This window comes from Pelmatolapia mariae, linkage group LG7 (genome assembly GCF_036321145.2).
Source record: "Pelmatolapia mariae isolate MD_Pm_ZW linkage group LG7, Pm_UMD_F_2, whole genome shotgun sequence".
NCBI lineage: Eukaryota > Metazoa > Chordata > Actinopteri > Cichliformes > Cichlidae > Pelmatolapia > Pelmatolapia mariae.
In genome coordinates this window covers 39,983,401-40,127,579 of record NC_086233.1, presented here as the reverse complement: position 1 = coordinate 40,127,579, position 144,179 = coordinate 39,983,401, and the positions used below count along the sequence as shown (strand labels likewise).

The following is a 144,179-nucleotide window of genomic DNA, read 5'->3' as shown; positions in this document are numbered from 1 at the left end:
AAGTAATGCCAGCGCAGCTAAAGCTACGAGGAAAACAAAATACAAGAGGAAGTAACAATCATTCTTAATTGCATATTTGATCCTTTTTCAAAACCTGTTTTGGTATGAGCTTTACACAAGGGTTTCAAACTCAAACGGAGTTTGTCTGTCATATGCAACCTGATTTGATCTTGTTACAAAAAAGGCAAAAAAGTTCCCTTTTTCTTTAAAAGAAAAAAAGGTTAAGTATGATGTACTATGTGAAAGAAAATCATTAACATGGGCCCTTCAGCTCACCCTATAAGAAATCTTAAATGTAACCCCCCCCCCCCCAAAAAAAAATAAACAAACAAAACCAAAAACAAACAAAACAAAAACAAGCAAAACAAAACAAAACCAAAAAACAACTGGCAGCCCATATAGACTTTGTCCCATAAATGAAAATAAATAAAAATATATAATAAAATCAGAAAATGGATAAATAAGAACAACATATTATTCATTTATTTATTTGAGGTGCTTGGACCCACTGTTAAAAAAAAAAAGAAAAAATGCACAAAACATAAAATTAAAGAAAAGGGGAATAGGAATACTATTCATTAAAGGTGAAAGTGGTGTAAATGTAAGCATATAATTCATCCACTGTCCATCTGCTTCAATGCCATGTGCCAACACAGTACAGAGCAGCTACCTGAAAGCTACTCCCACAGAGGCCGATTGTCTTGTTAATAATTTCACATCTTCAATACGACTGTAGTGTAGCTCCTGAAAAAGCAAGACTCCGATCAGAGTCACTCGACTCCCTGGTATAATGTGAACCTTAAAACAGACAACTCATAAGCTGGAGAAGAAAGTGGCGTCTCACTCATTTAGAAGATTATCATTTAGCCTGGAAAAATAGTTTGCTTCTTTATTTAAAACAAAAGACACACACACACCCACACACACCCACACAACTGATTGAACCCTAGGTTTCTCTTCAGCACTGTAGCCAGTTTGACAAAAAGTCAGAGCACTGTTGAGACAACCATTCCTTTAGCATTAACCAGTAAAAACTTCATGAATTTTTCACAAATAAAAATTTAAACATTACAGAAAAAAATACTCCTAATCATCTCACAGATATAACATGTACAGCTGCTTCCAGTATCATTAATATTTATTTTACACTCATTTTATCCAATTGATCTTTCTGAGTGAACTTCAGTAATTATTTTCAAAATTATTTTTTGACCAGGATTTGTCCTGCAATGCACATATTACACAAGCATGTAGGACTGCTTATAATTATAAAAATAATTTCCCCTAGGGATCAATAAAGTATTCTGATTCCATTTGTGCAATATCTCTAAAATGAGAAATATCCTGTCTTAGAGTGATCCATGCATTTATTACTTCTAGGCTGGACTACTGCAATTTATGATTATTAGGATGTCCTATAATAGAAAAAATGTCCCTGAAAAGTCTTTAGCTGATCTACAATGCTGCACCAAGAGTACTGACGGGGACTACACAGTGAAAGCATGCTTTTCCAATGTTGGCTTCTCTTCATTGGGTCCCTGTTAAATCCGGAATCTAATTAAATATTCTTCTCCTCACAAGGTCTTGAATAATCAGGCCCCATCTCATCTTAATGATCTTCTAGTACCATATCACCCCATCAGAGCACTTCGCTTTCAGACTGCTGGTTTACTGGTTTAATTCTGAGGGTATTCAAAAGTAGAATGGGAGGCAGAGCCTTCAGCATCTAGGTCTGTCTTTGTGGAACCAGCTCCCAATTTGGATTTGGGAAACAGACACCCCATCTACAAACTAGGATTAAAACTATTTGACAAATATATATATACAAATATATAGTTAGGGCTGGATCAGTGACCCTGAATCATCCCTTAGTTACACTGTAAAAGGTCTATGCTGCTGGGGGCTTCCCATAATCACTGGGTGTTTCTTCTTCACTCACTTTTTTTTTTTTTTTTTTTTTATAAACTCACTGTGTTTATATGCCACTCTGCATTTAATCATTAGTTATTAATCTCCGGCCCTCTTCCACAGCATGTCTTTTGGCTCAGATGATTCATAATACAATTCATTTTTAAGGACAAAATACAGGAGAAAGTCCAACATTAATGTCCCCCTTTGGTCTATTGGACAGCTTTGCAAGATCTGAAAATGGAGGGGAGTGTAGCTTTCGGCATTTATTCATGTAAGGATTTACACATCACTGAGCCTAGTTAGGGAGGATATTTATCGATAAATTTAAGATGAGCAAATTTAGTAGCTCGACTGTAGCTTACCATTTATTGTAAATACTAACTAGCTTATTAGGTGAAGTTGCCACAAATTCAAGATATTCAAGATATTTGAGAATTCATCGGGCTGTATGAATTAAACATATTTTTTTAAAGTAAACTAAATTTTCTACAAAGTTCACCAATATTTTTTTAGATCAAGTTATTTGGTCAATTCAGTAAATCAGCTTTAAATTTCAAGACTTCTGAGCCTGACCTTTGTTTAAGGTCAGTCAGCAGCCATCCTCTCCTCCCCTGAGAAACTGAAAGCAGAGACTGATGACTCAGACAGGTAGCTCCTCTCTGGCCCATGATGGATGCTGATGTCCCCACAGCTCAAGCAGTGATGAGGAAAGGTGGCTTGAGGGTGAAGTTGATGGTGTAGGTCAGGAGAACAGCCCTCTGATACATGGCGACAAGGCTTTCCCAGCTGTGTCTACTCAGGTGATGTCATTCAAAATGGATAATGGTGGAGGAGCAGAGTAGCTGGCCCTATGCAGCACCAGTAACTGCTGAATGATTTGAAATACACCGCATTGCCAAAAATATTTGCTCATCCGTCTCACATGCACATGAACTAGAGTGACATTTGATTCTTAATCTAGTATTTACCATGATGTAGGCCCACTCTTTGCTGCTACAATAGCTTCAACTCTTCTACAGTAGGAAGTCTTCCCACAAGGTTTAGGACTCTGTACAGGCCAACTAATTCTTTCACACTAAAACTGCCAGATTTAATATTCATAATCAGATTAATCCTGAAACAGCATTTCCTCTTAGAACAAAACTAAGAATTCACACCTAAATTAAACAAACAAAAAGCTAAAACTCAAAATCGACATTTCAAAAAGAAAAACAAGTTTCCTACAAGTTTTCCATTTTTTTGATTTAACACCGACCTTAAAACCAACCAAGGACATAAACTTGGGCCTAATTAGTGTAAAAGACCTTTATTATTGAATAAAGTCCTTTTTTATCTTAGAGGTTTCTCCTTTACTGTGATTGGTCCAACAGCCATTTCCTGTTCCCACTTTGTACCTTCAACAGATAAACAGTGTGACATCAACCTTAATATTTGTATCAATTTTCATATTGGAACTGAGAAATATTTATTCGTGTAAATTTTATGTGAGTGAGTGAGTGTTGCTGCTTACCCTTTACAGTCAGGCTGCTCTTTGTGCCTGCCCTGCAGTCTGTGTCACAGCAGAAGCAGGCATGATGGATACCACTGGCCTCCCTCCACCTGTCATTCAAAAAGGTTCCTCTTACTTACTCCTCGTACTTGTTAGTTAGCTGAGTGCACCAAATACAATGAGCATACTATTATTATTTTTATCTTTCTAATCAAGAAATTGTAGTATTTTAGCACCAGTACCAGAGTTAAAATTAAAATCCTTTTAAGCAACTGAAGATGAAATTTGAGGATGGGAGTTTTGTAGCAATACTGCTAGTGTCTTACCCACTGGAGAATGAACAGGCTTTGTTGGTGGGACTGACATTTGCAGCAGCTTCCGTGGCCCTCAGGCTGCAGGTAATGTATATCTGACAAGACATATACAAAGAAGCAAAATCTACATCTCTGAGCCTTGATGTGAAACCAGCACCTGCCTGGCAGGAAAGCTGTTGCATATCTTACCACACCACTGTTTCCGTGCTGGAACCTGAAGGCCTCCAACTCAAATTGTAGTTTGTCTTTGTGAGACTGAGGCAGGAAGCGAGAGCTGGATCCTGTCAGCTGACTGTCAAACATACACCTGTACACAACACAGAACTCTCATATTAAACTCACATTTAGAAGAGCAAGGCTAAAACATACAAGTAACAATATAAACATATTTTTGGGTTACAGACTACAGTAAACTGACCCATTATTTCCCAAGAATGCGTATCGAGGGACAGTGTCCACATTTGGGATCACAGTTGCCACACAGCTGTCTACAGTTACTCTGAGAGGGACGTGGTGAAACTGTTCAACTGAAGCTTCAAACTTCATCATGTCCCCCAGAAAAAACTGAGTACTTGAACGAGGGAACTGCCAATCATCTGAAAGATACAGCACAAAAAGAAGAGAACGTATGCAATCAGAGGACCTGAAAAGTTACTGTAATATGTGAACAAGAAAGAGGCCCACCAGTCATTAATCTGAGGGAGAAGTAGAGACTTTCCTCTGATGCTTTGGTCTCATTGTAAGGAACCCAAGTTGGCTTCAGCACATCACTGCTCACATCATTCTTCCTAAAACACAAAACAAAAACCCAACTGCAAACACCTGAAAAAGAAAAACTTGAACAGAGTCTGACTTCAAGGCCCAGCTTTATCAAAAAGACATCCTTTTGGTTGAGTTAGAAAAATAAAAAAAAATCCTGACCTCCGGTAGTGACACTCGATGCTGATGGAGACATCTATAGTTCGGACGATGGGACTGCCCCCCAGAGGGCTGGGCGTGTAGAGCAGTGTGAACACATAAATGAATGACTCCTCAGACATCTGAAGTATAGTTTTAAGAACATTTCAAGTTCCATTAATGTAAACTTTCACACAAACACTAATATGAACACATATTCCTACTGATTGGTCTGCAGTTCTAGTCTTGACTAGTTCCTAAGTCAAACACAATTAAAACCCAAGTACCACTATTGATTTATACCAACATAATAATTTTATTGACTGAATACCAGAGATGGTGAAGAATCTAACAAAGAAACAGGAAAAGGAAATGTCAGACCTTGGTGAAAGTGCATATTAATTTGAACATTTAAGCCTCACCAGTAACTGGCTGCCACAGCCGTGAAGCTCTGACTCAAAGATTAGAATCTGAGCCTTAGGATCTTCCTCTGTTGCAGCACATCCTCCCAGTGTGACATCTGTAGTCTGAACCAGAACACCAGTCCCCAACAGGTCTCTCTTGGCTTCCACTCTGATAGAGTTGTCCCCACAGATGACTTTGATGCTTTCAGGTGCCATTGGAGTTCTCAACTCAAAGTTTGGAGGGAAACGAGGTTCATCTTTAGTTGGTTCCTCTGGAAATCTCCAAGACAATGGTTCAAGGAAAGGTGGTTCCTTCTGTTGGACAGCTTACAAAGAAATATGGCTTCTCTCAGTTTGTTTTGTTCTTTTAATGCTCAACAGTTGTGCAGTTCAACAACAGCCAGCCCAGTCTCAAAAAGGTTTTTGTCTGCAAAACAAAACTTGCAAATATTTTAGTAGAGACTGTCCAAGGATTGTTTCCTTACCAGTATAGCACCAATGAAAGTCATTTGGTATTAAGCCACAGTGAGCAGTAGTGAGAAACTTACAGCTTCTCACTACTAAACTGAGAAATTGTGTACGACACCATACACCATAACACCTATACTGTACAATACGTACAACACAATGAAATTCATAAGATTCATCAGAATTAGAAATGATGCAGTAAGCATAAATGTTATTGCTCTGATGATTGATTTGACCTTATTTTAGATCAAATTAAGAGATTAAGATTATATTTATTTGTAATATACAAAAATACATATTTAACTTCTAGAGAAATGAAAAATCATCACTTCGTGTGTTGTGTACCTGCTGGTCTCTGGACTTGCTGGTTTGCTCTGTGGTTTCCAAACCTGTTGGCTGCAGGATGGAGGATCTGGTTGGACTCCTGAGCTGCTGCTAAAGCACCACAAACGAGACAAAAAAAGATTCTGATCATTTTGTCAGGCATGTGTTTGCTGTGTTTCATCTGTTTGAAACAGGCTCACCTGTGCAAAAGGTGGCTTTGTAGAGCTGACTCTTGGCCCTGCCCACTATGTGATTGACCTGATGATTCTGCAGCTGAGTCATGTTTACCTGTTCTGAGACCAGATAAATAAGATCCCCAACTACACTGACTGAAATGCAGCCCCATAGAGTCCACACTGTTGATAGATGTACACACTTCCTCCTGACCTTCTTTATTTGTTTTGTCATCAATTTTCTTTTTAAACACAGCTTTTCATCGGCACTGCTCACAACTGTAACGAAATGCTCCCAGGCAGGAAGGAGGCAGATCAAAGCCATGGCACCGGCACCACCTCCAGACTTGGATTAGCTTGGCTCAGTGCAGATCAACACCCCCAAACCCAGAAAGTATTATTTCTGAGACCTGTACTTGTTGCCGGTCCAAATCCAAGTCCAAACCTGATGTTGCTCCCCCTTTCCTTTGGGTTCTGTGTGTATGTTTACTCTGTCATATATTATTGCTGCTGGTTGGTATTTGAGTGAATTTAAGGTTGTCTTTTACAACGTTTTGTTCACCTGTGGTTGAACCAGCTTTACAACAATGAAGTCAGTATCATATACTGCAAATTCTGTTTACCTCTCTCAAAGGTAACCCGGGTTGCCCGGGTTTCTCCGCCTTCCTGTCAAAGTCTCACCTACCATTTCTGGTCATCAAGATGGTTTCTTACGACTGAAGCAGCCATTGCTCTTTTGGAAATAACCTCTGTTTCTGTGCAGACCTCTAAGCATTTTGGATACCCTCAAGTATGTGTGATAGCGTGTGTCCACCCCCTCTGGGAACCAGCAGCATTACAGACAGTGGTTTTTTTTTCTTGCCTTTTTGCCACATCCTGTCAATAAACCTGTGCTAACCCCTTTCAGTGTCCTACAATTGAGTCCATCATTCTGAATGTTCATGCATATCTATCTACCAACACAAAAATAACACATTTAAAATATTTAGCAGTAATTTAAAATCATTTAATGCAATATTTTATAAACAATAAGGCTTTTTTGGAAGCCCACAGATATACAGAACATTATAAAAATCCTATATGAATCTATATGAATCAATGTTTATGAATGAATACTGCTTACAAAAATGTGTATGTCACAGATATTGACATACACATAATTAAATATAATTATTAAATATAATTATATTTAACGAATACTGATCATCCATACTAATGTTTAGGCTGGCTCATCTTAAAATAAAGTCTAACAAGACAGACAGTTTGGTCTTAATTTGAATAATTTGCTATAGGACTCCATTCTACTGCATCTACAGGACATGCTGGCCACCTGGTCTTGCTTGACAGGGCATTAAAAAAGAAAACAGAGGAACAGAACAGTCTGATTAAACACTAAGTTGTCCAACTATTTGAATTATTAAAGAGTTTCCAGTTTAAGGAGCAAAAAAAAATCTTTACAGGTAAAGAAACATTTTTGTATTGTCTTCATAGTGTATTATACAATCACTCAGCTTTTTTATATGCTAAATAAAACTGCTGCATTGTTATCACAGAGGTTCAGTTGTTACTTTGAGAAAAGAGAGAAATCACAGAGAGAAAGCACACTCTCTTGCTCTACTTTTAGTAAAGGGCAAAAAAGACACGTTTCAGCAATAAGCTGTCATCAGTTGCTTCTTGTTACAGTTGTTATTTCGTCATTGAGAAAGGAGTTCAGACCCAGCTCTGTGTGCACGTAATATAAATATATTTAACGTAAGAAACAACATATGTTCTATTTTTTGCCATATCAATATGAATAATACACATTTATATATATAAATATATAATTTATTTAATATATTAAAAATTAGACAGAAAATGTTCAATATGACTCTGTTTGTGTGTCAAAGACTAATTAAGGTCGTGCTAGAGTTCATCCTCGTAAAACTGTTTATGAGTCGCTGCTGTACCTCTGTGTTCTGCATAGAAATAATTAGTCCAGCCAAGGTCACAGTAACACCCAGGCCAAAACAAATGCTGAAACACATTCATGCACAAGGACACAAACACAAAGAGCTCTGTTCTTTTTGTAACTGAGAGCCTTGAGAGACAGAGGGGAGACTACAGTAAGAGGACCAGAAACAAGAACCAGATCTCAGTTGTCGAGTGTAAACCCGGGGCAGCTCATCAGGGGTATCACAGCTGATCACACTCACATTCAGATTCATCCAAAGTCAAACCCAGGACCTCCAGGCTATGACGTGAAAGTGCTGCACTTAGTGATGTAATGGAAATACCTCAGGAATGGAAAAAAGGAAATATTTGGAACTCTCTTCATACACGGTGGAGCAATGTCAATGCAGTGCCTATGTGCTAATAATGCATGCGTGTGTAAAAGAAGAGAAACTGACAGGCTTTGTGGTGCCAGCCTCGAATGACCATTCAAGGAGTGGCATTGTTGCTTTATTTTTTAGCTCTGGAGAACACCCTCACCACCCACCACCACCCCCACTCTCTCCCTCTCCCTCTCATGTATAAACAGTAGCAGTCTCCTGGGGCTGTTAGCAGCTCACCTTCACTGATATTAATGAGCTCTTTCTGCTCATTTCCCTTATTTATTAACTGCTGATAGCCAGAGGAAAGGTAGGTGTGTGTGTCTCTGTGTGTGTGTGTGTTTGTGTGTGTAATGTTGTTTGAGTTTAATGTTAAATGTTATTTTTTTGCACATGTGGCTGTTTTTTTAATGTTTCTCAAAAAGGAGCAGTTTGTTAATGATGATGTCAGTGAGTTTTAGGAATGACCTTAATGGAGGAGAATGTTTTTTTCTTTTTTTTTTCTTTTAGAAAATAAAAAAGCTTTAATGGGGCACAGTCACTCACAGCCAAAGGGACAAATAGGGACCACATCCTCATTTTAGTTTTGACACCACTTCTAGTAGATAATGGCATGAGCATGAATCAAGGCTGCAGTTTGGGAACGGCTTCAGGCAGATCCCCAAAGAAGTCATGCACTGGAACCAGTGATGACTGTATGTTACAAAGGTCAAAGATTGTTGGGAATATGTATATTCTATAGAGTCAAGGGGACGTGCCAGCAAAAAGGAATGCCAGGAGAAGAAATCAGAAGAAATTCTGGATAATGAGAGAGCTTGACAGAAGAGTGAGGGGAACCTGAATCAGGTAGCGACGTAGCTGGACTCTGAACAGAGGCTCTGATAGTGAAGCTTGCTGGGATTTTTGAGGCCGGAATGGCCCGGCAGCTCATAAAGGCTTAAGGGTGAATTGTTGTTTGGCTGGTTAGTTTACATTATTTGAGTAAAGTAGCGATGAATACTGTATAGATTTTGTAAACGAACAAAGGTGACGATAAGCAGTTTTGGACACACAATGTGATTTTGGCCCATGAAAGCCTGAAGGTTCCGTCCCTCCTACAAACTCTCAGCTTTAGTTCTTTCCATATATTTTCAATTGGATTCAGGTCAGGTGATTGGCTGAGCCATCTTTTTTTTTTCTTTTTCGAAAGCCAGTTGAGAGTTTCCTTGGTTGTATGTTTGCGATCATTGTCTTGGTGAAAACATCCACCTCCGTTTCATCTTCATCATCCTGGAAGATGGCAGGATGCCTCGGTACATGTTCACATTTATCCTTCCCTCAGTTATATGAAGCGTGTCAGTGCCATTGGTTGAAAAACAGCCCCACACCATGATGTTCCCACCTCCAAACTTCACTGTTGGTGTGGTGTTTTTGGGGTAATATGCATATGTTTAGCACCAATAAGGCTGCGACAATCTTGAAAGGGCCTACTGGTTTTACCAATCATGAGCTGGTTCTTGTGTGACACCTTGGGAATTACACACCTTTTTACAGGCCTTCAGTTTTGCTGAACCGGCTGATATTAATTTGCACTAAGTGGCAGGATTGCCCTCTAATTACTTATAGATTTCAGCTGTTGTCATGACTTTTTGCACCTCTCTATCCCTGTGTCATTTCTCATTATTACGCAATTTGTTGGTTTGATTTTGCTGGTTTGATTGCAAAGAAATGGTTTGATTTGATTGTGCTGAGCAGCACATTTCTTGTTTGACCTTTGACCTTGGGTGTCCATTCCAGTCACCTTGCTGCACTCTGTCTTCTGTCTCTGTTGTGTGACTCCTGCAGTTGCAAAGAATCAGAAATAAGCCAGTCGCCACTTGTTTTATGGGGAGAAAAACAAAATTAAAACAGACCAACAGATGTTTCCACTATTAATCTCTATCATTCAAAATAAACTGCAGCACATTTTTGTATATGAAATCTAGAAAGGTCACAATATGCAGAGAAGCTGATGAAAAGTAAACACTTGATTCTTTCTGAAATTTTAACTATCAATAAAATGATCTGCTTATTTCATGGTAATACTTGGCACAAAGAATTTGTCACATCCTCAGATCAGTACAATTAGAATTATATTGACTGAGGTTGATTTGGTGCCAACAACTAAACCTTTGCTCAGGAATCCATCTTTCCTACACCTTTTACTATACCCTGGTTTCAGTTTGCCTCTGAAGTGTGTGTTTTATTCCCCATCCTACCCTCATCCCACATGGCTTAGACAATGTCCCACACTTTGATTGGTTCTTGTTTGCAAAAGTAAGCACAGTCTCACAAGAAACTTGGCTAAAAATGTGCTGGTCTGTGCATCCATATTGAAACCTAAAGATGATGCAGACAGCATCTGAGATAACAGCTGGCTTTATTTATGGAATTAAAATTTTGCAGTGTATCAAAGTGTGCTTTGAGGTAATTTGGGAAAATCTGACCGCAAGTTGTTGAACCAAAATGACAAGATAATCACACTACCAACCAAGAACTGCTTAAGAGAAATGAGTTTAATGAAAGTCTAGAATTTAATGCCAGTGAAATGTTGTGCAGGGATTAGATCAAAGAAAACTTTTGAACATCATACAACTAAAGGAATTTTACATAGAAGAATGGCAAAACATTTAAGCAAATTGAGGTCAGATACTATTGAGCAGTAACAAACTGGACAGAACTTCTGAGTTCAGGGTTATACTGTAATAAAACATTACATCTATTGACACATTTAACAAATGATTGAAGAAGTGGTTTCAAGTATATTATCTTTAACTGCAGGCACTGTGGGAAGATGATAAAACTAAAGCAATCAATGTTTTTCTTACTTATTGAGATGACTGAATTTTAAAATTAAACTTCATTTGTTGTGTAAGAAAGAGTGCTTCCTTACTAGTATGATGGTAACTTGTACAGCACCTCAGGAACACCTTTAACCAGCTGCACACAAGTGGTTTATTATTTGAGTATTTTAATAATTAGCAGGTAGCTTTTTGTTCCAGGTCCTGCACATGGAATTGCTTTTGTTTTTGCTTTTGTGTTTCACTGTTCTTTAAAAACTTCAAGTAAACTTTGAACGCGATAGAGTTTGAGTGATATCAGTGGGTAGATAAAAATGTGTTCTAAAATCTGATCCTATGCTGGTCTGTAGGTGAATCTGTTAACTGCAATGAGATCATTTCCCCAGCAGTGATGCATGCACCTACTGTTTGTCTATCTCGACAACACACACAGTGAGCTTCAGATCAGCGTGATGTTCAAAAGAAAGCCTTGTTACATGTTACCTGGTGAGTTGTTCACTGAGCATCTACGGTACATAACTCCCTTCAAGGTGAAACCAGAAACCCCACGAGTTCCTTTGCCAAAAACTTTCTGCTGTCAGAGAGACAGATGTACATGTATCTAAAAGCTTTCTAACATCATAATCTCGCTGTCAGATCCTCTCTCCAGCAGCACTGCAGAGGGTGGAGCAGAGCACAGACAGGTCTGACATCAGTGGCATAAACTGGAGAGCAGCTCAGGGCAAGCAGATGGACATAGGAAGTCCAGGAGGTGCCCAAGAAGAATAAGAGTGTGATGTTTATCTTCTCATAGCCCTCAGCTCAGCATTATTATTTTCTAGAACAGATGATAACATTGAGTGGAGAAAGTAAAGCAATTTAGTGTTTAAAGGACAGAAAAGGTTTTACCATAAAATAAATAATTGAATAAAATATAATTTTAGAGGTAAGTTATGTTTTAATATAATTTAAATGTGTTAATTAACAAAATGATATTCCTCCTGTTTATTATTGCAGAAATAACAGTATGAAAAAATGTAATAAAGGTATCTGTACTTATCTGTGCTTGAGTATTTATTTTTTTGACAACTTTTTCCTTTTTTCTCCCTACATTTTAACACAAATATCTATACTTTCTACTCCTTTTATAATTTTTCAAAAGAGGTTCGTTGCTTTAGGTTCAGCTGTATCATTTATAGCATTTATCCTCAGGGGTTAAAGTGGGTCAGAATGAGTGCAGGTGTCCTTATGTTGTAGTCAGCATCTAGCTAGTGCTACAGAAGAGGAATGAGCATAAAGAAGAAGGTTTCAACATTTCTAGCTCAAAAAACATCAGCAAACACACAGACTGTCTGTGAGCAGTGTTATTGGCTAAAATAAGAGAGGTTAGATTTAATGGTAAGGACTGCTTAGTGACACTAGGATAAACTGCAGACTTAAAGATATATAATAATAAATAATGTCATTTTTCATCACATATTGGACTTGTATATTATATATTGTGAATCTATACTAACTATATACTAACTTTGTGTTATTTGAATGTTGCATGAAAATACTGGGTAGTTTTGTGCAGGATAAACAGGTTAGCTTGCATTAATGTGGTGAATTCACAGTAAAGCACTGTGCTGGACTGGAACACAGTGGCTGTGGTGGCCAGTGTTGGGTTACATTGTGCAGTAGTGTAGCAGAGATTAATTTACATTTAAGATGATGGCGCTTAGATTCATTCACTGAACTCAATTCACAATCCACAAAGTACAACAGGTCAGTTGATCACAGCCTGTACACTAAGAAAACTTGGTGTGCAGGATGTAGCTCATATTAGAAATGATTGTGAACTGTTAGTATTTTCCCCATGCTGAGCCACAGCAGATCTTACTTCTGTATCTCACTTTCTTTATTCTCTTTTACTGCTTGTGTCTGAAAAAACTGATTCTGGCTGACTACATTCATTAGAATTAGATTTTAGTTTGGAATATCATTTATATTCTTGTGTACTAATATTATTTTTGTATTATATTAATATGGCAGAAATTCCAGTCACCTGTGCATAAAATAGATGGTAGAATTGTCCTTGAAGAAGCTACTTTTTACTTAGAGTACATTTCACAGCATGTACTTTTTCACTTTTACTTGAATAAAGAAGTTGAATCAGTACTCCAACTTTCAACTGAGTATTTTTTGTAATACAAGTGTCTGTACTTCAACTTAAATACAGAATGTCTGTACTTAGGAGGATTGGCGCGGACAGCAGACACGCTCGCTCTGCTCTATCGTAAAACCAGCTTGAGACAAGGAAGAGCCTGCAGACAGAATGCAGCTCTTCCCCTGTCTCTGCCTTTTCTGTATAAAACAGGTTAGTAGTGTGAGCTAACTAATTGCAATGCACATAAAATGCCTAAAACCTTTTATTGTGTGTTAGTCTGATGAACTTTCCTGCCAGTTGAAATGAGAGTTGCTATTCCACTTGTAGTGTAATGAGATGCCGAGTCTTACTACATGCGTTTTATTTTGTGGCAAATGTAGCTGTAATCCTGAAGTCACTAAAAGTTTTATACTTGCATGACTGTATCCCGGTTAGCTCGCCGTGATCGTATAGTGGTTAGTACTCTGCGTTGTGGCCGCAGCAACCCCGGTTCGAATCCGGGTCATGGCAGAGAAGGGCACCATCATTGGGACACTTCCCGGAGAAACCGACCCAAGGGCTTAATATAGTTCTATCTATCTATCCATCTGATTAACATCAGTTCTACATAACCTAGATCTCACTCATTATGCTTCTACATGTAAACTTTTGATATATGGGAGATTGTGGAATATATTTCTTTATTATTTCCTGTTGTGATGTATTGTTGCACGTGTTACGATATAAAGAGAGGTTACAACGGTAATGCTTAGCAGGTTAATCGCAGTGTTAACGCTACTGCACAGACACATTTTTGAAGCTAGACAGCAGCAGAATTTATTTACAGATTTGTTATAAATAAGGGGACTTATAAGGGATTTTTATTTTGTAGACTTATACATAAAAAACAAGGTAACCAAGAGGATTTAAAATGTGAACCTTATTGAATGTGATCCTTTTGTCAGAAGAGGAATGTGTGGAGAAAAGATGAACGCATGTGTAAATGAACAGAAACCAAAGATGAAAACTTCTGTGTAGTAAACAGGCGAGGGAGAGCCTGCAGTCGAGCGCAACTCATGTGCTCTGTCTCTGCTTTTTGTTGAAGCTAAATAGTCATTAAAGCCACTACTGAATCCCAGCTGCAATATTTAATGCAGCCACAAATGCATGTTAGTCATGTTAGTCTGCTGACTAACATGCAGCAGAACACTGCAGTATGTGTTCAGTGCCCGTTCCACCTGCCTGTCTTGACAGGCACATCACCATATATTTAGTTAATTCATGTTTTCCATTTAATTTTGCTGGGTTTTTTGGGGGGGAGGTTTTAACAATCACTCTCCATTTACCGTTTTAATCATGATGCGTATCTTTAAATAGCACGGCAAAGTGTAAATAGGGAAAATTACACAAAATACACTCAAATGAGGCATTCATTCATTTTTGAAAATTTTAATATACTGTATCATTAGTGACACACAGTGCGCATGGTTTTTCCTATTTTTTAAAAAAGTAATTGACTGTATACATACACCACATATTTTACTAGGTTTCAGCACTGTGATACACTCTTGATTTTTGCATGGTCATAACAACATTAGATCTTTTATTTTGAGTCATCAGAACTGCTGAGTGAAACATGGAGTATCCCTCTGTAACCATGGTTATTCACTGTCAGGCTTGACATTACTCTGAGCAGCATACATGATTTTATGAATCAACATTTGTGGATTTGTGGTTATACTCTCTCTCTCCCTTGTAGAATAACTTTGTTACAAGTAATACATTTGTTTTGCGATCAGGCTGACATGAGAAAATCGATGTGATGGAGTGTGAGAAGTGTGTCAGAGAAAGCAGCCCTAACTTGTAACAACTTGAAGTCAGTGTGGAAAAAAAAACAGTTACTTGTGTGGGACTGTAGCCTATAGGTTTATATTATTAACTGATAATTATAAGACAGGTAATGCAAGTATACAAGTATTATAGTGAATTACTTTCTCCTGGGAGTAATTCATTAACATACTGCATTATTTTAATAAAAGTATTCTGTGTAATATGTGCAATACATTATTTTTTTGAGTAATGACCCAACACTGATCACAACAAAGAGGGGAAATACCTCCAACAGGCACAAACATTCCTAACACAGAGAGCTTGACCCTCTGCTAGGCCTCATCACCTCTAACAAGGTCTTTCTTTCACAAACACCACTCAAGATGGGTAGCACTTGTTTCCCCTGTGTCTAAATACGCAATGTTTTTTCTAAAAAGTTCACCATGGCAACTTGAAAGTATGTGAAATTATGTGTACAAGGTTGGTGTCTGCTCCTCTAAAGTGACAAAAAGCAAAAAAAAAAAAAAAGCTTTTTCTGAACCAATGTCTTCATTTGAGGCTCTTAATAAATTTCAGTTTTGTTTTCTGTGAATCTTCTGGACCTGAGCTCAGACCTGCATCTCTAATCTTATTGGCATCTTCACTATCAGCTATGACAATGTGGAGGAGCTGATCTTGTTCTGCTAAGTTTAGCCCAGGTGGAAATGCTGCTGAGAGGTTGTGGGTGGAGTAGGCCAGCTGGTCAGTGAAGAGCTATATGTTCACAGGAGCCTGTATCTCTTCCTGCATTTATAGTTAGCTCTGTCTGTAGAAATGTTTGTATCTGAATAAATCTTGCTCCTCCTAAATCAGACTGCTACAACCTCTGTTACTGTGCAGAGTGTTTAGTTCTGTTTTAAGCTGGCATTTCAATTAAGTGGTCCACAGATAAAATTGTTAGTTATTCACATACGGGATTGTATATGAATGACCTAAAGTAACTAGAGTTTGAATTTCTGTGTTTGTATTGCTGAGAAACTTTGACTTATGCTAGTAATTCTTAAACTTCCAGTGTTCTTTATCCCACAGGCTGAACTCTCTTCTCTGAGTCTCTGAATCCAATGAAATGAAAATGAACATTCAGTTATATAATGAAACATGCTGTAATTGAGGGGTTAGCTCATTATGCCACATTAGTCTGATATAAATAGTGAGCTATTAGACTTAATTTATTAGCCAGCTTCCTTTTATTAAAGAGCTTGGGGCCACATATGCTGTGGCTCCTCATTTACAAAACTGCTGCTTAAAATCTGATGGGGACACCTATGTGTTAGAAATTCTGACCATTGGTAATTTCTCTTCACTGGTTGTGGACAATGGACGCTATTGTGGTATTGGCTACATTTAAATTGCTTTTATCTTCAGTCTAGACCCAATTAAAATATATATAATCAAATGAAAACATGTTCTTAGAGTACTAAGGTTTGATACTACTCTAAAACTTAAATCTCTTTAATGCAGAACTTTGTAGAAACCCATGTGGCAGCAGACATCTCCAATTTTTCTTTGTGAAGTCTGTGTACACCAGGTCATTGTTATATTGACAAGTTAACCATTGCTCCAGTTTCCTAATTAAAGCAAACAGGACTCACTGGGTATTAATCTGGAGCCACACCAACAACCCTGGATACTTTTGTGAAATATAATAGGAATCAGATTTTCAAGACACTGTCTAATGCCTTATTTTGCTTTTTTTAAAAAGAGCAAAATAAGGCATGCTGTACAGAATTTGTATAATCTTACCTTTTTATCTTATAATTTTTGTTTTCTGAAGCATTCCCCCCTTTTCACTACAGACATTAAATAAGATAGAGAATCTGTATCGTCAGTGAAGACGTTAATAAAATAATACTGTTATAAAACAGCTTATAATTTTTTCAGAACTCTTTAAAATTTTTTGTAGTTTCTTGTCAGACATTACTCTTTGGCGTAGAAAAGTGCCTGACAGCAGGCAGACAGCATTTTATCTCTGATATCCACACTTTCGTTTCTCCAGAGCAGTGCTTTCTTCCGTTTTCACCGGTCCTGTCTGATCGGGAAGGCTCATCAGTCATCAGAACGACTTGGCTTTATTTGGGTCAGAACAATAATATCCCTGCCAAGCGTGATGGACAGCTGAGGCGGGGTTGCGAACAGCGGCATGGTGTCAGGACACAGACTGAAGGTAGAGAGAAGACAAATGTTGACGTTTCCATCAGAAATCTGCTCAAGGTGATGTTTGGGGTGGCTGCACCCTCCACCTGCAATAAAACATCCTCCAAACGTTTCTTCAAGGCCTCGGCTGTGATTGCACTGCAGTGTTGCTCATTGAAAAAGCAGTCACAAGAAACACTTCAGGTTCATCCACACAGGGGTTTATTGGATCAGAGAGGCTTTTTTTTCCATTTTAAAATTTTTCTTCACACTCAAAGTGTGACAGCTGGAGTGCATTGTGGGGAGTAAACACATAGAAAGAATGTTGCTGCTTTCAATTCCCTCATGACATGACAGGATTTAATCATTGTAAGATGTGGTTGTGCCCTGCAGTGTTAAAAAGTCAAATTAATTTTGTTCCTAGAAAGGCTGTGACGACTGTATTGGTTTTGGCCTGGACTTTACTGCAAATACTTTTTGACTGCTTGATAGTTCCCAACTATATACCCAGATTTGAAATTAATCAATTGGTGCCAGCCCCAACCCTTTTAAACGAATGTGCACATAGCCAGATTGTGAACGACTGAGTTGATTTCCCATGGTGATCCCTTGCTGTTCAACCACTTAACATGACAGCAGTGGTTAGGTCTACTGAAGCCCGGTATCGAAAACATGCTGGGAATTTGTGTCATAGTCCACTCGCTTACAGCCCCGCTGTATAAACAGGCATTTGTTTGAACAGTCAGATGAGGATCCTGGAGATGTTGCTGCATTTTACAGGCTGCAGTATCTCTAACCATCTGTCAGAGTTCATTATTTAAACCGACATTTGTCATGGTGCTCCTGTGTGATCGTTGATATGCAGCGTGTGTTCAGAGACTTTAAACATGCACACTTACACAAAACCTGCAAATACCAATTGCTGAGATGAACAAACGAAGAAGACAGGAGGTGTGCGCCGTATTTGACAGTGATGTTTATACAGTTCAAACTTTAATAAACTCTAAATCAGAAATAGTTTGTGCGTAAACTCAGTAAATGCCACGAGTCACCAGTCATCAGTGAACTGATTATAATTCAGATCACTGGTTGATTCTTTTTACTTTCTCAGTAAGGCGTGGTGTACTGTAGAGAGCCGAGAGAGTAGCTTCAGACGGCTTTCTATTGAACAGCACGCTGATCTGAAACTCACCGTGTGTGTTGTCAGGTTAGACAAACAGTGAGTGTGTGCATCACTGCTGGGGAAATGATGTCATTGCAGTTAACAGACTCACAGACCAGCATAGGATCAGATTTTAGAACAAATTTTCATCTATCCACTGATCTCACACAAACTCTATCGTGTTCAAAGTTTACTTGAAGTTTTCAAAAAACACTGAAACACAAAAGCAAAAAAAAAAGTAAACTGAATTAAGATTTTATATAACACCGATTTAATAGCAATAACTACAACAGACAGCCTGGAGAGATTCTGTTAAAACTCTTGCCTGAACCCTGTCAAATGTAGCTTCAACCTGATCTAAACGGATCATCGTCCTGGGTCGATGACGTGTTTTGTTTATTATTATTGTTCTGCTATTTCTTTGCTGTAAGTGACTTGCGTTCTGATTTGATGTTTGGTTTTCATCATTGTTATCACTATTAGTTATTTAAACTTCTTTCTTTGTATTTCTAGTGCTCTAGTTCTTTGTTATGTGATTTCTAGTTCTTAGGTTTTCCATGTGTCCCTTTTAGTTCAGTGTCAAGTCTGCGTCTTTGTGAATTGTCTCTTGTTTCCTGTTTTATTTTGATAGTCCCAGTTCTACGTTAGTGTTTCTAGTGTCGCTTCCCCTTGTCCCGTTATGTCCGATTAATCCCAGCCACGTCTCCCTCCTGTTTCCCATTCCCTGATTGCTCTGTGTGTATTTAAGCCCTGTGTTTTCTTGTGTGCGCTGCTGGTTCATCTATGTCTTTCCTTGTGTCATTTCCCTGCCTCTCTGGTTCAGGTCTGTGTTTTGTTAGTTTTTCCCATTTAGGTTTTGCTTAGTTTCCGTCCACACCTTCGCCGTTTCTGTTTGTATCACCACCTTATGAGTAAACTCACTTGCATCTCAGCTGCCTGCACCTTGGGTCCTAAAACCTCCACCTCCACACGTCTGCTGTGGCAGATGTGACACTAATATTGCCGAAATATTAACCCCGTTGAATATCCACTGTCTTCTTGTTTTATTTTGTTCAGCTTTCCTGTTTTCACTGCCTTAAGACATTGTAAAGCTAAGGCTTTCAGCACATTTGAGTAAAATAACAGTAATTCAGTAATTCTCAAATGCACATAAGTGAAACAGAGTTATCCTGCCCTGTCAGCTTCACTTTGATTATTTTGTATATTAACATTCAAATGGTGTTAACACTGACTTCAGGAAGCTGCTTTGTCGAGGTTTTCTGAATCAGCTCAATCTTAAGATTCATAGTGTTGTCCAAGATTTTGCTCCTTCTTTACATTCAGATTTCCTGGGAGAACTCATGAAAACACATGGTGAGAAAATCTTGTGATTCTATAGTCATTCATATCAATCGGCTCCGTCCTTCACATTGTGACATTTTGATTGGATCCCGCAAGCATCTGTGGTAATAAATGATCTCCAGTAGCTGCGTCACATCGTCTTCACTAGTCAAAACCATCAACTCTCTCACTCTCTGTGAACAGGGCCAAATCACAACAGTAGCTGCCTCAAGGCTGAGTCATAGATGGAAAGACGACCCAAAAATGCACATCTTAATGATCAGCAGGCTGAATGCTGGATCCAAAACAAATGAATCCACACACCAAAAATCTCCCACATCAAGACTTACTTATATGAGGTCTCATACTTCTTCAGATCTTTTCATGTCCGCTCTAGATCTGCTTTTCTTCTTTAACATCAGTTACAGGAATATCTTACAAACACAAAAAATTCAAACCTCAGAAAAAAACTGCAACTGATCCTTATTACTGGAAAGAATAGGTACAAATATCAAGTGTATTTTACTTTAGAAGAAAATGGATTTTAAGTGTGCATTGCCTGGATATACACCTGAAAACAACTGAAGCATATGCATTTTGTCAGACACTAACAGTGGATCAAAGACAACCAGTTTATAGTTTTATAGTTTGCTGTTGAACATCTTATATGGATTATTACATTGTGGTGAGTTTTACTACCTGCTGGGACAAACGGTTGCTGCAGGATGAATCCATAAATCCCTGAATAACAGTCGTATTAATTCAGCCCTCCATAAAAGTGATATGTTTGCTGCCGCTGACTTGACAATGTGCCATAAATATCTTCTGCCACTGAGGCTGATCGCTTCATCCGCCACTGATGGAGGTTGAGCAGCGCACACATCCTGCACACATTAACAAAATCCATTCATATGGAAAAACACAAATGTTGTTATTCGTTTCCCTGATTTACTAGTAATACATGTCTTCTCTTTTTGAAAATAATTATTTTAATTATTAAAACTTGTTCTTAAGTAGACCATGAAGCATTTGTTAATTCCAGCTGTTTCAGTGTTGTATCACTCAGCCTCAGTTTTACCTAGAACTGTCATTAGTATCATTTTAATAAATGAACACATTAACGTCCAGAGATCATTTGGTTTGAACCCTGATCATGAATTACAGGCCTAAGTAGAAACGAACATATTCTGATTATGATGAGAAAAGATGTGCAGCTGGAAATTTTTTCAGAAATCTGCTGCATTGCACAATGAATCCCATATGTTACTCTGTTTTTTAATTCAATTTATTTTTAACTATGGAGTTAACCAGTGTTGCTGAAAGAAGAATTATCAAGGGCACACATTTTCTGGGTGTTATAGCGTGTGACCAGCTCCCAAGACGTACAATTGCATGGCTGTTGTCAACAGAGACGCTTCTAGTTTACCTGGCCAGCACTCGGTGGCAATTTATATCACAGAGAACAAACTAAGATATTTCTTGACAGTTTCAGGAACCACCTGGACAATTTTTCAGGGTGTTCTTTGTGGAAAGACTGCACCAGTATATATGTTTTTGTTGAAGACCGGTTCAGAGTGACCTTCCCACAACCTGCTCTCAACAATGTAATGTGTGCTTCTTTTTTTTTTTGGTGCCATATAGAATGCAGGATAGCTTTCACACAGCTGATTAATATGTCTGATGGTAATCTTGTTTTTAATAGTCCATGCTTTTTTGTTTTGGTAGGTAAATACAACCAGTTCCATATGTTTCAGATATGTTTGTAACATGAATACTGGTGTTATGCAACAATAAAAGACACAATATGAGATCATATTTTACTATCTATTTATTAACATGTTTTAGTATAAAAACCATTCATATAAAACATTCCTAATTAACTTTAGCATTAAGAAATAATAAGAAAAGCATTCACTGTCTTTTTCAGGGATCTGTATGAAACACATGAGTCAAGTAACCATCTAGTTTGGTCAAATGCAGGCACTTACAGCTGTTAATGTCTGTGAATACAGCAAAGTTGTATGCAGCGTGGGGTAGAGGTGCTCAGACATGGCATCACTGACAGAGTGAGCAGGGAATATACAGAAGCACAGGCTGTTGTTGTCATTGTTGGGGTTGTACAAACACTTCCACTCTTGGCGCTAGAGTGAGCCACACTTACACTACCAACACAAAGAGCAGAATTAGAGAGACCAGAAAAAGAATCCATATTTGGACCTGCAGCACAAGCAGTAGCAGTATCAGTAGATTAAACACACATATCACATAGAGCATCATCATCATCATCATCATCAAGACCAGTCTCTCTCTCTCTCTCTCTCTCTCTCTCTCTCTCTCTCTCTCTCTCTCTCTCTCTCTCTCTCTGATTGTCCCCACAAGTATAGTAAACTACCAATTTTTGGTCCCCATGAAGATGTTAATACCCGTCCACACACACACACACACACACACACACACACACACACACACACACACACACACACACACACACACACACACACACACATCAACCACCTGTGAAGAGCATCAAATTGCTCAGTTGTTACATCAGAGCAATGAATAAATGCATACAAAGTCAAAGCAGACATTAGACTTGGCCCTAATCTCTTTGGGATTATTATTGACACCAGGCTGATCAGACTCATCAGAAAGAAAGGTTTAGTGTAATTATCTCATTGCTGATCATTTGGAACGACCAAGTTGAAGAAACCAAAGTGCTGTAGGGTTCGAAGTCTGAATGCCTGATTAACTCTTTGCATGAGTTTTTATTCTACTCCATATTGGTGTGTGAATGTGAATATAGCACAAAAAATGCAAAATGTAAAAAGCAAACCTGATATTTACTACCAATGTTTACAATTTTTATAGAATACATGAAATGCATAACAGAATACAAACCACGTAATTTGGAGGCAGGCCCAGATTTAATATGGGGATTATGAAATATGGTCTTGGGATCTCCAAGAAAGAGAACTTATTTCTAAAACTTATTTCTAACAATATGCCTTTAAACACAGGTGCTACACTCTTTTAAGTCAGAATACAACAAGACGGACTCTTTAACCTCCTAGGACCTGGCGTCCACATATGGAGACATCACATTTTGGGTTGTCTAGACAACAAAACTAAATTTTGCTCTTACAAATGGCTTTCAAATGAGCCATACTGCTCAAAGTGGCACAATTGTTGTTTCTCATTTTGTTTTTTTACTCAGGAAAAATGCTTCTGTGTTCAGACACCAGATCAAGAGTTTTGCACATCATTACTCAATTGGTACTTTATTGTGTTCTATCAAACTCTATTAAGCCCAAATAGCAAAGAGAAAGTAAAAATGCATGCCATGAAAGAGTTTGGTCTCAGGAGGTTAAAGAAAGCCTGTACTCGGCATCATGCTATAAAATAAATATGGGTTATACTGGCATGAAGTTTGTGAGGGATTCTTTTAGGTCCTTTATAGGAACTTCTCAGTGCAGCTGTGTTCCTTTTGTTCTGCTAGTACCAACCCCTGACTGCTCAAACATGTGACTCAAAAGCTGCTTGTCAATGTCTACAACAAGAGAAACCCAGTAAGGCATGGAAACAAAAGAAAATTTCAGACTGACTAGACACACACACACACACACACACACACACACACACACACACACACACACACACACACACACACACACACACACACACACACACACACACACACACACACACAGTTAGTTCAGGCAGGTGATGACCTCAAGCTCAGCATGCCTGGCAGTTCGCTGATCCCACTGGCTCAATGGCAGAAAGATGTCAGCTTATGGCTCAGCTGATCCTTTTCTACATACTCAGTTGGCTGTCTAGTTTGTTGGCCTGCTTAATCTGTGAAAACTACTTTGCGACTCATCTCCCCGCATGCAACACCATTTAAAAATTACATGCTATAACCTTCACTAGTGTAACCTAGACACAAAAGTAACTGAGTTTGAACATATTGGGTCTGAAACATATTGATCTGATATCAGAGGAAACCACAGCAGACAGGAGGAAACACTGGGTCCTTATCAAAAATTCAGTGGTACGTTGGAGATTGTGCACCACGTTCAGAAGGTTGACTTCAGAATTCTGCAGATTACCAAGAAACAGCCTGAATTTATGCATCAGCCAGGAGCTGCTCTAACATCAGTATGTGATAAATGATGAATGACAGTGTGGTTTATTAAACACAGAAAACCTCATAGAGCGAAGGAGCAAATCATATGAGCCACAGCGAGTAGAATATTGACTGCAGTGTTACTGCACAAAGTTGCTATTTTCTTATTTGGGATCACTTTAAACAAAGCCAGAGTTGTATGACAACTATTTTAAAACAAAACCTGAAAAGATGCACAAAAGAACCACAAAGAGATATAAAAATGACTTAAAAGAGGAACAAGAACAAGATTCCACAAAGACGTGAAATATTGCGACAGAAGCAGTTAAAGGATAAATAAACTGTAGCACTTTCTAGTTACTAGGGAACCCAGCACTACACACACACAGGGACTGACAGGTTTGTGATTAAGTGCAATTGTTTTATTTACAGTGTTCTCTCAGACTGCAGTATCCACTGCATCTACTTTCTGCCCAGCTTGCTGCATCACTTGCTCATTGCTGACTGACTGACTGACTGATTGACAGACGCTCCTTCTCGACCATATTGTAACACGTCTCGTGCACCAGCAGTTTACGGATGGCGTAAATAACATATCGTAACTTTAACAATATTTAAATTAAGATATGACTTGGGGTTTATCTGAGCACAGTGGTAGAGAAATGGTCGTAGAGTTACTAAAATCTGAAGCAAGAAGGATACTATTAAAGACAATCCCTCCAGGTTACACCTGGATTTATCTTACAGGTGTAAACACCTGTTAACTGTTCACATTTCAGTAGTGTAATTTACATTTGATAAAGATTGGGCAACAACTGAAATGTTCATGTTCTTAATCCTGTTCTTAAAATTATTTGTTTTAAAGAACTTCACAGAAATCGATCTTGCCAGGTTCTGGAAAATAATGGATCAATCAGTAGAAGCTGACAGATATAAGAGCAGATGAAGAGAAGAAGCTGCAGAGATGAACCTCGATGCCTCGCATCATATAAAAGGAATAAAAGAATAAAAGGAAAAGAAAGCATAATAAAGGCTTGGAGACTACATACAATGGATCTGATGAAGGGGGATTTTTCCAAGCTTGCGTGTTTTGTTTTGTTTTTTTACCAGAGTTCTTTTCCAGTTGTCCACAGAGAAGAACACAAGTGACACAGTGCATGTGCGTCTCACAAAAACATATGCCTCAAAATAATATCCTGATATATTCTGTCTGAATAATATTAGCAGTTAAAAATATTAACTGTTACTGAGATAAAAATCTAAACTGAAAAAATGATTTTAACAAGACAGTACAAACAAGAAACAGACAAATGTTAATCTTTTTTATACTTGTCATATTTACTTTACTTCTGCTTGGTTTTACTTGTAGGTGGACACCACTGCGTGATTTCTAAGAGAAGAAATATCATATCGTTGTTCATACAGGGTCCAAATGTTAAGGGGGATCTACAAAATAAATCCACTGGTAATTGGCACATTGATTTTTGACAAATCTGGCTCCCAACGTTTCTTCAAGTCAAGTTTAAGGGTGGAAGGAAATCACAGACAATCACTTATGTGCAAGTACAAGTGGTTAAAATAGTAGTATGAAAGAACAAGAGCTCCGAAAGCTCTCTTATTATTAGATTATCAGTAGTAGATTTGTTTTAAATTTCCTGATACAGCTCATGTCATTCTCACAGGTTTTCTCATTATTTTCAGCATCTTCCTGCCAGTGTAGTGTTGCCAGGGAAACCGACCTTGCCAAAAGAACTTTACTATGAAGCACTAATGAGGGTAAATCTTGAGGGAAGAGAAGAAGGAACTCCATCTGAAATACAAATGTAATGATCGAATGTATGTGAGTGTTACTGACTAGGTTCATTGAAATAACCTTATAACAATCACCAGCAATATAACAGCTAAAATACTTTGGTTAAAATATATTGTCTGTAACTGTAAGATGGGGGTACAGAGTGGAGAGACTCAAAATCTCTGTTTCAGGATATCATTACATTTTTAGGGGGTTCCAGGTTACAGTAATGGCATGGCAAAATGGCAATCTTGCAAAGATGAAGTACAGCCTCTTCTTTCATTTTAAAATCTAACTTTGACCTAGAATGCACAGATGTATGTCAAGTCGTATTACAGAAGGTAGGAATTAAGACAGTAGAAATATAACCCCTCCTTCCGTTTTAGCCTCAGCAGACTTGTGATACCACTGCACAATTTTTTTCTGGTACAAGGCCTCTTTGGATGGTTGGAACTACCAGATAGGAAAATCAGCATGGAAAAAGCCAAAGGTTAAATCTGACCTGACAGCAATAACCAGGTGAACATGCTTTTGTACTGACAAATGTGTCAATAATGGAAGGTGAACAGCAAAACTTGTGTGTGACCTCTGCTTTCTCCCAGAGTTTGGCCTCCTGGCAGATAAATGAAAGCTGTGACATCATGCCAGCTGTTAAGCAGAAACGAGGCTGTGTTCTTAAACAGAAAGATGTGATATATTATGAATGGACACTGCTGTTGTGTGTTCACCAGATCCATTGTCAGACATCCTCTGTGTTGTTCACTGTTAGAAAAATGTCATGTGAAGCAGAAAATGCACTCTGCATGAGTAAACATGCTCCATATGTTAGAGACACGCTATGTGTGTCGATGACAGGTCACATCTCAGAAATAACAAGCTGGGATAAGAGACTTGATCACACACCATAGCACATCCACCTGCACTGGAATAGAGTTTAATGGTACTGCCACATTTTGTACATGATTAGTTTATTGGTTAGCCATGGATAAATCTGCAGATTCCAAATCACATATGAATCAACAACAGAAAAATTTAAAAAAACTTCTAAACCTTCCAGGCCAGCCATACTTGTTTGATGTTTTTCTAAATTTATTGTCATTAAATTTAAGATTTAACATGCTAACTGAGGTCCATAGAGTCTGAGATGTAGTTGTTTTTTTTTTTGTTTTTTTGTTTTTTTTTTCTCTTTCTCTGAGCATTGCATGATCTCACCATCGAGTGAATTTGCTATGAGGTACACTCCCGGGAAGATTGGGTTACAACACCTTGAAGCTCCAGGTCAGCAAAATACAAAATTACTACAATTATAGAAGTAGTCACACATACTGATAATCACTTAATCAAGTCTCGCACAAATGTACAGGGTGGGCCATTTATATGGATACACCGTAATAACATGGGAATGGTTGGTGATATTAAAGTCCTGTTTGTGGCTCATTAGTATATGTGAGGGGGCAAACTCCTCAAGATGGGTGGTGACCATGGTGGCCATTTAGAAGTCGGCCATCTTGGATACAACTTTTGTTTTTTCAATAGGAAGAGGGCCATGTGACACATCAAACTTATTGGCAATGTCACAAGAAAAACAATGGTGTGCTTGGTTTCAACGTAACTTTATTCTTTCATGAGTTATTTACAAGTTTCTGACCACTTATAAAATGTGTTCAATGTGCTGCCCATTGTGTTGGATTGTCTTTTCTTTTCTTTTTTTTTGGCCTGTCCCGTTTGGCTCTTTTGCCATCAGAATTGTTGTCTAAAGGCGAAGAAAGATGCCCAACGGATTTACTTTACCAAATGGACCATCCCAGCCTTGCCGTAATGGTCTATTTGATTCACCTTTTATTGTTTATTTTATTTTATTTTATTTTCACTTGCTAAATACGGGACAGACTTGACTGGGGAAAAGAAAGGGGAGAAAGAAAGAGGGAAAGAAAAACAGTGGGGAAGAGGAACGGTGATAGAGGGCAAAAAACAAAGACCAACAAAATAAGCAGACGAAAAAATACATATATCAATCACCTGGGTCACCTGTTGAGAAAGAAAAAAGAGAAAACAAGCAGAAAAAGAATGGGCAAAATAATAAACAACATCATCCCGATGATCTATGGGAATATAACAGTAAATACTAAATATTAAACATTATTGTGCAGCACGTAAAATCGACAGCGCACAGTGTGCTTTGAGGTAGGAGCCAAAAAGGGTGTAGTTTGTGTGTGTGAGCACCCGTGTGTACACCTGTGAGCATGAGCGCGCTTGTATTTAAAAGGTTCCTTCATGTAACGATCTGCTAGAGGGTGTGGGGAGCCACAGCCCCGTCCTCCAGGGCACGAAGCAAGTGTGGAGGAGATCAAGACTCCAGACATCCAGGGGCCCTCAGAACACAAGAGACCAAGGAAGACCAACAGAGGGGCAACCGTGCCACTATCCGAGAAAGAGCTGAGGAGAGTCCCAGATGAGGGGTCACTCAGCAGCCGCGGAGCAGAAGCCAGGGGGGGGTTGCAGTGACGTGCCCGTGAGCTCCGCCGGCAGCCAGCTGTGCCAGAGTGACCGAGCCCCAGGCCGAGAGGCTGAGGGCACCCCACCCCCGAAGTGGCCCGAGCGAGCCCCAGGCTCCAGGCCCCGACAAGCAGCCACCAGGAGTGAGCCGGTGTGTACCTGGACGCCCATCCCTGGACACAAAGAACCACCAATGCACCGATGTCTGAGGGCGTCTGCCACTGGCAGGGGAAGTGGTGGGGGGGGATAGGCCTCCATACCTTGGAGGGCCTGAGATGTCCCTAGAGAGGTGGCGTCTGATACCCAACCTGACATATAGACACAGACAAACAGGCACACACAGATACAAACATCCATTCCCACCCTCATATTGTGTTGGATTGTCAATGCAACCCTCTTCTCCCACTCGTCACACACTGATAGCAACTCCGCAGGAGAAATGCCACCACAGGCATCCAGTATCCGTAGTTTCCGGTGCTGCACATCTTGTATCTTCACACCATAGACAATTGCCTTCAGATGACCCCAAAGATAAAAGTCTAAGGGGGTCAGATCGGGAGACCTTGGGGGCCATTCAACTGGCCCACGATGACCAATCCACTTTCCAGGAAACTGTTCATCTAGGAATGCTCGGACCTGGCACCCATAATGTGGTGGTGCACCATCTTGCTGGAAAAACTCAGGGAACGTGCCAGCTTCAGTGCATAAAGAGGGAAACACATCATCATGTAGCAATTTCAAATATCCAGTGGCCTTGAGGTTTCCATTGATGAAGAATGGACCCACTATCGTTGTACCCCATATACCACACCAAACCATCACTTTTGTTGTTCCAACAGTCTTGGAGGGATCCATCCAGTGTGGGTTAGTGTCAGACCAATAGCGGTGGTTTTGTTTGTTAACTTCACCATTCACATAAAAGTTTGCCTCATCACTGAACAAAATCTTCTGCGTGAACTGAGGGTCCTGTTCCAATTTTTGTTTTGCCCATTCTGCAAATTCTGTGCGCCGATCTGGGTCATCCTCGTTGAGATGCTGCAGTAGCTGGAGTTTGTAAGGGTGCCATTTGTGAGTAGTTAATATCCGCCGAAGGGATGTTCGACTAATGCCACTCTCCAGTGACATGCGGCGAGTACTACGCTGTGGGCTCTTGCTGAATGAAGCTAGGACAGCCACTGATGTTTGCATCCACATTTTGGCAAATCCAACACTGAACCAGTTTCACGAAACTTAGCAAACAGTTTGCTGACTGTAGCCTGGGAGATGGGTGGTCTCGTAGGGTGTCTTGCATTGAAATCTGCTGCAATGACCCAGTTACTGCGTTCACCAGATATCAACACAATTTCGATCCGCTCCTCACGTGTTAACCTCTTCGACATGTCAATGGCTGTGAACAAAGAGAAACTTGTAAATAACTCATGAAAGAATAAAGTTACGTTGAAACCAAGCACACCATTGTTTTTCTTGTAACATTGCCAATAAGTTTGATGTGTCACATGACCCTCTTCCTATTGAAAAAACAAAAGTTGTATCCAAGATGGCCGACTTCTAAATGGCCACCATGGTCACCACCCATCTTGAGGAGTTTGCCCCCTCACATATACTAATGAGCCACAAACAGGACTTTAATATCACCAACCATTCCCATGCTATTACGGTGTATCCATATAAATGGCCCACCCTGTATTATGATCTGGGGTGGATTATCCATTGGGCTTTCTAGGCACATGCCCAGGGGCCCATATACATTTGGGGGCCCATCCAAGAGGCAAATGGAAAAGAAAAGACCAGAATTGTATTATCTTAAATATTATGAAAACACAGATATATATATATATATTTTTTTTTATCATAATAAATAAATAATTGGTAGAATACAGTAGTCTGTCTTTAAAAAACAAAACAAAACTTTATTGGTTTTCTAAATGGATGCATCCTAAAAGTGCTTTTCCTGATAACAGCTCTCTGGGCTTCATTATTGTTTCAACACTCATTTGGGAGTGGGACTGTGGTACTGTCAGGAGCTGCAGGAGGTGCCAAAAGGAGGGAAAAGAGGAGGTGATCTGCTGGAAAACCGAGATGTATGTGTATGAAAGTGTGGGAAAAGCCTGACAGCTTTAAATAATGTACTTCAGAGGTTTTAGTGAAATGTTACTGTTATGGTTACTTTTCTCTCTTTTTAAAAAACTTATTTATTTATTTATTAGTAAGTTATGGTTTGTTCTGTGTAAGTGTATGCATGCATTCCTGTACAATATGTCTGATTACTGAAGAAAGTGTTATCCTTAAAATAAGTTGGCTAAGGTTCATTAAACATTTGTGCCAAGGGGTCTGTTACTTAATAATCCAAGCATGATTATGATCTATAGTCATAACTAACATTCAAAACAACACCAAATCTTCTGGGTTTATTTTCTGAACCCCCACCCCCCACCCCCAAAAAGGTTAACATCACTACATCGATTTAAATTTAAATCGATGCAACCAGGAGAGATAATCTATTGACCTTTGTTTTTAAGTTCAACAGAGTTTGCCACTATGTTGTCCCATCTGTGTTTTTACAGCTGATCTAATGTGTAGTGATCAATATTCCCACAATTCATCTGGAAAAACCAATACTACTGCTCAGCTTCCACTTCCATTAACATTTGAGTTAATGAAGATGTTTGACTCCATGAAGAGGTCGGAGGTCAAATGCTGCAAGTGATGAAGGGTTAGAAGGGGAAGTACAATGGAGAAGTGTGGAGGATAAAACATATTCAGTAAGTGTCAATATATTTCTATTAGCTGGGGAAAGAAGAGAATAGGGAAAACACTAAAAAACAGATGACTATAAATTGTACACAGGACCCTAATCAATAAATGTTCAGTAAGTTAAATTAAACTCTAAGAATAAAACACAACAGAATATTCGTCAAACCAGAATTAAAACCACAGTATCAGAGAAAACAGGATATAGAAAACCAGGAGATTCTGGAAAGATCATTGGATTAAAAAATGTATGTGTAAGGAAATAAAATGGCATGAGAAAACAAGAAAAAAATTGAGAAATAATAAGAAAATCAGTAGCAAAGACTGCAGTTTTTTGAATTTATCAGTTAGTCAATAAAATGTATCACCTTAGTATAAGGAAAAAAATATATAGTGCGACACAAGGACTGATGCACACAATTAGATTCCAAAAACGTTAAAATGAGAATATAGAAATATAGAAAGAAGTGGAAAAACCTGGGGAACAAATATGTTTGCCTCAGAAAATAAAAATAAATTAATTTTTAAAAAGACCACAAGGAAGGTGGGCTCAGGAGAGAAAAAAAGTCCCCCTTCACCCATCAAATCACCCAAGGTTTTTTTTTTTCTCCTCTATATGCTACATACTCTTTTAAATACCTTTCTCAAGCTGCTGAGATATAGTAAATGCAGTGGTCTTTCGGAAAAAGAAAAAAAACAAACAAAAGTGTTCTCCTCTGTGCTCACTGAACTCTACTTAGTGCTTGTCTCCACACAGCAAACTGGCACAGCATGAATCTGAGGTGAAGGAGAGAAATTCACTGATGTCTTAAAGAGATGAAAACAGCAATTTGAGAGGAGAAGCTCAACGGGAGGCAGAGGAATCTTCAGAGACAGAAAAATATCTTCACTTCAGAAAAAAAGAGAAGTCAGCAAAACCCTGCTGTTTAACACAGTGCTGAGACGGTGAATACAGATGTCACTTGATCCAGAGCAGGAGGGTCGACAGAGAAAACTGAGCCTCAAAAATATACACAGAGGAGCCAATTATGACCTTTTCTGGTAAGGTTTTGATGTTTGGGCTTCCTCCTACTGTCAGGGCTCTGTGTGCGGGCAGGCGGAGATGAGGACCCAAATGCAGGACTCGGACACTGAATTGCAACTCAAAAAGCCTCAGCATTATTGCTGGTGATAAAACAAAACATGAACTGACAATGAACCACTGGCAACAGAACCACACAGGCAAATCTGAGGGTACAATGCGACAGAGAGCAAAGGAAAACACAGGGCTTATATACACAGAGGAGTAATCAGGGAATGGGAAACAGGAGGGAGACACAGCTGGGAGAGATTAGGGCTAACGAGACAGGGGGAGCGAAGTTAGACACACTGACATAAGACGTAACCCTTCAAAATAAAACAGGAAACAATACACAAAGATGCAGACTAAGAAAACACGGACTTTACACAGGCAGAACTAAACCTAAACCAGAATAAGTTGGAACATACTTATTAATAATAATCATCATCATAGCCTGACAAGAAATCAAGAAAATAACCAAAAAATACAAAAGCCAACCAAAACATGAGAAACTCAAAATGCTGGGTCGAAACGACCCAGGACCGTGACATCTACAAAGATTTAACTGGCAGCAGTACAATGCCTTTGCTTTTCAAAAATGCTCTAACTCAGTTGTCTGGTCATAATAATCTGATCATTGTCAAAGTTCTTTAACATCTGCTCATTTCTCATGAGTCCAACTTATTACAGCTAGAAATACCTGTTGTCAACATTTCTGTGGATGCATTAGATGCTAACAGTTTCACAGCTTTATTTGAATTTTGCTGATCTCTCATTCAAGTTAATCTTCTCTTGCATTTCACACTTGCACAGATACTGCAGAACCACTGGTAATTTTAGATATAAAGAGATTTTGAGAGAACTAACCAGTTATCACCTCTCTGTGAAGCTTCATATTCAATAACTGAAGGAAACGTCTTAACCAAGTTTGTAGTGTTGATACCTTCTGGACCGGTTTGATGAAATCTGCCACATAAGGTATCATATGCTTATGCAAGGCTCTTTAGTCATTTGTGGATGTAGCTTGCTATCCAAATAACAGCACTTCACAGTCCTGGCTCTGAAATACCAACACTAAGGCTTCAAAATGCAGAGATAACAGTGGGTCATAGCATAGTGACAGCATCCATCACTTATATACTGTTTATAAAGTACATCTAAGAAGAGGCCTCTGATTAACTTAACTGTCAAAATATAGAAGCAAATAGGTTGGTCTTAATGAAAGAAGAAGAAGACTCCATTGTGCCATAAGTCGGAGTAATTAAACTAAAGAACAGTCTATACAATGCAAATCTTATTGTGATAAATGTCACAGATTTATAATAATTATTATTAGCTATTCATTTGAGGTAACCAATATATTTTATAGGTAAACATTCTCCTCACTGCCACCATTGCTGAGCTACTTACATGGCTGAAGACCAAAGTTAGATCATGATTAATTTCGGGTTATATTTAGAAATACAAGACAACAATGTAGCCATTCGGTCACCGGTTTTTAGTTTGTTTGAGGTTTTTTTCCTAAACAGTGGCCTAATACAATCTTAGCATCACAATACTGATTTTTATAACTGTAAAATACTAGAATCCATAGACGAAGGAGTTTAAACTAAAATCACATATCTTGTTATCTTTTCAATAAAATGTTCTACGTGTATTCTCAGTCTTTTGATATACTGCCAAAGAAGGATTGCACATATGTATCCAGTAGCAGGGTGTTACGCTTGACCTCAAACAAAGATGAAAACTTTTTTTTTTTTTTTTTTTTTAAAATCTCTCTGACCTGGAAAATTCTCTCTGAGGTGTTCACCACTGCCTGTCTACCCTTGACGACATAACCTTCCACAACCACTGCTGCCTGGAGAAAAGGCCAGCACTCACCCGCAGAGAGTGCTTAGCACTGGTGGTAATTGGATCCCAGTTTTCCTTTGCCCCCCATCCCTCCCTAACTTCTCTCTGTCCTCTCCCTGCTGGAGGTGTCATCATCAGTGCTCTAATAAGGCGAAGGCTGCAAATGCCTTCAGCAAGTCATTAGTCACAGTAATGACTTCCCACTCCGCTCTGAACACACTCTGCTCCTAATGTGCAGGACAAGTTGTATCTGCATGTACAGTACAGAGCTGGATGGAAGTTTAAGGACTGAAGTCAAAAGACAGGAAAATGCAACGTGAAAAGTTGTTGTTGTTTTTTTTCCATCCAGCAATAAAACCCAGTGACAGTTTAACCGTTTTTTAAATTTAACAGATTTTTCCATATAGATTTTACCAGAGTCTGTATGAAAAGCAAGCCAGAGGGTTTTTGGTCTCTGTCTGGGAACACTTGTGGCTTTAAATAAATCCTTTCTAAAAGGCAAACTTCTCCCTTCTGCAAAAAAAAAAAAAAAAATTCTTAAATTTGCTTGGTTACTGCAATACTCATACTTCCTTCATTACTATTGTTACATGTTCAGCAAGCGTGACATCACCAGCAAAGAAATTCTATGTATGTTTATGCCTGCTACATTTATACCCTGAAGAACTCGATGTGATTTCTGTTGATCTCATCTACATGTTAGGCAATAGGCAGTGCTTCACAATATGAGCTCAATGTGTCCTGATCAAGTATCAGACATACATGTTGGTTACAGTTATAATGATCTCTACACATTTATAAGAAAGATTTTTTGTGTTACTTGCAGACAGGAGTTAGGATTTTTGTAAAGACTTGACTTTTGAATGAAGTCAAATTTTAATGCAAAGAAAAGAAGCAGAAGAAGGCGGCTCTGCTCTGTTGGATGAGTCATTGACCAGTAACCCAGGAACACAACTGCTTATGTGTGGTTGCTTCACCCTTTGATAATTTATACTTCAAGAGTCTCTTTTCTGCTCTAAACACACATACATGAGTGAAAGAGGAAACTGTAGCTTGGCGTTGGATAGTAGTCTGTAGGATGACTTTGGAAATTGGAAAAGAGATATAAAGTGGTGGAAGTTCAAGGAGAAGGAATGCTGCTCAGAGTTCAGGAAAGACTTGAGAAAGGCTCTGTAAGGTAGAGTTCCAGATGATTTATGACTGCAACAGTACAACTGAAGTGGTGAGGGAAACTACCACAAGGCATTCGGTGTATCCTCTGGACAGAGAAAAGAGGATGAGAAGACCTGGTGAGGATGTACAGGGAAGTAGTCAAAGGAATGGATTAGCAAAGAAAATGTGGGATAGTCAGGGAGGTGAAGAAAGAAGGCAGGAGTACTGGGAGGCTAGGCATACAGCAAACACAGGTAGCAAAGGCAAAGGAATAGGTTATATTGAGTTGTATGTAAGGTTGGACACTAAGGAAAGAAGAGGAATTGCATCAGTTGGCAGAGAGATCAAGCCTCTGATCAAACCTCAGAAAGACCCTTGGGGCTCAAGAGGTAAATAACAATAATTCAAATCAATTTTATTTATACAAATTTTTCTTTCAATTCGTTCAGTTTGTTTCAGTTGTTTTTATATAGCGCCAAATCACAACAACAGTTACCTCAAGGCACTTTATATTGTAAGGTAGAACCTACAATAATACATACAGAGAAAAACCCAACAATCATATGACTCCCTATGAGCAAGCACTTTGGCGACTGTGGGAAGGAAAAACTCCCTTTTAAGAGGAAGAAACCTCCAAACCAGGCTCATGGAGGGGCGGCCATCTGCCGCGACTGGTTGGGGAGAGAAATAACAGTCGTTTAAGATGCTTTACATGATAAAATTAAAAGCAAAAATAAAAGAATAAGAGGCAAAAGAAATACCAGGAGTAACAAGAGCACCCAGAGAGCACAACTCCCCCAAGGGGGGTGGTTAAAGTAAAGTAAAAACTTTGATGTTTTTATTACAAAATTCTGATGTTTGCCTGTTATGGCGTTTTGCTGTGTACACCTAAAAGCAATATTTCAATACCCACACACTCAACCATACACACAGATACCAATCATGCTTCGTTACATGCTTGTGAATTCATGCCAAATAACATGTAAATACGCTGATTCCTAAACACACACATACAACACAGATTACTATGATAGGAGCACCAAGTCCTGTGCTGTATAAATCAAATAAACAAATAAGAATATTGCACCTGATGTAACCAATAGACATGAGAGAATTCAATTATGAAATAAAATATATTATAATGCACATTATGGGATTTTTCTTTTACACATGAACGGTGTGATGCAAATATAATAGTTAGTCCTGAGATTAGGATGATGTAGATGGTGAATTTGAGTGTTTCTGGGAGTTTAGTACAGTAACGGTTCTTGGGAAGAAGCTGTTTTTCAGCCTGGAGGTGTCTGGGCTATGAATGGCCCTGGAGGTGGCAGTAAGAAGAACAAGAGGTGCTGATGAAAGAGGTCAGTTCCATCTTTCAAAGGCTTTAAGGAGGCAGCATGTCCTGTGTCATTCAGTGTGGGGAGTGGGAGTCAAATGATTTTCTCATCTCTGTGGACGGATTGACTTTCTTAAGTGTCAGGAAGTAATAAAGCTGCTGTTGAGGCTTGTTTTAATCAGAGCAGTGGCGTTGCCTGTCCAAGTGAAGTCCTCCTAGACATCCATCACCAGAAATTTAAACGAGGACATTCTCCCCATTGTTGCTTCTTTGATAATTAGTGGAGGGAGGTCTTCTTTGTGTTTTCCCCAAGTCCATAGTGATTTCTTTTGTCTTTGATGCTTCATGTTAGGTTGTTTTCTGTTCTGTCTATTGTGTTCTGTCCTTCAGTTTACAGATTTCGGTTAGTGTACAAGCAAACACAGACAGACAGACAGACAGAGAGAGGTGGGTTAGCCAGGAGCACATATACAGGTTAAGACAAGGCTTGCATAGCCTAACATTTGGGTAGGAAAGGTGACCTAAAATTCTGATCACTCACCCTTTAGACATATGTCTGTGAAGGTTCTCAGTCATCCATGTCATCGTAGTCTAAGGAGCTTGGAAAGAAAAGCGTCTGGACTTCTTTAAGTTGCTTGAAGACGTTTCACCTCTCATCCGAGAAGCTTCTTCAGTTCTAGAACTGAAGAACTTCTCATCCGAGAAGCTTCTTCAGTTCTAGAACTGAAGAAGCTTCTCAGCTTCTCAGATGAGAGGTGAAACGTCTTCAAGCAACTTAAAGAAGTCCAGACGCTTTTCTTTCCAAGCTCCTTAGACCACCTTTTAGACACTCATTAGAGTGTCTGTTTTCTGTGTCTTATTAGTATACTCTGAATTGGTTTGACTGTGTAAAGACTGTGGTATGATTGCCAGTAGCCTAACTTTACAGGAAAAATGGTAATCTTGATACTAGGGGTGCAACGATACACAAAATTCACGGTTCGGTTCGGTTCGGTTCAATACTTTGGTGTCACGGTTCGATATTTTTTCGATACAAAAAAATGTTCATGCCTTTTTAATTTGTCATTTATTAAAATTATAAATATATATTTTAACTCAAAAGTACAGTTTTTAAATTTAATGTTGCTGAAATGACAAAGTAATAAAAAAATAAATATCTGATGGAGAAATCCCTCATCTTTGGAAAAGAGAGTTTATTACAGAGAAATGGCTCTTTCCAAAATAAAAGCTATACTATACGCTTCTTCTGGGGTACACTCTCAGCAGCATATTAAACATATCAGGTCCCCATAAGGAGAATCATGTGCTAACGGCCGTCTAAATGACTCGGGTAAAGTTTGTAGCATGCGTGCTTGTTGTTTTTGTCTGCTTCCACTTGTCTTTGCACTAGGATGATGTCGGCGTAAATGTGCAGTCATATTCATTGTGTTCCCACTAGTGCTGTCAGCGTTAATCTGAAATGACGTTAACGCCACAACACGGCAAATCTCCGTTAATGAGCTACCGCGGATCGCCCCGTGAGTGGGGCTGGACAGCGTCAACACTGCACTAACGCACTAGTTCCCACCCATGTAATTGAACACTGCGTGGCACATCCGACATACTGTTTTACTTTTGTCCATGATGCGCTTACCTTCAGGGTCATACTTCACATGAAGACCAAAATAGTTCCAAAGGCCAGATCTGAATGAGGGTGGGGGAGGTTCAATTTGCCATGCTGCAATGAGCTAAGCTTCTGTCTTGCTAGCTTGCGCTGTGCTCAGTGGATCTGCGCTCGACAGTGCAGCCTAGGCGGAGTAGTCGAATGCAGATCCACTGAGCTCTCAACACAGACAGCATCGTCAGAAGAAAAGTTGATAAAATAAATTAAAAATCTTGTATTGATCGATACACATGCGTACCGAACCGAAAGCACTGTATCGAACGGTTCAATATCGATACGAGTATCGTTGCACCCCTACTTGATACAGGTGCTGTGTCTCTGAGTAGACTTTATCAGGTCAGTAAATCGCCCTGCCTAGACTCTAATTACAGGCTACCAATGGCCCAGTTGCCATAGTCATTTAACTTCCTAAGCCCAAGGCTATTTTTTTTTTAATTTCCACAAGAGAAATCTGGTGCAAAATAAACAACCTTGGGCTTTGTGGAAAAGAGGCACAGGGGAGAAGAAGAAGACAATCTAGGAATGGTTCTGTCATTCGTGTTTATCCTGGTAAACACCTTTTAATATTTAGGAGCTTTTATTTTGACAATCTAGCTTGCAACCAAGCTAGAGTCCTAGAAATATGTAACTATTAGCTTTTTTTCTTATGCAAGTTTAAATAATTATTTTTATGCCTGTGCCAGCTCTTCTAGGGATCTCTACACAGGATCTTCACAATTTTCTGGAGGGAACAGAGGCCACCATTTCTATAGAGTAAAGCTATGTCAGTACATGGTTTGGTATAATGGCTAATGGTGAACTTAATTTTTGGTGATTTTGTTGTGGAATTTATATGGACAATCTATATATATATGTGTGTGTGTGTGTGTAATCAAATCAAATCACTTTTATTGTCACATCACATGTGCAGGTACACTGGTACAGTACATGTGAGTGAAATTCTTGTGTGCGAGCTTCACAAGCAACAGAGTTGTGCAAAATACAATAATGTAAAACAAGCAAAATATAAAAATGGCTAATCTAAAAAGTAATAAATATATGTACAATATGTAAAGGTATATACATTACTGAATGTGTATACTAAATATGTTTTTCTACGTGTGTGTGTTTGAGTGTGTATATAGTATGTATATACATGTTTTACAAATGAAATAAAGTAAACAAAATAAGATATATAAAATATACAGAGGTTGGTATGTGCAAAACAGTGGTATTTATATACAGTATGGAGTGCATAATGTTGTATACAAGCTTGATAGCGTTCGCTGATAACTTGGCACACCACCCTTCATCTATATACATGTAACTTCTAGCTTAAAGAACAACAACAACATGGCAACTAATAATTTGTTGTCTTATTTTATTTTATTTTTTTGCTTCTATTAAAATTTCAAACTGATTGTCTGTGATAATTATTTTATTTCCTTCACAGCGTTCTGTTTTCACTAAAATCTTGGCCAGGAGGGAAAAGAGAAGGAGGAAGAGTGATGCTTTGGGAGCAAGCATGAAGAATCCGTTTGCTTCAGTAGCAGTGCTGGTGTGAGCAACAGACAGCGGCAGGGGGATATTAGGAGCTGATATCTTGCCTCCTCATTCATCCCTGATAAAACACAGCAGGATGACGGCTCTGCTATTTCTGCTGCTGCTGCTGAGATGATTGCTGTTATTATCTGGCTGCTGGAAGCTTCTGTTTAGAGCTCCTGGATTGTCACAGCAGACCAATCAGTCAATATCAGTGATAGATTTATGGAACTCCTGCTGGGTAACATTAGTGTTTGTTCAGCTATAGTCAGCTGATGATACACAAGGACATTTATCATGTTTGCATCAAATGTGTGAAGTAGAAAATAGATAATATTATGGATAAGGCATTGTGTCTTTTATCCCAGCATAAATGGGATGATGGTTTCTAACAAGTTTAAGTGTCAAACAGACTGATTTCAAAAGTGACTAAACAGTATATGGAGTATTAGTTCCTTATAGTATGGTTTAACTTTATGTCAAATGGTTTTTAGGCTCAAGTTTTAGTTTTAGATGCTATTATTTACCATAAAAGTATTTTGTTTCCCTGCTTTGGGTAGCAAAGCAGTGCATGAACAAACAACTCTGACTGGTTTTAGAGGTCACCAGTGTGGATCATCTACCTCCATCTCACCCTGTCTCTAGCATCCTCTTCTTTCACACCAATAGTCTCCATGTCCTCCTTCACTACATCCATAAATCTTTTATGCTGTCTTTCACTTATTCTCTTGCCTGGGAGATTCATCATCCTTTGTGCAGTATATCCAGTATCCCGCTTGTCCAAACTATGTCCAAACTTCGCAACCTTGCCTCACTGCCTTGGTCTCCAAATTGCTCAAGCTGTCTCTGTGATGCACTCATTTATAGTTTTTTTCATCTTGGTCACTCCCATTGAAAATCACCGCATCTTCGAATCTACCACCACCATCTCATCATAAAAACCAGCACAGAGAGACTTTAAAGTGATCGTTATAGTGATTTGACTTTAGAAACATGAACAGGTAGAAACAGAGGCTGCAGCCTGACTGCCTTTGTTATGTGTTGAAGTTCAGGGTCTGGCTGCTGGGCTGGTCACCATTCACTCAATCTTAACATCATCTGGATTCTTGGCTAGCTTAGCGTTAGCATGGTGTCTGTGCAGGTACTTGCAAAGAGCCCGTTAGAAGCATAATATTGCTGTCAACTGAGCCCTCAGTTATCTCTGTCCTGAATGCAGGACAGAAACAACTTTAACTTCCACTTTACTATTGCGCTTTCGTCTATTTGTGCAATAAAAGAAATGTTTATATCCACGTTGTGGACTGAGCCACTATTTTCCTCCCCTGGCACACAAACTGAAATCAGCTGATTGTAGTGCATGTGAAACCAATAAGCAGGACCAATAGGCAGGCAGACTAACGATCCCAAGGAACTCAACCAGTGGGACCATTCTCGATTCCCATCCCTAATCATAGTCCATGGAAACTCCCGCCTAACCTCATCTGTCAACCTGTCCATCAGCACTGCAAGCGAAAAGGGCCTGGGCTGTCCCCCCACTCTTTCCATGATCTCTTTCACTCATCATTCAAACCGTCTGTTAGAGTTACTTCTATCCTTTAAGAGTCTTGTCCTGTCGAGGTAGCCCCTCTGTATTGTGCCATTTTTTAATGGAGTGGCTGTTTGGTTTGTCCCAGGCTATTTTTGCTTGACAAGATCATTGTAAAAATGATCTTTGAAGCTGCCAATGTGCGATGTAGGACTACTGTTCTAAAGCCATGACTAAAGATATTACAACAGATCTTTCAAGTTGGTCATTATTTGTTTGGGACTAGCCAAAAATCCATATTGTAAAGCCAGCTCTAAAAGATACGCTGCTGCACTCTCTTTGATGGAACTGATTTTGCATCAATGTGTAGTCATTGATGGAAAATCAGTTCCACCCAAAGAGTCTTAAAAAATATGCAGAACAGATACAATAGAACTCCACATTTAACTACAAAAAAACCAGCTCATGTCCTTGATGGATGAATGCACAAAAGTAGCAGCTGCTCAACTTAAGAAAAAAACAGTACTATACATGTATCTGCCTTGCCATCTTTAAATGTTGCCTACAAATTCGCAAAACACCCAGAAAGATGCAATGCGATAGGCTTGATGAAGCTGAGAAATATTTGGAATAAATTTGTGAATGGTAAATTGTATATTTTCATAAATGTAGGTATGTTTATAAATATAAAAAATGTAATGTTTACAAATTTTAACATTTGCCCTACCGTCCATATTGCCCATCATATTATTCTAAAGTAATAAGCAATTATAATGTGCCTCATTATAACTAGAGGTTATTATAAATAACATAGAGGTTCGATCCTGTATAGCAGTTTTATGTATGAAGGTTTGTGATATAGTTATAAAATCCTGAGCTATTTAAGTCTTGTGCAGCAGATGTGGACCCATCCTAATATCTGCTCATTACTGTGCTTTCACTCTATTTTTGAAATGCAACATTTTTCACTTGTTTCATATTTTATCTGTAATCTGATTCAGTCAGACTATAATGGATAAATTTGCCTATTTAAGCATGCTGTCATCTTCCTTCAACATCTTTTAACTTCAATGATTTCTGTACATTTATCTTTCCCCAAAAACTTTCCCCTTCCTCTAGTCTAAAAATCTTTAGTCAAGACATGCTTTTTAAAAATCATTTTCACTTAACAAAAACCTTCTTTTTTAATATCTCTGAATTTAGTTACTTTCTTGGGTTTTAGGCTTCAACCTCAAACTGTTGCATCTCACCTACACCTATGTAAACACTGAGAATTACTGTCTGTGGCACCCTGGAAAGCATCAAGATTCATCACAGAAAACAGCTCGATGATTTTTCTTTCACCTTTCCATGCTGACATTTGATCAGTGAACCACCTGCTGCTCCAGGCAGTTTAACCCACACTTACTGAGGTTATATACTTCAACGGAGCAGAGAACACAGATAAGCTTAGCATTTTTTCACTTCCCAAACCAGTTAATCCATGCTGACATTTATCCTGATATCTTATTACAGCAGAAATTTGAACACTTTGACTTCAGAGTGAAACTTTTAAAGAAAGCTTTTTTTATACTGAGTTAAGTTAATCTGTCCTAGCTATACACGTTTAGGCAATGAGAAGTCTGTGAATATAAAACAAAGAAGACACCATGCTCCTGCTGTCATAAATAGAATGACCACTATTGAGTTTTGTTTACTATCTGGGTTTACATAAAGATTATATTTAACCAGGATTGTTTCTAGCTGTAGAGGATTCCCAGTTAGATTCACCATGATATGATCGCTTTCTTCTCTATAAGGCTGTGGGTTGCATTGTGAAAATATTAAACAATATTTAGAAAGGTGTCAGTGCCTGTGTTTCACATTTTGGTTTCACAATATGGAATAACTTATTAAATATTTACAAAGCATGACTCCTCCTTAGTATGTAGATTATAAATACAGATATACGTATCTTAATTAATAAGCTCATATATAACATGTTCATGGTATCATTTAGAAACTTGAAATAAGTTATTAAGAAAGTATTTAGATGCATACACAGGTGTGTGTGTTTGCGAATGTGTTAATAGAGGTTTTGTAAATGCTTATTCAGTAGTGTATTTCATGGTAAATTCATGCAGATATTAGTTGTTACGTAAGTATTTTGTGTGGCCTCATCTAAACTGTGGGCAATGCTTGCCTTATAAAGCATTAATAGATGAAAATTAAAGTACCTTGAGACTCAAACAAGTCTCAGCTCTCTTCACAACAGCACAAAGCACAAAAAACAGCAAATGGCAGAGAACCTTGCAAAGGATTATTATTGTTTAAAGCATATTTTTATTATTAAGAAAACTTCTTCTTTTTTTCTGGCTCTATTCTGGTGCCCTAATGCACTTCTGATATTCTCTCAGTGCTGCAGACTCAAACTGTGTTTTCTATAACCACAGTCTGTGTGTCTGCTGTGGAGAATGAATTGACTGCCTTGTGATGTATTGCCTATGTGTTTCCTTTAATTAATCCTCCTCTTGTGCAGTAAAATGAGCATGATAATTCCACAAAAGCTTCTCTGATCTGCCTAATGTGCTGCTCTACCTTTGACTTTAAAGCCAGCCTAGAAAACCATTACCAGTAGAACGTTGGGAAACCCTACCTAAGAGACCCCATGGGGTCTTTTATAAAATACCATTTGCGCTAAATAAAAGTTGTCATGTCACCTGCATCTTCTACTGAAAACAAGGTATCCTTTGGCTTTCTGACTAACAACAAATATGGTCCTATTATAAAGACGGTGCTGTGAAAAAGTATCTGCTTCTTTCCTGATTTCTTTTTCTTTCTGCACATTTTTTCCCAATTATATGTTTCAGATAGTCTAAGTTTTAATATTAGAAAAAGATAACATGAGTAAATACAAAGTGCATTTTTTTCATTGATGATTTCATTTATTAAGATAAAAAGCTAATGAATGGTTGAATCACCTTTGGCTGCAAGAACTTGTCATTTGCTTTTTCCACATAGCTACCAATCGTTATATTTTAAATAACTGTAATAGATGTAAGTTTATTAAGAATTGCTAGGGTACCTCCTCCACAGTGGATATTTTGTGGAGGAGTCATCCCTTTGGGATGCCTTCAAATAACCATGACCAAGGTGAACAACCATAGTGATCCCAACCTTAGTGCAAATTGTTAGAGAGGAGGTGATAGTTTTGGGTTTCCTCTCTTCAGAGCCATAAGTATTTCTGAAGAGTTGAGGAAAAATAAATTAAGGCTGCACCACAGTTTAATAGGTGATTATTAATGTAAATACCGGTATACAAGACGTGATCAATAAGTTCTGAGGACAGGTTTGTGAAAGTCAAAAATCTTACTTAAGTAAGCTCATTTCCTGTTCAAGGTCATCTTCTCAGGCATGTCCAGGCAGCTTCTGGTATCTGAAGCTCTTTTAAGATTAGCCACTCAGTGTGACTGAATGAGAAAACTGGATCTAAAGCTGATGTGAAAAAATAATATGTAGCAAAAGGTGGAGGGCAAGGAGCAACTGATCTATCAGCCTGCGATGACAAATTCATTGCAATAAAAACAGACTATTCAGCTGATAATAGCAAATTGGACTAGGTCCACCAGAACTAGAAATACTTTTTAGTGGGTTTTTTTTTTGTTTTTGTTTTTTTAAAGATGAGGACTATTTGAATATGTTTGAATTTGAAGGTTAAATCACTGGTTTCCCTTTAGTATTTTCTTTTCTTTTCTTGCAGTTTTTATTTTTATTTATGTAATTCTGAGAATGTTTGGATTGTTATTAATAATAGTAGTACAGTCAGAACAGATTTTAATGATATTTAATGATAAAATTGTATTGTTAAAAATGCATTTTTTAAATATTGAAAAACAGCCAGAGCTACAATAAATTGTTCAGGCACATGTTCGGAGGTCTAAATTATTTTGTAAATTACAAATGCCTTGACACATGTATGCAGCTCTGTCTGACCCCTTTCCTGTTTTCATACTTAAGTCAACACCAATGCATGAATTACTCCATAAAATGAAGGCAGATGATTAAAGTGAGACTTTACTTAAGTCCAGTTGTCTAATTAAGGTGAATTATTCTTGAACGTTTTTTTGTTCCTGTTATTGCTTTGAACATTGCCAGATGTGAGTCCATTTCTATCATTATTATTGTTTCTTTTTTGGTGTATCTAAGTTTCTACCCTCACCGCTGGCTACTCAGGTGCTACTGTTACTGTGATAAAAGCAGGATGTGTGTTCAGTGACATTTTAAAAATTAATAAAAACATTTTTTTGTTTTTAGCCATGATAGTTTTTATTTTGCTATAGAAGAAACTAGTAAAACACATGCTCAAATTGTGGCGTGCAAATAAATGCAGAGGTGCTCCAAGTGTGGAAGTGTGCACAGAGATGAAGAATGTTGAGATAATTCACAACATGAATGCTGGAACACTGGTAGGCAACATGTCGCCTATGGGAGCATCGAGGGAGGGACCAGAGAGAGAGGGCAGAAAGGGTGAGAACAAAATCAGAGGAGGAACTTGGTGTATATTTTGAGTGAAATTTAATTTGGGTTGGGGACTTCAATGCACAAAGCACATTACTGGGTAATTGCAATGAAGGGTAAATATTATAGCAGGTGAAAAATCAACAATTCACACTAGTCTTACATTCACTGGTTCCTGTTTGTTATGGATGGTACTTAAAAAAGACATCGGTAGGAAGTGGCCACTGTCCTTTAAGGGCTGATAAACAGTTAAGTGTAGAGGAGAAGGATGCACCGAGTGTACAGAAGTGAGCCTTTTGGAGTACCATTGAATCCTGGTACCTCATTCACCCCTTCGTAGTCCTATCTATGTTCCTAACACACATACACCAACACACATGTACACGTCTTCCTTTACATGCTTAATATTCATTAAGCTATTTAAAGAGCACTTTTGCTCTGTTTCAGGTAAATTGTAAATCTGCACCACTGATTTGTGTGATGAAATTTTCTCTTCATCTTTTTTCTGCTGTAGCAACCAAAGTCAACCAAAGTAAAACACAGGTATTGTCACAATTTGTTTGGTGCAGGACTCAATTGCAGGACTCCAAAACTAGTGAAAAAGTGAAGAGATGGGGATTGGGATAATCAGCACTGTGGAAATTGTTTGGATTGTTGTTGCACATCACCTTGTATATAAATCCACTGAACTTTTGAGTGCGTCCTGCTTGCCTGGCTGCACCTTGACACTGATGAGTGTCATTCCCACTAACATTAACTATTAACAGGTAACCCCACATTTGCCTGTTAATAGTTTAAATTTTACTGCTATGGGGTTAGCACGCTTTGTTTATCATTTATATAGCACTGCCACCTCCTCGGGTGCTGCCTTAGTACATACTGACTTGTTTACTAAGACTTTTCACTTGAATCTTTTGCAGCACATTTGGTTCACCTTGGGTGAACCAAAGTCAAGTTTGAACCCTTCCATAGGATGGTCATTGTAGAGACACATGATATTAATTCTGCTATTTACTGTCCTATAGTACATGTAGTATGATTTCTTAATTACTTTGTGAGTGTGTATCCTTTATCCATGTACCTGAACTATACCTTTTTTAATCCTTTTTTGTGAGGGTGGTGGGTTGATTAGTTTTAATTTTAGTACATTTCTGTGGCTGAGTTCTGGCCCTAGTGCTGTGTCTTGTCCATGTGTGATAATGTGTTGCATTGGTACATACTTTCAGGATCAGTCAATGCTGTTCTCTACATAGCTGCAGTAATGACTTCTTTTCTGAAGATGAATCTGAGATGGCAGTGAAAAAATGGTCTTTTTGGAAAATCCATGCCAGATTTGTTTCCTTCAGACAAATGAAAACTTAATTCTGCAGCTTCTAGGTTCTCTGGTGAGTAGACAGAACCTTTGTGCACAGGTTGAATTTAGACCTCTGTTTGATTTGATTGACCTCATCTCCTCAGTTCCTTTCCTGTCAGACACTTTTCATTTCCTGTGCTGTTACACACACCAGATAGGTCCTGGCAGCATTCTTGTTGATGTCTCTCTCTCTCTGTAGATTCATCTCATACAACACCTCTGACTGACAGTTCTGTGGAAAACTAATCGATGGCAGGAAAACATCAGCAATAATCACTGCCGGCAGAAATCCAGAGAGCGTGACCTGATGAAGACGGATCTCCATGAGAGCAGTAGGGCAGCTCTGATGGAGTCTGTCTGACAGGATGCTGAGAGCTTTGATAAGAGTCTTTGAAAGTAACCTGGAGCCTCTGAAGCTGAGCAATCAATCAGCTGGATGGATTCATTCAGAGAGGTTGAAAAACTGATGCACTGCTGTTACTGTCTTCAAATGTTTCCATCATCAACCAACAGTTTTATTAGTCCTCATTCATCTCTAAATACTGAACACAAAGGAGAAATGTTGCTGCATGATATTTATCAGGCGAAGTTTGGAAAAAAAATATTGCTGCTTAATATAAGAAAAATGATTTGATAAATAACTCTCCCCCCAGATAACTTCAGGCTTTACTCAGTGGAATAGAATCATTCATTCACAAACATTCATATTTGTTTCTTTTTCTTCTTTTTTCCTCAGTTATGAAGACACTTTTGTGATTCATGAGCTCAGCTAAATCAATGAAATTTGATTGTCTGCACTGTTTCCCATTATAGCTTTCACTAGGTATTTACTGTAATAGGTTTGCAGTGTAGAGTTCTTGTGTTGTCTATATAGGTATATGTATATGTGTTCATTACAGATGTTTGTTTTAATAATTTACTGTTTGTTTTTTTTCTGTTTCCTGTCATTTAACTGAAACTAATCAAGTTTTAAAATGTAATTGATCAGTAGCGACATTATTAGTTCATATGACACAACATGATCAGGGGTGCAACGATGCATCGAGTTGGTTGAATAATTCAATTATAAAAGGATTTTAGGTATATTTTAAGCTATTTGTTTGTCTTCTTTTAGGCTATACTTGTTATTTGTAGCTGTCCATCCTAACACAGCAGGTTAAAACTGACTCTGATCCTCAAAGGCAGGACCGCATACTGGAATATATTTTTCCTAGTGTGATGTCAACATGTCTGCCGAGAAAAAAAGGTCTATCTGTATATCCCACCTATCTGTCTGTGACTCTTAGGTACATCACTGTTTGGAGAGGATCTCAAAGAGCCACCGAAAGCCACTGAAATACTGGACTTCTAGTTATTCTAAGTTTTTCTTTAGTTCAATAAAGCTGGGATACATGTCTACAGACTACTTTTGACTACTGCCTTGCCCTAAGAAGTCTCCATAGTCAGCAGTGCTTTTTTCATTTGGCAGACTTTAATGCCAAATACACTTCCTGGCACAATCCTCAAAGAGGGTTTGTGTAAAGCAGATCTATTAAGAAAGGGTTTGTGAATTTGATGATTGACTAAACAGAAAAAAAACTCTCTTGCAACCAGTGACTTCAATGAGCAGAAAAAAATGACATTCTTTATTGTAATCTGGTTTTAAATAAAACTAGTTTTGATTTTATCTAGGATGTTGTTGCAGTGTATCTGACAGCTGGTACCTGGGAAACCCTACTTAACCCTACATATGCTATTTTTATATTTATATTTAACTGATTACCTTTTAAATCTGTTTAAAGTATTTTTCTTGTATACTGATTGCTGATAGATGCTAATATTTGTGAGGTGATTAATAATTAGAAGCAGTGGTATGGACAGTGATTCAGAGTTAGGAGCGTGATTCCTCTTTACTGGAGCAGATCGGCGGGGAGGAGCTGGAAGTGTTGCCAGTGACAAGTTGTCGGTTGTTGCCGCAATAAAAGTGAATAAATAAGATGAAAAATAAATTGATCAGCTGCTAAAAACGGCTTGTAAAATACCACGAGTTGTGTGACACTGTATACTTTTAACAGCAGTGTAACAGCTCGAGCTTGTGGTAGCTACCGGTGCACACTACTAAACATCCCGGGAGCAGCGACAGCTCCGGCTGGAGCCACTGCCGAGGACCGTTAATTTGAGCGGTGAAACTGAAGGCTCGCGGAACCCTCGCAGAATATTCCAACTATAATGTTTACCAAAGCGATTCACATGAGAAGCCTTTCCTATGAGACAGTCTACAGCATTACCAGTTTCTCATGTGGCCCCTGGGAAAACATCTCACCCCTGCTCTACATGAATGTATAATGAATAAATAAATACACGAAAACATATTTCTGACATTTCTGCTATTTTTCATGTGTTTACTGTCGTATATATAACAAAATAAGGACGATACTGTAAACGTACTTTTGTTCTGCAATTTAAAAAGTACCAACATGCCAATGTTAACTAAAGTAGGCTTGCAAATAGTTTTACTTGAAATTGAGATTCCTCTTAATTTCTCTGAACACGTGAGATTTTTTTTATTTCAATGAAAATCAAAAAAATTAAAATAAATGATGAATAAAAAAAATGTTCTGTTTATTATCAAAAAAATACATCATTAAAACAAGTTGAAGCCCTAAGAGGACGCTTTCAGTTTCCAGGTTGTGTTTGGGTCCTGTGGAAACTGTTTTATCTTGGTAATAAAAGAGATACCAAATACCAATAATGGAATAATAGCAATAATTTAAAATAATCTTTTACAAGTGATGAGACTTTTTATTTATGAATCTGAATTTATTGACCGATAAATTCAATTTAATCCCACCCCACACAAACGCCAGAGTCCTCCCCGGAGGTCAGGGACGCTCTGATTCCGTTCCTGTCCATCATGAAGTAGCCTCACTCAGTCTGGTTGTCTTAAATACCGTGTACGCTTTTTTTTTCCTCCGACATATTGGTCTTTGTAACTGGTGTGACGTCAGCTCGTATTTGACTGAGAGAGAGAGAGCGTGTGTGTTTGTGTGTGTGTGTGTTGTGGTGGTGGTGGTGGTGGGGGGGGGGGGGGGGGGGGGGGGGTACTCAGACCTGCACACATTACCTGCTCTTCATCCTTCTCCGTGCTCATCGCTCATCACTTATCGCCAGGCAAGCACCGAGGCACCGACCAGGATCACAAACCCCGCGGAGAAGCGTAAAGTATGCCTCCCGAGGCGCTTCGGTTTGGACCCGGTGTCGGTTGTTTAATCTTTGGCGGATTTTACGCGGACGAGTGGGTGAATGGATCCAAAGGACACCGAGCCGTAAGTTGCAGGTTAAAGCTGGAAAACTTCTAGTTTGAAGCTTATTGGATTGTGACTCTGCAGCGGAGGACTTCCCACATCAAAAGCTGCTGCTGCCCGCAGGGACCGCCGGGGAGCTCTGTGAGGACCCTGTGATTTCTCGTGTAGTGGAGAAGAAGATCATCTTTACTGCCCCAGATCTCCTCCACTGAGGATCTGTCACTTCAGGCCCGTTTGTGAATACATATCTCGAAGATGAGAGCTGTCTCCTCTCTCTGTCCTCCTCTTGGTCGAATGTGGATGGATGTGGCGTCGTGAGGAGGCACTAGCCTGAGGACAGTTTGGAGTTTTTTGCCCACACATTCTTCACCTCATGCAGTTCCTTCGGCCGGCCTGGGCTCTGACTGCCGCCGCGGTCTGCTTCCTGCTCCTATTGCTCCTCCACAGCCAAATCCTGAGAGAAGGTACTGTTTCTGTTTTCTGGTTACATAGTTACATACATATGTGCCTGTGTATGTTTGTGGTCAAACTTAGGAGCCAGAGTGCCTCAACAGGTCAGATACAATATGGAAAAAAATGTATTGAAAGGTTTCTGTCTCTGTGGTTTCAGTACCCGGAGACACTAACAGGGAAGTGCATTTGTGCATACAGTCCCGCGGTTTTAGTCGTCTGTGCAGCGCTTGTGCAGCAGTGATATGGTTACGGTATGATGATGATATGGTAAATTAAGGCCAGAGATGTAAAACAAATGAATCAACATCAGTAGAAACACGGACCCTGGTCGGGACGTCCGGGCGGGATAAGGCGCTCAGGAAGCAGTCTGAGCTCCAGCAGAGCTTCGATTTTTTTTCGCTGTAGGAAACCGAAGCAATCAGATACAATCTCAGAGAGATGAAACACTCTACCTGTCTATCCATCCTGCCACACACACACAGAGACTGTACGGTTCTGTACACAGACCGTGCAAGGAAATCTAATGAATGTCATGGCAAGTTATTATCTGGTCGCTCTAATATTGCAGTGTTTCATTTCTAGACTGATGTGCAGGTTTTATCAGTAACAGACACAATAATACAAAGTGTTTATTTTACTAATGTTCTGGACTATTTTTAATCCTTGTTAAAAAGTAGTTTTGATGTTTGTATGCTGATCTCTGTTGTGTTAAGAAAATATATGACATATTGTGGCCCCACCGGTACACAGGATTTAGGCTTGTGCAAAGCTCCACTCTCTCAATGCAGGGGCATTACACTTTTATTACAATTATGATTAGAAATTAAAACTTGACCAAAATCTGATTAGATTCAAGCAGGAGCTAGAAAAGTCTCTTTGCAACTCTAAAAGACAACAATCGGGAAAACAAATGTTTTTCTGATACTTTTTATTATTTGCAATGAAAAGAATGAAGTTATTGATCTTTTCTGAGGGGAGTGGTACTCACACAATGATGGTAGAGTTAATTTGTTCCTCTGGAGGACTCAGTAACCTCGTACCGTGTTTCACTGTGTGGTGTCATTCTTTCTCCTGTTAACTTCGTCTTGGATTCATCTGCTCTGTGACTGCATTTAACCTCTAACCATCATATTTACCATCATCTATTTTTTTTAGTTTACTTTAAGCATTTGATCTTGTTTCCCCACCTAAGAAGTGGTTTAGATACTGCTACTCATCCTCTGAGACCCCTGCAGCTTTCTTATAACAGGGTCATTGCTGGTGGATCCCTTATTTTCTTTACTTATCAAATTCTTCATCTTTGATAATGTTCCTTTTCTATTCTCCTATATGCTCTGAGATCTTTCACTTTAAGCAGATCTTCAGATATGGTAGTCTAGATAGTCGGAAGAATCTATCTCTTATTAGCAGTCACTATTATTTATATCAGTATATGTCATATATCATATTAGATTATTTGTGATATTATTTGTGATAATATGAAGTATTTACGTGATATAAAAGTGTCATATTACAATGTTATAACAATGCCAAGTGTTTACTTGCATAATACATGTGACAGGAGATAAAGTCAGAAATGTGTTGAAGCAAGAGCCACGTCAGCCTCCAATCACAATTAAGTAAAAAGGGAGTTTCATCAGCAATCGCTAACAAAGCACAAAGCTTTGTAAAATATGCAAGAAAACTGTTCCTGCCAAAGGTGGAAACAGTACAACCAGGCTATGACGGCATGTGAAGAGATGACACAAGCAGCTGGTGGTATGTGACCTAAAAGTATACAAATTACTCCATCAAACTCTCTCGTTAGGCTCAATATGACAGGAAGAACAAAATAGTGCATGGAAATTAGTAATGCAGTTACATGTAGTAAAGGAGGACTTTAAGCAGCTGGTTCAAAAGCCGAAATCAACATACAATGTCTCATGTAAAAAGAGACATTGAAGAGTTCTGAAGAGTTAAAAGGTTAAGTTACTTTAGTTATTATTACTCGAAATTACAGCGCTCTGTCTTTATTCCATATGTAGTGGCGACAAGAACAAAATTCTGTCACGGATACAAATGTTGGTGATCGTGACATTAAGTGCAGACGATGTCTGTTGAACGTGACCCGTGGAAAAAAATACAAACAGAGAATAAAACGTTGCATTTGCAGGGTGATGATTTATACAAACGTAATATTATAATAAATCTTTTATAAAAAAATGTATAGATTTGAATAATTGTTGTATGTGTGACAATATTCACGAAAAGTTTTGTGGAGATTGGCCTGCACATAGAGGAAGAAATAGGGTACATATATGCAAACATACATAATGATCATTATAGTAAGAAGATAGATAGATAGATAGAGAGAGAGAGAGAGAGAGAGAGAGAGAGAGAGAGAGAGAGAGAGAGAGGGAGAGAAAGGACGGACAATGCTCTTAATTTTGTTTGGACTAACAAATAAATTGTACTGCTTACAAACTCCAATCACCAGTAAAACATAATAAATATAATTGTCATAATTTTCTTGAAACATTGCATTATTTACATCTTTAGCTGAGTGATTCTTGCCAAAACAAGCATCACTGCAGTAGTAGAGAACATCTTTTTGTGTATGCAAACACTACTTAATAGCGCATTAGATAGTGGTGGTTCAAAAATTGTAACTTCCTTCTGGACTCATCTGGCTGAAATGTCGCCAACAGTGTGAAAATTTCAGTGTTCAGGTTTGTTCTGTGGTGGATAGTAAAGAAAAGAAGGAAGTGCAGAGCATTTTTACAAAGCCTTGTCCCTGAAGCACCACACAAAAAAATACTCCAGCTTAGTGTTGGAGTCCCACTCGTACTTTGCATTCACTAAAAACACTGATATAAAATTGCTCAGTGATCCAAGTGGAAAAGCACCACAGCTTTTACTTTAAAGAGAACAAAAAAAAATCAAACCTGTTCTGCTTCCATCTCTAGCAGCACTGATTTTTCTGTGGTTGTCAGTACTAGTTTGCAAAAAGCACCTCATCAGGGGGTTCTGCAGTGTTGAATGTGCCCCTCCTTTGGGATACCAAGAGAGCAGTAACATTAATAAGCTCAAACGTTTCCAGTGAAAAGTGAAAATTAGTTAATAAGTTGTGACCAGAAAGGGCCAGTAAAAATTAAACAATGTCTTTTGCCTCTATGGTGTAAGCTGGATCGTGTCCAGTAAGTTGAGCAATTTTAATTTTGGAAAAGTGGACAAAGTTGCAAGGAGCCAGATCTAGTGAACAGGTCAGCTGATGAGCAAACATTTTGTCGATGTAGCCTAAAAAATGCATCTTTAATAATTTTGTGTCAGCACAGTGTCTTTGCTACAGCCTAGTGCAGCCTCCATGTTGTTGTAGGCTTTCCATAAATATGATTGCAAAAGTCTTCACCAGCAGCTTCTGCAGAGGAAAATCTGCAGGAGAAAGTTTATATTCTAACATACTAACAGTCATGCTGCATCATGTTCACCTGCAGAAAAACAGAGAGAAACATCTGGATGTATTATAATCAGTGTTTTGATCAGCTGCATTAACACTCAACGACATCATCAGCTGTAATATCAAAAACTGGAACTGATTTTATAGCAATTTGTGTCAGCCAAGAATACAGTGAGAACATATTCAGTTCTCTCATCTTTGGTTAATACTGCACATAAAATCTGCAGTTATTGACGTGAACTTATTTTTTGTTTACTTGTGGAGTGAACTGAAAAAGATTCCAACTAATAATAAAAGTACAGTGAGGGTAGCATTAGTTAGTGTCTGGGTAGGTCTAATGACTTTTCTCAGGGCCTCATCTTTAGCTACTGCAGGTCTTAACATCCATCAGGTCAGTTTTCCAGCTAGCCAGTGTTGAAGAACCACTTGCCACTTTTGAGGCAGGGAGTAAAAGCTAACAGTCTTTCCTTGGTTTTTGTAATTGCTATAGCCAGGACAAAACAAAACTGACCCCACAGCTTTTTAGACCATACAGTGTGAAAACTGTAATACATTTATGTTTTAAATTATGGACAGTACAAGCATTTCATGTCCACTTTGAGCTCAAGCCCATATCCTGTGAAACCAGGCAGACACTCTTTCTACTTTTATGACTTTCCCTTCCAGAGAACTGTTTTGAGCTGTTGCTGGAATATTTTGTCATTGGCGGTGATAGTGCTGGGATTAGGCTCACAGCTTAAGTTGTTATTATTGTAGGCTCAAGAGACTGGGTGATTTCCCATAATGCACTGGGCTTGACCACTCCCCCCTTTTGTGCTACTATTGCACACCATTAAAGTTGATCTACTCTTGCTTGTAATGTGTGTTTTGTCCTGTTTGTTATTGTGTTTACTCTATGCAATCCTCTGGTGTTCTCTTCCTCTTACAAGGCAGTTCTTTCTTACCACCATCACCAAGTGCCTGTTCATAGGAGATTGTTAATTTAGTCTTGTCTCTGTTTAATATTGTTTTTCTACCACAAAGTGTGTTGAGATAACTATTGTTGCTAACTGTTGTCTGCAAAATGATGCCCACCCCACGGACATGCCAGATTAAAACAGACATGCCGCCAACTCTAAGCTACAAAAAACAGCAAAAACAAAACAAAACAAAAAACAAAGTTCATCATAAAGGCAGATTATAGTGGCAGGTTGTGGTTTTTGCTCAGGGAGCAGTCTGAGGGAGGGCTGATCGGCACAGGTGTTGTACATTCACTAATCCCACCTCTCTCTTGTTATGCAGTAGCCTGCTGGGACCTTGAGGCTCTCTTGCACACAGACTGAGAGGTTACAGCCAGCTTAATAAAGAAGAGCTCAGTTATGATTTGTGTGCAGTTTGGTGTGCTGAGCAGTTATAGCTGAGCACACAGTCTTTATGGTGTGACTGAGGAAATTAACACTGTCATGTACATCTGAGTGTGTGCTGAGGAGACCTTACAGTTTGTGGGATGACTGTTACCGGCAAATTTCCCAAGAGAGGTGGGAAACTGAGCACTGTTTTATTGAGTGTAACGAGAGGCCTGTGACTGTAAGAGATTTGGGGTTTGTTTTGAATTCACACACCAGTAAAGACAAAAACTTGAAGAGTGGAAAGAAATGCAAAGAGACTTTATTTTTGAGAAGGGGAAAAGTTTACCAAGGTTTTTATGTTTTCTTGGAACCAATTTCACACCAGAAGTCTAGTCTGTGTGGTATGTAAAAACCACATAAGATTTCAAAAGTTGAGGGCAAAATTTTAACAATTTGTTGTATTGCTTTTACACCCGGATGTATTTTATGTAGTAAAATGCAAAGGCTTGAAAAATGTCCTTTTCAGGATTTTGCACTAGCGACAGACTGGCGACCTGTCCAGGGTGTACCCTGCCTCTCGCCCTAAGACTGCTGGGATAAGCACCCCCCCCCCCAACCCCGCCCCTCTCCACGACCATGAAAAGGTGGAAGAGAATTAACTACTTGTTTATAATCCATTATAATTCTTTTGTATATAAATGACAAAGCTGTGAGTAGTAACTCACAGAAGTCAGCATTTTTGCTTCATGACTTAAAATAGGCTAATGTGTATTACTATAGCAGCTCATTTCCAGTTTTACTGATCCACGTGCTTAAAGCACACACATTTAATACTACAGTGCTTTTCTTCTCTCACACACTGTTGTGTTGTTTTCAGTTATTGTGCGTTTCATCTAGTTTTATTTTGTGTTGAAAAATCAGCCACTTTGTTGCCAGTGCACTTATCAATAATTGTGGTTGGTCAGATACTACAACACCACCTCTTTAATGTGAATGCACAAAGGAAACCCAAGTTGAGCCAGAGTCATGTGATCGCTGCTGTTCACGTAACAGAAAGTTGGCCTCGGTATGTTGAGCTCGATTCATAGTACAAGCCTCAAATTCTATATGAGAAAAGAAACTGTCCTTGATGTGACAATTCCACTCTGGCTCTTTGTGAAAGTGATTTTTGACATTTCTGATCTGATACCAGACTTCATTCACACTGTGGGTGATACCTGGAATTAGTCATGTTTAATAGATGGTACTGTTTTTATTTCAGGTAGAATATGCACTTCTGAGGCAGCCAGATGCAACATAACACTGGCACATTTAAAGCTCTCCTCAGTCTCTGATGTATGACAGAAAAACAATAAAATCCCCTCTGCTCTCCGTGAAGCAGAAACTTGCTTTTTTGTTTTTATTCAGCAGCTGCTTCCGAGTTTCTTCATCATATGCAGATGTTTCAGATAATCAGTGCTGCTGCGAAAAGAGGAAAATCATAAAGTCCAGCAGCTGCTCATTGAAATTCATCAGTCATAGCTCAAACAGAGTCAAGTGAGCAGCTGCACGTTTGCAATGATTCTGCAGAGAGTCTTTTTTGTAAAACGGTCTGCCAGTTTACATGACATCAAAACATAAGGTAAAAAAGCACAATATAAAAGATCAGTTGTAGAACGTTGTTTTGGTTGTCTCTTTTTCATTGATCATCACAGTGTGAAACACTTTAATGAAGACAAACCGCAGATCAAGTTTAATTTCCTTATGCTCTCTGTTTACTTTGTGTTTCCTTCCTTTTATCTGCCTGCTCATAAAGCTCGTTTAGATCCTGGAAACAAACCAGTTATGCAGCAGACACGCTGTTGTGCCTGCGGTGTTGAAAGCTTAACTAAGGAACCTTCGGAGCCCAAATTAATTTTCAATGCTCCATTAAGTTGAGCGTATATTCATGGGAATTATGAACACAGCAACTGAATGAAAGAGGGAATCATCAGCTGAGGAAAAAAAAACACACAACAAAAATTAAGAAAGCGAAAAGCTCCAGAGAGTGTAATTGGATTTGAATAAATGGGTCTGGAGGAGGAACATCAGCGAGTGATTCAGCCGTAAGCATGGAAGTGTGACAAAAAAAAAGCCAAAACCCCCTTGGCTCAGCTAGACAAGATAAGATCTGTTGCCGTGTGCACAAACACTGACAAGCTTTGAGTTCCAAAATAAAAGTGTCTTCAGCGGAAACACGAGCTCAACTGAAAACATTAGTTTTAAAAAAGTTAAACTATATGTTCCTGTGCAAAATAGAGGAGTCAGACTCCAGGATTTAAGAAAGGGTAATATACAATTAAAATCAGTAGAAAAAAAATCATATTTGGTAGCAACACTGAATGTGACTGACGATGCCAGCTTCTTTTGAAGGGTGGATGGTTTAAGTCTAGTCACTCAATCAAAACGAGAGGTTTATTTCTGAAATACCAATGTTCACAATGCCAACGCTATGTGGTACATCACTTTTTTGCACATGCAACACTCTGTCATGTTCTCGCAGGTCATGTAGCTTCTCTGCAGCTGGCTGGTTGTATGTCACATGTGTGCAACATATGCTAACATGCTTTCTGTGATTGTTGTTACAGCAGACGATGTCACTATCCATGGGCTTCTATATTTAAAAAAAGCAAATAATAATATTTAATAATAATATATTGCTGAATATTATATAATAATAATAATATTATATAATAATATTGTAGTAATATTTTTTGTATTTTAGTTATGTAATTATTTCAGTTATGCATTTCAATTTATCTTTTTACATTTCATATTTATAAATCAAAGTTTTCCTTGATATTTAACGTTGCACTTTAATAATATACTTACATGGTCTACCTAATAGATGTAATAAAGGTATCAATTAAATGTGTCATTAATTAAAATTGGAAATAATAACAATAATAACAGACATTCCTTCTGTTACCTTGAACACATAAGCAGATTTCTGTGTCTGTGCATTGTTCTGTACAGTTTATGAATGCATTTTGCTAGACATCTTTATTAGCTTGTGTGGATGGATTAGCTTAATGGATATTTGATGCCACAGTGGCAAATATCAAACATACAATCTACAGCAAAGGCCACAATAAGTACACAGAGAGGTCACTGAGTGATAGAACACTGGTGAAACTAATATGGGCAGTGAAAGCAATCATAAATCCAAGAAATAAAAAAAACATACAAAATACCCACAATGAAAGTAATTGTAAATTTCCACAGTAATGCTAAGCACACATTACACTGAAGAAAGGGGAAGCTACAGACAAAGAAAGACAGGAGGCAGGAAAAAGAGGTAAAAAAAACCAAACAAACAAATAGATTACAGTTTGGTGTATCTGTAGATTTGTTTTAATACTTCCTCTCCAAAAGTTGCTCTACGTCATGTTAAACACAACCTCTGACTTCTTTGATAGTTTGCTGGTTTGCCGTCTGAGAACAAGCTGCTTTAGAGACTTCCACCTCACCCATTGCTGGATTCTGAATTTGTTTCCTGGTGCACAATAATAGACTCATTAACTGTCATCAGAGGGCCAGCAGACAGCTGCTTTATCACGTCAAAATCAGTTTCACCCTCATCATTATTCTTCTTTCTTCCCTCTTACGGTAAACAATTCAATTTGCAGGGAAATTGAAAAAAAGACAATAGATAATAAAAGGTCATATCCACTGGGTGTCAGTTTATCTTTTGTCATCGCCATGAATAGATTGTGTGTCAGCTCCCACTGGTAAGGAAACAGCAATACAAGTGGAAAAAACAATGTCCTGTAACTGTTATTGTTTTTCTGTAATCTGAGCTTATGTTCTGCTACAGCCGAGTTTAAAGCGATTCGTTTGGCCAAACAGTGGAGTAAAAATCATACAAGTGTTTCACTGCAGAGAGAAACAGCAGAGATCAGAGGAAGGACCCACTGGCAGGTAGTCTGCACAGAAAGTGTACTGCTGTAAAACAAAGGATGATGCTGATTGTCAGCTTTAGTCCTGTTAAGTTCAGCTACAACTGTGCCTGTTACAGTGAAATTTCTTGACAAAAAAGGTTATTTTTCTTGTCCACTTTTAAAGTAAAACTTGAACAGAGTTTTTCCAGTGGAGATATTAACAAACAGGAACTAAAATTCAAAATCACAATTCACAAACAAAATTCAACTAAAACTAATAATTACAATGATAATTAAATGAGCAGGATTTTTTAAAAATCAGACCTGAAGTTTAACATGACTAGAATAATATCAAAATTAAAATATCAAATTCAAAAACCAGAGAAATCCCTGAGACCAAGAAAACATACTGAATTAGGTTGATGGAAAAAATTCCTGAGGTTAGAAAGAAAGTCCAGACAGCAGTTTTTCTTACTTTCTAACTGTATTAGTGTCATTTGTTGGAAGCAAAGCTAAATTAAGATCCAGCCCTCTCTGGTTTGGTGTGATTTTATGACCTTTGATTTGCATCAGGTATGAGAGCAAACAAAGCGATGGAGAAATGTCATCTCCCCAAGATGAACTTTGGCCTTTTGGAACCGGAGAGTAAATCAGTGATTTGACAAATCTTACAGACCTGATTTTATACAGAGAGGAGAAAGAGGGAGAAGTGTCATAACTACTATCATGGCAACTCTCAGGCAGTGATCAGTTTCCATGCTGCCTTGAGGTTAACAGAAGCGGGAGGTCACATCAGAGAGATAGCTAGAGTGCTATTAATGCAGGCTGTCATATGTAATTATGAACTTCATTTTTCCCCCTGGCCTGTCCACCAGTGTAGCAATCAGAATTGTTGTCTGAAGGCCAAAAAATGCCAAACAGATTTACTTTCACAAGTGGAGCATAGCGGCATTGACTATAATGGTCCACTTGATGGTCATATTTTATTAGAACTTTATTAGGAGTTTTTGTTTTGGATTATTACAACCCAGGAAACAGAAAAGGAAAAAATGAAAGAAAGTGAAGTTGGGGGAGAAAGTTAAGAGAAAGATAGGGAGAGAAAACTAGAGGAGAAGAGGAAAAACACAGAGAAACTTTTTTTTTCTCAACACCTGTTGAGGAAAAAAAACCAGCAGAGAAACCACGGCAACGACCAGCATAAATAACAATGACAATGTTACTGAACAGCACACAGTACTAATAATACAAGATATTTTTAGAGGCAACAACAGCCCAATATAGTGTGTGTGCGAGTACCTGTGTGCACACCTGTGTGAACACTTGTGTGTACACCTGTGTACACACCTGAACTTCATCAAAAGTGTAGTCTCAGCACAAAGTTGTGTGCAGTGTTGGTGTTAGGAAAGATCATGTTACTGTTAGACTCACTTTTATGAAACTGTTTTCTTTGTATGTGTTTCATCAGCACAGAGCTCAGTTTTAGCATTGCATCTTTTGATTAGTGTCTGTCCTCAAATAATAACCAGCCCCTATGAACCTCATGTACAGAAAGTCACAACTTCATTTAAAGACAGGTTTGTATTAGAGACACACTGTGTGTGTGGTTTTTTTTTTCTAATTTCCTGTTTTATTAGTATATACTGTTGTGTTTTAAGTTCAAACCCTCAGCTTCACTCTTAATGTCAGTATTACTGTATGTGGTGACTCACTCTTGAGCGTGACGCTCTGAGTTTGCACTCTGGTAATGAACCATACATTTGGAAAAATCAAAAAAAAAAAAAAAACAACCCAGAAACAAGTGGACTTGTGACTTATATGTAAACTGAGGGGTGAGCTCCTGCCATTAAAAGACTTTAGGAGAAATCATGTTGTAGTTTTTTTTATCTAACAAAGCTCCTCTGGAGCCACTAGCTTGTGTACATAAATCTAATGTGCAAAGTTGAAGTAATACAGCAAGCCTTCTCTACACTAGGGAGGTCATTTGTTTGCATACTGACACTTTTTTGCTGCTCATTTGAAGTTTTCATCTATTGTTTCGATAATGCCATTTTCCTGCACTTAAAGGATCCTGTGTGTTTTGAAGAGGAGAAAGTATGCCTTGTCACAAAGACATTAATCCTCCTGAGTGATTACTTCCGTGACGGACAGCAGCAATGACTCCGAGCTGATAGAAACAACAGCACTGCGCCTTTATTCATGTTTCATCGAGGCGTTGCTGACAGCAAACACTGCATGCTGCTTCAGAACCTCTGAGCTCCCAAGCACTTCTGACACTGTGCCATGTTTCAGTCTGACAGGCTTTTCACCCCAGCAGCCAGTATTTCAAACAGCCCCAACTACAGAATGACAGAATGAATACAAAAGCAGCTGAAGGACAGAGTGGCCTCTGAGAGAAGCTGTGAAGCTGTTCTAGAATTATTTAAGCTCAATAAAAAATAGTATTAAAACTGCATAGACCGCTTACAGAAAAGTGATCACCAAAATCTTAAACTGATCCCTAAATTTTATAGAGGGTCAGTGTAAAGAAGCCTTGTGAGAAGGCTTGCAGGGGCATATGGGGTCATTTTTAGGTGATCCAGGGATTTGGTGGGGCAAAGGAATAGTCATTTATCACAACTGAGCTGTGAAAGCTGTAAAATGGTCACTCTTCAGCAGATGATAGAAACTGGATGGTACAAAACAACCAACATGTTTATAAAAAAATGAATATCTGATCAGAAGGAACACTAATTCCAGGTGGCTGAGATGTGATGGATCTAAGATTCTCAGTCACCATTCAGAGGAAATTATTAGGTACACACACAAAAAAACCTTTTTGTTTTTTGCATACTTAATGTGTGATAATTGGCTGCCATCAAGTTAATCAGATCTAAAGGACAGATCATGTAAATTTAAATATACAAAATGACATGTACAACTGAATATCATCTGCATAACAACTATATGAATGATCAAAGACAACAGAAATCACCTTCACATTTGAAAGCACTTCATGTAACTAAATAAACAATTAGTACTTGTGATTTGTTAAATATGCCACACTGGATTCTACTTAAAGTAGATTTTATCTACTGTTTTGATTTTTGATTTTAAATACTGTTTTGTTTGTTTGTTTGTTTGTTTGTTTGTTTGCTTGTCTTAATCAATTTTAAATCGTGCTTTTTATTTGTTTTTGTTTTTAATGTCTCTGTAAAGCACTTTGAATCACCTTGTTGTTGAATTGTGCTATATAAATAAACTTGCCTTGCCTTGCCTTGCCTTGCCTACTCTGGCTGCTTTTCACCAGTTTGTGAATTGTCCCACAAGGAGCAACAGGACAATTGACCTACTGTATGCTAATGTGAGAGATGCATACAGAGCCACCCCCCTCCCCCCACTAGGGAAGTCAGACCACAACCTGGTTTACCTACAGCCACAATACACACCCCTCGTCCAAAGGCAGCCTGTCACAACACGCTCCATCAGGAGATGGACCCCAGAAAAGGAGGATGCTCTGAGAGACTGCTATGACACCACAGACTGGGATGTGCTTCTGAGCCCACATGGTGAGGACATAGAGGGGGCGACACACTGTCTGACAGACTACCTCAACTTTTGTGTGGACACGGTCGCCCCTGCTAAGACGGTACGGTGTTATCCTAATAACAAACCGTGGGTAACACAGGAAGTCAAAGCTGTCCTCAACATGAAGAAGAAGGCTTTCAGGAGCAAAGTGAAGGAGGAGATGAAAGCAGCACAGCAGGAGGTGAAACGCTGCCTGAGGGAAGCAAAGGACACCTACAGGAGGAAGGTGGAGCAGAAGTTGGAGAGGAACAATATGAGGGAGGTCTGGAATGGTGTGAAAACCATCACAGGCCACAACACCAAGAAAAGCACAGTGGTGGGGGGGGGGAGACGACGACTGTGGAGAAGGCAAACGAACTCAACAACTTCTTCAACAGGTTTGACCAGCCCACAACCCCCCCACCCTCACCTTCACCTTTACTACAGAGCCCTCTCCCCACTCTCCTACCTCCCTCGCTTCCCCCCCTTCCTGACACTATGACACCCCCCTCCTCCAATCCCTCTCTCAGCAGCAAGACATCTTCTTCCCCCCCTCCTCCCAATCATCTCCCAGTGTCACAGTGGATCAGGTCAGGAGACAACTGAGGAAGCTTCGCCCCAGAAAGGCAGCAGGCCCAGACAAGGTGTGTCCCAGGATGCTAAAGGCGTGTGCTGCTGAACTTGGGGAGCCGCTACAACGAGTCTTCAATCTCAGTCTGCGACTGGGGAGAGTGCCCGCCCTATGGAAGACATCCTGCATCGTCCCGGTCCCCAAAAGGAAACGGCCCAATGAGCTGAATGACTTCCGACCGGTGGCACTGATGTCACATCTTATGAAGACTCTAGAGCGGCTCTTCCTCAACCTCCTCCGACCACAGGTACAACATGCCCAGGACCCACTACAGTTCGCATACAAGGCGGGTGTCGGAGTGGAGGATGCCATACTGTACCTCCTGCATAGAGCCCACTCACACCTGGATGGGGGAAAAGGCACAGTCAGGATCCTATTTCTTGACTTTTCCAGTGCCTTTAATACCATCCGGCCCTGTATGCTTCAGGAAAAACTGAACAGGATGGAGGTAGACCCCTGCCTGGTGGCTTGGATCTCCGACTACCTCACTGACAGACCACAGTACGTCAGGCTGAAGAACATCACGTCTGACACTGTGGTCAGCAGCACAGGAGCACCACAGGGAACTGTGCTGTCCCCTCTTCTCTTCACCCTGTACACCTCTGACTTCTGCTACAACTCTGAATTATGCCACATTCAGAAGTTTGCAGATGACACAGCCATCATGGGGTGTATCTGGGATGATTAGGAAGAGGAGTACAGAAGTCTGGTGAGGAACTTTGTCGCATGGAGTCACACAAACCACCTGCAACTCAACACCTCAAAGACTAAGGAACTGGTTGTGGACTTCGGGAGGTCCAGAGAAGGTCCACTGCCGGTTCAGATAGAGGGGGAGGAGGTGGAGGTGGTCAACAAGTACAAGTACCTCGGGCTGTGGGTGGACAACAAACTGGACTGGTCATGCAACACAGAGCACCTGTATAAAAAAGCCCAAAGCCGACTGTACTTCCTCAGGAGGCTGAGGTCTTTTAACAACTGCAGGAAGCTCCTGAGGATGTTTTACCAGTCAGTGGTTGCTGGAGTACTTTTCTATGCTGTGGTGTGCTGGGGGAGCAGCACAGCAAAGAAGGACTCATCCAGGCTGGAGAAACTGATCAGGAAGGCTAGCTCTGTGGTCGGCATGAAGCTGGACACTCTGTTGTCAGTGGCAGAGAAAAGGACACTAAAAAAACTGCTGGACATTATGGACAATGCTGGGCATCCTCTGCACACGGCCATAAACAACCAGAAGAGTCTGTTCAGTGACAGGTTGCTTCTCCCAAAGACAAGAACCAACAGACTTAAAAACTCCTTTGTCCCACACGCCATCAGACTGTTTAACTCCTCTCTGGAGGGGAGAGGGAGGGGAAACAGGAGGACAAAGGAGGGGGGAACAACTAAGCTGTAGTGCCTCTTCACTTCACTGTGCAATACCTTTTGTGCAATACTTTTGTTAATAGTCAACGGTGCAATAGACTTCAATACTTGAAATGTGCAATTCACTTGTATTTTTATTTTTATTTTTTATTCCTATTTATTCTATTTATCCCCTTTGTATATTTTATTTATATATGTCTCTGTATTTATATGTGTATATATATAATATTCTGCTCACGCTCTGTAACTTCTGTCGGTGCTGTGCTTTTTGGAAACCGAATTTCCCAGAGGAACCCACCCGAGGGATTAATAAAGTTTTATCTTATCTTATCTTATCTTAAATGGGTATATGTGATGATTGTAATCCATCCATCTATTCTCTTCCACTATCCTTATCAGGGTCCTTGGGGAGGGCTAGAGCCTATCCCTAATAGGTCACCAACCTGATGCAGGGCTAACACAGAGAGACAAACAACCATTGTACTCACATTCAAACCTATGGGCAATTTAGAATGACCAATTAACCTAACCCCACTAACTACATGTTAGTGGGGTTAGGTTAATTCTCGCATGGGTAATGTTTATTTATTTATTTATATTTATTTTATCAGCAAAAGAAGGAGTAGCATTCTAGACATCTTGTTTTAAGTCTACGTTTTAGAGATTTTACATTTTAGAAACATAAATGAGGACCTTTCCACAAATGTGTTTTCATGTTATGACGTCCTCTTGTTTTTTAATATAACTGCTGCACCAACCTCCTTATTTTTTTTAATGAAATGCTGTCCTTTGTAATCATTTTATGTTTTTTTTTTTTTTTGTATATTCATAATATTCTTCATATGTATTTCACACATGTGTTATTTTGAGACAGCTGGGGATTATGTCTCCCCCCCCCCCCCCCCCCAGCTTATCTATCTATGAAGATGTGATTGATTTTTTTTGAAAAAACTTTCTGTTTCCCGTCTTTTATTTAAGCAAACTTCTACAATGTTTTACTATGACCCTGATGAAGGCCACAAGCCAAAAAGCGTTGGTCACATAATAAAGTTGTTCCTCTTCCCTTAAGCGTTGCTGGAGTTCCTGCATTGTGAATTGTTTCATCCTCTCCATGCACCTTGGAAGTAGGTGAAGTTGTGTCAGAAATTTTTGCCGTGATTCACACAAAGGCCCTCGCCAGATGGTAGAATCAAACTCAAGAACTTTCTGTGAAGCAACAGTGCTAACTACTGTGCCACCATTCTGCCCATGATGAATATAATGAGTGTATAAATTAAATAAATAAATAGATCACAAAAGAACCATAAAGAAAAAGTATAAATGAAGAAGAACATATTATAGATAATATACAGGAATCAATTATTACGTTTCAAGAGGTCCCTCAAAGGTGCCGTGGATATCTGACGTCCCATTCTATGCCCAGCTGTTAAAAACCTCATAGGGCAGAACAAACATCTCCTTCTCTGTTTTTCTCTTTTGTCCTGTTGGAAAAAATTGTGTCCACAAAGGTGTTTTCCAGACATGCCTGTTGACAAAAATGACCAGCTGCCCAGGGAGTAATGCTGCTGAACCTTTGGTCTATGTGCACTTTTGAAAATGCCTCATCTTTAATGAACTTCTCCCCTTGTTGTTGTGGCTGTTGCTGTGGGCACTGCTGCTTTTCTGTTGTCGTTGCTGTTTTTCATATTGTGACCCTGCTGACCCCTCTCTGAACGGAGCCTCTTGTTTTCTCTTTTCTGAGCTCCTGGCTGTTGTGAGTCAGGACCTCTCTGGAGAGGCGATGGTCCATCCATAGCCCTATTGATGACAGTTCATCAGCATGCAGGGGGGACTGCTGCAGTCACCACAGAAACCACATACACTCAACCTCTTCAAATCCCAAGGCTTTAATCTTCTACTGTGATTTGATTCCACTGCCCTCTATTTTTTCCTTTCCTGAGAAAAATTTATTTAAATAACAAATTGACAGAATGTGTTATCGTAATAAAGGAATTTTAATTTTGTTTCTGAGGATTAATTATACATCTGCATAGATGAAGGGGTGAGGGGTTGTATGGGCAAATTGTATGGGTCCCTGCAAATGTTTTTCAGAGCCTTCATGTTAACGTAGGAGCTTGAAAGCTCATTTCTCACATGAAAATCATGACATGATATGATCATACAGTCACTGGTAACTTTCTTTAGGTACACTTGCTCGTACCAGATGGGACTCCTTTTACCTTCAGAACTGCCTTAATTCTTTGCGGCATAGATGCAGCAAGGTTCACATTCATCAACTGTACAGCCAAATCTTCTATTCCAGCATATCCCTAAGATGCTTTCTTGGACTTTGAGCTTGTGACTGTGCAGATCATTTAAGTACACTGAAGTCACTGTCATGTTCAAGAAACAAGTTTAGAGATGTTCTTAGCTTTGTAACTGGAAGCTGGAAGCTGAGTGTATTCAGTGAAAATAAAGTGTTAAAGATATACAATTATCGTTAAAATAAACAGAATGTAAAACATTGTCATCAAAGTTAAATTGACCGATGAAGTTTATGGGATTTTCCTGCTCGCCTCCCTCAGGCCAGCTGGTAGCAGGGACCTGTGAGATTGTGACTCTGGACCGTGACAGCAGCCAGCCCAGGAGGACCATCGCACGGCAGACAGCTCGCTGCGCCTGCAAGAAGGGACAGATTGCTGGTACGACGAGAGCCAGACCAGCCTGTGTGGATGGTAAGATCCTCACTGTCCTCAGACGACTGCTGCTGACTGGTGAATACGATGAATAATATATAAAAATATATTATGTTAAATAAGACAAGCAGTGAATCAGGAAAAAAAAGTTTAGATTTTGAATATCAAACTGTAAAAAGAGGTAGAAAATGCCAGGTTTCATTTAACACCTTTTTGGCTACCACAAATTAACTAAGGAAATCCCAAAAAGTTGGTTATGTTCATCTGGACTCGGCGTTTTTAGTGTCTTCTTCAGTCTCAGCTGACTGCAGGTTTCCCCAACCCTATAATCAGCACATTTACATGATGACCAAAACTTGCTCCATGACTAACAATGCGCTGTGAGGTCAGTTTTGTGATTATGAATATGCAAATTTATATGCCCAGTGATCAATGGCAATGAGAACCATTCACAGAGAGTTGGGGAATGGGTCCAATCATAGCATTGTGAGTAAGTAAAAGATGTACCCTTAAGTGTAATTTGTGTACACAAATGTGTCCATCTGTGTAGACATTTTTGTTCAGACAGGGGGAGAGGGGTTTTTACCTACTCCAATCAACTAACTCCGTGTCACTGGAACTGGGTAACATATGCATTTTTCAGATTGTGGGAACAGAGCTCCGGCAGGAAGACAGCCTTTTCTTCTTCTGCCAGCAGACTCTGAACATGCTCTCCTTGCTGAACCATAAGGCCTGGGCCTCTGGTCCGAGATGGATGTTACCTTTTCACATAAATGGCTTCCATAACTCTTTGCTCAATCAAACTTTGGAGTTTGAAAGCCACAGAGACTCATTGCTATTGATCAATGGTTACACCAATTTATATGTCAATGATCGTGAAACTGACCTCATATTAGTCAGTGGCATTTGTTTTGGTCATAATACAAATGAATCCAAAAAAAAAAGCTTTGAGGCTGAATAGCAAACAGTAAAACAAACAGAAACGTTGGCCTGGTTTAATTTGACAACTTTTTAGCTATTACAAATGAACTTAAAATAAACCTGTTTTCTTGTGTAGAAATAACATTACATAACAGTGCGTTATACAAAAGTACTGCTTGCTGAAGTCACTTGGATGAGTGATGAAACATGTCTCCCACTGAACACGCCACATCCAGATGAACAGAATCCTCTTTCTAGGATATAACTTAACTCATGGGAATAACATGTTTCTGTGTTTGGATACAAATTTCTGTACTAAATTTACAGCTATAACATATGAAGGGTTAGCTGGATGACAAGATGAGCGTGCTTTTATAGCAAAGCTCTGACAGTATTGGTGATCTTACTTTTATTTGCTTATCTATAATCTTTGATTTGACTTTTCTATATTTTTTATTATGTTACATTTGTTTATGTTTGTTTGAGCATTTGCTTTTGTCATTTCCTGTTTGTTTTGTTTGTTTGTTTGTTTGTTTGTTTTTTATTGTATTTGTATAATTTATTTAGAACATGCTATGGTAAATCTGTTTGCTATGGCTGGCTGCATCTGTCTAATAGAATACTAGATAATAAAAGTACAGTTGTGGTCAGAAGTTTACATAAACTCATTATAGTTATTTGAGACTTTTATTTCTTTGAACTGTTTTTTTTCCAGGATGGAACGATCTTACAGCACGCATCTTTATTTACTTTAAATTTGTATTGCTCATGTTTGGGTTTATTTTGGATTTTCTCTAATCTATACAGGGTCAAAAGTATACATGCACGTTTAAAATCTGTATATATGCATTCAGTTAAGTCTTTTAATAAGTGGTGTTGAAGATTCCACAATGATTTTTAATTTGACGATGCCTATTAGCTTCTCTTTAGTGATCGCGATTGACTACAACTGGTAGTTTGTCAACATAAAAAGGACTTGTTTGACAGTATTTACTAGATTAAGAAAAGGTACATTGTGGTTTCACAGACTGCACAATCTTCTAAGACACAGGTATCGAACTCCAGGCCTTGAGGGCCGATGTCCTGCAGGTTTTGTGTCTTTGATCCAACACAGCTGATTCAAATGGCTAAATTACCTCCTCAACATGTCTTGAAGTTCTCCAGAGGCCTGGTAATGAACTAATCATTTGATTCAGGTGTGTTGACCCAGGGTGATATCTAAAACCTGCAGGACACCGGCCCTCGAGGCCTTTAGTTCGACACCCCTGTTCTAAGACAACAGATCAGTCCAGTACTTCTATTTTATGAGAAAACATAAGTGAAGCTTTCTCTCAGTCTTCCAATTCTCTTCTTGAATGTGAAGTTCAGAAAATCACTGCCTAGATGGGAAAAGCCCAAAGTTTCATTGCATTTCATCAGTAGCTGTCTCCTCTTTTGTCACGGCGCTGGGTCTGTGACCCAGTGTTTTGTATCCGTTTTAATTTGTATTCCTTGATTATTGTTATTCATGGTTTTGAGTTCGGTAGATGGTTTTCTGTTCATATTAAATTTGTTGTGTTTTTTAGCTTCTAGTTACGGTCTCTGTGTCCTCCCTTTGCTCCACATTTCATTTCTTGCCTCCATGTTCCCTCTGTCTCCCCAGTCAGTCATGTCTCTCTGTCTCTGTGTCAAGTCCACGTCTCTGTGTTATACTTCCCGTTTTACTTTGCCGGTTACTTGTCTCATGTCAGTGTATCTAGTTTTGCTTCCCCTTGTCTCATCATGTCTAATTAGTCCCAGCTGTGTTTCCCTCCTGTTTCCCATTCCTACGTTAGTCCCTTGTGTATTTAAGCCCTGTGTTTTCCTTGCTCTTTGTTGCGTTGTACCCTCACAATGCTGTGTTTTTTCCTCCGTGTTCCTTGCTGTTTCTGAGTTTATGGTTCCCCCCCTTGTGTTCTAGTTTCCAGTTTCTAGTTTAGTTTTGTATTTAATGTTAGTTTTTACAACCTAAAGAAAGCTGCCTCCTTTAGTTCACTCCTTCGTTGTCTGTCAGTCCTGCATTTGGGTCCTACATCCTCCCTGTCACACCGCAAACATGACATCTTTCTCTTTATGCTTTTGCCATCGAAAACAATGACAAAATTTGCAGGGACTCTGTCTTGTCCACAAGGACTTTGAGGCTCTGCTAGTGATTTTGTGAACAGCTGTTTTGCAGAGTTTATGAACCTTTTCAATCTCTCCTTCTGTTTGGCCTTCAGAAGAAATGCTTTAGATGGAAAGGACTTCAATCACTCTAATTCAGATTTTCCTTGAAACAGCAAAATTTCCTGACATTCATGTCCAGATGAATGTCAACATGAACAGTTTCTGGGTCTGAAAAGTGACATCCAGTTGATCCAGTCCCTGTTAGTGACAAGTAGGACAGTGCAAGTTTAATTCGATTTGATTTTTTTAAATATAGCACTAAAACATAACAACAGTTATGGCCCTACAATAATACAGAGAAACCCCAACAATCAAACAATCCCTATGAGCAAGCACTTTGGTGACACTGGAAAGGAAAAACTCCCTTTTAACAGGAAAAAAACCTCAGGCAGGACCAGGCTCAGGGAGTTCAGCCATGTGCCACAACAATCAGCTTAAGGCTTTGCAACAGGCAGGTGGCGAAAGTACAGACATGTCGAGTTTCAACTGCTCTTTTCAAGTAAATGTGAAAAACTACAGACTCTGAAATATGAGGTGTCGTAAGGGACATTATTACTGAAACGCTCTCACACACACTCCACTGAAACGCTCTCACACACTCCACAGAAAACCAAGGCATTTCAGCCAAACAGGAAGTTGTTTCCTGACAAGGAAACTGAAGGAAAAAGTGGTAGATTTCAAACAAACCACTACACAGATGTCTACTCTGCAACCAGCTAGTAGCCTAAGTGAAGCAGCTGCATTACTTAACAATATATTAGCTTCAGCATAAGTCAAAATTTAGAATAGCAGGAGACGGGCAATATCCTGGTTAATTTTTTGGCATATTTGCTTTTTGTCTTTTTTAGCGAAGAAAAAAAATATCTTAAAATCATTAATAAAACCAGGGAGAGAAGGCTTAGTGTTCCTTCATTTAGCACAATGGATATGATATTTACTCAAAAGTATGATAATGTTAATAATGTCTGAGACAGCCAATGCCAGATGATCCATATAAAAAAATTATATGATGTAATTCAAATGGTGGCACATCAGTAATTTTTAGGGAAATACAATTTTTTATGTCACACCAAAAGCATTGTGTGATAGGGCATAGAAAAAAAAGATGTTCTAGGGTTTCATTTTCATCAGTACAAAAAGAGCACTGATCCACCTCAAAGCCAAATCTCTTTTTTAGAAATTCTGCCACAGGATTTTGTTTATGACTTTAAAGTGTGTTTCTTTATCTTTAGGTAGAATAGGCCATTTCATAAATTTCGAGTATGCTTAATCCAGTGTATCTGAAATAACTAAATTAGAACCATGCCATGTAACCATTCTGTCATAACTATGAAATATTTTGTCTTTGAAGAAACTACTAATAAATTTATTATTGCATTTTTATCAAACAGCTGCCATTGTCCTAGCAATAAATTAGGAAGCACTGATGAGAAATTATTGTATATCATAAAGTTTTTAATCAAATGAAGCAGAGGCAGTGGGGTCAGTTTACAAAATGTGTTATATTCTCTTTGAGAACAGTTTAGACAATATTTTTCTGAAAAGTCTGTGTAACTTAGAATGACACCATTATCATCCAACAAATCTGTTATGAATATAATCTTTTTGTAAAACCAGTCACTCTTGAAAATTGATTTTCGATTAAGTGTTATTACCCTATTATTCCATAATGTTGAATTATGAGGAGAGAAGTTGTAGGTAAATATAATTTTCCAAAAATGCAAAGTCTGTTTTGGTAAGTTCAATATCTTGATCGGGATTTTATTTATCTCAAAATCACATTTCAAAATAAAGTCTAATCCTCCTATTTTATTAAACACGGATCATGGGATGTGGAAGCACATAGAGTCTGGCTGTGACCATCACGATTTTAACCATTTAATTCTAAGGGTGCCAACCATAGATTCAAATTCTGGAGCTTTGATACCACCTTCATTCTATTCCTTCACAAGCTGAGATCTTTCAGTGTAATGGGTTTTATTCCTCCACAAAAATTGAAAATAACTGTGTTAGCCTTATTAATGTTTTTAGAGGAGATATATAGAGAGTGACAAGGATAAATCAATTTGGAGATGCCTTCAGCTTTAGATAAGATGTTTCTGCCAAAAATAGTGAGGTCTCTGGTTAACCAGTGGCTAAGTGGTTTCTTCATCTCCACGATACAGTTAGAAATAATTAGGTTTTTAGATATTATCAGCCCTATATATTTAAATTTAGATTCAACTCTAACCGAAGCTATTGAGGAGTCAGAGCTTGTATGAATCGGGAGTAGTTCACATTTTTTGATATTAGGAGATAAACCATAAACTTTAGAGAAAACTGAGTTTTCTCTACCACTGATTTATCTTTCAAAAAATGTATCATCTGCAAATTGACTTATTTTGAAGTCTTTATTACAAATTGATATTCCTTGTATGTCGTTAGAATTCTTGATTAATAGTGTTAACAGTTGAGTTGCCAATATAAAAAGCTTAGGGGAAATAGGACATCCTTGCCGAATTCTGCGTTGCACCTTGAGTCCATTCCTGGATTCAAGGAAGCGAATATATTGTTAAGTAATGCGGCTGCTTCACTTAGGCTACTAGCACAGCCGTCCCCAACCCCCGGGTCCTGGACCGGTACCGTTCTGTGAGTCGTTTGGTAGCGGGCCGCAAGAGTTGAGGCTCGGGTTTGAAATTTATGGTTTTCAGGGTTTTTATAATTTTTTATCATTATTTTTATATTGTTTATATAGTTAAATCGGTTTCCCTGGGTCAACCCTCGGAGTATGTGGCAGGGACTAAACACAATCGCAGACTTTAGAGGGAAAACCAGCACACCGCAGACCACGGCCTCTCTGTGTGAGGATCTAAATGTATTCTACGCTAGATTCGACACAGCGAACACCACGAGACCGGACAGTGTGCGCACCGCGGATGACGTCAGTGCGCACACTGTGTCTGAGGAGGATGTGCGGAAGTGCTTCAGGAAGGTGAACGCACGCAAAGCTAGTGGTCCGGACGGGATTCCCGGCCGCGTCCTCAAATCATGCGCGGCTCAGCTGGCTGGAGTGTTTACACACATCTTCAACCTTTCCCTCTCTCTGTCTGTAGTCCCAGCCTGCTTCAAAATGGCCACCATCGTCCCTGTACCCAAATCCTCCTCCATCTCCTCATTGAATGACTGGCGACCTGTAGCCCTGACCCCCATCGTGAGCAAATGCTTCGAGAAGCTGGTCAGGGACTTCGTTTGCTCTTCACTACCCGACTCACTGGACCCTCTACAGTTCGCATACCGCCACAACAGGTCCACTGATGATGCCATAGCCCTGACACTACATACTGCCCTGTCACACCTGGAGAAGAGAGACATGTATGTGAGAATGCTGTTTGTAGATTACAGCTCAGCATTCAATACCATCGTTCCCTCGAAGCTGGACAGGAAACTGCAGGATCTAGGACTGAGCAGCTCCCTCTGCAGCTGGATCCTTAGCTTCCTGTCTGACAGACGCCAAGTGGTCAGACTGGGCAGCACCACCTCATCCCCCATCACACTGAACACTGGTGCTCCACAGGGGTGTGTACTGAGCCCTCTCCTGTACTCACTCTACACCTACGACTGCACGGCCACTAGAAACTCCAACATCATTGTGAAGTTTGCGGATGACACTACAGTGGTGGGTCTTATTACCAACGGTGATGAGACGGCCTACAGGGAGGAGGTCAGCGCCCTGACCCACTGGTGTCAAGACAACCATCTCACCCTCAACGTCGCAAAGACAAAGGAGTTGATAGTGGACTTCCGGAGGTGCAGAGAAGTACACACCCCCATCACCATCAACGGCGCCGCTGTGGAGAGAGTGAGCAGCTTCCGCTTCCTTGGTGTACATCTGGCTGAGGATCTTACGTGGTCAGGACACATAAACAAAACAGTGAAGAAGGCGCAGCAGCGCCTCTTCTTTCTCAGGAGACTGAAAAGATTTGGCATGAGCCCCCGCATCCTCAGGACCTTCTATCGCTGTGCCATTGAGAGCATCCTCACTGGATGCATCACCACCTGGTATGGCAACAGCACCGCTTACAACCGCAATGCTCTCCAGAGAGTAGTGCGGTGCTCTGAACGGATAATTGGAGGTGAGCTTCCCTCCCTCCAAGACATCTACAGGAAGTGGTGCCTGAGGAAAGCGGGGAGGATCATCAAGGACTCCAGTCACCCCAGCCATAAACTCTTCAGACTACTTCCATCAGGAAGGAGGTTCTGCAGCATCCGGTCCCGTACCAGCAGACTGAGAGACAGCTTTTTCCATCAGGCCATCAGACTGCTGAACACTTCATAGACACCTCACCCTCACTACTGGAACTTCAACATTATGCACTCCATACTGTACATTAATGCCACTGTTTTGCACATGTCCAACTACCAACCTCTGTATATTTCATATATTTAATTTTATTGTTTACTCTATTTAATTTGTAAAATATGTACACACACACACACACACACACACACACACACACACACACACACACACACACACACACACGTAGAAAAACATATTTAGTATACACATCCAGTAATGCATATACTCTTATATATTGTACATATATTTATTACTCTCAGATTTAGCCATTCTTATATTTTGCTTGTTTTACGTTATTGTATTTTTGCACAACTCTGTTGCTTGTGAAGCTCGCACACAAGAATTTCACTCGCATGTACTGTACCAGTGTACCTGCACATGTGATGTGACAATAAAAGTGATTTGATTTGATTTGATTTTTCCCGTGTGTTATGAATAAATCTTATTGTTTTTGGTACCGGTACTGGTTTTATTTTATTGTATTTATCCGAGACACCTTAAAGGCCGGTCCGTGAAAATATTGTCGGCCATAAATGCACTGTGGCGCAAAAATAGGTTGGGGACCACTGTACTAGCAGGTTGCTGAGTAGACATTGTAGTGGTTTGAAATGTACCACTTTTTTGTCAGTTTCCTTGTCAGAAAACAACTTCCTGTTCAGCTGAAATGCTTTCGGCTTTCAGTGGAGTGCGTGAGAGCGTTTCAGTGGTGTGTGAGAGCGTTTCAGTGGTGTGTGAGAGCGTTTCAGTGGTGTGCGTGAGAGCGTTTCAGGGGTGTGCGTGAGAGCGTTTTAGTGGTGTGTGAGAGCGTTTTAGTGGTGTGTGAGAGCGTTTCAGTGGTGTGCGTGAGAGCGTTTCAGTGGTGTGCGTGAGAGCGTTTCAGTGGTGTGTGAGAGCGTTTCAGTGGTGTGCGTGAGAGCGTTTCAGGGGTGTGCGTGAGAGCGTTTTAGTGGTGTGTGAGAGCGTTTCAGTGGTGTGTGAGAGCGTTTCAGTGGTGTGTGAGAGCGTTTCAGTGGTGTGCGTGAGAGCGTTTCAGTGGTGTGCGTGAGAGCGTTTCAGGGGTGTGCGTGAGAGCGTTTCAGGGGTGTGCGTGAGAGCGTTTCAGTGGTGTGTGAGAGCGTTTCAGTGGTGTGCGTGAGAGCGTTTCAGGGGTGTGCGTGAGAGCGTTTCAGTGGTGTGTGAGAGCGTTTCAGTGGTGTGCGTGAGAGCGTTTCAGTGGTGTGCGTGAGAGCGTTTCAGGGGTGTGCGTGAGAGCGTTTCAGGGGTGTGCGTGAGAGCGTTTCAGTGGTGTGTGAGAGCGTTTCAGTGGTGTGCGTGAGAGCGTTTCAGTGGTGTGTGAGAGCGTTTCAGGGGTGTGCGTGAGAGCGTTTCAGTGGTGTGCGTGAGAGCGTTTCAGTGGTGTGTGAGAGCGTTTCAGTGGTGTGCGTGAGAGCGTTTCAGGGGTGTGCGTGAGAGCGTTTCAGGGGTGTGCGTGAGAGCGTTTCAGTGGTGTGTGAGAGCGTTTCAGTGGTGTGTGAGAGCGTTTCAGTGGTGTGCGTGAGAGCGTTTCAGGGGTGTGCGTGAGAGCGTTTCAGTGGTGTGCGTGAGAGCGTTTCAGTGGTGTGCGTGAGAGCGTTTCAGTGGTGCGTGAGAGCGTTTCAGTGATGCGTGAGAGCGTTTCAGTGGTGTGCGTGAGAGCGTTTCAGTGATGTGTGAGAGCGTTTCAGTGATGTGTGAGAGCGTTTCAGTGGTGTGTGAGAGCGTTTCAGTGGTGTGTGAGAGCGTTTCAGTGATGTGTGAGAGCGTTTCAGTGATGTGTGAGAGCGTTTCAGTGGTGTGTGAGAGCGTTTCAGTGATGTGTGAGAGCGTTTCAGGGATGTGCGTGAGAGATAAAATTTCAGTGGTGTGTGAGAGCGTTTCAGTGGTGTGTGAGAGCGTTTCAGTGGTGTGTGAGAGCGTTTCAGTGGTGTGGGTGAGAGATAAAATTTCAGTGATGTGTGAGAGCGTTTCAGTGATGTGTGAGAGCGTTTCAGTGGTGTGCGTGAGAGCGTTTCAGTGATGTGTGAGAGCGTTTCAGTGGTGTGCGTGAGAGCGTTTCAGTGGTGTGCGTGAGAGCGTTTCAGTGATGTGTGAGAGCGTTTCAGTGATGTGTGAGAGCGTTTCAGTGGTGTGCGTGAGAGCGTTTCAGTGATGTGTGAGAGCGTTTCAGTGATGTGTGAGAGCGTTTCAGTGGTGTGTGTGAGAGCGTTTCAATGGTGTGCGTGAGAGCGTTTCAGTGGTGTGCGTGAGAGATAAAATTTCAGTAGTGTGTGTGAGATTGTTATTTTATTGTTGGGTTTTTTTTTTAGCACTGTTCTGTATGTACAGTTTTTTCACTATTTTACAGTATAAGGCCCTCATTATACACCTGTGGCACTTTAATTTAATCTCTCTCTCAGCTAGCAAAGACTAATGAGTCGCTCCAGTGATAGCAACTAAACTGGGGAGTAAATTTAAATAGCTTAAAATTGTTATAATATGATTATAATGGATGCACTCTAATAAGCATAAGCTTGCTAAGTTGTGTTACCATAGTTTTTACCCCTAAATTTTAATCATTGTTAAATCCAATGACTGCAGCCCAACCGCTAGGCTTTTTTATTATCTTAAATGAGACCATTTGCATCAGATTACATGGAGATTACATCACAGCCATTTCTATTTGCTAAGCTAACAATGAATAAATAAAAGGAAATCAAAAATACTTTTATGCTGGAACATTTGAAATTCACACAAATAATACATTTTCTTAGATGCTGGAAGTTACGTTGTAGTTAATATTCTTTTTCTTGTTTACTGACGGAGCCACTGATAGAAACAATCTGCTGTTGTTCCCGGTGCTGTGTGTACAGTTTTGGATCCAAACAGCTTTACGTTTGTGTTTTTCAAGATGAATGAGTTAAAATGTGTGTCTGTTATCAGAGCTGGTTTGAAAAACTCTCCTGCTTTGGGAGGATGTTTTCGGTAGTTTATCATCATCATCATCAACAGACACTCATTAGTATATAGCGCAACTTAAACTAGATAGTACAAGTATTACTTCTAAATTACTGTAAATGACCTTTAGAATAACTTTGCTAAAGTACTCAAAGCACACTCAGTAGTATCTCAGCATCTCTTTAATCTAATTTGATATTTATGCAAGTTTGTATTTTCTCTTGTAATCTTAGGTTAAAGAAAAATATCTGCAGTTCTTGAGGGAAAACTTTATTTAAAAATCAACTTTATTTAAAATTTAGATATTTATTTATCTCATTATTTACTGGTTAACAGGAATAAAACTACAAGTTAAAAATGAAAAAGCATGACATCTTTGAGACCACAAACAAAGATTCTTTGCAGTGTTCACACAAAACAACCTCTGAGCACTAAGTTTTTCATCACCAGACACTGCCCATCACCTGCTAATAGCATCCCTGTAGTGAATAGTGGAATACTTCAAGAAAACCTGCTCTAGAGCAGAGACTCAGGTGATGACATACCTTTCACCACCACAGTATCCTATTAAAACTGGTGTCTGTGTCCACTTAAAAGTTTAGCACAGATTTTTAAATTTCTAGCAAATAAAAAAAAAAAAAAAAAACTTTCTCAGTGTACTGTCGATGTGAGTAACATAGAAAAAAAAATTCCTATTTTAACCTTTTGAAATAAAATCTGCAGCACAGTACCAGCAACTTGATTAACATTTCATTATCCTTTCTGTTAGCCTTAAAGTATAAAAATGAAATAAATAGTTCAGGCATGGCAGACGTGTGGAGTAGGAGAATAGGACCCAAGATGCAACTTTTGATGTGAGTGAGCTTTATTTTAGAAGGTGAGTGAAAACAAACAGAAACGGCAAAGGCGAGGATGAAAACTCAAGCTTGTATCTCAAGCAACATTTGCCTTTAATTTTTATTGTTTTCTGCTGCTGAATTAAACCAGCAGAGCACAGGGGGCAAAATCATACCACAGTCTGTTTTTATCCGTCCCTTCATAGCTCTGCTCAGGAACCACTCGGGTTGATTTTAGATAGTTGAGCCAAAGCTCACACTGTTTCAGGGAAAGATCAACATCCACACAGACTTATATAAACTATTTATAGATAGACAAAGTCTACGAGAATGGAAAAATTGAAATTTAAACTCTGGATGAGTTTGATTAAAACTCTGTGTGTTTAATTTTATAAGGATTTCATGCTCACAGAAATGAATAAAAAGTAAACAGTCAACACATTTTTTTTCCCTCTGCTGTTCTTCCATGATTTAAGTAGTAAAATAAAATAAAATGTTACAGTTTTGAGAATACCACTTATTCCTGGTAATGACTAAAAAAGACTGTGTGGTTCTGAGCCCATCCACCCATTTTCTTCCACTTATCCCAGCTACCACAGGGCGAGAGGCGGGTACACCCTGGACAGATCGCTAATTGGTTGCAGGACTAACGCAACGACTAACGACAGACAGCCATTCACACTCACACCTATTGGTTTGATGTGCCTATTACCTAGGCAGAGTACCCAGCGAGAACCCACAAAAACACAGGGAGAACCTGCAAACTCAGTGCACAGTGCTAACCACCGCGGCTCTGAGTCCAAACAGATGAGTGAAAGAAACCTTTTTCTTTCTCATCAGGTGGAGACGAACCCAAAGGACAAAAAGCCAGAGTATTCAGAGACTGTAAAACAAGTCCTAGACTCAGATGTTAAAACATTCACTGACAGCACCGGCATCAGACCTGATGACGGAGGAGATTGTAGAGAAGAATAAGCGAGAAACATTTAGCTGGAATTCAAAGGGTATTTACAACTGGGGAAAAAAGAACATGTAAAACAGGTGTCTTTGTCCACTTTAAAGTTTAGCACAGATTTTTTGTTTGCCTCATTTGCACTTCAGTCCTAACGTGTTCTTTCCTGTAGGATTGTCTCATTCTCTAGAGACAAAGGAGCAACCCTCCTTCAGGTCACCCTCTTTGATGAATGAAGTCATTACAAAATGGCCTCCTCGCTTTCTGGATAAATGAACTGTGCTTGGCGGTGGTGGATGGATCTGCATTGCAGTCATTAATTTGTCAGAGTAGTGATGCAGCGCTCACAGGTGTTCGGGTACTTACCGATACATGCTATTAATCCACTGATTCTCCATTTCACACTATTGATTCAAAGTCTCTTTCCTGTTTTCTACACTCTGCAACGTAATTCACCTTGAAATGCGTTCATCCATCCTGTGTTGTTATTGTTCAGACATTAAGAGACTTTCAGGGGAATGTGGTATACATGAGGAAATAAAAACTACTAATTTAAACAAAAATTTAGTAAGCAATTCAATCATTCTTTTGATCCAAAAATCTAAAGTTTTGAAACCCCCTTTTTTAAAACAATGCAGACATAATAATAGTAAGCAGATATTTAGAACGCAATTCATGTTTTAGATTTAAATAAGTAGGCTCTAATACAGTGTCTGATTATTATCAAATTACTGAACTTACAAAAAGCAAAACTCTAAGTGAAGCATTCCTATTATGTTTAAATTTTGTGTTGATCACTTTCTGTAAGTCTAGTTGTGGAAATCTTCACGTACAATCATCTTGGACCTTAAACTTGTGAAGAGGTCAACTTTGATGTCGAACTGACCAAAATTTCATGTCAAAGACAGATGCTAGTGCTGACAGCTTGGTCTCTGCCCATGATCCCGAGACCAAAAAAGGTTTTTTCAAGAGTAAGAGTCAAAATCCAAAGATGCTGCATTAGGTCAGGAGCACGACTGAGCTCACACTTATTTTTTCAAAATTCATGGAGCTATGGACCATGAAACTGTCCTCCATCCATCCTCTTCTGATTTTCTTCATTCATCAGCTCCTCAAGGTACTCCTTCCATCGTTTTAACACAGTCTTCTCACTGCTCATCTCAATATCCACATCATTAATCACCCTAATCTTCTGCACATCTTTTCCAGCTTGATACAAGTCCTTTTCTCCTCAACATCACATACAACTCACTATAAGCCTTTTCCTTTGTCTTTGCTACCTCTCTGTTTCCCATACGCCTAAACTCCCAGTACTCTTGTCTACTTTTTTCATCTCTTTGGGTATCCCACTTTTTCTTTGCTTTTTCTCTTCCTTCAGATCCTTTCCTTTGTTTGGTCATACCAGTACCAAGTCTGCTTGTCTTTGTTCCTTTTTCCAGAGGATACATCAAATACCGTGTTTCCCTCAGCACTTCAGGGGTACTTTCCCAGTCATCTGTTAACTTACAACCACTCACAGCCCATCTCAACTCCTCAATGAACTCTGTGCAATATTTTTCCTTCAGCTTCCACCAATTTATCCTTAACTTTAGAAGTCAAGAAGAGGAAACATGTGAAGGCAAAGTCATCCTACACACTACAGATGATATTGCTATTATACATTCAATATGACAACAAATGATTTTTCATTTATTCCTATTAATGATACCAGGAACAAGAAAATATACTCCATTTCCAACAAAGGCCAGAAATCTTTATAGAGATTTATATCTTAAATTACAGCCATACTAATCTTTGTAATTTTATATTGTGTCCTAAACCTAAATTCTAATAATAACATTTTCAATAAAAATGAGCTGCTGAAGCTGAACTGTTTCCTCCTCCTGAAGGATCTCTTCATCTGGATAGAGGTGTGAGGCGATGTAAGAATTTAATTAAATATTATGGCTGAGCAATGCTACTGTTGTTCAGTAGGAAATTGGTTTGATAATTGGGGGCTCACAGGCTATCACAATCACACCACTGCTCCAATGGGCGAACTGATTACCAGGTTATGTATTACAGGCCTCTACAGTCTTTCATTTTCTTTGTGTTTCCCCAGACATGGCTCAGAGTGTGTAATTTAGTGCCAGGAATGAGAGCAAGAACTGAAAGATTGGGTCAGTAAAGAATCACTTCAAACAGCAGGAATATCCCTGCAAGTGAAGTGTGTGTGTGTGTGTGTGTGTGTGTGTGTGTGTGTGTGTGTGTGTGTGTGTGTGTGTGTGTGTGTGTGTGTGTGTGTGTGTTTTCCACATAGTGCTGATAACTCAGGTCATTCTGTTTTACATAATAAATTAGAATATATTATATGGCATGTCATAAGCTTTGTTCATGCTATGTCATGCTACATTAATTATGCACACTGCATTAGATTACCTTTATGTTGCATTTATTGGCCACAACATTAAACCCACTTGCCTGGTAAGTAACCCTCATGCTCCCACAGCTGCTTTCACTTGTCCAGATATGCACTCTGCAAGATCTCTTAAAGATCTACTGTAATAGTAGTATTAGCAGCACATCCTTTAAGACCTTTAGGATATTTAATAAGATTGTGATTGGAGGGATTTTTAGGTTAAACCTCTTATGTTCTTTGTTATGTTTTTGGAGGAGATTTATTTTGCTGTTGTTGTTGTTGTATGCCCAAGAGAAAAAAATAACCCTCACAATAAAATCTAGAAAAGAATATCTACAAAAAAAGAACCAAAGTGTTCAAATGGCCCAGACGATGTGCAGACCTCAACCCAATTGAAATATTGTTGCATTTAAACAGATGACGCAAACCTCAATGAACTGAAACAATTTTGTAAAGAGGAGTGGACCAAAATTCCTCTATCACTCAATGATGACATTGTAAAGAAAATGGTTACTTTGAGTTATTGCTGCTAAAGATGGTTTTACGAGCTGTTGAATTATGGGCATAGTTTTAAACTGGACTCCAGTTTCTTTGAAAACTTTCACATGTCATTAGCTGTAGAGTGTAGAGTGACTGCTTTTGCCTTTCATTCTGATCATCTGGTAAGGCCCAAATTACCATGATATTTATGCACATGATGAGTGTCTGACTCTTTATTTATTTTTACCATTGACACCTTTTCCTCACATTTCCTTTGCATAATGAGGAACATTAAATTATTTTGTGTTGTCCACTTATAGTGTTCAATTGAAAACACATACAGCTGTTAATAACAGACAGATGTTTGATATTCTTCTTTCGACATGATCCAGAGTCACACACATCTGACTGAAAATGCTGGACAGAGGTTAACTATCACAGAATCCTTGTTACTCTACATCTGCAACATTGTTTTAAAGGGCTATTTCACCAATGTTTACCATAAAGCCCTTGGGATTTCTTGTTATATTTTGTATGTGTATCTTAAAAAAAATGTCAATGTTCTGTAAAGACTGTGTATGAGTAGCTTGGTATGTTGAGCAATTATTTACCTGACACTGTGCAGCAGCATGTGTGTAAACTCTATGCAAACACTGCAAACTCGGAATGCCATTGCAGAATATAGATTACAGATTGTGTAGAATTTTCAAATACAGTTGTGTATCTGCACTTATTTCTTCATTGTTAACAGTCTAGGAGTAAAAGGAGGAACATCAACAAGAATAAGATCATCATTTATGATAAAGGAGATTTGGGGGGAGGGAGAGGGTGTTGTTCAGCCATAAGATGCTGATGAAAAAAACACAAATAACCTAAAAACTTAAAATTGAAGCTGAAGCATACTTACCTCTTCTTCCTCTTGTCGTCCTCCTCAGTTCGTATCATCATGAGTCGACAGTGGTGTGAGATGACTCCGTGCTTGGAGGATGAAGGCTGTAATCTCCTGGTCAATCAGTCAGGCTGGACCTGCACTCAACCAGGAGGCAGAGTGAAAACCACCACGGTGAGAAAACAAGCTTAGCTGACAAATACAAACACACTTACCACTGAAAAAATGTTGATTTGAACATATTTGCAAAACATACTGGAAATTGATTTCACCGGTTTAGCTGCATGTAGTAACAGAAAGTATAGAAGCAAAACCTGCTGTATTGTTCAAGGAGTCATCCGAGTTTTGGTAAGCTCCAAACATGGTAACTTAAATTGTAAGAATGAAGAAAGCTGCACACCCTACCTCAGGTGTGCAGTCTTTATTAGTGCAAGTTTACTGTGAAGGAGGAGCTATTTTTCCCCCCAGTTGTCAACAGCCTTCCAACAGATGTGATTTGGAGTAATAATTTTATAATTTTTTTCTCTTTTAAATGCCAGATGAAAAACAAATTCCCATATTTCATACACAGTTCAGCTTTGTTGTCCATGAAAAATATAATGTCAGGTTCACAGTGAGTCTTGTCAAAAGGTAATTTTGAAAATTATATTAACGATCCTTGAGCAGAAACTGGAAAAAAAAAACAACCTAACAATAATGAGTTAGAACAGGGAACCTTTTTGAATTAATATAACTTCATTCTTTCCCATCTGAATGTTCATTGGTCTAATGAAGATCTAAATTTGTGTTGTTCAGATTTATTTTTGTTTAATTCATTACAATCTTCAGCTACTTTTACTCATGTTTTTGTAACAGAATGAAATTACCCTGGTTCAACAAATTAAGTTTCTGTTCATCCAGTTTTTAACAAGGCTGGTTAAGTAGCAGGAGTAGGACTCAAATGCATGATTCAGAAACACAAAGGGTAAACTAAAGGTAGTTTCATTAAACTAAAAAGTCCAAAACAAGGAAAATCCAAACTTCACAGCGGAGAGCACAAACTGCAAGGGAAGACACAACCATAAGGCACTACATTACAAACAATATATACACATCAGGCAGATGGGAAACACCAGGGAACATAGCTGAATGGAATCTGATTAACGAGACAAGGGGACCCAAAACTAAACGCAATCCACACGAGATGAGGGGCTATCAAAATAAAACAGGAAGTGACAAAGACTGAGACCAGTACTAAAACATATGAACGTGATACAGTGACAGACAATAAATAAACATGAAGACATGATTGACGAGACAGAAAGGGAATGATGATGATAACAAAAGGCTACATAACCTTATAAAAAATACAGACTGGAACCAAAGGGAAACAAACATAATCCATGAACCAGAAATATAGATAACAATCTCAGAGGCAAAGGAGGAACAAACCTCAAAAAAGTTCAAAGAGCTTGAACATAAATCATCTCTTACTGTAAAAAAAAAGAAAAAAAAGAATGATGCATCCACAATAAATTTCAAATCAATGGGTCAAAGACCCAGCACCATGATAGTTTTTCGTTATATGATTGTTGAGTTCATTCAACTTTTCCTGAGGTAATGTCATTCAGTACCATGGAGACAAAATAATTTAACACCAAAGCCTTCTTGTTTTTGATGCCCTGTAGCTCCTAATTATAGCTCTTATAATTATTTCCATTTTTAACAGTAATTTCAACAAATGCTGTTCAGTCTTTTTTTTCCTTTTCAGACAATTGCAGGCAAAATATTTCAGCTTTCAGTACTCACATGTATTTTTTGCCAGAAAATTCATTCAACACTGATTTTAATCTCTGTCCCTCTTCTTTCTCTTGCCCCATTGCCTTCCACACCTTTGTTGTAGATATACTATTTACTCCAATGCTGTTATTTTTTCCAGTAAACCTTTTACGCCTTTAAAAAAACAAAAAACAAAAAAAAAACAACAACAACAACAAAAACCGGAAAAACCACAAAAGATCCTTAAAATTCCTTCTCCATTCAAGTAAATGAAAAGGCTACAGTAAAGAAAAGTTGAAACAACCTCCTTTTTAATTTTCACTCCACTGACCACATTTTTAACGCTAAGCAAACAAAACAATTATTCGGATGTGCACATTTTTAAAGCACCTCAATAGAATTTGTGGTAAATCTAGATGAGCATAAACATGTTTTACAGTTAAAGAATATGAAACTGTTAATGCTATGAACCTTTTAAAAATTAAAGCCCCTTCTTAATTTTAGAAAAATAAAAGCATGCTCAGAATATCTCTGATTTTAAAAATGTTAAATGTTGCCAGTTAGCTATTGGAGTACATGACCATGATTACAAGTCACTGACAGGAGAGTTGTGTCATCTGTCTTCACTCCAGTGGCCCATTTTCTTTACAGCAATGGCAAATTATGGAGCCTCATGATAGTTACGTGAAGTTAGCAACATACACTTCCCATAGAGATATAGCAACACAGGCATGTTAGTGGATTATTCACCAATGAATAAGTGGATGCTGATATTTTGACAGACTAACAAACACATAATATTAATAACCTTATATGAAATATTGGTATTGGTATTAAATATTATGAAATGTGAACAAAAGGCGTCAAAATGTAACTTTTCTGCTGGATTGAGCCATTGAAATACTAGCTAAATATAACATTGTGATATGTAGCTGTCTGGTCTGTTTAAACTTATTTAGCCACTGGGATGTATGGCCTGGTATGATAAAATGGTAACTGCACAACAATCCGGGAAATGGCTAACTATTTTTTTGATGACTGGCTATAAATAAAGAGTCATAGAGGACATCTGAGACATTTTGTAAACAGACTTTGTGGTCATGTTGACTGTGTATTTGTTATGTTACACCTCAGCTGATTGCAGACACAGAGGGAAAATGGAGGACTCAAATGAGACTAAATACTTTTATAAAACTGTAATATGTATGTTAACACACTAATCATGTATGACAGTATCAGTATATATTCATTATGCAAACTCATAGTAACTGATGGCACTTGTAAAGCTTTAACATCAGTAACTAATTAATGTACATAATTTAAATGACCTGCACAAGCCTCCATAAATGTGTCCAACATTTTCTTTCTCTTTCTCTCCTACCTGCAAGTTAAAAGAAAAACAGCTACTCCTAATAATAGAAGAGCAAACATAAAGCCAGTAACGTTTTTTAAGTGGCAGGTAGTTTCAAATACAATGTTTCTGTCAGCTCAACGAGCATCAGCAAACACAAACTGTGACAAAGTTTGCTTAAGGTCCAGCTGTGTATTTCACAGCGAGAGAAAAGAAAGACAGTTAACTTCACTCAGAGATGGAGAAAGACAAGAAAGACAAAAAAGGGGAGAGGAAGAGAGCTTAGATTTAAAGGTAAGAACTGCTTATTTAACTTTGATGTTCCAAACCAGCAGTTGTACGTCACAGGTGTGAGCTAAAAAAAGAAAAACCTCCCGTAGTCACTTATGCTTGGTATTCTGAGTGCAGGAAGGCACTGTGGATGTGCCAAGGTCTGTATGGGCTATCAACTAGCTGTGATATGAACAGAAATTTTCTGTGTTCTCCAATAATCCAGAACAGAAGTGTCTTCACCTGTGCATTTCATACATATCAACAAAATACTGGGTCACCTACACATTATAATTACAGGAACTGCTAAACCATTTAAACCCATGCAATAAAGCTCTTTGGAAAGAGTTGTTCTGTTCATGTTAATGCCAGATAAGGTTTTGAACTCTGCAACTATTGAGTCAGCAGAATGTGGGCAACTTTTATGCACTTTGGGTCTCAGCACTCTGTGATCCTATTTTGTAAATTTAAATGGTCTGTCACTTCATGGCTGAGATGGTTCCAACGGACTTCCACTTTGCAATAATACCACTTATAGGTGATTTCGAAGTATGTAGGAGGAAGGAAACTGACTTGTTGCAAGGGTGGCATTTTATGTGCCAATGGGTCTAAAAAGAGCAGAATTCGAAGATTCAGAGGTGTAGCCCAATACCTTTGTCCATATAGGGTAGCTGGACTGATGTACCTCAGCAGGATTTAAACATATGTTGGTTGGGTGAATTAAGGTGCTATAGTTATTCAATATTAATGGGATAATTTGTGATTTGTGTTTGCTTTAGAGGTGAAATAAATAGAAACAGAGCTCATTATTTGTCATCACCAGCCACAATTCATCATAAAGCAATTATGTTGGAAAAAAGCTGCCTGCTTTCCAGTTTACTCTCAGCTGTGGTGTTTATCATGGAAATGGCAGATAAAACACACAGACACTAGTGACGGGAGCCAGTATATGACATTGTAGAGCAGTAATGTATTTTAAACTAACGTGTAACACAGTTAAACTCATATCTGTCATCTCTGTCACTTACAGGTGCAAGCTACAGATGACACTGTTATGTTATTAAGACATGCAGATTGGTAGATTTAATCTTGTTTTATTGCATCTTGTAATAAAACAAGTTTAAATCGCAAGGGCACACACAAGATACAATATACAGATTTCACATTATAGTCGGAGCATTTGAATGTAAGCATATGTGGTTACAGTTTGCTGAAGTAATGTATGTCAGATGACCACTGTAAGTCAATAAGGAATGAAGTATAACTAACCTGCAAGTCTGCTAAACAATACAAGATTGTTTTAATGATTATTTTTAGAGTTGACTAAAGTTTTATATTTCTGAGAACTCTGCTTTCTAAAGTTTGTCTGTATTTGCTTCATTGGATCTAAGAAGCGTAGTAAAGGGCTCCATCTCAGCTTCTACTTACATTATGTCAACTGCCTGGATCACCGTGTTCTCAGTGAATGGCGGATTTATTTCTTTTTTCAGCTCTGTTAATTGTCTCTGAATTAAAACCACTCTTCCACTGGGAGAGAAAAAAAGTGTGACACGTGACGATTTGAGCTTAGTTCTGTAATTGATCCCATTGGTCATGCTTTGGCGGAAGTCAGCTATAGCTTGGATTTAAACTGTGTCAATAGCGAGAGACAGGGAGTCTCTAAAGATTATCAGCCTCATCGGCAGCATTGATTAAGAGGATTTCAGTCTTGCTAAAACTAATAGCACAGTTATAGCTTCTGACACATTTTAAAATATTTGATCTGTGAGGATCATGTGAGGATTCATGCTGTTTTTACTAATTTCTGGACAGATATTCACGACTATGGACTTGTGCGGACATATTTTGCAGGTCTCTTCATCTGTAAGACTGCTGAAATCATTGATAAACTGCTGTTTTTATTCAGGATTATTGTAAATTAAAAAAAAATCTATATATACAATTTATTAGTTTCAATTGGGGTTTGGGGACTCATTTGCAATCAGCTACATTGCCACTGTCAGATGTTACTTCTCAGTTTTTATTTACCTTTATGTTTCCTTAAGTGTTGTATTGAAGGCAGCCATGTGGTGGCAACCTGCAGAGGGCTTTATCTATTTTCAGTCACACAGGGAGAAAATGACAGGAGTAAATCACAGTCTACTCACTCAGAGAAAAATCCAGTTCTCCTTGGAGAGAAGGGAATCTATTTACTTAGGATGTGAAAGTGACACAATGCAATTTAGAAACTGAATATTATGGGGTTTTTCTCCCCTTTTCTTTTTCAAACATAAAAGAATACAGCTGCTTGTTTTTAGCTTATCAGCAGTAGACACTTACAGGGATTAACTTACAAAGGTAGATATAGAAAATTCTATATCTCAAGTGCACATTATCCAGTCTGTCCCAAACTTGACATGCTTGACGGAAGTCCAAGTCTGGAGATGTCTATGTGCCAATATTAGGTAACACTTATGGCACCATGTAGTGGTACAGGAAATCAGCAGTAGGCAATAATCATCCCATGTACATCAAATTTTCATTGGTGGTTCCACAGATGATATACTGTGGCATGGCATATAATTAGTAGATATTCTCCAGCAACACCTAGTGTTGGGTTTAAAACATCCACATGACTACATGAAACTCCTCGCCTGCAACCCAACCGACCTGTAATATGAATCGAGTGCAGCATGAGTGGATGTGCACAGAGAAGCGAGGGCCTGATAAATGCTGTTTGCAGCTTTAATTTGAAATTAATATTTTTATGAGAAGCATATTGAAGTTTATTATCATCATTATGCAAACAAAATGACTGAGATAAAATGAACATTTTGCCACATTCAATTTTACAGTGATGTTTTTGTATTGTGAATTATAACACCCTTTACATTTGATGATCACTTTTGCGATAATCCAGTAGCCCTGTTTGGTTTCAGACAGTGATAAAGAGACACCATTTAAAGTTTTTACTGCAGCTTTTTTCTCATTGGCCATCAAAAATGATGGATTTCATGGAAAGAGTTGGTTGTAATAAGGGTATTGTGTCAGCAATGTATTTTGGCCTAACGCAAGAAAATCCAGTTGCATGATCTAAGTGCACAAGGATGACTTTCTGACTGTGAAGGTTCTCAGTCATCCAGGTCATCGTAGTCAAAGGAGTTTGCAAAGAAAAGCGTCTGGACTTCTTTAAGTTGCTTGAAGACGTTTCACCTCTCATCCGAGAAGCTTCTTCAGTTCTAAGGTCAAATGGCCGAGAGTCCCAGATTTAAACCCAGTGGGAGTATCCCCCCAAAGAGGGACAAAGGACCCCCTGGTGATCCTCTAATCACATGAGCCAAGGTGTGAAAGCGGGTGTGGGACCTAATCAGCCAGGGTTTCAGGTGTGCTCATTGTGAAACCTTGCCCCACCTTGTCATGTGAATTCCTGAGGTCAGAAGGCCCAAGATGTGAGTTAATGCCCACTCACATCTTGTCCCTCTTTGGGGGGATACTCCCACTGGGTTTAAATCTGGGACTCTCGGCCATTTGACCTTAGAACTGAAGAAGCTCCTCGGATGAGAGGTGAAACGTCTTCAAGCAACTTAAAGAAGTCCAGACGCTTTTCTTTGCAAACTCCTTTGACGACGACTTTCTGAGCTCAGTTGCCTCCTCCTCCTACAAGCAATCTGCCATGCTTACTCTGAATGCAGGCAACAGATGCTCTAAATGCACCTTCACTTGATGTTAATCAACTGTGAGCAGAGCATTTTAAGAGCAGTTTGAATGTTGACGTCATTTCAAAGTTATGCATCATTCTCAGTGTAATCTGATTCCTCCAGCTCTTTTAGAATTCCAGCTGCAGTCAAACAGGATGGACATGAATAATTCAGTGAAGAGCTGTTCAGAGGTAGTGCCGCTGCTACTTCATCGTCACTTCGTTGTGAGGCTTCAGCTAGAAGCAATTACAAAAAGGGCTTCTTTTCCAAAGTAAAGACGGTACTGAATATCCATTTTCACTAAGTTTCATGTTCTCCTTTATTTTTGGGGGCATGCCTGCTGTATGAGGTTTATTCTGGTAATGTTCAGCATTATAAGCAGTTCATAATTAATTCTAGTGATGCTGCTTTTCTTACTGTCAGAAAATCTACTAAAAGGGCAAAAAGCATCAATGAAATGATCTTAAATCTCAGGAGTTCTTTCTAAACTTGGCACTCACACGTACATGTGGAAGTATGACTATATTAATTCTACAATTTATTCAGTATTTATTCTTGGTAATGGTTAGATAAGGGTAAGGAAAAGATTGTGATCTGGTTCTCAGTAGGCTCTTTCAATCCAGACATTGAAGAGTTATGATAAAAGGTACCCATGAAAGCTACCCCAAAATTTGAGATTATAGATTACAGAAATAACGTAATGTAATAACGTAATAAAAATGTTAATTACATAACTTTTTCATTCTGTCATTAACAAAAGAAATGAATTTTCTTCTTGAATAATGGTAAACGCATAAAATATCTATTAGTGTAGAGCCCCATGCATATTAGTGTATTCTGGATGTGTATGTTTTTGGCAACATTTTAGCTTTCTGTCAGTACTAATAAATTGCCTTGTTCTTAGCCGGGTCAGAAGCAGTGTCTGATGTTCTGGAGAAATAGTTCTTGGAATTCCACCCTCACAGTTCAGTCTTGGGCTCATCAGTTAATGTCTTCCTCATGCTCATAGTTCCTCATAGTTTTTTAACCTCCTAGGACCTGGTGTCCACATATGAGGACATCACATTTTGGGTTATTTAGACCAAAATACTCAATTTTGCTCTTCAAGGGCCTGATATCCACTTACAAGGACATTATACTGCTACTGTTCTATCGAAATTTTAAACAAATATCCTTATATGTGGCTCTCATTTTTCTTAGAAACAAAAATTAAGTAAAAAAAATATATATATCTGGTAATTCTTTGTTTTTACATTCATCAGGTCCCAATCAGCCCAAATATCAAAGAGAAATTAAAAATGCATGCCATGGAAGAGTTCGGGTCTTAGGAGGTTAAAAGGCAATTTGACAAGCTGCCATATCGTTTTACTCACAAGTCCTCTCCCTGTGTTGGCTAGAATTGCTGTTGAGATCCTTTAATCAGGTTCTCCCATCTCTTCAGAGAACTTCTAAATGTCTGCTGACTTGCAGACTTGGAATTTCTTTCTTGATCAAGGGCCCTTCTTTATGTCTCCTAAAAGAGAAATATTCCTAATGTTGCTTAAATCTGTCCTCTAGGTCTCCTGACACTGACAACTACAACAACTACAACTCACCAGAAAGACAGGTTCCCATCATCCATTACCCATCATCAGCTAGCGGACCATCCTCTCCAGCTTCAGTTGCTGAAGACCAATCACAGAACACCGCAGCCTTCAGAGTCGCAGGTCAAAGCACCAGCACTTCCTGTTTGATGCATGGGTGAACTATGGAAACTGAAGCTTAAACTTCTTTTGGGGAAAAACAGTGACTGTGTTCGTTTTCCAAGAGATTTGAAAAGCAATTTTAGTGCATTGGATGGATATCTTTTTTGTGGCACAAAACTCTGTTTCATTTTTACATACCAAAGATGAACAGAGCCCATGAAGACATGTTTTTGGAGGGGATAAGACATTCACAATGCCACTCTACCACATACCCTACTATATCTTTGCATAGAAATGAAAATATTGTATAATTATCTACTACATGGCTTAACTAAGAAAAGTAAAAAAAAAAAAAAAGAGTTATTTAAAAAAAAAAGTGTATCTGAATGAAGAGAGATGAAGCTGTTGTTTCTGTTGGGACACTCTGGCTATGTGCTGGACATCAGTCTGGTAGAGAGGGTAAAGGGAAAAAAATCATATCAGACATTTTTATGATAGAAACATCAAGACTTGCACTTTATGTAGACATTTGAAATGTTGTTTTACAGATAAAAATTTCCATCGACCAAGCAGGAACACTTTGAGCGTGGTAACAAGTAGAAAAATATACAGTAACTGTTCAAACTGATCCGCATACTTAAAACAATGGAACTAAGTGAACCTCAGACAGTTATATTATAGTATTTGATTTTGAGCCTCTTTGGGTTCACTTTTATGTTATATCAGACATTAAAATTGTCAAAGTTTTCAGTTTTATTGTGCAGGTAATAACTGAGGCAGTGATGCTGATAAATGCATGGAACTTCAGCAATATGAACTCACCTCCTAATTTGATTTAGACATAAATAACATCAGCTATTTCAGGAATATAATATTGTCTCTTCAAATAAAACAATGCAGTGTAGTAGCTCCCGATGGTTACATGTCACTATCCCTCATTAAAAAACCCATCAAACTACAGATTTATAGAGGAGCCCTGGCCATTCCACCAGACTACATTGTATATTCTTCTACATTTTTCTATATTTGGCCAACATGCAATTTGCAATGACGATTTCAGTTAAGCAAGGACTTTCATACCACACACTATTTCTGTTTGAGAGCAGAACACATAAGAACACAATAGATTTTCAAGTAGAAAGTTCCAAAGTTAACAGTTTTATACATTGTATGTTTGTAGAAAGCCATGCTTGACTCATGTTTGAAACCTGTTGTTATTCAAAGCTTGGTCTGACAGTTATATTGTTTTTAAGCTGGGACTGAGAAGGTGTTTTTCATTTTGACCACTTTCTGATGGGTTACCTTTCAAATGCTTACATATCATAAGTAATGCTTAAATTAATAACTGATCATTTGTTTACATCAGTTATGAAATATTACCTATATTTTTTCCACATACTGTCATTAAAAATCAAGTTGTGCATTAAGCCAATAAATCTACAGTAGTAAATAAAAACTGGTTGACACCAGCTCTTTACAGACAGCAGAAGACAAATATGAAGTGTTATGTGAAAGAGACATTTCAAACCTGGGCAAGCTAAATTATAGGAATTAAAATGAGTTATTATACAACTATACACTAAGTAAAAAAAGCAAAAAGCAAAAATAAACAAAAAAAAGTGACATTGATTTCTTTTCCCCCTTCAACAGGTAAATGTATACCAACTCTAATAATTCCATGTTTCTGTAGGTCATCGCCTTATCTCACTCTTATTCAGCAATGGGAAATTAAGTCACTGCCCCTGTTTTGATGTTGTTCCCCTGTTCTGCCATTATGGAACCATTTTTTCACTAAATAGAAAATGCAGTTTAATTGCCTATCTTCCCAAATGTTTTCTTCTGGTGACAAATTAAATACTTTTATATGGAAAATAACAAGTGCAGGGAACAAATCCACAACTATCTCAATATTCACTATTTTTAGGGTCTTGACATGAGGTGGGAATAATGTTAGCTTCAGGTTTATTATTTTAAACTTTAATTGCAGATGAAAGAACAAGGGAATTCTGTCTTCGCCTTTCAGTGTTATCAAAATTTACATGGTAATAGGGATAATTGTCACGGGCTGTGGCTCCAGACCTTGTATTTGCAGAGAGGATCCAAAAGCAGACACTCAAGGCAGGGCAGAGCTTAACTAAAGGCAAGCAGTTTATTAAAGGCAGGACAAAAAAACAAACACACACACACACACACACACAGGGGCAAAAGGAGGCTAAGACACTAAACTGAACAGAAAGCTAAACACTAAGAACGTGGCACATAAGGCATAAAACACCAAACAAGAGGCATGGAAAACCTGAAAGATGGTAGGAAGATGAACAGACAATCCAACAAGGTAAAAAAGATACATGGCACAATATATACACACACACAAGGGTGATTAGGGAAAGGCTGTTCATCTCAGCATGGGAACATATCTGAGGTGAACGGACATAATGAGACGAGGGAAGCAAAACTGAACACATTGAACACAGGACAGGAGACTGTCAAAATAAAACAGGAAACACACTGAGACTGAGACAGACAGGCTTGACACTGGGGCCAGGGAAGAAACAGACATGGGAACAAGGCGTGCACAGGAGACAAAACACAGCAACACGACTAACACGCACAGAGGGCGAATACTCAGCAAAAGAATCATGATTGCAAAAGAAACAAAAATGCTGGATCAGTGACCCAGCACCCTGACGATAATACCTCTGTGGGACAAAAAACCAGCGTGCAAAGATGAATGTGGGAAGCTTATGACTATCCTCTGTTTTCTTTGGGTCAAAATGAAATAAAAATGTGTTTTTCTTTTCAGAGATGAGCTTCTGTTTTTCAGTATATACTGTCCAACTCTTTTCTCCAAAGAGTGAGAAAAAAAAAGGAAACTCCTGGCTGAAATAGAATTTATCCTTTGACAGAGTTTACTTGAATTCTCAGGATGATGGTATTGTTTCTAATTGTTTCCAGCATAAGCTCTTGCATTTTTATCTATGTATGTAAGTATTTATGTATTTAATATACAGAAAAACAACAACCAATAAGTTTGCTATTATGTTATTACTGTTTCCATTTTCAAACATATAAAACAGCTGATAAACATCCACTTATGTCCATTAATTAAGGCTAGTTAAATGATTGTATGTATATGAATGAGGTCAGCTGTTATTCAGTTCTCTGGTTTATGTTGTTTTCTCTTCATGCTGGAAGTGGGATATAATCTCTCATGTGTCTCTCTGTCTCCCTCCTCTTTCCTTCTGTATGAAGAGCTGCACATTACTAGCACTAATGTTCACAATTAGCAACTAGAATTGTAGTGGGTGTATAATGCTGCATGAATCAAATGCAATACTAAATCTGATATTCAAATCAAATTTCTACTGGGATTTACCAGGTGCTTGGAGGTGAGACAGGAGCTTCTTTCCAGGTCTTTTTATTCATTTGTTTACTCTGTGTCATGGCATTTTTATGTTACACTATCACAATATTTCCACGAGTGTCTGTCTGAAAATGGGAGTCATTATCACCATTTTAAACCTATAATTGCAACTGGCCTTCTACTTTGCATTCAAACATACTGTCTTCAGATGTGAAAATTACTTCCAGTGAGTCAACTAGCATCCTTTAACCTCCTAAGACCCGAACTCTTTCATGGCATGCATTTTTAATTTCTCTTTGCTATTTGGGCTGATTGGGAGCTGATGAATGTAAAAACAAAAAATTACCTGATTTTTTTTTTCCTGATTTTTGTTTCTGAGAATAATGAGATCCACATATAAGGGACATTCGTTTTAAATTGTGATAGAACACTGACAGTATAATGTCCTCGTGAGTGGATATCAGGCCCTTGAAGAGCAAAATGTAGTATTTTGGTCTAGACAACCCAAAATGTGATGTCCACATATGTGGACTCCAATTACATCAATTACAAGACTTACATCGGTTACTGTAGAAATAGTAGAAGTGGAAGAAACAACCTGAACTTTGCTGGAGAGTGAAGAAATAGCAAAAAAAGAAAAGTTTATTTCTATAGCATGTTGTCGTAAGAGAAAGTTATGAAGTTATAAAAGCCCAATTTGGAGAGTCCCAGGTAGTTGGGATGGGGTGTTGTCCCCTTTGGAGGTGATCATTGACCTTTTGATCATGTGCTTCATCACATTAGCTAAGTTGTGAAAGGGGGGGTGGTGGGGGGGTAAGAATCATTACTGTCATTGGGGGTAAAACCAATGTGAGACTTTGCCCAAGAAGCTATTGCCAGTTGCTTGAGCAGCCCTATTGGGGTCAGCTGAGGTAACATGTGACTGCTGGTTGAAGTGCCTGGGAAGGCATCTCAGACTGCATTGTAGGTGACTGATAGCTGGTCTTATAATATCAAAATACCTGGGACTTTCCACATTTTTCTTTTGGAACTCAAGAAGCCTCTTGTATGAGAGGTGAAAGATCTTTAAAAGTAAAGTCCAGCTTCCTTCTTTTTTTTCAAGGTCTTAAAACTACAAAGACACTGGATGACTGAGAACCTACCCAGATGTACACAAATGTATAGCACATCCTCACTCCCACCTATGGTCACAACCTTTGTATAATGGAGAAAGAACGAGATCATGCATAGAAGCAGTGCAAATGAGCTTTTTCCGAAGCGTGGATGGCCTCTCCTTAGGGTTAGGGTGAGGAGTTCAGTAATTTAAGAGGAGGTCAGAGTAGAATGACTACTCTCCACATAAAAAAGAGCTAATTAGGGCGGTCATAGCATCTGACTAGGATGCCGCCTGGGTGCCTCCTGGGTGAGATGTTCCATGTTAAACCAGAAGGTCCCATGGTAGACCCCAGACACGCTGAAGGGAATATATCTCGGAGTTGGGTTGGGAAGAGGAAAATGGATCGATGGAAGTAAGTTTTTCTCCCCAGATATTGTTCTACTGCATTTTCAGTGTGTTTGGGTCCGTGTCATGCTGAAAAATGAAGCGGTTCCCAATCAGGTGTTTTCCAGATTGGTTAAAAATCCAACAGTACTTGTCTGTACCAAACTACTTCCGTTATGACATGATCCCCAACACCACTCGGTTAAATGCAGCACAAAACCATGACAGAGCATGCACTCTATAAGACCTGTTGTCACTGTTTCTTAGTCCAGTTCTTGTGTAATTTGGCATACATCAGCTTTTTCTCTTTGTTTCCCTTCTTTAAGAATATCTTCTTGACAGCCATCTATCTGTCAATAACCATGATATAAGGGCTACATTTGTCTCTAAGGATTTTTCTCAAGGACATGATTTTGCCTGCCACTTCTGACTTCTAGTTTCCTCATTTTTAAGAAAACCCTGCACACTAAGTATTCAGCTGAAAGGTTTTTGGGTTGTTTTTCCTATTCCTATTAAAATCATCAGGTACAAGGGCTAAAAATGAGTGTAAAAGCCACCAATATTGAAAGAAAAACCTTGAAATACCTTCACAAAGCCAGTAACGTATTAGTTTGTATACAGGTGATTTGTATCCACAGATCCCTCCTTCATCCCTCAGATTGACAGGTATTACAAGCTTAGCTGTGTTTCTGTCAAAAAGAAGCCTTACTGCTGAATACATGGAGTGAATGCAATTTTCAGAGTTCAGATGAACTAAAAATACTTAGCAGAATGTAGGGTGAGCTCTCCGAGGCCTCACTGCTCTTAGATTATCCTTTATTTATTAACTCTATATTCTGCCCTACTTCAACTCCTCAGCAGTATTAACCCACTTTTATACACAGAACAGAAAAAAATCAGAAAGATGATTCTCTTTATTAACTGTTTGGTGAAATAAGGTAGAGGGAGGGCTGGTGGGAAGTTATCACTGGATGGTATTTATGTGGAGCAGCAGCTGGAGAAAACTGTAAACATTAAGCTAGTAAATCTTGGGTTTTATCTCATACAAGAGCTGAATACTGCTGTCTAGACTTTGCTGCCCTTGCAGACTTGTGACCTTCACAGGCACATTTCTAGCAAGTCTGAGTCTGCAAAGAACCTCAAGTTATTTTCTGTGGACTTTCACAGGTGTGCAGACTTCAGAACAATGTCAATAGTGAATCTTTATTGCAAGTTTTATTATAATAATCAGTCGACAAAAACTGAGGGAGAAAAATATTTTGCCATTTGTTATTAATTGAATTATATGTCATTTAATATGAACTTGTTTGAGGTAATAGATTTCCATCCCAGTGTAACGCAAATTTGAAAAGCAAAAAAGCAAAGGAAAATATAATTGGTATTAAGGTGCACTGCTTAAAATTTTTAATATGTATCATATACACACAAACACACACACGTATAAAAGACAGATGTCCATAGAACCAATCGGTCCATCCAGATTCCTAACTCTGCACCAAGACCAAAGAGCTTTCCAAGGATGTCAGGGACAAGACTGTGGACCTACACAAGGCTGAAATGGGCTACAAGAGCATCGCCAAGCAGCTGGGTGAGAAGGTGACAACAGTTGGTGCAGTTATTCGCAAATGGAAGAACCATAAAATAACTGCCAGTCTCCTTCGGTCTGGTGTTCCATGCAAGATCTCACCTCGTGGAGTTTTAATGATAATGAGACCAATGTTTGTAGAACCAGCCCAAAACTACTCCGGAGGAACTTGTCAATGATCTCAAAGCAGCTGGAAACATAGTCACCGAGAAAACAGTTGGTAACAGACTACGCCGTGAAGGACCGAAGGTCATACACTCAAGAAAGCACATGTACAGGCCCGTTTGAAGTTTGCCACTGAACATCGCAACGATTCAGAGGAGGACTGGGTGAAAATGTTGTGGTGAGGTGAGGCCAAAATTGAGCTATCTGACATTAACTCAAATTGCCGTGTTTGGAGGAGGAGGAATGTGAACTATGGCTCCAAGAACACCGTCCCCACCATCAAACATGGAGGTGGAGGCATTATTCTTTGGGGGGTTTTTCTGACAAGGGGACAGGACAGCTGTACTGCATCAAAGGGAAGGTGGGAAAATCTTGGCTGAGAACCTTCTTTCCTCAGCAGGCCATTGAAAATGAGTTGCGGGTGGGTATTCCAGCATGACAATGATCCAAAAAACACAGCCAAGGCAACAAAGGATTTGCTCAAGAAGAAGCATATTAAGGTCTTGGAGCAGCCTAGTCAGTCTTCAGACCTTAATCCCATAGAAAATCTATGGAGGGAGCTGAAGGTTTCAGTTGCCAAATATCAGCAATGGAACATTAATGACTTGGAGAGGATCTGCAAAGAGGAGTGGGACAAAATCCCCCATTGTGACCAACTACAACACACACGAACTCTGTGATTGCCAACAAGGTTTTTCCACCAAGTACTAAAGCACATTTTGCAAAGGGATCAAATAATTATTTCCTTCATGAAAATGAAAATTAATTTATAACTTTTTTGAAATGCATTTTTCTGGATTTTTTATTTTTTTTTTTGTTATTGTTCTGTCTCTCACTGTTCAAATAAACCTACCACTGAAATTATATGAAATTATAGACTGATCATTTCTTTGTTAGTGTGCAAATTTACAAAATCAGCTGGGGTTCAAATATTTTTTCCCTTACTCTATGTATGGCAGTGTAAATATATTTCCCATTTGTGGGACACACACCTTCCAAAAAGTTAAACTTTTGTCTCATCAGTCCACAGAGTATTTTCCCAAAAGTCTTGAGGATCATCGAGATGTTTAATGGTCTCTTTCTTATGGTGGAGTCGTGAACACTGACCTTAACTGAGCGACTGAGGCCTGCAGTTCTTCGGATCTTCTTCTGGGGCCTTTTGTGACCTCATCACTGCACTCTTGGGGTAATTTTGGTCGGCCAGGCACTCCTCTCAAGGTTCACCACTCTTCCATGTTTTCATTGCATCAGCCAGTTGTGGATAATGGCTCTCACTGTGGTTTGCTGGAGTCCCAGAGCTTTAGAAATATCTTTATAGTCTTTTCCAGACTGAGAGATCTCAATTACTTTGTTTCTCATTTGTTCCCGAATTTCCTTGGATTGCGGCATCATGGCCAGATATCATGCCACGATCCAATGAAACTGAGGAGCCATTTGAGGATGTTTTGGTCTCTTCCACTTTGTGAGGTGGGTCCTACTTAAGTGATTTCTTGATTGAGAACAGGTGTGGCAGTAGTCAGGTCTGGGTGTGGCTGCAGAAATTGAACTCAGCTTTCCAAAGATGTGATACACCACAGTTAATTTATGTTATAACAGGAGGTACAGTCACTTTTTTATACAGGGCCGTGTAGGTTTAGATTTTTCCCCCGTTAATAATAAACACCCTCATTTAGAAACTGCATTGTTTACTTGTGTTATCTTTGTCTAATATTTACATTTGTTTGATGATCAGAAACATTATAGGATATCAGGAATGGGGCAACCACTTTTTACACCACTGTATATTGTCTGTGTCTCCCTCTGTTCTCATCCTCCTTCATGGTGCATGTAGCCTCTGTCCATCTGTCAGTTTGCCTGTCTCGGACTTGCTTAGTTTATGTTTCCATCTTGCTTCTTTTTGTCACCGTTTTGCAAGCAATAAAGCTGTGATTTTAAATTATACATCTGTCAGCTGCATTTTGGGTCCACTCCCTGCCTCCCACATGCCCTGTTTCACATGACATATCCTTTTAATGCCCAATGTCTTCATTTAACTCCCTTTCTCTATAAATGAGTCTGAATGTTTAATCTGGCAAGTTCAAAAGAGCTCTATTAAACCCAGGCAGCCTCACTGCCATGTTGAAATTAAAATGTGATCTGTGTTGTGAGAGGCTTTATTTGTGTCACGGTTATCTTTTCCAGATCTTTGCTTTTCATATTCTCATCACAGTTTCTTAGAAACATAGCCTTACACAGACATTTTGGGGAAAAGATAATTAAGCCAAAAAGGAGGTATTAGTATTTATAACAGATAAATAAATTGCACACACTACCACACCTTTTGCTTGCCTACATACTTACTTTGCTTATTTGTTTCCACACCCATACACTTCAGAATCAGATCCAAAATAATTAGATTAATAATCTACATATTTCTACAAACTGATCAGCTCACACATAGACAATGAACTTTTCATTCACTGGTTCTATATGGGTTGTTTATCATATCATAATACATCTTCATCATATTACTTCCTGCTAGATGATCTGATCTAGGACAGAAGACAGCTGCTACAGTACGGCTTATGTTTTCTTAATCTGACCTTTCATTGCATTGTGCCACAACTGGGGAATGTAAAATCAATATTACATGATTTATGATGAATTATAATAATTAAGGGTTAAGTGTGGTTTATCAACTTGTTAAGTTAACCCACGTTTCACCTGCACGCTCACATGAAAGACATGGTGTTGGCAATATCTAACCAATCTAAAAGGGGATTTTCACAGATCATATGACATGGTTATATGTTCCATCTACTCCAGAAACATTAGTCAGTAAAATGCAACACTGTAAAAAGGACACATGAATGCAGAATGCAGAAAAATGTTAATGTGGTGATTTAGCACACAAAGCAGTAAAATAAAAAAAATTTATTCAAGTAAAATATTTTATGGCAGAGTGAGTGCACAGTGAGGCTATTTATTTCTGAGGCAACAGCGATTGGACCTATTTAAAGAAAGCTTGCTGCTCCTCAGCCTAATAAAGGAGAGGTGCTAATCGCTTTAATTTGTCGCAGATCAATGTGAAACTGGAAACAAAACAAATAAAGCCTTAATTTACAACAAACTTAATATGAGGTCAACAAGCAGTATAGGTGTCCTGTTTAAGGACTGTGCCTTGTGGTGCACATGGCCAAACATGCTCCTCCTCCTTCAGCATCAGCAGAGGAATCTTAGCTGTGTCCCAATTCATAGGCTGCATCCTTTAAAGGACCCGGCCCTTCGAAGACTGCAAATACCACGCAGGCCAGGTCTAGCCTTCAGATTTGCGTCACCAGCTCTTCCCGCCCCTACCACTTTTCCCTTTGGTGACAGCGGGAAATGATGGATGCCGAAATTTTAATGGCTCTCTTTCTCATCTTTTTATTAATTGAAGAGCTACGACAAATAAAAAGTCGCCTCAGTCGTGTGATTTATCTCCGACTGAGAGATAACCATGTTCAGGTCCAGTGAAAAATTCATGTCTTCATTATTTTTCCCCTTCAGATCTTTGATGTGTGTATTTTCTTGAAAGTGTTCAAAAGTTAAAAACTTTTTACTAGCTAATTAAAACTTTTCGATTAGTATTTCCAATATTTACTGTGATTTTAATATAGGACTATCCGCTCTTTTATCTTTTACAGTGAACGAGTACATTTTAATACATTTTACTCAAGTGTAATAATCAAAAAAATGTTTTGACATGTAAAATCATTTTTTAAGAAAAAGCAAAAACAGTATAAAGAATAAAATTCCTGATTTATATTTTACTGCCAAAAGCTTAGTAGAAAGTCCAAAGCCAGCGTAACCCTACTGGATTTGGTCTTTCACACACAGGGCAATATCTTTCAGGATTCAGGTCAGGATTTCTATGCTTTATCTGTGGATGCTGTACAATACAACCAAATACAGACAGAATGAAGGTAGCCATCACACTTTTCACAAAGAGTCAAGCCTTGTCCATCTTCTTTTAATGGGCATGTTTTCACTGGCATTGCTGGGTGATGGCAGAGAAAATAATTTAAATCTGCGGGAACTGTCAGTGGAGATCATGCAAGTCCTTCTGACACAAGCCTGATGCTCTTGATGTTGCCAAGGTCATCAAAGTGGATCAACAGGAAACCTGGAAAAGCTCTTCTTCCAAGGCATTGAAGAAGAAAAGGGATCAAGTTTTTCCAAACCATCCCACCCCAGCCAAACCACTGGACCTGGGCATCCAGACCTAGGTTGGTCCCAACGGTCTCCCTTGCCTGTGCTTCTCCAAGGCGGGTGTAGCTGTCCCCAGTGATGTAGATTTTGGGTCCTGTGGATTGTGAAATTAATGAACAATTTTATATAAAATGGTGTGATTTTTTTGGTAAGTGTAATATTAGTTGTTTCAATGATGTTTCAATCTAGGTGCAGTTGACAACAGATACAGTCTAAGTTCACTGTAAAACAGTGCACGGGTAGTCTAGCTCTACCAGGACGCCACATCTGTATGTGTGGTTGCAAGAAGGTTTCCTTTATCTCCAAGCACAGTCAAAAGAGTGTGGTAGATATGCCAGAGGACAAGCTATTAAATGAGAAAAGTAGGACATGATGGGACTGTAGAAAGGCATCAACTGAGCCTAGGACCAATGGTCTCAGTGCAATGAGGTACAGAACAGACACTTCCAGTCCTTTAGTGGGACTTGTGCTCACACAACCATGCGAATCATCTGCTAGAAAGAAAAACAAGTCTGTGTGAGTGCAGGAGACCTTTAAATAGATAAATCGGTCTAAATCCAAAGAAACACATGTGCTAACTATTGTGTAGAGGTAGCTGAATAGCTAAAGCTGCTAACATTGTCACAGTCATTAGCTTTGCTAGCAAGCCCACTCTCCTCTTAATATTATCTTGAAGGGATTCGTTGGTTTAGCTTAATAATAGCTTAATAATATGAGTATAGGGATTAATGCCAATCTAGAGTAAGGACATATAAGTGTCCTTATATTAGAAAGCTATTGTTACTTGGCTTTGGTATACTTGCCTTGCAGGGCTGGCTCAGTGGTGTAAATTAGCCTTTATACATTTAGTGTTTCATGTCCACTTTAATGAGCAAACCCATGTAATATTACAGAAACTTTACTTCTGTTACTGTTATTTTTTGTCACATTACACTGAAGGCATCAAATTTTAAATATGTATTTACAATATAAAACAAGAATAGTTTTATCTTTTAAATAAACATGGCATATCCGTGATAATATGTTAAACTTATTAGTGTATTTTTTGTGTGAAAAACAAATACAGTTTCTGTAAAAAATTCAGTGTGAATAAAAAATTTACCAGTAGCTTTGTTCATTAGACATGGTAATTTACAGACTATTTTTTGTAATTTTATTGATATTACATGCGTTTAAAAATGAAAAATTACAATTTTTTTTTACAGTTTACTTAGAGAAGTTGAGTCGCCTTCTTTTCAAGCTCCTTGCACTCTCATCCTGATTGGATGTGTACTCAAGACTTCATAATACAATCCAAACTTGTTTGTTAGTTTTTCCAAACAAGTTGAAATGCATGTGTCCAAAAGGATAGGCCAGCAACAAGAACTTCTGACATTCAAATATTTTAATTTATAAAGGATAATGTAATTCTGTTGTCTCGGAAAGGGCCTAATGGAGTTCACTTGTGCATTGTAAATCAGACTAGCTTTCTTTTTACAAGCTGGTGGTGAGATATTATTGCTTATGATTTTGTGGCTGTTCAACATGCAATGGTATTTTAATTTCATGACACTCACAAACATGGACATGGCTGTGGCAGACATTATTGTTATCTAGCGATCACAAACCGATTAACTATGTGACGTTGTTCCTCAGGGCACATGAAAGCCATGTCCAGCTGGCTGTGACAAGAAAAGTCAAAGGAGAGCCAGGAGGTCTGCAGTCTAGAAGAATTAGAAAAAATGCAATTGTTGGGCATTACATCCTGTTAAAAAGTCCTGAGCCAGGTTTTAAATGAAAATATTAAACTCTAGAGTACAAATAAATTTTTGAAATAAGCTTGTCAAGTAAGAGGCCAAAATGGATTGAACTTAAAGTATTGCAGAGTAGAGAACTCAAATCCAGATACATGGAAACCTTTTAGTTAATTAACATTAACTAGATTTTGGGGACAAAAATCAAACTAACTGAAACAATTTTATAACCTTGGAAAACAAACTGAAATAAAATAAAAAAAAATATAGAGGTATATATTCTGTCATGGTGTTGTTTATGAGTTTATGAGTTGTGATTCTGGACTTATTTGTTGCTTTGAAAGTATAAGGTATTTTTTGTTGTAGTTCCTGATTGTGTTATTTTTTAGTGCCTCTGCGTTTTTTTAGGTATGGTTCTCGATTTCTGGTTCATTTATGTTTGTTCACCTTCATGTCCAGTCTGTCTCTGTCTAGTCTCTGCATCCTGTCATCACATCCCTGTGTCTGTCTAGTCTCTCTGTGTTCAGTCTTCGTGAATACATTTGTAGTCCTGTACCTGTGTTTTGTCCCTTAGTCTCCCCAGTCTGTCATGTCTCCGTGTCTGTTCTATTACAACTTGACTAACTGGGCATTGATGAGCATGTTTATCGAGAACCTGGATGTCTCTTTGACTGAGTCAACTGTTTAAAAAAATCTACGTTTTATTGTAATTCCCGTACTGATTTTCCTAAATCTCCATACAAAACCTCCATACCATAATAAGTAAAAGACTAAAACTAACAATGAAACTAATAAAACTAACCTAATACTATACATTTTCAAAGAAAAAACTAAACTGAAATGAGAAACTTCACTCTGGAAACTAACTGAAACTAAACTGAATTAAAAACCAAAAAGAAAAAGTGGCATTAAAAAAATCTAATTAGAAAATACAAAATTACAGTAACTCTGTTCCAGCCACTGTACTAATATTGAATTAGATGACCGGATGAAATTACGCAAATGTTAGCATGCTAGCATGAACAAGTTAGTGAGCAGCCAGTGAGTTAAAACTCACGTTCACCCTTTATTTAAGTTAGGCTGAGTTGGGAGTAGATCTCATCAGTTAGCTCGATCCTGCTGCAATGTGACATCACTATGATGCATTTCTCCCCTTTGCTTCTTTGTGATAGTGAACAGCTGCAGCCTCTGACTGTTCATCTGACACCTAAATGAGAAGACTCACCTCCTCTGCCAGGTCTTTCAAAAGCCTATTTCCATCCTGTCAGCTGTGATTAAAGCGTAGAGTGGCGATGCCACCCCTCATTGAATTTGACCCCCTCAAAAAAAAAAAAAAAAAAAAATCTCAGTGATTCTGTACTATCATCATCTTCAGGAATCTAGTGTTTGTAATCGCTTTTTTGGTTTAAACACCTCACACTGTGCTGTGTTTTGCCCTTTTTGAGACTTGAGTGGGGTGTTTGGATCTGCTGAAATCTCAGAAAGGACTTGTACCCTAGTTTATTTTTTTCATAGACATGTAAAAATATACCTCCACACACATATTTTTCGAGCACATTTTTACATGCCTGCATGGTAGCCTTGTCAAAGACAAAGTTGCAGCAGATAAATACATTTGATCTGTGTACAGTAAATACAATGGCATAATTAAATAATGTTTTCCACATTCATTTTGTTTGCTTGAGGGTCCTTTAATTGCATTATGTATGTAATACACTATTTTCAGACATATTTGTAGTTTTGCATTTTTCATCCTTTTTAAAAATTTCATATGTATATATTTTAAATTTCAGATCATTTTAAAGAATTAAAGAATGTACTTTTGCTTTTTTATATTATTAATGAATGAGTATATACTTTTAGGTTTATTTTCCGTATATCTTTAGTCAGATAAAATCATGACTGCCAATGATGAGATCTCGGTCTCCAGTAAACATGTATGCAGAAGTGTGTCGTGGTTTTTGATCACAAATTTGATCAGTTTGGCAAAGACTAAATACATTGTATGCACATTATATTCCTAAGTTAGTTCCAAAGTTTTAAGTTATTTTGTATTTAGTTTCAGTTTTCTTTCCTTGTGTGGTTTTTATTTTTTTCCTTTTAGTTTCATTTTGGTTTACTAAAATGGTTATTCACATCTACTATTAATTTTTAGTTTAGTGGTCTTGGCGCCATGGTTTTCTATGAGTTTTTAATTTTATTAATTAACTAATTAATTAATTCTAACTCTTTTTTTTTCTTCCCATGCTTTTGACATTCTCTTATTTCTCATCATGTATAGTTTCCATGTCATGGATTTATTTATTTGGATTTTTTTAAGGTTTTGTTTAAAAAGTACATCTTTTTATTTTGATATTTCGCTTCTCATATTTGTATTTGGGTCTTCCTTTGTACAGATCTCAACATTAAGTTTTATGTAAATATAATATGGTTAATGGATTGGCTCTCTTACAGTGGTTTTCCAATCTACTTGAGCACTCAAAGCATTTTATACAACATTCACACCCATTCATACAATCACTTTTTTCTGTGCCTAAGTGCTTTCTAGCCATCATTCACACCTTCATAGTTTGATGGATGCATCAGAGAGAAACTTGGGGCTCAGTATGTTGCCGAAGGATACTTTGGCATACAGACTGGAAGAGCCAGAGAATGAACTACCAACCTTGTAATTGGTGGATGACCTGCTGTATGTCTGCAGCCATACTTGTAACCATTACAAACGTCTGTGTTTATGCAAGAAATTTGAAATCACATATTAAAATTATACTCATCTATGTATTGTTTTTTAACTTTTTTAACAATAAAAAATGCTTTTGACAGAACGATACCTTTTATGTTTATAACAAAAGCTTGGCACACTTGCTAACGTCTGACACTTGCTAAACTTAGTCATAACAATTATCACTGATTAGTCACACACTTGGGGTTTACTATAAGGTTTTAGTAAAATAATTATTTATATTAAATAATATTATTTCAGCTCTAGAGATGCTCCAAATTACTGTAACCCAAAACACTTTAGTCTAACTTAGTCAACTTACATAAGTCAACTTATTAAAAAAAACAACAACTCAGCAGTGTGTGAGGAAGAGGAGGAGGAAGAGCCTGCAGCAGCTGACAGATGGAGAGAATAGACAGACTGTCTTATTAGGTAATGTTAAAATAATTTTATCATTCCAGTGTTTTCAGTGTGGGAGAAAGTACTCAGGGCCTTCAAGTTAAACACTATGAAAGGCAGAAATAAGTTTAATATTCAGAAACCTAAAGTATGTATCAGCAGCAGAATGGACCTAAAAATAAATGTTTGTTTCAGTTCTATGAAGCTTTGAGTATTTTGGATTAGTAGCACTGCTGTGTTTGTTGTATCATATTGCTGTAATTGTTTATATGCTTTATATATTCTGAGATAAGTTGATCTATAGTGTTACATCATATTCTATAAGGATGTTATGTGTTTGTATACTTTCTGCCAAGTTTGACCCATTTAGCAGAAGTCAGCCTGTTTAAGGCTCTGATATCTATTCTGTATGACTTAAAGCAGTTATGACATGGTCTGATTTTCTCACCCAATAAAGGAATATTTAATATATCGGTCTACTCTTCATTTTATCAGAAACAGTTTTCACAGCTCGTACATTTTCATTTTACACATATATGTAAGCATTGAGCCAAATTTAGTAATGCCAACATATTAAACGAACAATATTTGTCTCTTATATATGATACATCTATATATACACTGTCAAAGATACTTGTCTTTGAGTGAAGATTTAAGGTGATAGGAAATATAAATAACTGGAACTTGAATCTTTACTGAAGCTCAGTATTTGACACAGAAACGTCTTCAAGAAACTTAAAGATGTCCAGGTGCTTGTTTTTCCAAGCTCCAGAGGTTGGAATGAAGAAAGTGATTCTGTAGACTGCTGTATACATGTAATGAGTTGAGATCAGAAGTATCTTTAACTGACTGATTGTAATCTGTGTTCCTATCTGTGAAAGTCAGAATTCTGGCTCAGTTGTAAGGGAACAAATTTTCTTTCCTTGAGAGTTCTAGCAATTTACATTTAGCCTAGTGATTACATTCAACTAGAAATTAAAACAAAAGTAGCCACAAATATTGTGGATATACCATATATTTGTTATAATCAGTTACTAAAAAAATCTGTCTATCTAATAAATTATTGACCTGACTGAATCAGCAAATTAACTCTGTTTTTCAGCCTATCCTTATGCATTTGAAACTGGGTCTGCTGGACACATTCATTCTGCAGATACTAGCCTTAGGTCCCGACTGCTAATAACAGATGGTTACTGTATAGGCGTTAAAGTAGAGGGCTATATATATGAATGCAAAAGGCATGAAAAATGCAACAGCTTCTCCCAAAACTCTCATCCTCCATGTAGCGCTAACATGATGAAATATATACCTACACACTTTATCAAACATAATGCAGGCTTCTCATTGGAGAATACATATTAACATAAATTGAATTATGCACTAAATTCATGTGGGTCTCTGTGAGGGAGTGTGACATGGTTTTGTAGATGGACTCAGGCGCAGACCAGGAGACCTTTGCAAAAGCTGGCAGTGCATTTATTTACAGTGATTTCACCAGGTGATAATACATACAAAGTGTTCGGGAGAGGGGTCTGGGGCTCCAGGGTCCGAGAGGAAGGGTCCGAAAACACACTCCACTCTCTCAGCAACAATCCCACTCCTTTTCCTCCAACGCTCCTCTCGCTCACTCACTCACTCAAAGATACAGGGACGGGTCCAGTGAAGATCTACACACACACAGAAAATCCAATTAGTACAACATCATATTTTCATATTCCATGCAGACATCTGGAGGACCAATTATGGAGGACCAAAAGAGCCACATGCATCAAAATAAAGAATTGTGCAATAAAACATGCATTACTAAATTCATTTATGGATTTAGTATTAAATTCCTTTATTTTTTAATATTATTAAAATAATTTCTTATTTAACAATTTAATTCTAAATAAAAACACTATTTATAAATCAATATTTAAATATGAACTATTAATCCATTAATAAACACTTCAAATTGAAAATGGATTTCACAGAAAAAGAATTAAACTAAACTTAAAGAATTAAACCTCATTTCAAAAATCAATTTTGAACTCCAAATTAAAAAACAGATCTTCAAAATCTTTTTCAAAATACAATTTAACAAAGAGAAATAAGTAAATGAGGGGAAAAACTCAAATATTTATTTCTGACATTTAAAACGGTGATTCCACAACTCATTTTAGGGTGATGCAAAAATCCTAGCCATAGGAAAAATACAAATCCAACAGGAAATAAAAACTAACTAAACTAACTCTGCGCAAGGAACCACTAGGGAACAAAAACCGAGGAACTGCACTCTGATAAAGGACAAGGGGAGACTGAGACAATTAGGGGAAGTGGAGACACAAGGGAAACAAAGTGGGAACCATTCATTAATATACATAAAAGGGAAGTTAGACTCAACACAGTGCACACACAATAGACTATCACAATAAAACAGGAAACGTAACTAAACTAAGGCAGAAGATTTAAACAGAGAAAAAACACAGAACAGACAGACACTGGGGCTTGACTGAGGGAAACAAAGGGATTACAAAACTGTTACATTAAAATGTTACAAAACCCAGGAAGAGCCAGAATATAACCTGAGACTACAAAGATATAACAAATTCTAAGACACTCTAAGACCTTCTAAGATGGAAAAAGGTGTCCCTCAGTCTGCTGGTTCGAGACCGGATACTGCAGTACCTCCTGCCTAATGGAAGTAGTTTGAACAGTTTGTGACTGGGGTGACTGGAGTCTTTGATGATCCTCCCTGCTTTCCTCAGGCACCGCTTCCTGTAGATGTCCTGGAGGAAGGGAAGCTCACCTCCAATTATCCACAGCAGGGCACAGAGACTTGGGTTCTGTTGGCTCTGAAACTCTGCAGGTTCAGGATCTTCTGGCTTATACTGGGCTGGCTCGAATGCACGAATATATGGTATATACTGGTGGAGTGGATGGTTGCCGCTGCACATGTTGCCTGGGCATCCCAGGCCACTCAGGTTGCTCAGGATACTCAGGCTGGTCCTATGTAGGCTGCATAGTCAACTCTGGAGGGTGGGGCTGCAGTGACGAGGTTTGGGTGCTGAGCTGCTGCAAACACTGGCAATGACAAAAGAGAGGAAGTGGGCTCCGGCAGGTGGCTAGCAGGCACTGCACCAGGTGGGTGGCTAGCTGGCTGTATGTTTAACAAACCCTTTTTGACCTCAGGTGAAAAAAGGGCATGCAATGTGTACACCTCCTTCATGCACTGGCATGCCCTGGGATCACAGCTTCCAGTGGGGGCCCTCATGGACCATGCAAGTCCCCCAAGGATCACGGCATGAGCCATGTCTTAACTTCAATATTCCTCTGTGAAATGGAAAGAACATCTTCAAAAACTTCATGGTCTGAGTAGTCTATTTTATTTGCCAGTGCATTATGTTATGAGTTGTGGATGAGAACCCCAAATGCAGATGTAAACATAGGCAGTGCCCTTTTCATATATTTCCATCAACTATCAGAAACAAGTGTTGTTGAATTTGCTCTGTACTGAGTACTGTTTATCCTCAGCTTCCCGAGAAATGTATCCATTTATTAATCTCCAGGATCCATCGTGGCCTGCAAGGGGAGGTGGTGAGCTGTTTAGTCCAGAGAGGAAAAGTCCGGTACTGCAGGTTTCAGTTTTAAATCCACACAGAGTCGAAGGATTTGAGCGCCTTCCAATAAATAAACATTTTGTGTGAAAGCAATCAGCTGAAAAAGCTTCATCATCCAGCTTCAGAACATGCAGGATCCAGACAGTAAACCTGCTCTTATTCTATCAGCTGGAAAAACACTAAAGCCAGGTTTAATTTAGTGCTATTGATCATTTCAGGGGACAAACATCACTTTGTTTGCTCATATTTATTTTTACTTACACTCATGTATATACATAAGAAGGTGCATTCTCCTGGGTAATTTAAAAAAAAAAACATCTGTAATCCATAAGTTAAACAGAAGCCTCATAAGTGTGTTATTCACAGGCAAGTGAAAATGAGCACTGTTTTGTTTTTTTTTACCTTCATTTCTACTGGGACCCTTAAAAAATGACTGGAATGAAAGAACATTCAATAGTATCTAAAGCCAGATAAAACAAAACGGATCTAGAAATTGAAATTGAATTCAAATTAACTAAGTGGTTTTATACTACTACCTTAACAAAATAAAGATGACCTAAAGTTTGGGTTAGCATGTACACTAGAAGAAGATAAATAAATCTGAATTACAGTCATGTCAAAATTATAACCACTGAACACATTTCAAAAGCAAATTTATAAGACTTCAGAACCATTTGGCTAAATCTGGGGAAACTAAAAATAAGTGAAAAATTTAAGCCTTAATCTTTTAGTAGTTTGACATATACTATATTAAATAAATAACAACAACAACAATAATAATAAAATGACCAAATTTTTCAGGTTCCGAAATACTATTACTGACTTTACATGCACATCTTCTTTGTGTGGGTCATCTGGACTTGGGTCAGAAAACTCTAGAGTTGTGATCAAATGCTCTTTTTGTGAGCTGTACCCCCACAGTCAGTACAGTACCTCTGGATATGAAAAATGGACTCCCCAGTCCATGATTCTGACCTTTTTTGGCTTTTTACTAAGCTACCCTATTCTGCTATGATTGTGTCAGTATCTCCACTGTGCTTTCAGCCAGAACTTGGCCTCAGTGGTTGCAAAAGAAAAAAAATCTTGGTAATGGTTGCACAAAGTGTGACTTGAACACAGAAGAATTTACACCTGCAACCGAGACATGCTGGATTTGTTTGAGTCTTTCCCAAAATGATGGGTGATGCAATTCAGAAAAAAAGAAAAAAAACTGCAGAAGTGCTGGTGTAGGAACAGAAGAAGTTGAAACAGGAAACAAAGCTATCAGAGAGGATTATTTTTTAATTAGCTGCAGAATGACTCATGTTTTCAAACCTTTGCATCTTCCTCACTGTCATCTGAGAATATAAAATGCTTCTGCATTCATGCATCTAATCCTGTTTTTTTTTTTGTTTTTTTCAGTTTTGGACTCTCAGTTTCTGTTTGATATTTTCTGTTTGACTTTGTAGTAGTTTTCAGTTTGAATATCACCTTTGCTCATGTTATGTTTTCGTTCTGATTTAGTATTCATAGTTTTCTTTGTTAGTTATTCTCAAGATTTTTTCCTTTTCTCCCATGTCCCCTGTGCCTAGTCTGTGTTTCTGTTAGATCTTCCATGTTTAGTCAGTTTTTGTCTTTGTGTTTACTTTGGTATTCCAGCCTATTAATCAACCAAAGACTAATACAGACTTTTCATTCATTTTAAACCCTGATGCTTAGCCTTGTCAACTCTAGCTTGAAAACTCAAAAACCATCTTATTTGTTATCATCTACATCAGTTAGTGTTACTAAAGACAATTCCTTTGCATTCTTTCCTCACTTAGGAGAGGTTTTTAAAAAAACTCTTGAACCCTTGATAGAAACAGAGTCAGTATTGCATCTCTGTGACACTGAGCCAGTGATACTAAGCAGACCTGGCTCCCACAATGCATCAGCTGTCCTGAAATATCAATTTTGCACTTGACTTCACACGGCACGCTCCCCATTGGCTCAGTCTATCCATTTGTCATTAGTAGACCATCAGCAGAGTCCAACACACACAAATGTACTGTAATAGCACTACAGGCAGCCCTCTCTGATGAGGGGGAGTCCTCTCTCCCTTCATCCCAGGGGTCTTCAAAGTGTTTCTCAAAAATCAAAGAAAGAGTCAAAACAGTCTACTCGTATAAAATACCCTTTGTGTGTGTGTGTGTGTGTGTGTGTGTGTGTGTGTGTGTGTATGCACAGTATTATTGTAGGATCCTTAATTTACAATATAAAGCACCTTGGGGTGACTGCTGTTGTGAGATTTATATTTATTCCCCTCTCGCCCCTGCGGGTGGTCCTTCAAGCACAGGTCCTCTACCAGAGGCCTGGGATGTTGAGGGTGCTGTGCAGTGTCTTTGCTGTTCCTAGGACTGCGCTCTTCTGGACAGAGATCTCGGATGTTGTTCCTGGGATCTAGCTTGGGAGTCACTGGACCTAGTTCTCCGAGGACCACTGGGACCACTGTTACCTTCATCATCCGCATCTTCTTGAGCTCTACTCTGAGCCCTTGGTACTTTTTCAGCTTCTCGTGTTCCTTCTTCCTGATGTTGCTGCCATTTGGTATCGCTACCATACATGCCAACCCTCCTGATTTTTCCGGGAGAATCCCAAATTTCAGTGCCCCTCCCGAAAATCTCCCGGAGCCACCATTCTCCCGAATTGCTCCCGAATTCCACCCATTAGGGAAGAGTATCCTCAGTTCTCTGTTTATGTATATACTTGTATCTGTTGTTGTATAGCATGGTCCTATTGAACCATAGCTACTATCTGTTGCACAGGTACTGGACAGCTATTTAATTTTACTTATTTTGTCTGATAAATAAACACTGTAAAATTCAAGTTTTTTGTCTGTATATGTATATGTATAGCTACATATATATATGTAGATCCCGCACTTGATGGCAACCTGTGCTATGTCCTTGAAGTTAGCCTCTAGTAAAATACCTATGTAAGTGTTTTTCATTTTTAATAAACTTGCAAGAATTTCAAGCAAAATACTCTCATTTTATTACTTTGCGGGAACTGAGTGTAGAATTTTGATGTGGAAACATTTTATTTAATCTGTTTTGGAATAAGACTGTAACATGACAACAAATGGAACAAGTGACGTGCTGGAAGCACTGCAGTTACTGTAGTTAAGTGTTGTTCAACATAATGGATTTTACCCTCCAAATCACTCCATGACTGGTGTTCAAAAAACACAACAGGTAAAACATTTCTCAAGAAAAGCAGACTATTTATTTTGGTTACAATAACCAAGACCAAACTGGCTGATTATAAAGTGTTAATACTATGGCTTCTAGCTTCTGCATTCTTTCACTCTGCTACCCACACTAAAAAGTCTACTGCCAGTGTTACATGACAGCCAGGGGAGATCACCATACCAGACTCCTCTGCTAGCTAAGCTAACTAATAATGTCAAAGTAAACAAAAAGTAATGGTGTGAGTTATGTTACAGACTAGTAGAATTTAGGTATTTAAACTCTAAATATTTGCTTATTAGCATTTGCTCCACTCACCACTGTGGAGCAAATGATCCACAGTGGTGAGTGGAGCATTTTACTTTCCTTTCATTCAAAGAACTCCTTTTCATTTTAATTGATGCACTGACTTTCATTAGGTTTGTCATGATTTCCCAATAGTATTATTGATACCTTTCCAGATGTTTCTACACATTGTAGCGTACCCTCCATTTCTACCTGTGTATGTTTCTACAACTGAATGACAATCGCTTTTTCAGTGTTTTTGGGCTGATGCTCAACTTTGCTCAGTGTTGTCATTTTGTAATCATACATAAATACTGAATGAAATATTGTATGCGTTATCATTAGGATAGGATTTTGTATTGTATTGGTGTGTGGAACTGTAGATTTAAGATTTAAATGGTTTGTGATAATGTCTTTAAAGTTATTTTTTGGAGTAATCTAAACAACAGGTAATGAGTAGAGTAAAAATTATAAGTAATTAAGTAATGTACAACATTGCTTCTAAGAAAATTAACTAATTTAACTAACTTAATTAAGTAATCTGTAATTTTTGAGTAATGATCCCAACACTGTATATAATATTGCCTTTCACTTTGATGGCGATAATAGTTGGACATACCTATCAGTGATACCTGACACCAACTCCTATTATTGCTTGTAGTTGTTTGGCTTTTCAATCTACTAAACTATACTTACAGATAAGCTCTGTTGTCAAAATAATCTTTTTTCATCATCTGACATTTAGCTAAGTCAAAGTCAGATTTATTTATATAGCACATTTAAACAATAACTGTTGACTAAGGTGCTATACATTTAAGATAATCAAAAGAGATTAAAAAACATGATAAAAATTAATGATAAAAATTGAGAAATACAAGCATAAAATGAAAAGATTTGAGTAAGAAATAAGACAAATAAAAGTAGTAGTAACTCATTGTGATTTAAAAGCCAAGGAATAAAAGTGGCCAAACCCTTGCTTTCTTTCAAAGACTTCAAGGCTGCAATATTGCAAATCACTGTCAGAAAAGGTAAGGCCTTAATGCTGGTGGTGCAGAATGCTGGAGCAAGATCCTGAGTGACACATGTAATTTGCAATATTTCCTCTATACTGCCATCTCTGTATTTGCTATCTATTGAACATATAATCCATTTGGAAATCTGATTGTTTCTTTATACATTTAAAGATTAACTTTCAGACCTGTTGCATTATTAGTTAACTCTGACTCTATGAATTGTTTTGAATCATCAGAATATTAACAGTTTTCTTGTCCCTTCAAAATACTTTCAGATTTGTATTTTGTTTCTTTACTGGATGCACAGGGGTGTAAATAATCTATATTTATCTATTTTTATATCCCTCTTGGAAAAATTTCGCTTGAATTAAAGTGAAAAGTAGAAGTATAACAAAAAATTTAGTGGGCCAACAGTTCTCCTGGAATATTGTGACAACGGTCTCTGTTGTCCTCCAAGATAAATTTAACATAGGAACTGTGTGGTCTTCTTAAAAAACATGGAGATTTTCATCATCAAAAAGTTTTGACAGACTTTCTGCCTGGACAGGCGGCATTTCCTGCGGCGACAAAAATGCGGTATGATATGCAGTACAAAAGAGAGAATCGTGGCGTTTGTTGGTGAAGCCAAAAATCCCGGTCGCTTTCATCGAGTCATCTAATTATTTCTCAGGAGGTCTAATTAGCAAAACGATGGCCGGACATGAAGCGAAACGATGGTCCTGTAAGGAGCAAATGGACTGGATATCTATGCATATGGTACAAAAGATGCTAAAAATACACAGCTTTAAACTGCTCATGAAAATTCCAGGTAAAAGTTAGTGTTTTTCCTGAACTTTAAAAACTTTTTAGCGGTGGCACACGGATGAGACAGTTCTTTTGATGGCTACAAATCTGGAACCTGTCAAAGACAACGCAAGTCTTATTTTAGCAAATGACCAAATGCGGTTCCATCACTGCACACAGAAGTCCAAGTAACAAACTTGTGTTGATTCCAGAAGGGTTTCTAATATGATTTAGTATGGTTATGTAATACCAGAGTCAAACATCACACAGTGCTTGTTAGATAGCTTTATGAAAATAAAATAAAAATACCTTAATTAAGATATCAATTATGTTATGTTGTACACAAAACAAGCTCAGTTATACAGTGTGTGTCCAGCTTTTTATAAAATGTAATCAAGGGTAACAAATGCTACTTGCTGGATATATTAAAAAAATATGGTTTTATTGTTTAAAACCTCATTAACAGTCTCAACACCTGCTTAATTTCAAGAATCATGACAAGCTCGCTACTTATATGAATGTCCACCTTTGGAAAATAAACAGAACAGCTTGGATTCTCTCCAAAATGCTAGCTTGCTCCTCCAGTCCAAAGACGTGCATGTTAGGTTGACTGGTGATTGTAAATTGACCATGTAGGCATGTTGAAAAAACACATTTTTACAGGATGCTATGCTGTCCTGTGAAGAACAAGTATGCTCTTAGTGCTTCCATGCAAATTAAAAGGTAGCAAACCAGTGCTGCCAATCAAATGCACTTGATTAATACATCAACAGCAGGTGTGATTACCTCTAAATACAAATTTTTTAGTAGTTGTTTGGTCAGGGCTTCAGGTATCACTATAACACAATTTTCCACAGGAGCGCACATCCCAGTAAATTCCTCCAGATCATACAATGCTCCGAAATTTCAAAACAAAACAACAACAACAACAAAAAGCAAGAGCTCCTCATTTTCTACAGGGTTCATTTGGCAACGTTAAACATTAAAATTCATGTTAGTAAAATTAGAAAAAGATTGAACGAGATGGGACAGTGTCTTTTGGACAAATGAGACCAGGTTAAAGATGTCTAACAGTAATGCTCAGTGACAAAAACCAGATACAGGATATCGACACAAAAACCTTATTCCAACTGTCAAAATAGTATTGGAGGGGTGATGACTTAAGCTTCTTTTACAGCAACAGGATGTGGCATCTTGTAATCACTGAGTAGACCATGAACTCCTCTGCATAGCAAAGTATCCTAAAGTCAGATGTGAGACCGTCTGTTTAACAGCTAAACCTTGAAATTGGGTCACATAACCAGACAGTGATCCCAAGCACACTTGCACACTGACACAATGGTTGAAAAAAAAAGAGAAAAGATCCAAGGTATTAAAATTACTTAATCAAAATCTAGACTAAAATCTGAAACTTCAGTGAACTGAAGCAAATCTATAAAGAAGCGTCAGCCAAAATTGCTCCACAGTGATAAAGAGTGATAAAGTCATATGGAAATGTATTCCTTAAAGTTCTTGCTGCTGAAGGTAGTTATTGAATCAAGGGGTGTACTTAGTTTTTTGCAGGACTGCATAGAGTCACATGAAAATGTATTTATCACAGGTGTGATTGTGAGCATGAATGATTGTCTATCCCTTTGTTGGCCTTGTGATAGACTGACACTTTCCCCACTGCCGTCCCTTACACCCCACTTCCTGAACCTCGTGAGCATCTATCTTATGTTCTTTCTTTTGTAGTCTCTTCTTCTTTGCTCTACTGTGGCCAGCCAACACTCAGGACTGCATGTTAATCAAAGTTTTCTTAACAATTGATACGGGCAAGCTTAAAGCACAGACAAATGGACTAGGATGTGCCCCATCCATCACACTCGCAGAAGACTCATTGTTTGCAGATTTTAACCTAGAGGAGCTCTTCCCATTCCTCTCCTGTGAGACCCACAAATCACAAGCTGACAAGAAAAGCCAGACTGAGTTGGCCAAGGGACAGGAAGCTCTCAGGTTTAACAAGGAGAGACTCTTCTGCTCTGCCTTCTTGGAAGTTTGTTCAGAGGTATGTTATTCAGAGGTATGTCCTTTAAACAACCTCAACAGCTTGTTAATAACAGTTAGGTAATAAAGTTTAGCTCAATTAACAGCTTTGCATTTATTTTTGTTTGCCTGGTAGTTTACATATGCAGCAATGGTAACAACAAACACTTTCTGACAAGGAAAGTAGAAAATTTAAATATAGTTTGCTTTAACATGAGAGTCGCACTCAGCATGAAGTCAATGTAATGTGGACATTAATGAAACAAAATTGTGACGATGTTTGAAATTTGAAAGTTTGACATTTCTTTTTCTTGGGAGAGCTGGAGAACAGAGAGAGAGAGAGAGAGAGAGAGAGAGAGCGAGAGCCAAATTCACTGGTTGTTCCAGGAGGTTCTGTAATCCAGGAATACCCATCTCTCATCTCCCCACATTGACTGACTTCTTTATCAGTTATCAATTTTTTATACGTTTTACTCGACCCAAGCTAACGAAGAGAAGAATGTTTAAATGTTTATTAGGATATCAGTAGAAATAAATGAGTGAGGGGGAGAGAAAAAACAAAACAAAAATCAAATGAAGAGTCTTAACTAAGTTGCTTAACAACACAGCATAAGGGCTGTGTTTGTCATACACTATTTTATTACCAAAACAATCAAATATAGAGGTGTCAAACTCATTTTAGTTCAAGAGGCACAGACAGCCCAATTTGATCTCAAGTGGGTCAGACCAGAAGCCTGTGCTATGAAGCGGGATTTGGGATTATCGACATAACTTCAGGGTTAAACCTGGGTTTTCTGTTTTATAAAAAAATTGCTTCTTACTGTTATCATAATGTGATATTAGCATCAATAAGTCCCCTGACCTACTCATATCTTCTCCAAAAGAAGCAGATAAAAAAAAGATTAAATGAATCTAAGAATATTATTGCACATCATTCAGTTTTTGCCTCAAAACCTGGATGTGGTGAGAACAAATATTGGAATGTATGTTTCTGGAATGTCTCTTAATGCATAATAAAATATTTATTTCACAATAAAATAATAATTTATTGTTGTTTCATTGTTATTTAACTACTTATTCACCACTGTGCATGAGAGAGAGGGAAAGAGGGAGAGAAAAAAGAAGAGTAATTTTCCTGGGTGGAAACTCTGATCCAGATGGGAGCTACAAACCCAAAGAGAAGCTTTGATTACTGGAACATAAGCAGGTGCATCTATAGAATTTTCTACATGCCAAACACTTGTTGTAAACGTCAACAGTCTGTGAGATTCATGACCATATCTCCACCCTGTAAAACTAACCTGTTTAACCTAAAAAAAAAAAAATCAATTAATTTGTAGTGTTTTAGTTATAGCCTTGCATTTTTATGATTGTTTTCTTATAAACAATTAATTTATTTTTTTTCTTAATAATAACACATTTAGGGGTGATACCTAGACGTGAGTCACATCTAGCTAGCTTTAGTGGTTCTAGTGTTAAGAAAGAATAATGATTAAAACTGTCTTGTGAACATTTTAAGATGGATTTCCTTAGAATACAAGATTATAATCAATCAGATTCTCCCATGCCTTAATTGCAGAGTTGTGGTAAATGGACTGTTACTTGTGTAGTGCCCGTCTACACAACTCTTTCGATTTGCGAAATTGAAGTTTGTTCACTTACACGATCAACATTTTTTCCAACTTCAAATGGGCTTAAGTTTATTGATATTGAAGATTTTTCTGACATTAGTTTTATCTTCCTTTGTAAAACCAGCTATTCTGCTGACAGTATACTTATCCGTAATTATAACTGGTCAGTTTCTGCTAAACCCACCTTCCTGCAAACATTTGTGCTATGTATTATTACCACTGGCAGCAGTCCCAGCACTTTGTCTCATCTGGCCATAAAACTTCAACTTGAGATGAGAAGTTAAAAGACTTTGGTCTTGTCATGCTGAAGGACATTATAGAACCTTAAGCACCACTTCTCACCCCCTGTGCATTACAGAAAATCCAAAATACATTTCAACTTGTGCACCAAAGTTCTGCTTTCGAAAGTCTAAATTTGTATGCTGTACAATCATTCCACCCTGAAAAAGGATATTTCAAAGAAATCAGCTTTTAAAAAGTGCCGTGACATTCATGTATATAATGAACTGTAAAGTGAAATTAATTTTGTAGGTGTTCTTGGTGTGTTCTGTGCTCTGTAACTGTGTTTGGCAGTGTTAAAGAGACTTAGCAACAGATTGGTGAAATGTACACAATTTCTGTATCATAAGGTGAATACATGCACATTTTACTGACAATGCACTGTGTAGTTTGCACTGTAACATTTTTTCCTTTGTGTGATAGCAACAGTGTTGGGGACATCTTTTCCAGGGTCTCAGCTTCAAAGGCACTGTGAATTGTAATGTTACCGACAAGCTTGTTGAGACTTAACAAACAGTTGTAATTAGTGTTTGTTAAGATAAATAAAGGTGTGTCCTCATTGGCGTGGTAGTATTTAATAAGCTGCACCACAACAGAAGGCCAATTACTGGGGTAATGATGGAAATAAGAATTAATACCTGCTACCAGTTGGCTGATTGTAATGGTTTACAGACTGACAGATAAACAGGCAGGAGTGTTTACTTTCACTTCCACTTCCTGACACCGAAGGTTCTGTTTAGGGATCACAGATATAGATTAAATACATTTGTAAAATAAGTCATTTCACTCAAAGATGCAAAAAATCCTTTAGTATACAATTCTATTTAGAATTTATCATTTTAATTAAATTATTTAATTGACTGAATATATCCATTTGCACATTTGTTGAGTCTAATCTTCATGACATTTTTTTGAAATGTTCTATTCAGTTCCCTGACTTTCATTCATAGTTTTTAGTTATTCACTGAACTTCTCTAACTCCTCTCTCAATCCTTGGTATTTTTCGAGCTTCTTATGTTTGTTTTTCCTGATGTTGCTATCAGCTATAGTGACATTTATCACTACTGTCGTCTTCCTCTGGTTGTTCACCACTACTATATCGAGTTGGTTAGCCATCACCAGTTACTCCATTTGTATCTGGTTTAGTCATTCTCAACCACCCTGGGGAGTGTATCTTATTTTGACTTCCGGGCCATAATCGGCACAGATGTTCCTGTATACTATGCCGGCCACTTGGTTATGGCATTCTATTTATGCCCTGTCTGCTAGCATCTTGCACCCTGTTGTTATGCTCTGGGTTGTCTACAGTAGATATATTTGCCTCTGGAAAATAAAATGTAAATGTGGCAAAAGATACCAATCAGTGAGATAGTCAGAGGCAAGGTTGTTTAGGCATTTGAAAGTAAGCAACAGAACTTTAAAATCAATACGAAATTTAATAGGCAGCCAATGTAAGTCAGAGAGCACTGGAGTAATAGAGGCAAACTTTCTAGTTCCGGTTAGGAGACAAGCCGCAGCATTCTGAACGAGCTGTAATCAGTGGAGGTGAGCGAGTTGGAGTCCAGAGTAGAGAGAGTTACAATAATCTAATCTGGAGGTCACAAAGGCATGTATCAGTTTTTCAAGATCTTTGTGCGGTATTGTTTGACCTTTGAAATTTGGTGCAATTGGAAGAAGGCAGATTTAACCACTGAGGAAACCTGTTTATCCAGCTTAAATGAACTATCCAGGCAAACACCTAGATTACTTACAGTATCTGTAAGAAAGCAAGCAAAGGGACCAAATCGGGCAGCTAGCTGGTCTTGTGGAGTGTGACTATCAAACACCATAATCTCAGTTTTCTTCTCATTTAAAATGAGAGAATTGGCTGACAGCCACTCTGTAACCTCTTTCAAGCAGTCAGACAAACGATTCAATGAAGCTGGCAGGTCATCAGACAATTGGAAATAGATTTGAATGTTGTCAGCATAACAGTGGTAGGAGATCTGATATTTGTCAAAGATAGAACCCAGGGGTAGCATGTACAAGGCAAACAGTAGAGGGCCCAGCACAGACCCCTGTGGTACTCCACAACAAAGAGGAGAAGCGGTGGACAGAGAAAGTCCTACCCGAGAGGTAGGATTTAAACCAATTAAGGGCAGAATCCTTGATGCCTATAGCATGTTCCAGTCTCTCTAAAAGAATTTTATGGTCTACCCTATTAAAAGCAGCAGACAGATCCAATAAAATTAAAATGGCAGGGCAACCCTGATTAAAAGAAGATCATTAAAAACCCTCAGCAATGCCATTTCAGTGCTGTGGTGAGGTTTAAAACCAGACTGAAATTTGTCACTAATGTTATTTGCATTTAAGTAGGCCAGTAGTTGGGAGACGACGGTTCTCTCTAATATTTTAGATAAAAACTGAAGTTTAGAGATTGGCCTATAATTCGCAAGGTCAGTATGGTCGAGGCTAGTTTTCTTTAGGGCAGGTTCCACCACTGCATGTTTAAATGCAGATGAGACACGGCCCGTAATGATACGTTTATCCATGATAAGAAATGAGGCCCAATTACATCAACCCATCCTTTAAAATCCGGGATGGGAGGAAATCATGATCCGAGTTCAAACTTCTCGATTGATCAATTATGCTTTTAAAAGTAGAAAGTCAAATTGGTTCAAACTGGTAGAAGTTAAAGACTTCATAGCATCATATCTCCCCAGCACTTTCAGAATGCTGGTTCACTTGTGGTTCCTAGAGTATTAAAAAAGGAGAATGGGAGGCTGAGCCTTCAGCTTCCAGGCCCCTTTTCTTTGGAACCAGCTCCCAGTTTGGATTGGGGAGCCAGATGGGTGTCATCACATCTTAAAGATCTCATGGTACATTATTATCCTAAAAGAGTTTAAGTCTTAAGTTTAAGAATGATCTTAACTATTTGCATATCCGCATATAGATAAACTCTGTTTTGGCACTGTGAATTACTTTAGCCATAAAAAGGCTGGATGTTAAATCTTTTTATTCCACTTTTGGATAAACATGAGCCGAGAGATCTCAATCTCTAACTTGGCAGCACAATGGAAACAGAACGTACTGGAAACATTTAAAGAGTTGTAGATTAGCACACTAATTAGAATACCATCAAATCCCACAGCAGTCCCACTGCTCCCACTCAGTAACACTACTCTCTGTGGTCTCCTTTTGACCTCTGACCCCTCAGTGCTGTTATGAAGACACCTATTTCATTAATCTTCAGTACCCTCAGATGTAATTAAAGAGCCAGTAGTGTGACTGGAGGTGAATATCAATCTCTGAAGTGGTAATGATGTTGGCGGCAACTTCTGTCCACCCACATGATCACACCTGTCTGTCAAATTCAGCACAGCAGTGGAATTAGGAGTGATGTGTATGTGGGTGTGCTAAAGTTGCCATTGACTCAAATGGAAGATTGTTAGCTTATTTCAGTGATGCAAATTATTCATGAGTCATTTCATTAAAGTGCACTAAACTGCACTTTTCAATTTATGATAACAGAAAAGGTGAAAATAATTTTAATAAAGTGGTTTTAATAATTATACTTTTAGAAGGAACTAATGCTTTCCTGAAATAAGCAGCGCAAATATAAGTGTGCCTTATAAAAGCACTGTGTATTTCAGGGCAGAGAGCAAGCTATAATCAGTGATAAGGTCTCACATTAAGCATGCATAGAAAAGTGTGAATAATGTGTGAATGTGAGCTAAAAGACCCCTTTAGTAAAACAGAGGGTTTAATAAGTTGGGTGAACCATAGCATTCAAATAATGTTGGACTAAACTAACTAAAGCTGAACATTTTAAATAGTCTTCCTGCATGGTCACAATCATAACCCCTCTCCTAACACTGTGTGGATTCTTCGGTGAATAAAAATGCATCTTTACACTGAATAAAAGGAGAGAAAACAGAAATAAAAATGTTTTGCTTGTCCAAAGACAACTGTAATGAAGTTTAACAGGCAACAACACTCAAATTTTTTTAGTTAGAAATGCTATTTGAATACACACTAAAGATAAACAAAAACAAAAACATGGTTAGATAGCACAGTCTCACATAGTTTATAATATAGTCATTTAATTTATTCATTGTATTAACAGAAATTTTTATTGTTTTTACATTTTACATTTTTATATTTTGTGATTGTCATTCTATAAAAAGTGAAGATTCTTCTGTTTTAAAAGGTGAAAAAATTCCACATTTTGAGTTTGGAGGGGTTTGCATTAAAAACAATCACGTCACTGGTCACACCTTAGCTCACAGTTTGAGTGGGATAGATTTTAGGACTTTCTAATTGAGTTATTAATCGCTGAAAACAGTTCCTTATAATCAGTTAAGTTAACGACATAAAAAGCAGCTGGTTAAGCCTCTAAAAACCAGTCAGGTTTAAAATAAAATTATGGTGTTGGTTAGCAAAGAATAGTTTGCTATAAACTGACAATTTTTTCATGCACATAAATTGTCTTTTCATGACTATTTCACATTTTCCTATGAAATGTGTTGGTGTTATTTTTATACCACACTGCAATTATGAGTGGAACTGATTATTATATTTTTGTCGTGGATTAAAGTCCAGTGTTTGATCCTTTCATCCACCACAACCTGATCTTAATGTGGACTTTGTTGTTATGCACTTCTTTCACTACAAGATGAGCTGCACTTTAGTGTTGTCCAGGGGCGGATCTAGAGAAATTTTCTTAGGGTGGCATGAGGGTGACAAAGAAATCAAATGGGGCGGCAAAATCAAAGCCTTTTTTTCCCCCCAAACACATATGCAGGTGGTTACATATGGTTAAAATGATTCAAATGCAGTAAGTATACACGTTTTTCATATAACTATAGTCAATAACTTAATTATTGTCTGTAGCCCACATAATTACACACTTTAGTTACATAAAACAAGTGAGTTTTGATGTTATGTACTGTATAGCCTGTATAATAAATAAATATGTAGCCCAATAAGTATAAAATCCAGAAAGCTACACAACATGGGGTGGTTCATTTACAAACACAAGTCTAACTTAAGTTTCACACTGTTTTTTGTTAGAAAACAATCACATTGTTACAGCTTAAATTACACAAAATGTCAGAAATCTGCACTGTCATGAACAAAAATTTAAACCTAATTTTTCATGATTTGTTGAATTAACCCACTGAGGTCTGAAATACAACTGGCCATTTTTGACTCCTTTTGAGTTTACGTTTGTATTTCACGCTCAGATTGTTTCATTTTATTTTTTTCTCCTTGCCTTGTTTGGTATCATTCTTTTCAGCTCAACTGAATTTAGTTGTTTTTTTTCACTGACATACTGCATTAGTATTACTGATCTGAAATCACACAAAGAACTTAAACTCCTAGTAGTATTTTTCACTGTAAAAAAAACCACAGATATGTTGAGTAAATTTTTATAACTTGAAATGCAAATATAAATTGTACATTTTGTAAACATATACAAATATTTATCTAAAAATGCAGCCAATACACCTGCCGGGTTTTTGGTTGGTTTTTTTTTTCATTTTTTTACAACCATTTAAAAATATTACTAAAACTAAAGTGGGAGAACAATCAGGTTTCGCAATAAGATGCCCCACAAATGATGTGTGCCAGTAAAAAAAAAAGTTTGTCCACCAAAAGACAGAGGAGAAGAGCACAGGGATAAACCTGCAGGCCTGACAACAGGTGGTGTATCACTCCGCTGGTTTTCTACTTAGTGACAGTGTTTACATTGCAAATGTGCCTTAGTGACATTCATTAGTGCCCTCACTAACACACAAAACAAAACGACTACACAACAGAACAGCTACACAAGACAACACAATACACTAAGTATACACTCCACACTAAACGTCACAAATCTCCCACATCTAAAATCTCTCTCTCTCTCTCACTCACTCGCTCGCTCTGTCTCGCTGCCGTTACCGTCACTCCCAAAACTCTCCCCTCTTCCTAAACAACCAAATCCCACATGTTGACTTTTTTTTTAATTGGTCGACATGGTGCATTTTTCCACCGATAGGAAAAAGGTGGCTTTTTTTCCTTTCTTTTCCTGTTTTCGCGCTGTCCTTAGAAAACGCTTAAAACACACACACACAAAAACGTGATGACAGTATTTAGAAAAAAGCGTGGCTTATATATATTATCATAACTCTGGATTTACTGGCCTGTAATTAAAATTTAAAAACTTTGAAGTCCGAACTTTCAATGTGGGCTGAAATAGAAACTCAGCGTGGCTGCAGCTTGTTGCTATGTCAGCTTACATCAGTCATGTGATTTGGAGGTGCAGCGTGTTCGTGGACCACGGAGGGTTAATAACACTCACCTTCCTTCCATTTACAGAGTGTAACATCCAACCACCTGTGCAAAATCCGAAATTCCCATGGTGTTGTTCAAAATGTGCTCTGGCACAATCATAAGCATCGCTTGCTACTGAAACCAAGAAAAAAGCAGGTCCTGCTATGGGCTGAACCATTTGTTAATGGTGCGGGGAAGGGGGGGGACGACACTATCCAATATATTCAGTTTTAGCATTTATATTCACTGTTGACTGTAACTACGCTCAAACTGTTAATGCTATCTTATTTTAATAAACAACACTGTCATATGCAAAACTGGGGTGGCACTTGGGGTGGCAAGGGATCATTTTAGGGTGGCACTTGCCACCCCATGCCACCCTTCTAGATCCGCCCCTGGTGTTGTCCAAACGTGTGAGCTATAACATCACAACTGATTTGTCAGTTGCAATAAAGTTGGAGGAACAACATCAACATAGCAACTTGGTCTCAGCTAACATGCTTTCTATATAAGCTGAGACATGCACGCACTGAGAAGTGCAGGCAGATTCATGAAACTATATGTTTATTATTTCATAGTATAAGATTATGCCAGAGTAATAGGATTTGAGTTTAAAAATTAAAAGTGAATTCAGAGCTTCTGCTTCTGGTTATAGTCCATACATGCTGTCTCACCTTTAATCATCTCTGTGTGAACCTTCACCAACATGAAAGAGATATTTAAAGGTTTGTGGAGTCAGAACGAGTACAGCTTCTACTGATTCCATACATCTCTATGTGTTTAAAAGATGTCCCCTTTATCTTTCACTCTGTATTTTCTTCTAATTACCTATTAGCATGTTACTGCTCTCTGTTTCTCTTTGGGCAAGGAGCAGTAGATCTGTTTTTTTTTCTGACACCTTTTGGGAAATTAATTCATTTCTTGCTAAAATGTCTTAATAATTACAGCGACATTGAGGTTAATTGCTTAATCTCTATTGAATTGGAACCATCCCTTTGAAATCCCCACACAATTTGTTCTAGAAACAGCAGCCAGAAGATCCTTTGTTACCAGAGGGGACGCTCTGACCCAAATATTTTTTTTTTATTCCTTGAACATGGAGTAGGTAGCAGACAGGGAGCTCAGGTAAGCTGTCGACTGTTATTAATTCTCTACTTTGATTTCACGTCTGAAACTTGTTGTGTTGCAGAGGGAGAGAGTAGCTGACTGAGGTTTTTAAAGTATGGAGGTTCAGTGGAGGAATGTCAGCCAAGGACTCATGCTAGTACCTTAAAAATAAAAGTGCCACAGTTTGTTCTAATCTTAAAGTTCTGAATTATGACCAGAAATTACTTAATGGCAGAGCTTTCACTGAATCATAAAACTTGTCCTTCACATTTTGAGCTTCTTAATAGCTGAATGCCTTTTGTGCACAATGACAAGTAAAGTTTTAAGCGTTTGAGGAGATGAGCCTCTGTCTCCATCCCAAACTCATTCAAGAAAAAAGAAAACTGCAATTTGTTTTGTTTAAGTGTGACTCTATTGTTAGTGTTGATCCACAGGTCAGATCTCCATATCTGCACGATGGCCTGCTCTTGTTTCAACACAATAATTCTTGAATTATAGCATAAAAGGCAGCATAAACCTGGACTGCCCCATTACCCCTTCACTCTATAACACATCACTCATCTGCACAGTGAACTGAATGGTGTGATTGATATGAGTGGTCATTATGTTCAGGTTCAGGCAGTGTAGGACCCAATGATTCTGAAATCTCTGATTCAGGCAAAGTGGGACCCACTGGCTCAAGTTCAGGTGGCTGGAGTGGTACTGGAGATAAAGAAGACTTAGAGTTCCCTGGAAGCTCAGGATTCTCAGAGGGTTTGTGCTGTGCAGGGTTCACATTCTCCTCTGATGATTGGGCCTGCTTTGCAGGGTATGCAGTCTTATCAGAAGGTTGGGGCCGCAAAGGACCCACTGCCAATTCTGGAAGCTGAAGGTGAGGCTGGGGACTGGCTGCACTCAACTTTGGAACAGGAATGGGCTAGGCCCTGGCCACACACACCCTAGATGCAATTATAGGTGCAGGGTGTTCAGTCTCTGGAGAGACACTGAAGACTATTGCTCCAGCTGTACAGGCAAAGCTGTACTTCTACAGGTGGAGCAACAATCTCTCGTCAGGCCTGCACATGTGCACATTAAACTTTCTCTGGGAAGAACCAGTTCAGGAGCATAATATACAGTTCCTGAAGGTTACTAAAAACAGCTTCTGAATCAGCAGGCTGGGAAACAGAATATTCAATATCTGAGTGAAACAGTCTATGCTCAGCAGTATAAAACTCATGCTGGGCTCTAGAGGACTTACAAGCATGAAACACAGATTTTGAGTGAGGTTCATATGCTTTCGTTCAAAAAGCTTTTGTAAATGTCATTGGGAAGGTACTCAAGAGGTGCTGACTCTGAAGTTAAAAACACGTCGTCTACAGTTTTTACATTAGCTGTTTCAGTTACAGAAAACATATTGTTCTCTTTTTGCACAATGGATATCTTGGAATGGTTTGCATTACGTTTAAAAGAAAACTATAAACAAAGGAAAAGAACCAATATGTTAATGAGCTCTCCATCTTACCTTAAATCAAAGTAAGGACAATATTTAGAAAACAACCATAGAAACCAGCATTTCTTTCTCCTCAGTCTTGTATTCTAAGTCCAAATATGGTGTGATATTGGCTAAATTTTCTTCGATAATGACATATTTTCCTTATTAAAGATTAGTTAATATAAATTTGAACTGTCCAAATATTGTCTTATTTTATTCATACTTATAAAAATTGAGACTGTTGGAGCCTTGTTATCTGTTGCAGGACTCCTTCCAAATGAAGAAGCTGCTGAATGAAGTTGGGACGAATCAAATACTTTGGTGATGGTACTTCATCGCCAAATTCATTGATTCTTTGATTCATAAGAATCAAAGAATGTAAAGTGACAAAAACACTACCCTGCAAAAAATATTAATATTCGAAGCACTCATATCGTCACTCTGTCATGAGGTCACATAAAAATGACCAGCGCCGACAGCCTCAGCATGACATCACCAGTCAAAGCTCAATTACAGTCAGTGGCATTAAATTTTTTTTAAAGCCAATGACCATGCCCTTCACACGTCAACACTGCAGCAGACTAAGCCGTCCCAGTCACACCGTTTACATCAGCACTGATAGCCCATTTATCACTTTTTCAAACAGCAGAGGCTGGTGGTGGCAGCCACGGCCCCTTCGGCACTCTGACGGCAGGAGAAGGTGAACAAAGATCTTTTCAGAGGGAAAACAGCAAGCAGTCAGTGAAAATGGCTGTTGTCCTCAGGGGCAAACAATGTTTTTCATTTAGCGTTTAATAAGTTGTCATAACATGACAGATGATTTGTGAGATGATTGAATAAACTATTAGCTCAGGGAAGGGGTGGGGGTCTGTTGTATGCTGGTGGACTTGAATGAATATGAAGTCTGTTTTTGAATATTACAGCTTAACATGCAGGACAAAATATCAGCAGCCTGCATTAAACTTTATGTCTTTTTTGTTGCTTTTCAAAATAAAACATAAATAAAGCCATATGCTCCAATAACCATGTTTAAGCATACCAAATAGTATCCCCATGTTGCCTACTGACATCTCCAGTGAAGAAACAGATGTTTTCTACACACCTTACAAGTAAATACAATGACATCGTGTGTAAAATCATGGGATATCTTTTCCTACTTGAACTTACAGGCTTAAGTATTTTCAGATGTGACACAGTCAAAAAGCTACATAAGATCACAGATGAGTAGTTATTCCTGTTAAGTGCAGCTGTTTCAGTGTTCATAAAAATTATTATTCATATCATTAAATACACATTATTCTATCTGTAATAACATCATTTCAATCAGTATGTACTTATTAAGATTTGTAATTACAACAACCATTTATGAACATTTTAAACATAAAAAGGTACATTCATTATTTTTTTTATCAGAATACCATTTTAAAAGTAAATATGAATAAGAAAAACATTTTTATGTAGTTTCATATAAAAACCCAATCTATAGTTGATATTTAGTACTTTAAAAAAAAATTACATTTTTTTTAATCAATATGGGTGTCTAGGTCTGTGAGATGTGCAGACTGAGTCCTGAGGTAAAAGACCCAAATACAAAAAGACAGGATTAATCTTAATAAAAGTGAGACATTTATTCCAAAAACAAAAAAATAATATTAAAATAAAAAAAATAAAAGAACTGAGAATTTCAAATTAGTAGAACTAAATTGGGAAAGTGATGAATGGCAAAATGGGAAAATGAGCTGGCAAAGCGAAAGTGACACAATGTATACACTGGAGGGTGATTAGGGGAGTGGAGACAGCGGGGAAACACAGTAGGGACAAATTAGACATAATGAGACGGGGGAAGTAAAACTGAACATAATGCACATGAGACAGGGGACTGTCAAAATAAAACACTAACACTAACATACTAAGACACATGAGTTGGACATAGACAAAAACAAACAAACATGGCAGACTTAACATGGAAGAAACTAAAAAATGCAAAATACAGAGGACAGGAGGGGAACACTAAAGGGTAAACTAATAAACCTGAGACATTTAAAATAGAGATGCATAATAAAGAGGAAAAACAATATTGAATAATAATAACTCATAAGCACAAGGAAACCAAGGTATGAAAATAGAAGCAGGGAACATAAACCATTTCACAAAACGTATAACAATGAAGAGCTATAAGCAGAATTTGTGGCCAATGCAAGTTGCAAGACTGTTATTTGCAGCATACACACTGTAAAAAGAAATCCATAAAAATACTGTACAATCTACAGTTTTTCTATGAAGGAATTTTCTGTTTTGATTTTTCACAGGTTTTTATCTGTATTTCTTTAACCCCCTTAAGACCTGAACTCTTCCATGGCATGCATTTTTAATTTCTCTTTAATATTTGGGCATATTGGGACCTGATGAATGTAAAAACAAAGAATTACCAGATTTGTTTTCACCTTATTTTTGTTTCGGACAAAAATGAGGTGCACATATGAGGAAATTCGTTTACAATTTCAATAGAGCAGTGGCAGTATAATGTCCTCGTACGTGGATATCAGGCCCTTGTAGAGATAAATTTAGTGTTTTGGTCTAGACAACCCAAAATGTAATGTACACATATGTGGACACCAGGTCCAAGGAGGTTAATTACGCATTGCATTATGGAGCAGGAATCCACAAGAAGCGTGAAAATTTACAAGCAAGGCAGCTATCTTCATGGGCAGGGATTTGGAGACAATTTTGCACCTTTCTGAAGTAAATATCAAAAATATATTTTACATTTTAAAATTTATATCATAAAATACTTAATTTTATGTGCTTTTGAAAATGATATGAAAATTATTGCCTATGCTTCTTGGAACAAAGAAAAAAATTTTTATAATAAAATAATTATAATAATAATAATTAAATTATAATAAAAAAAAAGAAATATTAGATTGAATGTTGCTATGGCTCAATCTTTGAGAAAGACATTCTGAAACATTTAATGCCTAGTTTAAAAAATGTGTCAACTTAATTTTCTTCTGTGACTTCCTAATTTAACAAAATACTATATTCCCTAAATTTTAGAATATCTTAAACTGTTCTCATATATTGGCACAGTAGTTAATGATGGGCGAGTCCTGTTATTAACTATTAGGTAAAAATGTATTGTGTTAAAAGTAAAAAACGATTTTAAAAGTTAAAAACCCTAAAATAGGTTAGAAAACTGAAATAAAACACTTTGCCTACTTCAAAATTTTCTTTAGAAGGCCAGCCACTGTTTGATTTTTTATTCATTTAAAAAATAAATCATTTAATGGCTGCAATTCTGTTAGCTCACTTATTAATGGAATCCTAAAACAACCCCAAATTTCCACATTTCTGTGTTCTGCATTTGTAAATACAGTGCTTGTCTCCATACTGAACAATGCTAAAAAGTATTCTTTGCTTGCTTCTAGCTACTCCTTACCCAAATCTATCTTTTTTTCTTTTTTTTACCTTTGACTGCTGATCTACTCTATGTGCAGCCATTAGTTTGATTTGTTTTGCTGATCTATAACCAACAAATACTGCAGTAAGCAGGAGCAAAAAATCTTTTTTTAAGATGCCTACAGTTAGCTGATCTTAAGCTGCCACTCATTTACTCACTCATTCCCAGTCACCCCCAGTGACCTTGGGGGTGACTGGCAATGTCACCGGCAATGGATTGCTTCCATATTTACTTACATAACCTGATCATAAGCGCTGAAGACAAATTACTCCACAAACTGTTTCAGGCAAGACTATATATATTTATATGCAGTTTTATATTTATAACTCCAGTGAGTTATTACTCAGCAGCAGAAAACATGAGGAGAATTTGAAACTGGAGCAATGTCGGAGGAGGGCATCAGCAAAGAGCTGTTTTACTAGAGAGTTCAGTGTCATCTTCCTCTTTCTTTCTGTTCCTTAGTCAAAAACGTATGATCCTAAAAACTGCTAACAAAAAGTTATGAACTTAATTTTCCAAAACATCTGTTTTCTTGCAATCAAGAATTTAGAAACTGAGTTCTTGATTGCAAGCTTTATTTGCAACAGACATTTTGACTGTAAAAGGATTGCATTGTTTCACTGAGATAGGTGTACAATGTTTTCTCCTTTTACTTGTTGGCAATTAGACAACAAGTAAAAGGGGAAAAGCAGCGTTTAAGGTTTAAGTAAATGTAAATGTGATTGAAACAAACATTCATGTTTGAAACATACATAAATTTGATAATTGCAGTTGTTTCGTTACACTAGTTATCTGATGATTTCCTTCAGATTTGTTGATGATTCTATCTTGAATTCTATAGCACATCTTCTGTTTGTTAATATCCTTTCAATAAAATATAACAGGGAAACACATTAAACATAATAAAAAAATAAAACTCTTTTATGGAACGATCTTTTATTATTTTAAAGTGCTTGCTCTTGAAGCCTGAAGACTGATAAAAACAGCCAGGATCAGCTCTTTTGTTGTGATGGCTACCCTGACTTTCAGATGTGTAGAAGAAAATGGCTAACAGGTGGCATTTTCACCAAAATGTGTGATTTTAAATACATTAGTCATCAACATTTTTATATGCTGTTTCTAGCTTTGATTTCAATATGTTGTTTCATCTGTTGAGACTAAATATAGATCATTGCCAATTATAAGCAGAATTTGTGGCTACTGCAAGTTTCAAAACTGTGGCATTGCAAACAATTGAATTTTGCCCCACAAAAGAAAGTAAATGAAAGGGAGAGAGCTCAAACCCTTTAAAAAATGGGGGAAAAAAATTAAGCATTCAGTACAAAAGTAAATCAGGTCATCAAATGGTGCATCAACGTCTGATGTGAAGTCCGAAGCTGATGCAACCATTTTATTTAAGTAGAAAGGAATTTCTCCAGTCTAACTGGACTTCTATTCTGCAAAGAAACAAACCTAGATACACAGTCCATTAAGTTTTATCAGCAATTCAACAAGGACTCAAAACACTGTGAGGAAACACCTTCTGAAACACCTAAAGTGATTTCAAGTGATGTGAAAGACTAAACAAAGCAGTGCTGTCACAGACACACATCTGACGGGTTTACTATGAAGGAAGAGAGTAATGGCTTGAAGTTGGAATTTTTAGTGTCACATAAGTGGCTCTCTTTTTACCTGGCTATGTCACTTTGGTAACTTTTGCTGAATATGGGATTTAGTATGTTCTGAGTTTTTGTTCACAATCATCTGGAAATGCCAATTTTATTGATTCTTTCAATCAATGCTGGATTCGCTGCTGGGCAGTTGTGTTTTATAAGTTGTATACTGTACTAACACCAGTAAATGAAACAAAAAGTATCTGTCACATTGTCACTGTGGTACAATATCAAGGCAATATGTGTAATAGACATTTTACTTTGTTCTAAACTGAACTAAAGAGATTTCCATGGCTTTGGGACAGCAATATTTTTAATTTATTTGAATGAATCCAATGTAAAGTTTTGAAAGCTCTGTGTGCAGCTGTCAATTTAGAAATTAACAGCAGCACAAAGAGTACTTGCTTACATGCTTTCTTTGGCGCAAGTGCATCAGAACCATTTCCCCATCACCATTTTACCATATTTCTACTTTGGTTTTTATTGATTCTGGACAGCCCCGAACCTACTTTGTAACTATGGAGTATTTTGAGTGCTGAAAGGAAACTGAAATTTATGAATCTTGTAATAAACCTTTAAAGGTTTAAAGAAGATACAAGAAATGTAGTGAAATCAAAGGGCTATCATGTGAATATTATTTCAGTGCCTAAAAAACAGATTCTCAATTTTTTTTTTTTTTTTTTTTTTTTTTTGCTTCCCCCGTTATTAGTACTATTAGTAAATGCTCCAATGAATTTGATCAGACAGTTATTTTCCCCTTATAGTGTTTGTTTATTTCTTGGATTGGAGCTATATTACATTGTAACTGTTACCATAAGAGTAGTAAAACATTTATACTGGTGCAGATTTGTACTGAATGATGGCAGTACTCAGCCATCCATCACCATCATGGTGGAGACATTGGAGTGGTCTCACATCACCTTTACAATCTGCCAGCATTCAGTAGTGATCTAGACACTGCAGTGCTACAGGGAACTAAACTTTAAAGAGCCAATATCAAGCTCCATTAACTCTCCTTCACAGCTTTTCATTACACTTTACTATTTGCTGGTCGACCACCACATAGCATGTTCTTACAATGTAGGGAAATGTATAGTTTAACTGCTCATTTGTCACTGTAGACATGACATGGGTCTGATTTAGTGGCCATGAGCAGGAGGAAATGTCATGTTCAAATTCATTTCCTGACTGCACTTCTATTTCCTGTTAGCTACAGGATTAACTTGTATATTAGCTAATGTATTAGCTTTGGGATCAGATTAGCCATCCCATTTAGCATTTCTGTGATTCCTTTGGTCCTTGGAGAAAAAGCAATGCAAATTTTTTCTTTCCCGCCTGTCCCGTTTGGTTCTTCTGCCATCAGAATTATTGTCTAAAAGCAAAGAAAGATGCACAACGGATTTACTTTACCAAATGGACCATCCCAGCCTTGTCGTATTGGTCTATTTGATTCACCTTTGTTTTTATTGTTTATTTTATTTTATTTTCACTTGCTACACACGGGACAGACATGCCTGGGGGAGAGAAAAGGGAGAAAGAAAGAGGGAAAGAAAAAGAGCGGGGAAGAGGAACAGTGATAAAGGGCAAAAAACAAAAACCAACAAAACAAACAGACAAAAAATGCATATATCAATCACCTGGATCACCTGTTGAGAAAGAAAAAAGAGAAAACAAGCAAAAAAGAGAGCAATATAATAAACAACATCATCGCGATGATCTATGTGAATATAACAGTAAATACTAAATACTGAATATTATTGTGCGGCACGTAGGATCGACAGCGCACAGTGTGCTTTGAGGTAGGAGCCAAAAATGGTGTAGTTTGTGTCTGTGAGCACCCGTGTGTACACCTGTGAGCGTGAGCGCGCTTGTATTTAAAAGGTTCCTTCATGTAATGATCTGCAGAGGGTGTGGGGAGCCATAGCCCCGTCCTCCAGGGCATGAAGCAGGTATGGAGGAGATCCAGGCTAAAGACATCCAGAGGCCCTCAGAGCACAAGAGACCAAGGAAGACCAACAGAGGGGCAACCATGCCACTCTCCCGGAAAGAGCTGAGACCCCCAGATAATGGGTCACTCAGCAGCCGCGGAGCAGAAGCCAGGGGGGGTTGCAGTGACGTGCCCGTGAGCTCCGCCAGCAGCCAGCTGTGCCAGAGTGACCGAGCCCCAGGCCGAGAGGCCGAGGGCACCCCACCGCCAAAGGGACCCGAGCGAGCCCCAGGCTCCAGGCCCCGACAAGCAGCCACCAGGTGTGAGCTGGTGCGTACCTGGACGCCCATCCCCGGACACCAAGAACCACCAATGCACCGATGTCTGAGGGCGTCTGCCACTGGCAGGGGAAGTGGTGGGGGGAGATAGGCCTCCATACCTTGGAGGGCCTGAGATGTCCCTAGAGAGGTGGCGTCTGATACCCGACCTGACATATAGACACAAACAAACAGGCACACACAGATACAAACATCCATTCCCACCCTCATGCTCTCATATGCAATTACTCAGCACTCACCCAACGTGGAGACAGACATAAATAGACACTGCACACACAATCACACTCCCCAAACATACTCTATACCCCAGGTCTAGGTACCCTTGCCCCTGGAGGGGGAAACTGCACCCAGACCCAGGCAGTGTTACCCTTTTCCCTGGGGTGGAGAGAAGCAGACCGCCCCGACTCCGCAGCAGCAGGGAGGCCCCACATTCCAGACCCCAATCGGACGGCCAACTCCTCCTCCCAGCCCCCCCCCCCCCCAATGTTTTTCCTGTTGAATCATAGGTTTGATTTTCCTTGCCTTGTTTTTGCACTTTATTTTGTACAGCTGTTTGGATTTTGTCTTTTGCCTTCCCTTTTCCAGAATACTATGCTTTGCTGAATGATGACCTGTTAATGTCCTCAGCTTTTTAGATTATAGACTTGGCATTTTACTCTCACTGCCTTTTTGGTTCCCTGAGTTTGGGTATTATGGTCTTCCTCCTGTTAAGTTATTCTGTCTCTCTGTGCAGGAGTGTGGCTACTCACTTATTCTTTTGCGCCCCATAGCTAGCCAAAAAGCACTATTTTATTTATTTTTGTAATTTTATTATTATTTCATGTGTTTAAAATAATGGGAAAATTCTGTTATATTAAAAAAATAGCAAAAAGAACTTGCTTGTTTACCCATCAGCAGATATATGATAAGATACAGTTTAGATCTGGTTAGGTTAATGTATTTTGTCAGTGTGGGTCCTTGTCTGTCTGTCTCCTAGACATAATCTGCCCTTGATCATCTCCATAACCATTTAAAAAAGTCACAGTGTCTTCCTCCCCAGCATCACTTGACACCTAGGTCATTACCTCAGGACCTCCTTGGCAGGGTTGTGGCAATAGATGTGTGCCTGCAGCACTCTGCTTTGCAAACTAGTGCCAAGATTGTCATATTATATTATTGGACTGCAGAATGGGTGAGGTGAATGTCTTAAGAGGCTGTCTTGGCTTTGTTGATCACTCATTTGTTGCTGCTAGGATAAATGTTTTTCTTGTTTCACAACTTAAAAACATTTCAAATAGAAAAACACACTTTAACTATCTGTAATTAACTCTAGCTAGCTCTACTATGTATAACTATGTTTGTCATTTTCTCTTTGAATCAGCAGCTTTGCATATTAGCTGCTTGGACTGCAGTTTGTTACAATGCAGACACACACAGAAGCATTAACCTTGTACAAAGATTTAGTTTTTGCAAGCTCAGTAGCCAATCGTGTCAGAGCTAATTAACGGTCTGAAATATGCTAATAAGTCAGTGTGGAGACTGACAGATATTCAATCTCTATTCCATCACACAGATGTGGTGCAGCTGAATATTGCCCAGCTTTATTTATGAATCAGCAGATTGATCAGTCATTTGACTTGATGATGAATGTGCTTGTGTGTGACTGACATCTCTCTTAAAAGATGACTTTGCCTCCCCACAGTACAGGAGGTGAACCCTGCCCACAAAACCTAATGTTTGAATCATATGAATAACTCAAGGAATTTTAAGGTGTTCTTTAAGTGAAGTTTCAACTTCTGATGATGATTTAGTTATTGTCTGTGAACAAACACCTAGAACGAACCAACGCTCTCACAAAAAAACACGAAAAGTCCAAAGACATGCAGATTTGGTTTACTGGTAAATGGTTTCCTGAAAGCACTCAAACCAGTGGACATGTTGTCAGGTTCCAAAACAAAAAAGTTACAACTGACTCTGCAACCGTACACTTTAGAAATGTTCAGTCTACTCCATAAAGGAGTTGAAGGGAAACAAGTCAGTTTCTGGGAGAAAAGTACAAAATCCAAACAGGATGGGAACCAGTGTCCCCTGGCCAATAAAGCTGGAGGTTATACTATATACTACCACGAGTCTTCCAAGTTTCTCATGTAGATTTGTAGGCTTCTAAAGCAGTGAGGTTATTTCTCAATGGCCAGTATCACTCTGATTGATTAGGGACTATAGTGCAAGACCAGTATAATGGTAAGACATATGCAGCGTCTGACAAAAATGTCAATGTACTGATGATGAAGGCATTGTTTTGGCCATATCTGCTTGAGCTAATTGTAAATAATGATGGAAAAATATGTGTTAAATATTTTAAGATTGAGTAACTGGCATGCAATTTGCTAATTATTGGCCAGCCAACAATGGCCTCCCTGTATTGTGTTGTGGCGCTGCTGCATTGTTTCCGATTCTTTTCATCCTGTGAGGAGCAAGACTGTCTTGCTGCCAAATGTTACGCGAATATCTCACATATCTGAGACATTTCATTAAAAATTTGTAACCTCATCCTAACAGTGGTTCTAAAATAAAAGCAAAAGACCAATCTTTAAAGTCAAGATTAATCCTCTGGCAAGCATCAACACAGTTTTGTACTACTAAGGATGCATTAGTGAAAAGACTCTCTGACCTCTGCAGAGATTTTTCTTTTTTGTCTGTTTTCTTGAATCAATATTTTTCTCTAAAATCTGAAATATGTTTTTAAATTTAGTATTTCCTCTTGAACTTATGTTTTAAAATTGTCTTAATTCTTTATCTGTATATTTTTTTAATAATCTATTCTCTTGAAGACATTAAAAATATATCCCATACTTTGACACTTGATGGGCTATTGTACTTATTAAGTCTTTCTGTAGACTAAGCTGCTAGCCTGAAGATAGTAAGGGCATCAAGACTGTACATGCAAAAGCAGCTGAGCATGTAGCTCAGGCGGTAGCACAGGTCATCATCTAATTGGAAGGTTGGTGGTTTGATCCTTGTCTCCTCCAGTCTGCTCCAGACTAAACCAAGATGAAGTGGAATTAAATATGAGCCTACAAGTCTTGGTCTTTGGTCTTTTTGACAGATTAAATATTAGATTAATAAGGGTAACAGATAAAAGTTTAAGGAATCATCAGCTATTGTAATGCACCCTTAAGGAAACATGAATGTCTGAACTAAGTGGCATCAACAAATACTTAACTGACAGTATTAGTGCGCTTTTGTAGGAATATTTCACTATATTAAAGCTTAAAAAACAGAAAAATTGCTTGCGGCGAAAAGGAAAAAAGTAAATAACAAAATTAGCCTCTAAAATTATAGACCCAAAACTATAAGCCTGTCTACTATGTGTGCACAGAAGTCCAGAGTATCTATGAGGATTGGTGGTACCTGCAGAATAACACTGAAGACCTGGGGTTAAACCTGAAGTTACCCGCTGGAGCCTTAAACCCTTGAAAGCCTTTGAGGATGCCTTGTGATCCAAACAAAGCATCCTAATCCTAGGTTATAATAATTACTTTTTCTTTTAGAAGTCTCAGGGGTTTTGCAAGTTTAAAGTGTTTCTTCTGTTTTCTAGTATGGTTTAGGGTTTTAGGATTACCAATATTTGCAAAAATTGTGATTTTAACCACTTCTCATGGGCTTTTTTGATTCTTTGGTTACAATCCTTTCTTGGTTGCTCACCATCTGAATCAAACTATTCCTTGAATTCGTGAAAGGAAACACAGAGTCAGTACGCCTTCAGCAAGGGCTAAATTGCCCTCCCCCGGTTTGTCTCTTGGCTGGCCTGCCTCCTTCTGAAGTTTGTAACCTTACACCAAGACAAAAATTCAATAAAAGAAAATGGTGAAAAACTATTTTCCAAAAGAAACAGTGGACATTTTGGGTTGAGAATATTTTTTATATAATGCAGACACTTGAAAAAAATCTGTCCAATAAAAAATCGAATACAGACTAATTTAATTACGCTGCTGTGTTTTGTCAGTCTAAATAAGCTGAGAGTTGATTGTTATAGGTACACCTGGTGTTTCTCCAGGAAATAGGTCCCACTGATGATGCAAATCTCCCCTCATAAATCATGGGTTTTGAGGTAATTCAGTTTAAAGATAAAAATATCTTTGCTGACTCTTGGCTTGTCTAGAAACACTTCAGAAAGTTTAAGAGCCAAACATCCTGTGACTCAGACATTCAGAATCACCAAATCAAACGATTGAAACAACTAAGGGAATCCATACAAGCCATGAAGGTACTTCTTGGGACTGATATTCAATTTTTGCATCATAAATATGTATCGTAAAATCTATCTTCTGGGTTTCTTGTGTTAGGAAAACAGCAGAAAGTACTTTTTATAGTTTTGTCATGTTGACTTTTGATGAGGAGAGAACCTAAGGGGAGGCCAGGAGAAAAGTCAGTGTGAGAGGGGTTGATGTGAGCAGCTTTTCCTTCCCTCAGTAAAATTCATTGCCTCTTTACTTTTAATGTCTTGTCACAGTTAGTATTCACAGTCTGCTGTCATTTAGCAGTGGGTGGGTGTTATTGCTGGAGCATCCCCACTTGCCCAGAAATGACCACCATTTCTTCCTGTTTTGGATCAGTTAACCTATCTGTTCAGTGCATCACAGTGGGGTCCTGCTCCACAGTTTAGCCACTGATGCATTTATCAAGGGGTGACAAATGAGCTGTCCTTCCAGATGCCTGATTACTTGACCTTTATTCCCCAGGAGCTGAGCAGTTAGCAGGGAGCAGCGGGTGGGGTCGGTGCGATGTCCTGATGGAGCTCAGTGATGCCACTCTCATATTCTCCAAGCTGTTGTAAGAGGAAAATGCCTAGATGGAACACCTGAATGCAGACATGAACATGACTTAAGAAAGAAGTTAAGATTAACCGGTGTTGAGTTGAAGTAAGTGAAATTCTCACATTCCCAGGAACAGCCAGAGACCATGCACATCAGTTCCCATTTGAGGCAGAGAAGCTGATGAGTATAACACATTAAAGCATGGGAGGAAAACTTTTTTTATTGGACTCTGATTCAAGATCATTACATGAATGGAATGGCATTAGCCTGTGAATGTGGCATTTCTTTTTTTTCTTTCTTCCATCTTATTTCTAGTTTTGGGCAGCAGATTGCCACTTACAGCCCTATTTATGTGTTTTCTATTGCTACTTCCCAGTTTCTGCACACAGTAAGCAGGCCTGCTGGTTATCATGGGTCCACACCACAGATAGCATTATCATATCATTACATTAGCTTATCATTAAACGCTGCATTAAACACACAAACTCATACATGTAAACACATGCACATACAGTACAGGCATTAACACATACAGTATGCTGCTGTTAATGCTCTCCTCCCGAAATTCCAACTAAATATTTTCATAGTACAACCTTCTGAAGAGGAACTGAATAGTATGTTTTCATCTTCTCCTCTTTAGATCAGAGAGATTTGGAAAACACACATGCAGAGGCACTGTAGTCTTACAGCAATGACTCACAATCTATAACAACTATGATTTGATGCTTCATAAATGACATACTTCAATGCTACATTCATTGCTCATCGTAAGACACTGCACCTCTGCTCTTAAATAGTAAAACCTTATGCAATTCAGTTAATCGCCGCGTGCAGCTTTCAACAGAGTAGCTTATAGTTTTAGATCAACCACTAGTAGTCCTGTTTTACAGGCTTTTGAGGTTTACAGTGAAGTCAAAGAACAAATAGAAGTGCTACAAGGAACATTGTCATCATTTCTTTTATTTTTTGGCAGGAGTGTGCACCTTAAATTTGATCCTTAGCATCAGGCTGTCAACAGGGATGTGAGGACCTGGAAGAGCATTCAGTTCAAGAAATATTGTGCATCAGATTGTACAAATTAAACACAATGTTTCACAAGATAGACAATCTCTGATCAACAACTGCCATACTCACCAAATGTGGCTCGATCCCTTTTCCCCAATACGAAATTTACATTAAAGATTCACAGGTCCAGCGCATACGGCCAGTGCTGATATGCAAATAGTTGGCAAAACATTTAAAGAGCAATCTAAAAATAGCATCAGCACTGAATACAGTGCAGAGGTGCAGAGGGAGATGACCTCCAAATTTAATTAGAGTAAGGTTTTTCTGAGCCTGACCGTGCTGGTCTGCTGGGGCCCCCTATATGGTGCTAACATGCTCCAGCAAGAAGTCTGGAAGTACATAATTAAAAAATTCAGTTCAATTAATTTAAATTCAACCATATTTATATAGCACAAAATTACAAAAACAGGTGCCTCAAGGCACTTTATATTGTATAGTAAAGACACTACAACAATATAGAGAAACCCCAATGTTCAAACAACCCCCTTTGAGGAAGTTCTTGGTGACAGTGGGAAGGAAAAACTCCCTTTTTTCCTGGAAGAAACTTCTAGCAGGACCAGGCTCAGGGAGGGGTGGCCATCTGCTGTGACCAGTTCAGGGTGATGAAAGTGTTAGTCAAATGAAAGTGTTAATGACTGTTTTTAATGAAGAGCTTAATAAAGCAAGAAATGGGTACTTCTCTATTTCAATTAACACAAATAAGCACAGCCTTGGAGCTCTTTTTAACACACTGGAGTGTTTAAATTCTGTACCCTTTAATCAGATTATGGTGTTGATTGAGAAAAGTCTTCACTTTCTACATTTTTTCAAGTCTAAAGTTAAATGACATAAAATTCTAAATAGCAGCTCCTCATTCTTTTATTGGTGTCCCTGGCTCCCAATCTTATTTAATGACAATCTCTATGGATGAGCTTTTAAATACTGGTACAACTGAGTTGCTCCTCAAGCTGTGTCCATATGATTCCACAAAATTTCAGTTAAATGTCACTGCACCAAAATGCTCGGAATGAATAAAAAATGTATGTAAGGGAAAACAAATAAAGGTGTAGGCTTTAACATCCATCCATCCATTTCTTCTGCTTATCTGGGGCCAGGTCACAGGAGCAGTAGCCGAATCAGAAAAGCCCAGAGCTCCTTCTCCCCAGTCACCTCCTCCAGCTTATCCGCTGAAACACCGTACACTTTGCTTTTAAGGTCCCGGTATACCCGCCCCAACTATTTTTTAAAAGATTTTTACTCCCGCGGAAACAATTTGGAAATCTGTGCCTTCCTACTTGGACCTTAGACACTGTTATCAGGTTTGCTACAGTAGACTTTTCTTGAATTGGTTGTGAAGGTTTCTCTCTTATCATTTTGTCACCACTTTCTCCACTTGTGAGTCTGTTAGCTGGAGCGGTTTGGAGCAGAGTATGAAGTGGTGAGTACTGGGACCTCCGAGTCTGAG

At 38.4% G+C, this 144,179-nt stretch overlaps 2 protein-coding genes across 2 annotated transcripts; one reads left to right on the top strand and one right to left on the bottom strand.

Moving 5' to 3' along the window:
• Nucleotides 1-3,240: 3,240 nt before the first annotated feature.
• Nucleotides 3,241-5,958, bottom strand: LOC134631774 (zona pellucida sperm-binding protein 3-like). The gene is made up of 9 exons (XM_063480326.1): nucleotides 5,829-5,958; nucleotides 5,034-5,341; nucleotides 4,636-4,754; nucleotides 4,399-4,502; nucleotides 4,133-4,310; nucleotides 3,904-4,021; nucleotides 3,727-3,809; nucleotides 3,422-3,510; nucleotides 3,241-3,305 (listed from the first exon to the last, which is right to left on the bottom strand). The coding sequence occupies exons 1-9, from the start codon at nucleotides 5,956-5,958 to the stop codon at nucleotides 3,241-3,243; spliced, it is 1,194 nt and encodes a 397-aa protein (XP_063336396.1).
• Nucleotides 5,959-49,996: 44,038 nt separating this feature from the next.
• LOC134632262 (chemokine-like protein TAFA-5) lies at nucleotides 49,997-92,392 on the top strand. The gene is made up of 4 exons (XM_063480924.1): nucleotides 49,997-50,574; nucleotides 67,321-67,470; nucleotides 83,429-83,556; nucleotides 91,996-92,392. The coding sequence occupies exons 1-4, from the start codon at nucleotides 50,484-50,486 to the stop codon at nucleotides 92,002-92,004; spliced, it is 378 nt and encodes a 125-aa protein (XP_063336994.1). The 5' UTR covers nucleotides 49,997-50,483; the 3' UTR covers nucleotides 92,005-92,392.
• Nucleotides 92,393-144,179: the final 51,787 nt, after the last annotated feature.

Coding starts and splice junctions, on each gene's coding strand:
- LOC134631774 (XM_063480326.1), bottom strand. CDS start 5,958: ATGATCAGAATCTTTTTTTGTCTCGTTTGTGGTGCTTTAGCAGCAGCT. Junction 4,755..5,033: donor GCTGTGGCAGCCAGTTACTG/GTGAGGCTTAAA, acceptor ACTATACTTCAG/ATGTCTGAGGAGTCATTCAT. Junction 3,511..3,726: donor GCCTGTTCATTCTCCAGTGG/GTAAGACACTAG, acceptor TTTGAATGACAG/GTGGAGGGAGGCCAGTGGTA.
- LOC134632262 (XM_063480924.1), top strand. CDS start 50,484: ATGCAGTTCCTTCGGCCGGCCTGGGCTCTGACTGCCGCCGCGGTCTGC. Junction 50,575..67,320: donor CAGCCAAATCCTGAGAGAAG/GTACTGTTTCTG, acceptor CGCCTCCCTCAG/GCCAGCTGGTAGCAGGGACC. Junction 67,471..83,428: donor CAGACCAGCCTGTGTGGATG/GTAAGATCCTCA, acceptor CGTCCTCCTCAG/TTCGTATCATCATGAGTCGA.